Raw genomic sequence first — 122,649 nt, 5'->3', positions numbered from 1 at the left:
AGGACACTCTCGGCTTTACTTGCTGTTCTCTCCACCTTCCTGCCACTTTCAATGATCTGTGCACAGAGACCCACAGGTTCCACTGCTCCTATACCCCTTTTAGAATTGTACCCTCATTTATATTGTCTTTCAATGTTCTTCTGACCAAAATGCATCACCTCACAGTTCTCTGCATCGGACCAAACATGGCAGATAAACTCGTCTATGTTCTCCTGCAGTTCTATACTACACAAAAGCTGCAAGGAGACTTCACAATCAGAGAGATTATGAATTTGTCACTTGAGGGTGGAAGGGGAAAGTCCAGAGAAAACTGCCTCACATTCATAAAGTTAACTGAGTGAAAAGTACAAAATACAGACAGTTCTCTTCTCTTCACAAACAGAGGCTTGATCTGGCATGCACTGACTAAAAACCCAGGGCAAACATAATCAATAGTAACTTCAAAAAAGGGAATTACATTGCATTGAATTAAGTAGCATTTACAGCACCAACAGACCAAAAAGCTAAACTGTTCTGTGCTGTTTACCTTCCACACTAACCCCTTCCCACCCCCTAACTGATTTGTTGTCTTCGCTGAGATGATCTTTAATCAATCAGTCCTCTTGGGTTAGGCTAACACGTGGTTTGCAACTAGGGACTGAGCCCTGCCCTGTAGAGGCTGCTCCCTTATCCCGGACTGTCTCCACTCTGAGCCTATCATATCTTTGCTCCTATTCCAGTCAACTCTTTTACATTACACGGATCCCTGTACCACAGCCCTCTCAGATGGGTTATTCCATCCTCACGGAATCTTAATAGCTAACACCAGTGTTACAACATTGTACACATCGTCATGTCATGAATATGTGCCTTCTCTTTCTGCTCCATTCCCTACTTCTCCAGTCTGTCAGCTTGTCCATGTGTTCCTTTCTCCCAACTGTATTTCCCAAACTTCTCCTTAAATGTGTTGATTCTACTTTTAGCAAGCAGTCCCTCTGGTAAGGAATTCTACATTCTCCTCACTCTCTGGGTAAAGATTTTCCCCTAAATTCCCAGTTGGATTTATTGGTGATTGTCCAACATTTTCAAAGCAGAAATGTTCCTCTATATCAATCTCATTCCTTTGTTTATTACATCTTGCCCTCTGGTATGTTGCTCAAAAACTACTTTTCCCTCTTAACTTCAGAAATTATTTAAAGTTTGTTCCGATTCGTGGGTTCCTGGTTTTAATGAGCTCTAATCCACCTTGTTGAGCACACTCAAACTCGATCTGCACATCAGAAAGAGAAATGGGTCTGGAGCTCCAAGGGGAGTGGAATTGGATTACAAACATGTCATCTGATATCATAGCTGTTTAAAAAAGGACATTTTGCTTCAAAATTCTGCACATTGCTTCTAAGGTAAACAAGTCTGTTCAAGATGGAGACCAGAGCAGACTGTATCAGTTAAGAGACAGTGGACTGTTTCAAAGTCAATTGAACAGTGTGTCAGTCTCAAATAACAAACGAGAGCCTCTTAGAATGCATCTAGCCCTGGGCAACATGACAGGTCCTTCTAAAGTGTAAAGTACTGTTTCCTTTCTCAATAGACATCAATGTAGGGGATTTTGAATCTTCAACTATGGCATTTAAAAAGCTGACAGAGTCACAATCATAGAGTCAAAGAATTGTACAGCACAGAAACAAACCCTTTGATCCAACTTGACCATGCTGATCAGATATCCTAAACTGATCTAGTCCCACTGCCAGCACCCAGCCCATATCCCTCTCAACCCTTCCTATTCATATACCCATCCAGATGCCTTTTCAATGTTGCAATTGTACCAGCTTTCACCACTTCCTCTGGCAGCTCATTCCATACACGCACCACCCTTTGCGTGAAAACGTTGCCCCTTAGGTCTCTTTTATATCTTTCCCCTTTCACCTTAAACCTGTGCCCTCTAGTTCTGGACTCCCTCACCCTGTGAAAAGACCTTGTCTATTTCTTCTATCCATTCCTCTCATGATTTTATAAACTTCCTTAAGGTCACCCTTCAGCCATTGATGCCCCAGGGAACCCAGCCTATTCAACCTCTGCCTATAGCTCAAGCTTCCAATCCTGGCAACATCCTCTAAATCCTTTCATGTTTCACAACATCCTTCCGTTAAGAGGGACACCAGAATTGCACTCATTATGACCTCCCACCTCCTGTACTCAATACTCTGACCAATAAAGGCAAGTGTGTCAAATGCCTTCTTCACTATCCTAACTATCTGCTACTCCACTTTCAAGGAGCTATGCACCTGCACCCCAGGTCCCTTTCTTTGACAATACTTTCTAGGACTTTACCATTAAGTGTATAAGTCCTGCCGTGATTTGCTTTTCCAAAATGCAACACTTCATTTATTTACAATAAACTCCATCTGCCACTTCTCAACCCATTGGTCCATCTGATCAAGATCCCATTCTACTCTCAGATAATGTTCTTCACTGTCCACCTATTTTGGTGTCATCTGCAAACTTACTAACCATATCTTCCATATTCACATTCAAATTATTTGCGAAAATGATGAAAAGCAGAGCACCCAGCACCGATCCTTGTGACACTCCACTGGTCACAAGCCTCCAGTCTGAAAAACAACCCTGCACCACCACCCTCTGTCTCCTACCTTCAAACCAATTTTGTATCCAATTGGCTAGTTCCCCCAATTCCATGTGACCGAACCTTGCTAACCAGTCTCCCATGGGGAACCTCATCAAATGCTTTACTGAAGTCAATTTGAACAACGTCTACCGCTCTGCCCTCATCAGCCTTCTTTCTCACTTCTTGAAAAACTCAATCACGTTTGTGAGACATGATTTCCCACGCACAGAGCCATGTTGACTATCCCTAAACAGTCCTTGCCTTTCCAAATATATGTACATCCTATCCCTCAGGATTCCCTGCAACAACTTCCCCACTACCAACATCAGGCTCACAGGTCTATAGTTCCCTGGCTGTTCCTTACCACCTTTCTTAAATCATGGCACCGCGTTAGCCAACCTCCAGTCTTCTGGCACCTTATCTGTGGCTATCGATGATACAAATATCTCATCAAGGGACCCAGCAATTACTTCCTTAGCTTCTGGGGTACACCTGATCAGGTCCTGGGGATTTATCTATTTTTAAAATGTCCAGCACCACCTCCTCTGTAATATGGACATTTTTCAAGATGTTGCTATTTAGTTTCAAAAGGTTTATAGCTTCCATATCCTTCTCCATAGTAAATGCTGATGCGTGTTTAATATTCACCCATCTTCTGCAGTTGTACACATAGTTGGCCACACTCGTCTTTAAGGAGCTCTATTCTCTCTCTAATTACTCTTTTGTCATTAATGTATTTGTAGAATCTCATTGGATTCTCCTTCATTCTATTTGCTAAAGCTATCTCTTGTCCCCTGTCTGCCCTCCTGATTTCCCTTTTGAATATACTCCTATTCCCTTGTACTCCACTAGAGATTCACTCGATCCCCGCTGTCTATACCTGGGGGCTTATGCTTCCTTCTTTTTCTTGAGTCTCGATTTCTCTCGTAAGCCAACATTCCCTACACCTTCTAGCCTTACCCATTGCACTAAGAGGAACCACTGCCTCTGAATTCATCTCATCTTTAAAGACCTCCTACTTTCCAACCACCCCTTTACCCACTAACAGCTACTCCCAAAGAACTTTTGAAAGTTCTTGACTAATGCTGTCAAATTGGTCTTACTATAACTTAGAACTTTAACTTTCAGACCAGGTCTACCCTTTCCAAGACTATTTTAAAACTAATAGAGTTATGATTACTGGCCCCAAAGTGCTTCCCCATTGCAACCTCAGTCGCTTAGAGTCATAGCTCTGCTTTATTCCTCAAGAGAATCTCCAAGGTTTGCTCCTGATATTGAATAAGCAAGTTTTCTTGTACACACTTAACAAATTGCTCTTCATCCAAACCCTTAACACTATGGCAGTCCCAGTCGATGTTTGGAAAGTTAAAATCTCTGACCATAACCACTCTATTATTCTTACAGATAACAGAGATCTCCTTACAAATTTGTTTCTCAATTTCCACTGACTGTGTGTGTGTGTGTGTGTGTGTGTGTGTGTGTGTGTGTGTGTGTGTGTTTGGGAGCGGGGGGGTGGGGGTGTCGGGGGAGAGGTTGTTGTCTATAGTTCAATCCCAATAAGGTGATCATCCCTTTCTTATTTCTAATTTCTACCCAAATAACTTCCCTGGATGTATTTCCAGGAATATCCTCCCTCAGTACAGCTGTAATGCTATCCCTTATCAAAAATACCACTCCCGTCTTCTCGTCTCCCTTTCTATCCTTCCTGTAGCATCTACATCCTGGAATATTAAGCTGCCAATCCTGCCCTTCTCTGAGCCATGTTTCTGTCATGGTTATATCCCAGTCCCATGTTCCCCACCATACCCTGAGTTCATCTGCCTTGTATGTCAGGCCTCTTGCATTGAAATAAATGCAGTTTGATTTATCAGTCTTATCTCGTTCTCTGCCTTGCTCTTGCCTTCCTTGGTTATTTAACTTGCTCCTCTTCTCTACTGTACCAGACTCAGATTTAGATACAAGAGATGAATCTAGCCCAAAACCTGGGCAATTTAGCTCTCATAGTTGGAGAACTAAATTATCAATCTAGAACTGGCACTTCTACAAATGGAAACTTCTGTAAAATTGGCTGCATAGGCGTCTTGGGGCAGAACTCCAAGAAGACCCTGCGGCTTTGGGAAACAGACCTGCACAAAAAAATATCTTATTCAAATCCAAGATGGTGGTAGTTCTCAAGCTTGGGTCCTGAGGCCAGGGATTAAACCCTTTTTTCTCTCTCTCTTTCTTTTTTTTCCTTTCTTTCCCCTTTTCCGATGACATTGGTCCCTGTGCCGGAGTGGCGGCAGCGGTGGGTTCCTTCACTGAAATGGCAGTCCCTGGAGATGGCACAGGGTGCTTTGGCACCATTGGCTCTATTTTGGGTTTGAGCCTAGTCTGGGGCCTGGCTGGTTCGGCAGTGGCTGCATTGCTGAGATCGGCAAAGCATGGACCCATGATGGCAGCGGCAACGTCAGTGGAGGCAAGATGGAGATGAGCAAGCTGGTTCCAGCGGTGGTGACATGATTCTGGGACATGGCTGGGCCCCAGGTTACCCGATGGTGGAGGTGATGATGTTCTAGCTGTGTGCAGGACCCCGGGTAGCCGTGAGTTCACAGACTGAGGGAGGGAGTTTGTTGCTTAATTTTTCTGGTGGTAAGGACACATGGCAGAGACGGTGGTGGTGGTGGTGGGGGGTGGTGGGAGGTGGGAGGGTGGTGGGAGGTGGGAGGGTGGTGTGTGATCTGGACGTTTCCTTTTCTTTCAGCTGTTTGTTTTATTTCAGCTTCTGTTTTCAATCCTGTCTTTTGCAAAGGAAGGTGGAACTGGAGAATGGTGACTTTGTACACTTTTTACTGTACTCCTGTACTCGAGTACACGTGACAAGAAAATCTACATCCAATTCTAAAAGATGCATCGCAGCTGCTGGATCTGACTTCAAATGTTAACCTTTTCATTTTGCCAAATGGCCCCAACAGTTTACCACAGAAATGTATAAAAAATGAAATTATGAAACAGAAATGACAGATAAGATAAAGTAATACTGACAAGTGTTCTTTTCTTGTTAATAAATTAATCTGATTTTTTCTCAAAGTAACCTTCAGCAATAGCTTGATATAAATGAACTTGTTTAAACAAAAGCTGGATTCCTTCGGCTAGAACCATTATAAAGGAAAAGGTACACAAGGAACACCGACCCACAAGGTAGTGGCCTGTGCCATGAATGTACCTGCTGGACATGACAAGTGGATGAATTGGCAAAGTTCTACAATGAGCTAAAATAGGCACAATGGCTGAATGGGCTCCGTTTTTGATTTGGGATTCTCTCACTGTGACTGAGACAGGAGTTCTGTTCTCCCTATGACGGCAATTTACTTTCCCTAATGCAGTCATTCTCCAGGAATCCAATGAAGTGACACAGAGCAAGATGAATGGGTGTGGGGAGTTGTGCAGTCACGGTCCCAGCTGTTTTGAGAGTGGAGTGCATACCTGTACAGTTTCACTTATTCAGAGTAAGTTTCAAATATGTTGTGGAGGGATAATTTGCACCTTTAATGCATCTCATTCCAGAACATTTGTGAACAGTCTCATGTTTGTGGTCATATAATTTCAATCCTTAATCATTTCCTGACATTACTAACTATTTGGGTTCTAGGTTCTAAACTGTACCAGGTGCTTTGAGATCAAGGCTGCAGTGTGGCTGGTTCCCTGTCAGACAGCTGCAAATTGTTGTTGTTAGATTCCAAACCATACACTGGTGTTTGTAAGTTTGTCTGCAATATACACGTGCCTGGAAGAACAATAAATGAGGATCTCAAATCCTCAATCTCACACACACCCTGAACTCATTCAATAATTAATTTGAGTCTGTCATTGAGCCAATCTCTTCTTATAAGATACACTTCTTTTGTTTCTCTCACTGAAATATTTATGTTCTATCCTGTCACTGCTGTGATGGTGTTTCTGGTTTCAGTCACATTGCCAACTGTCCTTAGCTACATTCCAGGAGAATTGATCTTTTCAATTTGGTCAAACAAGCTCACCCAGCATCTCATCTCTGATTGGCTGTTTCATATCCCAGTGATTTTCCCAACACGTTGATTCGAGATCCTAGAGACCCTGGAATAATCTGGGATTGAAAGAAATTTTGCAGATTCTCATGTGAGTCCCTCTGCTAGTAATTCTCACAGCCTTGTACATTAAAAGCGATAAGTAAATCCTTCAGTCTCAACAATAAAGGCAAGCTATTACAGTTGGTGTCTCCTCCTCACCCTGGTCTCTCCCCTCTCCAGTATCTACCTCACCCCCAGTCTCCCCATCACCCTCCCATCTCCCCCTCACTCCCCATCTCCCCCTCACTCTCCGTCTCCTCTTCACCTCCCATCTCTCCCCATCACTCTCCCATTTCTCCCTCACTCCCCATCTCCCCTCACTCTCCCGTCTCCTCCTCACTCCTCGTCTCCCCCTCACTCCCTGTCTCCCCATCAACCTCCATCTCCCCCTCAACCCCCGTCTCCCCCTCAACCCCCATCTCCTCCTCACTCCTTGTCTTCCCCTCAACCCCCGTCTCCCCATCAATCCCTGTCTCCCCCTCAACCCCCGTCTCCCCCTCAACCCCCGTCTCCTCCTCAACCCCCATCTCCTCCTCACTCCTTGTCTCCCCCTCAACCCCCGTCTCCCCATCAATCCCTGTCTCCCCATCAATCCCTGTCTCCCCCTCAACCCCCGTCTCCCCCTCAACTCCCGTCTCCCCCTCAACCCTCATCTCCTCCTCACTCCCTGTCTCCCCCTCACTCCCTGTCTCCCCTTCACTCCCTGTCTCCCCCCAACCCCTGTCTCCCCCCAACCCCCGTCTACCCCTCACCCCCCATGTCCCCCTCACCCCCTGTTTCCCACTCACTCCCCTGTCTCTCCCTCAGAAGTTCATGTGAGTGCAGATGTTTCCAGTGGCCTGTCATGGTCAGCTGATATTCTGGGCCATGCCTGTGTAATGCATGGGTGCCATTTTGATATTTCTGATAGTTATCCCATTTTAAAGCTGGCGGTGATGTGTCAGTAATCATTGCAGTGATTGTCCTCGAGTTTGACATTCCGACTCAGGCGTGTCATGTACTTACAGTCTCAAGTGAGATTAACAGTTGTGCTCCTCTGGGAGATTGCGAGTCACAGGCGTGTTATCTGTAGGAGGATGGTGTCAGATTGCTCACTGTTCCTGCTGGAAACAGTTAAATATTTCCACAACAGATGGTGCAGGAATTGTTTATTTTTGAGTAAACCCTGTTTTCTTCAATTTATAGGTGAAAGGAATTGAATTATGGGGTAATTATTTCTTGCAGAGAAAGTTTGTCTGTTTTCAATACAATCATTAAACACATTATTTTTGGCAAGTTGACATTTTTGGAAAAAGTTATCAGACATCAAGGGTTTGATTTCTTTGTAATTCTAACTCCACTTGATTTTATATATAAATTCTATTTTCTAATTTTAACTGCAGCTCACCGCACTGTTCACTCAGAGAACAGTTGTTCCTCTTTTATTTATTCTTCATTTAGGACACTTATTCTCAAGCACTTTTCTTTAGTCAAGAGGATCATTGCTGACAATGGGTGATTGCCCAGGTGTATCCTGTCCACAAAAGGCAGATGGAGCTAATCTGGCAAATACTACTTCAACAGTCGACTCTCAATCATCAGTGGAGTGCCAGAGGTGTCACAGACAATTTTATCGAGGGCAGCACTAACTCAGTAATAAGCTGCTCATTGATGCTCAGTTTTGAGTTTCACCAGGGCTACTTACCTCATTGATTCCAACAGAGACAAAAGAGCTGAATTCCAGAGGAGAGGTTAGAGTAACAGCCCTTAACATCAAGGTCACGTTTGACTGAGTGTGACATCAGCAATGCCAGCAAAACTGGAATCAATAGCAATTGGGAACCTGACACATAGGAAGATGGTCTTGGTTGTTGGAGGATCAGTCATCTCAGTTCCAGGACATCCCAGCAGGAATACCTCAGGGTAGAATCCCAGGCCCAACCATCTTCAGCTGCTTCATCAATGATCTTCCCTCCATCAGAAGGGCAGAAGTGGGAATGTTCACTGATATTGCACAATGTTCAGCACCTTCATGATTCCTCACAAACAACCAGCTCATGTTCAAATGCAGCAATATCAAGGCTCGGGCTGAAAAGTGGCAAGTAACATTCACATCACACAAATGCCAGGCTATGACCATCACCAATAAGGGGCATTCTAACCACTGCCCCTTGACATTTATTAGTGTTACCATCACTGACTCCCCCACTATCAACATCCTATGGGTTACCATTGCCTAGAAACTCAACTTAACAAGCCACATAAATAAAGTAGCTGCAAGAGCAGACCAAAAAGACAAGGGATCCTGCAGTGAGTAACTCACCCCCTGAGTCCCAGATCTTGATGGAAAACTCCCCACTTGTCCTGGATGGGGACAGCTCCAACAACACTCAAGAAGCTTGATACCATCCAGGAAACAGCAGCCCATTTGATTGGCACCACATCCACAAACATCAATTCCCTCCACCACTGACGGTCAGTAGCAGCAGTGCGTACTATCTACAGGATCCCCTGCTGTGTCTCATGAAGACATCTGCTCTCTGAAGGTACTCTCTGACAGCACTTTCCAAACATGTGACCTCTACCATCTTAAAGGATGAGGGCAGCAGATGCACATCACCAGCTACAAGTTCCCTTCCAAGTCACTCACCATCCTGACTTGAAGTCACCATCACTTGACCATTCTTCGATTGGCCAGCAGATCACATGATGCCAGGAAGTACGAATGCATTGGTGCCACTCAGAGCACTTTGTCCCCTCATCGTAATGGATCAAAAGGATAATACCTCCTCTCTTCAAATGTAACCCCACAGCTGGGTGGCAGAGATAACAGCTGGCTCTCTGTGGAATTTCCCAGGCAGTGGACAGCATGTCTCTTGGTGCCGCAGTGAATTATTTCCCTTGATTATGAGCTCAAGTCTTTGGATCGGGAGTTGACACTATAAATCTCTGGCTCTGACTCTGAGCCAGTTCTGACTTAGCCCAGATTTCACACTATTTCTTCGGTCTCCCTGGCACAGTGCTGAGGACGGGCAGAGCTGGGGACAACATGGTGTCAATGTGTCAGCTCTTGACAACAAGGAATGTTGAAACAAGTATCAAACCCAGCATCCTCCATCCATGAAGCTGCTCTCCTCCATTGTATTTTTCAGGGAAAGTGCTGAGAAACAGGATGTTGCAAAGGTATTTGATAATGAACAGGGAGGTCAATACCAATCATTGCATATCTGGTTATAAAGTGGAGTTGGGAGTTTTCCAGGAGATGATTGGCTCCTCTGGTTTTCTTCAGATTGGGCAATGATATCTCCAGCAACAACACCTTCGGGGAGTGAACACAAAGAATAGATTGGAGAGGGGTAAACTCAGTAGAAAGCTTGACAACACAACTGCTTGAGCTTGCAATATGTCTGGACTGTCACTATCACATCCGAAACATAATAACTGTTAAATTACTCTGGAAACAACTTGAAGCTGAAGGAAGCAGTATTTTTAGCACTTTAGGTGAAGTTACATGATGGAACAGCAGTTAGATAGATGTCTGTGTTTACACCACATAGTCACTCCAACAGATGAACTGAATGTAACCACTGTTCTTCATCATGTTGTTTTGGTACAGACTCTGATCTGTTGTTGTGTCACCATGGATACAGTATCCAGGCAGACGGAATGTTTACATGCTGTTTTACATACTTAAAGCTTTGAGGAAGAGAAATGCCACCAACTCAATCCCTGATTTATTAAACCGATAGTACGAAAGGAGCTGAGTTAACTCTCCCAAAGGTATTGTTTAATGATAAGACCGATAATGTTTGATAGATGATACAGATTGGGTCGTTATGTTCAGGCCACACATTGCTGCAAAGTTGCATTGTCCCTTGTTAAACACACAAAGCTGGTTTGACACATCGAATTGGCGAAGAACTACAGACAACAACCTGAGACCTTTGCATTCCCAGAGTTGATTTCAAGTACAAAATGATCCCAATTTTGTAACTTTTCAATGATCTTTTCTAATTATGATATCTACCTAATAAACTGGAGAAAAAATATAACAGAGGAATACTTTGCAGACATTGGTGTGGTTTCTTGCTTGATCTGTGCTCATTGAATGCTGCTCAAAATTCACAATTCCCCGAGCAATGACTCTCTGAAATTACGTCTGGCCACTAAAGAAGGGCTGATCCAACTGGACGTGACAGATTTCCACAGGGAAGGTTGTGGAAAGGAGTCAGAGGCAAGTCAAATCTGGGAGGGTCAGTTTGTGTCTAGGGACTGAGTGACAAGTGCTGCAAATAACTATCCCTAACCGAGTGGGACACAGGCTGATTGGGGGAAGCTACACCCTAACAAACTGAAACTAAAAACAGAACTGAACCTGCAAAAACAGAATTAAAAACAGAACGCAAATACTGGAAATCTGATGAAGAGTCAGTGGACTCTGTTTCTCTCTGTACAGATGCTGCCAGACAGACCAACTGAGTTTCTCCAACACTTCCTGTGTTTGTTCCTGCAAAAAAAAGCTGATTCATTTACGTTTTGTAATTTTCAATGTTTATTATGTCATTATTATTGCAGAGGGCCGTGAAAATGAATCATTGGCATTTTAACACAGTTTACTTTTCGTATCTTAATTTGTACTCAAGATAGCCAGGATATGGCAATTTAAATTGTTCAAATGGATTGGCAAGTTACTATGGTTACGAGGGTTGGACATTTGTTGCAAGTGTTGTATATCAAACTCACATTACTCCTTCACTTGCAGAATACAGCGCTGCCAAGAAAATCCTCTTGACTTTATATACAGGTTTGACATTATGAATCACTTTAGGTGTAGGCTTTGTCAGTGCAATACAGCAGTAGTTTCATAATCTGCAAGATTCCTGGAGTAATTTCACACATTGCAACTCTGTGGATTTTTCTTTAAGAAATATGATTTCAATGCATTTTTACCTGGCCTGAAATTATTAGCTACACAGTGTACAATGGTAGCGTCCTTGCCTCTGGGCCAGGATGCCTGGTTCAAGTACCACCTGACACAGAGGGCATGTCCTGGCATGTCAGATCGGGTTAATGTTTCATTCCCTCCAGGTTGGTAACTGGTTATCCCTAAACCAGTTAAAGCCAGATTATCAGGGCAACCTTACCATCACATGGTCTGTGGGACTTGGCTGTGCATTAATGGCTGTGATTGTTTCCCTGTGATGGAGCAGTACCTATGCTTTAGAAGTGGCTTTACAAGATCCTCAATACCGATCACATGCAAGTCCTGTCTGGTCACGGAGAGGAAACATCTTTCATGGCAACATTGCCCTCTCCATGTTGAATGTGGGTGTGTCATGTTATCGAGGGTGACAAGGGTCCACATTGAAAGGAGCTGCGTGTTTTCCCGAAGCAAATGTGAAATATGGATTGACAGACTGAAATTAGGAGGCACAGAAAAGTTAGTTTGACTATTAGCCATTAATATGAAACCGCTGCACGGGAATAAATCAACTTCCCTTGTGACATCGGAGGCTGAGGGATGACCTTATACAGAACAAAGAAAATTACACCACAGGAACAGGCCCTTCAGCCCTCCAAGTCTGCACTGATCCAGATCTTCTATCTAAATCTGCCACCCATTTTCTGAGGATCTGTATCTCTATGCTCCCTGCCTATTCATCTATCTGTCTAGATACATCTTAAATGACGCTATCATGCCAGCCTCTACCACCTCCGATGGAAACACATTCCAGGCTTTCACCTACCTCTGTGTGAAGAACTCTCCATGCATATCTCCCTTAAACTTTTCCCCTCTCACCTTGAACTTGTGACCCTTAGTAATGGAGTCCCTCACTCTGGGAAAAAGCTTCTTGCTATCCACCCTGTCTACACCTCTCATGATTTTAAGACCTCAATCAGGTCCCCCCTCAAACTGCGTCTTTCTAATGAAAATAATCCTAGTCTACTTCTCTTCATAGCTAGCACCCTCCATACCAGGCAACATCCTGGTGAACCCCCTCTGCACCCTCTCCAAAGCATCCACATCCTTTGAGTAATGTGGTGACCAGAACTGTATGCAGTATTCCAAATGTGGCTGAACCAAAGTCTTATACAAATGTAACATGACCTGCCAACTCTTGTACTCAATACCCCGTCCGATGAAGGACAGCATGCCATATGCCTTCTCAACCACTCTACTGACCTGCGTTGCCACCTTCAGGACCTGAACACCCAGATCTCTCTGTACATCAATTTTCCCCAGGACTTTTCCATTTACTGTACAGTTCATTCTTGAACTGGATCTTCCAAAATGCATCACCTCACATTTGCCCGGATTGAACTCCATCTGCCATTTCCCTGCCCAACTCTCCAATCTATGTGTATTCTGCTGCATTCTCTGACAGTCTCCTTCACTATCTGCTGCTCCACCAATCTTAGTGTCATCTGTGAGCTTGCTAATCAGACCAGACATAACTTCCTCCAGATCATTTATGTATATCACGAATAACAGTGGTCCCAGCACGGATCCCTGTGGGACACCACTGGTCACAGGGCTCTATTTTGAGAAACTCCCCTCCACTACTACTCTGTCTCCTGTTGCGCAGCCTGTTCTCTATCCATCTAGCTAGAATACCCTGGACCCCATGCAACTTCACTTCCTCCATCAGTCTACCATGGGGAACCTTATCAAATGCCTTACTGAAGTCCACAAATATGATATCTACAGCTCTTCCATCATCAATCAACTTTGTCACTTCCAAAAAGAATTCTAGTAAGTTGGTAAGACATCACCATCCCTGCGCAAATCCATGCTTCCTATCACTGACCAGCCCATTTTCTTCCCAATGTAAATAGATCCTATACTGCACTATCTTCTCCAGCAGCTTACCTCTCACTGGTCTATAATTAGCTGGATTATCTCAAGGGGACAACACTAGCAATTCTCCAGTCATCTGGGAATCACCCATGTTCAAGGATGCTGCAAAGATATCTGTTAAAGCCCCAGCTGTTTGCTCTCTCACTTCCCATCAAACCTGGGATAGATCCCATCTGGACCTCGGGACCTGTCCACATTTAATGCCTTTTAGAATACCCAACACTTCCTCCCTCCTTATGCTGACTTAGAGTCATAGAGATGTGCAGCAAGGAAACAAACCCTTCAGTCCAACCCGTCCATGCAGACCAGATATTCCAATCCAATCTAGTCCCACTTCCAGCACCTGGACAATATCCCTCCAAACCCTTCTTATTTATTTACCCAGCCAGATGCCTTTTAAATGTTGCAATTGTACTAACCTCCACCACTTCCTCTGGCAGCTCATTGCACACATGCACTATGCTCTGTGTGAAAAGGTTGCTCCTTAGGTCTGTTTTATATCTTCCCCCTCTCACCCTAAACCTATGCCCTCTAGTTCTGGACTCCTCCGCACCAGGGAAAAGACCTTGTTTATTTATCCTATCCATGCCCTTCATGATTTTATAAACCTCTATAAGATCACCCCTCAGCCTCTGACGCTCCAGGGAAAACAGCCCCAGCCTGTTCAGCTTCTCCCTATAGCTCATATCCTCCAACCCTGGCAACATCCTTGTAAATCTTTTCTGAACTCTTTCAAGTTTCATAACATCCTTCTGATAGGAAGGAGACCAGAATTGCACACAATATTTTAAAAGTGGCCTAACTAATGTTCTGTACAGCCACAACATGATCTCCCAACTCCTGTACTCAATACTCTGACCAATAAAGGAAAGCATACCAAACGCCACCTTCACTATCCGATCTACCTGCTACTCCACTTTCAAGGAGCTATGAACCTGCACTCCAAGGTCTCTTCGTTCAGCAACACTCCCTAGGACCTTACCATTAAGTGTATAAGTCCTGCTAAGATTTGCTTTCCCAAAATGCAGCACCTCACATTTATCTAAATTAAACTCCATCTGCCACTTCTCAGCCCATTGGCCCATCTGATCAAGATCCTGTTGTAATCTGAGGTAACCCTCTTCACTGACCACTACACCTCCAATTTTGGTGTCATCTGCAAACTTACTAACTGTACCTCTTATGCTCGCATCCAAATCATTTATGTAAATGACAAAAAGTAGAGGATCCAGCACCGATCCTTGTGGCACTCCACTGGTCACAGGCCTCCAGTCTGAAAAACAACCCTCCACCACCACCCTCTGTCTTCTACCTTTGAGCCAGTTCTGTATCCAAATAGTTATTTCTCCCTGTATTCCATGAGACTGAACCTTGCTAATCAGTCTCCCATGGGGAACCTTGTCGAATGCCTTACTGAAGTCCATATAGATCACATCTACCGCTCTGCCCCCATCAATCCTCTTTGTTACTTCCTCAAAAAACTCAATCAAGTTTGTGAGACATGATTTCCCACACACAAAGCCATGTTGACAATCCCTAATCAGTCCTTGCCTTTCCAAATATATGTACATCCTGTCCCTCAGGATTCCCTCCAACAAATTGCCCACCACCGACATCAGGCTCACTGCTCTATAGTTCCCTGGCTTGTCCTTGCCACCTTTCTTAATTAGTGACACCACATTAGCCAACCTTCAGTCTCCCAGCACCTCATCTGTGACAATTGATGATACAAATATCTCAGCAAGAGGCCCAGCAATCACTTCTCTAGCTTCCCACAGAGTTCTCCGGTACACCTGATCAGGTCCTGGGGATTTATCCACTTTTATGTGTTTCAAGACATCCAGCACTTCCTCCTCTGTAATAAGGACATTTTTCAAGATGTCACCATCTATTTCCCTACATTCTATATCTTCCATGTCCTTTTCCAAAGTAAACACTGATGCAAAATATTCATTTAGTATCTCCCCCATCTCCTGTGGCTCCATACAAAGGCCGCCTTGCTGATCTTTGAGGGGCCCTATTCTCTCCCGAGTTACCCTTTTGTCCTTAATGAATTTATAAAAGCCCTTTGTATTCTCCTTAATTCTATTTGCCAAAACTATCTCATGTCCCCTTTTTGCCCTCCTGATTTCCCTTTTAAGTATACTCCTACTTCCTTTATACTCTTCTGAGGATTCACTCGATCTATCATGTCTATACCTGACATATGCTTCCTTCTTTTTATTAACCAAACCCTCAATTTCTTTAGTCATCCAGCGTTCCCTATACCTACCAGCCTTCCCTTTCACCCTGACAGGAATATACTTTCTCTGGACTTTTGTTATCTCATTTCTGAAGGCTTCCCATTTCCCAGCCGTCCCTTTACCTGCGAACATCTGCCTCCAATCAGCTTTTGAAAGTTCTTGCCTAATACCGTCAAAATTGGCCTTTCTCCAGTTTAGAACTTCAACATTTAGATCTGGTCTGTCCTTTTCCATCACTATTTTAAAATGAATAGAATTATGGTCGCTGGCCCCAAAGTGCTCCCCCACTGACACCTCAGTCACCTGCCCTGCCTTATTTCCCAAGAGTAGGTCAAGTTTTGAACCTTCTCTAGTAGGTACATTCACATACTGAATCAGAAATTTGTCTTGTACACACTTAAATTCCTCTCCATCTAAACCTTACGGCAGTCCCAGTCGATGTTTGCAAAGGTAATATCCCCTACCATAACCACCCTATTATTCTTACAGATAGCTGAGATCTCCTTACAAAATTGTTTCTCAATTTCCCTCTGACTATTAGGGGGTCTATAGTACAATCCCAATAAGGTGAGCATCCCTTTCTTATTTCTCAGTTCCACCCAAATAACTTCCCTGGATGTATTTCCGGGAATATCTCCCTCAGGACAGCTGTAATGCTATCCCTTATCAAAAATGTCATTCCCCCTCCTTTCTTGCCTCCCTTTCTGTCCTTCCTGTAGCATTTGTATCCTGGAACATTAAGCTGAGCCATGTTTCTGTAATTGCTATGATATCCCAGCCCCATGTTCCTAACCATGCCCTAACTTGACCTAGACTAATCAAACATCTTCCTTAACCTCAACATCCGTCATATCCCTCTCCTTGGTGAATACTGACACAAAGTCCTCATTTTCTCTGACCCCACACACAACTTTCTTCCTTTGTAATCAAGATTAGAGTGGTGCTGGAAAAGCACAACAGGTCAGGCAGCATCCAAGGAGCAGGAAAATCTATGTTTCGAGCAAAAGCCCTTCATCAGGAATGAAGGGCTCCTGCCCAAAACGTTGATTTTCCTGCTCCTCGGATGCTGCCTGACCTGTTGTGCTTTTCCAGCACTACTCTGATCCAGACTCTAATCTCCCACATCTGCAGTCCTCACTTTCGCCTAGTTGATTTTTTTCCATCTTTGTACTTGAGTGCGCCAACCCTTTCTCTAGTTACCCTCTGGCTCCTCACATACAAATAGATATTTATAAAATCATGAGAGGTATGGGTAGGGTGAATAAAAAGGTCTTTTCCCTGGGTCCAAAATAAAAGGGCATAGGGTTAAGGTGAGAGGGGAAAGATATAAAAGGGAGCTCAGAGGCGACCTTTTCACACAGAGGCTGGTACGTGTATGGAATGAGCTGCCAGAGGAAGTGGTGGAGGCTGGTACAATTACAACATTTAAAATGCATCTGGATGGGTATATGAGTAGGAAGGGTTGAGAGGGACATGGGCCAAATACTGGCAAATGGGACTAGATTAATTTAGGATATCTGGTTGGCATGGACAAGTTGGACCGAAGGGTCTGTTTCTGTGCTGTACAACTCTATGCCTCTATGATTCTATATGTGAAGATTTGAAACAAGTGAGAACCTATTCAAAGATCAGTTTGACAGTAACAGATTTGTTTATAAGTCTATTTATTGACTAACACTGCATCACTAGAATTTCACTCTGAACATTGCTTTAAAAATAACAGGTCATATTCAAATCACTTCCAGTTTGTCAGGCACATTGGGATGAGAATGATCAGACTGAGTATTTTGAGTTAAAAATACAACTTGGTTCAAACAATTTATCTGTTTTTGTGTAGATGATAAACACCAATGAAACGTGAGGGTGTCACCTTAACCTGAACAGTAACTTTTTAAAAAAACTAACTTTGAATTCCTGATATATTTTAGAGGACAGCAATAAAATCAATTTTTTTTCCTTTTCACACTTTGGAAGCTACTGCCTCATTCAACGAGCAGAGAGAGAGAATGGAGGGAACTGTCACTCATTGTGTCAATAACTACAGCAGCCCCCAAGCTGAGTGCAGTTTAGTAGCTTTTGAGGTCAGTTTCTACTGTGCCACATGGCAGTCTGGTACAGGCTTAATGAACACATTCCTTTCTCTGCTTTTCAGATAGAAACACCAGGCTGTCTTAAACCTTCTCCTGAAATTTAATGGAATCAAAAGGCATTCAAGAGCAATGCTGATATCACATTATTAACTGTTTACTTAGCAACATAGTTCACTTTACTAGGATGTTTCCGTAGTAACAGGAAGATGTTATGGCATCATTATTTTACACAGACGTACCTAAAGCTAACACTGGAACCATTTGTTTCAGAATTGTTTATGAAAGCTCTGTATGATTCTATTGAAAGAAACATGAACTTTACAGTGTAATGAAGTGGGACTGTCATATGAGGCACTTTGTTTGTGGGATGTGTTTCTTCCAGTGAACTATACCACACTAGTCATGCAACCTCCATCCATTATACCACGTGTTCATATTGTTCTGTCTTTTTGCTAACAGGTAACTAATGCGCAGCAAGCTGAGAGACACACATCAGTAATTGGCCTTAGTGGGCTGTGTGTTTGGCTTCAAAAGACAAAGTGTTATGGCATTTACATGGGCACTATCCCACCGGGCAGATCTGAAGTAAAGACAAAAAGTGCTAGAGAAGCTCAGCAGGTCTGGCAATGTCTGTGGTGAGAGAAACTGAGTTTCTCTAGTATGACTGTTAGTTAGACTCAACACAAGATGTTAACATTGTTTCTCTCTCCAAAGACACCTTCAGATCTATGGAGTTCGGTAGACCCTTGAGGCCATAGAAACAGATATTAGGAAAGGCCATACAGCCCACTTCCCATTCAATATGGGCATAGCCAATCTCCTACCTCAACTCCATTCTATTCCCATAGTCCCCACAATTCTTCCTGATACCCAAGAATTTATTGATCGCCATCTTACATACACCCAGTGAGTGACCATTCAGAATTCACTAGGCAAAAGAATTCCAAAGATTCCCAACTGTTTAGATCATGAAAGTTCTCCTCAGTTCAGTCCTAAATGATCAAACTTTTATCCCGAGATGGCGTCTTGTGTTCAAGGTTTCCCAGCCAGGGAAAGCATTTTCCCAAAACCAACCCTGTCAAAACTGAGGAATATGATATGATCAATTGATCTTGCAAGAGATTCACTCCTGCTTGCTGGAATCTGTGCATTTTCATGTGCAGGGAGCAGTCCTCTGCATACACAAGGAATGTGCCCAGGGGGCACTATTATCCCTAGTGGGAGCTACTACATAATAAATTGTGGTTCCCTTTGAGACTTGGCATTGCTGCATCTGTCCTGATGAGTGTGAAAGAGGAATGCTTTGACCTGTCTCTCTTTTCCAGCTGTAACCAAGTTCTGTACTGTCACCTTTACCACATCAGCACAGTTTGAAGGGAGAAGACTGAGCAGGAACAATCAGGCAACATCAGGTCAACAAGTTTCTGATGCAACAATCAGAAAGATTGACAGATGTACATCATAAGAATGACTCGTGTTCATTACAAATCGTTTCCATCTGAGCATTTCACAAAATCAAGGTTTGGAGATGTCGGTGTTGGACTGGGGTGTACAAAGTTAAAAATCACACAACACCAGGTTATAGTCCAACAGGTTGAATTGGAAGCACTAGCTTTTGGAGCGAGGCTTGATGAATCACCTGATGAAGGAGCGTCGCTCTGAAAGCTAGTGTGCTTCCAAATAAACCTGGTAAAAACAATGACTGCAGATGCTGGAAAACAGATTCTGGATCAGTGGTGCTGGAAGAGCACAGCAGTTCAGGCAGCATCCAACGAGCAGCGAAATCGACGTTTCGGGCAAAAGCCCTTCCTCAGGAATAAAGGCAGTGAGCTGGAAGCATGGAGAGATAAGCTAGAGGAGGGTGGGGGTGGGGAGAAAGTAGCATAGAGTACAATGGGTGAGTGGGGGAGGGGATGAAGGTGATAGGTCAGGGAGGAGAGGGTGGAGTGGATAGGTGGAAAAGAAGATAAGTCGGTTGGACAAGTCCGGACAAGTCATGGGGAGAGTGCTGAGCTGGAAGTTTGAAACTAGGATGAGGTGGGGGAAGGGGAAATGAGGAAACTGTTGAAGTCCACATTGATGCCCTGGGGTTGAAGTGTTCCGAGGTGGAAGATGAGGCGTTCTTCCTCCAGGCGTCTGGTGGTGAGGGAGCGGTGGTGAAGGAGGCCCAGGACCTCCATGTCCTCGGCAGAGTGGGAGGGTGAGTTGAAATGTTGGGCCACGGGGCAGTGTGGTTGATTGGTGCGGGTATCTCGGAGATGTTCCCTAAAGCGCTCTGCTAGGAGGCGCCCAGTCTCCCCAATGATCCTGAATCTGGTTTCCAGCATCTGCTGTCATTGTTTTTACCTCGTTGATTTTAACCCTACTGCGAATCCTCTTGCAAGGATGCCTGCCTTGAAGAAGTTTTCCTCCTCTCTCTACAAGAATCTCAGGGAGTCCCTCTCCCACTGCAACTCCCAGGTCTTTTCCTCTGCCCTGAAGCTCTTCAACCATGTCCTGAAACAAATTCACTACCACAGCCGCATTTGCTTCCTCAGTGCCTGCCTCCGTAACCAACTCATCCCACACGGACTCCGGACCACCTTTAAACCAGCAGAGTCCGGACCCGAACGGGACAAACAGTACAGACTACAGATTCAAAAACACCAGCAACAGTTCTCCTTCAAGATCCTCCACTCCACACTCGCAGCAATGTGCCGGCACATAACCTCTCTACAGTCAGCCCTGCTCAGCTGAGGGCCACACTCTCTCAGAATTGCAAAGGACCCACTCTGTACTCCATCCTCAGGAGAATTCATACTCTCAACAAACCGTACTTCAACTCCATCTCAAACATCAAAAACTGTAAGTACAACAAACTTTTATCCACCCACCTCCATAACCAGCGCTCCTCGAACATTCCAGAAGACTCCCCCGGCCTCGGAAACGCCAATAGCCATGCGGCTGATGCAGCTTCCACCCCCACGCTGATTGATGATGTCACTTCCGCCCCCATCATGGCCATTCCCACAACTACTTCTGCCCCTCACATCATCGCTGATGCCAAACGCTCAGTGACTTCCGCCATCCCATGACTTCTGCTGTGTCTGTCACCACTTCCGCCCCCACCAGCGCCACACACCTGCATTCTGCTGACACACCCCCCACTGACCCCACTGTCACTATCCCCACCCCCAGAACCCTGAGGGGAACACTACCCCTGCTCATGACTCCACCCCCATTCCCCCACCATCACACCCACTCCAGTTACTGGCTCCGACCCCACTCCCAGCTCCACACCCACACCAGATCCCAGCTCCCAGCCCTGCCGAGTTTTCACCATCCCTCCAGACCTCCCCCTCACTGAGGACGAACGATCAGTCCTCAGCAAAGGACTCACCTTCATCCCCCTCCGTCCACACATCAATGAATTTAATACACGCCGTGACGTCGAACAATTCTCCCGTCGCCTCCACCTCCGAGCTTACTTTCACAATCAGGATTCCCGCCCACCTTCCGAGGACCCCTTCACCCACCTCCAACACACTGCATCCACCTGGACACCCCGCGCTGGCCTATTACCAGCCCTCGACCTCTTCATTTCCAACTGCCACCGGGACATTAACCGCCTCAACCTGTCTACCCCCCTCCCCCACTCCAACCTCTCACCCTCACAACGCGCAGCCCTCCAATCCCTCTACTCCAATCCCAACCTCACCATCAAGCCAGCAGATAAAGGGGGCACAGTGGTAGTCTGGCGCACTGACCTCTACACCGCTGAAGCCAAACCCCAACTCGAGGACACCTCTTCCTACTGCCCCCTTGACCATGACCCCACCCCCCCATCACCAAACCATTATCTCCCAGACCATACAGAACCTCATCACCTCAGGAGACCTCCCACCCACAGCTTCCAACCTCATAGTCCGGGAATCCCCCTGCACTGCCCGGTTCTACCTCCTTCCCAAGATCCACAAGCCTGACCACCCTGGCCGACCCATTGTCTCAGCATGCTCCAGCCCCACTGAACTCATCTCTACCTACCTCGACGTTGTCCTATCCCCCCTAGTCCAGGAACTCCCCACACGCGTTCAAGACACCACCCACGCCCTCCACCTCCTCCAGGACTTCTGTTTCCCCAGCCCCCAACGCCTCATCTTCACCATGGATATCCAATCCCTCTACACCTCCATCCGCCATGACCAGGGCCTCCAAGCCCTCCATTTCTTCCTCTCCAGATGTCCCCAACAGTACCCTTCCACCGACACTCTCATTCGTTTGGCCGAACTGCTCCTCACCCTTAACAGTTTCACCTTCGAATCCTCCCACTTCCTCCAGACCAAAGGGGTAGCCATGGGCACACGTATGGGCCCCAGCTATGCCAGTCCCTTTGTTGGCTACGTAGAACAGTTGATCTTCCGTAATTACACCGGCACCACTCCCCACCTCTTCCTCCGCTACATTGATGACTGCATTGGCGCCACCTCGTGCTCCCGCGAGGAGGTTGAGCAATTCATCAACTTCACCAACACATTCCACCCTGACCTTAAATTTACCTGGACCATCTCTGAAACCTCCCTCCCTTCCTGGACCTCTCCAGCTCCATTAATGATGACCAACTTGACACGGACATTTTTTACAAGCCCACCGACTCCCACAGCTGCCTGGATTACACCTCTTCCCACCCTACCTCCTGCAAAATGCCATCCCGTATTCCCAATTCCTCCGCTTCTGCCGTATCTGCTCCCAGGAGGACCAGTTCCACCACAGAACACACCAGATGGCCTCCTTCTTTAGAGACCGCAATTTCCCTTCCCACGTGGTTAAAGATGCCCTCCAACACATTTCACCACATCCCGCACCTCCGCCCTCAGACCACACCCCTCCAACCATAACAAGTACAGAACGCCCCTGGTGCTCACCTTCCACCCTACCAACCTTCGCATAAACCAAATCATCCGCCGACATTTCCGCCACCTCCAAACAGACCCCACCACCAGGGATATATATTCCCTTCCCACCCCTTTCCGCCTTCCACAAAGACCGTTCCCTCCGTGACTACCTGGTCAGGTCCACGACCCCCTACGACCCACCCTCCCATCCTGGCACTTTCCCCTGCCACCGCAGGAACTGTAAAACCTGTGCTCATACCTCCTCCCTCACCTCTATCCAAGGCCCTAAAGGAGTCTTCCACATCCATCAAAGTTTTACCTGCACATCCACTAATATCATTTATTGTATCCGTTGCTCCCGATGCGGTCTCCCCTACATTGGGGAGACTGGGCGCCTCCTAGCAGAGTGCTTTAGGGAACATCTCCGGGACACCCGCACCAATCAACCACACCGCCCCGTGGCCCAACATTTCAACTCCCCCTCCCACTCTGCCGAGGACATGGAGGTCCTGGGCTTCCTATAACCTGGTGTTGTGTGATTTTTAACAAAATCAAGGGAAAGTGTTAAAAGCAGCGGGACCAACCTTCATTTTCACATTTACAATCTCACTCGAATTCAGTTCAACAAATGTTCACAGCCCTCCTTGTTCAGGAGATGGCCTTTCTAGGTCAGAGCTGCTCACTGCTCTGTGTTGTTCCGTCACTATTTTCTTATTTTCATTATCACCGTCGCCAAGAAAAGGCAGAATGCACTGCTAGCCAGAGTAATGAGAAAGCTGCTCCACACCAGCCAGTGAGAGAAGTGCCATCCTGAAACATTGAAAGGAGACAGAACAGATTAAAAGCACTGAAACATCTTTAAAACTTGGCATATTTTTTCTGCAACAACTTATTCTTTCTAACTTTTCGTTATAGAGTTAAATCAAAATGTTAAACTTTCTGAACCTTGGCTACATATCCCCAAATTTTCCAAGATATCTAGCTTAATCTTGTCAATGTTTACAAATAGTTTCATGTATTTTTATTCATTAATTGGGTGAGGGTGTCACTGGCCAGGCTAGCATTTACTGACCATCTCGAATTGACCAGGGGACAGTTAGGAGTCAACCACTTTGACCAGCCCAGGTCAGGATGGCAGATTTCCTTCCCTAAAGGACATTAGTGATCCAGATGGGCTTTTACCACATTTGACAATAGTTTCATTTTCCTCATTGGACTAGCTTTTTAAATGTTTAGATTATGTGAATTTAAGTTTCACCAGTTGTACACTGAACCCAAAGTATTAGCCTTGATCTCAGGATGTATCCAGTCACATTGTCCCTGAGCCATGACATCCCTCTGAGTTAGAAACTATCGAAGGAACGGGATGTAATTGTTGCTGGTAAAATAGTATCTTGCTCTCATAAAACTGTCCTATTATTTCAAACTACCCAAGTTTTGAATGTCACTTTTTTTTCAAAACAAGTGATAAATTCGATGCTGAAGCATTTTCTGCTTTGACTGGCGGCCAGTGCAGCTCAGTAAGAGTTAACTGTTGCAGTTGTTAAATTGTCATGTTACAAACCTACAGCAGCACCTTCAGTAACTCACACTCCACCTGCGTAACTACAGAACCCACAGAGATCACATTCCAAACTGCCTCGGTTTCGCTCAGTTACAAACATGGGCTCACGTTCACAACCAAAGGACACAAACTAAAGTCAGAAATTCAGACATTTCTTTTGTACAAGACTGATCAATATTTCAAGCTGAACCCCAGTGCAGGTGTTCAAACAGGAAACCACAGTTCAAAAATGCAACAAATACCTTCCTGCCATTTGGTTCATCATTAATTCATGTCAGAAATGGCATCGAAACACTTTGTGTTGTCTCACAGGGAGGAATGGGGATGGTTCGGTGGACAGGCCAGAGAAACTCGCCGTTTTCTGCTTGAAATGTTTTATTAATGGGCTTTCCCAATTCCTAAGTTTCACCTGAAATCTATTTCCCAGACTTACAGACAGAAACAAAGTTCTGAATTAAGCATGAGGAAGAGAGTGTAAACCCAGTCAGGTCAGAGAGAGAGAGAGAAAGACAGGCAGACAGACAGAAGAGAAGGAGAGAGAGAGAGAGAGAGAGAGAGTTTAAACTCGTAGGGTCAGTGAGAGTTTAATATTGCACAACTTCAGGGCAGCTTTGGCATTTGGGCAGATCAGTTTCCTTATGTGCTGCCTGGACTAATGGGAGTTGGACAAGGGATGGAATAAAACTGATAAAATCGAGATGGATGCATCATATTTGACACACAGATGTTCCCATGAGTTTTCCTAATCCAAGATCTCCATTTCCCCCAAACCTGTTTCCTGACACATCCCTCAACTTCTATCACTCCGTCAATGGAAGCAGTACCTCCTGCTACCTGACTCCAAAGATTTGGAATTCTCTTCCCAAACCTCTCCACCCCATTTTCCTCCTTTTAGTCACTCCTTAAACCTGTCTTTTGACAGAGTCTTTGTTCACCCAATAACAGAAAAGGTGGCTCAGTGTCAAATTTTATTTGATAACCTTGAACTTTAAAGGTGCTCTATAAAGGCAGGTTGTTGTTACTGCTCACATTCATGGTGTCATTCCACAGAACAGCAACTTACCTTTCACACTGAAACTTGTTCAATCTCCCAAATCTAAAGATGGAAATGACAAATGGCCAACCTTCGCAAATCCATTTCAATGTAATTTTCACTGATTCACCTTTTGCTTCCAAATCAGCAGGACCCCACTAGTTATTCAGCTCCTGACTGCTCTCTCAATTATTTTTAATAACCTCCCTCGCTACACATTCAAAGGGTGAATCTTCAATTCCTGGAGACTCGGACACAATTCTGGGGGTTAGCAGCTTCTCTGTCAGAGGAAACCATTCAGGACTCTTGTTCCTGAACCAGTCTGTGCCCAAATGCTGCAAGAACTGGCCAGTATCCAGGTCTGGGCTAATAACTGGCAAGTAACATTCAAGCCATAAACCATCTCAAACAAGAGGGATTCTAACCATTGCCCTTGATGCTCAATAGTATCACCAGCCCTGAATCCTGCACAACTAACATCCTGGGTGTTACCATTGACCAGAAACTCAACTGGACTTTCTCTACATAGTGGAGGTCAGAGGCTGGGAATCCTGCAGTGAGTAACTCACCTCCTGAGTCCCCAAAGCCTGTCCACCATCTACGAGGCACAACGCAGGAGTGTGCTGGAATAGTCCTCACTTGCCCTGGATGGGGGCAGCTCCAACAACACTCAAAAAGCTCAACACCATCCAGCCCCCACTTGATTGGCACCACATCCACAAACACCCCCTCCCTCCCCCACCGATACTCAGTAGCAGCAGTGTGTACCATCTACAAGATGCACTGCAGAAATTCACCAATCCCATCCTTTTAGCCTGACTGGAAGCAGTGCCTATTGGCTAGCTGTTGATTTGTGATGTAAAGGAGCTCACTGGCTAGTAGCCAGAATAAAGCTCATGTCTCATTGTCCTTTCTAACCCGAAAACCAAATGCTGAGTCCTGACTGGTTGCCTGGACAAACATGCCTTGAATTTTCTGTGACCCCAGAGTTCAAACCCTGCCGCCTTTACTAACCCAGTCACACGTGTGTACTGTTGTTAAACCCTTCCCAGAGATAAAATCCTTCCTTTCCATCTGTGTCTCCCAGACCTGCTCCCCTCAACCTGCCACCCAGGCCCCTAGGGAGGATAGGCAGCCATTGTAATCCTGCAACACAATACACCATCAGCCCAAACACCCCGATGCTTTATTATTCCGGGCTTTCTATGTTGTAACGTACTGACAGACCCTCCCTGAAGCATTGAGGCTGAGATCAGGTCCATATCTGTCTGCAGCACACCATATGAACTCTGAACAGGACACTGTCTTGATGCTGTATAGAACACAACTTAGACCCTAAACAGAAAATGTATTGATCCTATACAGCACACAGTATTGATGCTGCACAGCACACTGTACTGATTATATACAGCACACTGTATTAAATATATATAGCACCCTGTATTGATTGTATACAACACCCCGTATTGATTATATATAGCACCCAGTATTGATTACATACAACACACTGTATTAATTATATATAGCACCCTGTATTGATTGAATACAACATCCTGCACTGATTATATACAGCGCCCCGTATTGATTACATATAACACCCTATATTGATTATATACAGCGCCCTGTACTGATTATATACAGCACCTTGTACTGATTATATAAGCGCACTGTATTGATTATATACAGCGCCCCGTATTGATTATATATAACACCCTGTATTGATTATATGCAGCACCCTGTATTGATTATATACAGCACACTGTACTGATTATATACAGCCCCATGTATTGATTATATACAGCACACTGCATTGATTATATCCAACACCCTATATTGCTTATATGCAGCACACTGCATTGATTATATACAACACCCTGTATTGATTATATACAGCACACTGCATTGATTAAATACAACACCCTGTATTGATTATACACAACACCCTGCATTGATTATATACAGCACTCTGTATTGATTATATACAACACACTGCATTGATTATATATAACATCCTATATAGATTATATATAGCACACTGTATTGATTATATACAACACCCTGTATTGATTATACACAGCACTCTGTATTGATTATATACAGCACACTGCATTGATTATATACAGCACACTGTATTGATTATATACAATACCCTGCATTGATTATATGCAGCACCCTGTATTGATTATATACAACACACTGCATTGATTACATACAGCACACTGTATTGATTATATACAGCACACTGTATTGATTATATACAGCACATTGCATTGATTATATACAGCAAACTGCATTGATTATATACAGTACCCTGTATAAGACTCTGGTGCGGTCGCATCTGGAGTATTGTGTGCAGTTTTGGTCGCCATACTATAGGAAGGATGTGGAGGCACTGGAACGCGTGCAGAGGAGGTTTACCAGGATGTTGCCTGGTATGGTAGGAAGATCGTATGAGGAAAGGCTGAGGCACTTGGGGCTGTTTTCATTGGAGAAAAGAAGGTTTAGGGGTGACTTGATAGAGGTGTACAAGATGATTAGGGGTTTAGATAGGGTTGAACATGAGAACCTTTTTCCACGTATGGAGTCAGCTATTACGAGGGGGCATAGCTTTAAATTAAGGGGAGGTAGGTATAGGACAGATTTTAGGTGTAGATTCTTTACTCAGCGAGTCGTGAGTTCATGGAATGCCCTGCCAGTAGCAGTGGTGGACTCTCCCTCTTTATGGGCATTTAAACGGACATTGGATAGGCATATGGAGGATAGTGGGCTAGTGTAGGTTAGGTGGGCTTGGATTGGCACAACATCGAGGGCTGAAGGGCCTGTACTGCGCTGTATATTTCTATTTTTTTTATGTTCTATGTACCCTGCACTGGTTATATATAGTATCCTGTATTGATTATATACAGCACCCTGCATTGATATATACAGTACTCTATTGATAATATACAGCACACTGCATTGATTATACACAGCACCCTGCATTGACTATATATAGCACACTGCATTGATTATATACAGCACTCTGTATTGATTATACACAGCACTCTGCATTGAATATATACAGCATACTGTATTGATTATATGCAGCACCCTATATTGATTATATACAGCACACTGCATTGATTATATACAACACACTGTATTGATTATATACAAAACAGTGCATTGATTATATACAACACCCTGTACTGATTATATACAACACCCTGTATTGATTATATACAGCACACTGCATTGATTATATACAACACCCTTATTGATTATATACAGCGCACTGTATTGATTAAACACAGCACCCTGCATTGATTATATGCAGCACACTGTATTGATTATATATAACTCACTGCATTGATTATATACAGCACACTGTATTGATTATACACAGCACTCTGTATTGATTATATACAGCACCCTGCATTGATTATATACAGCACACTATATTGATTATATGCAGCACACTGTATTGATTATATATAACACACTGCATTGATTATATACAGCACTCTGTATTGATTATACACAGCACCCTATTTACTGATTATATACAGCACACTGTATTGATTATATACAGCACTCTGTATTGATTATATATAGCACACTGCAGTGATTATATACAGCACACTGTATTGATTATATACAGCACTCTGTATTGATTATATATAGCACACTGCAGTGATTATATACAGCACACTGTATTGATTATACACAGCACTCTGTATTGATTATACACAGCACCCTATTTACTGATTATATACAGCACACTGTATTGATTATACACAGCATCCTGCATTGATTATATACAGCACTCTGTATTGATTATATACAGCACTCTGTGTTGATTATACACAGCACCCTGCATTGATTATATGCAGCACTCTGTATTGATTATATGCAGCACTCTGTATTGATTATATACAGCACACTGTATTGATTATATACAGCACACTGTATTGATTATATATAGCATACTGCATTGATTATACACAGCACCCTGCATTGATTATACACAGCACCCTGCATTGATTATATGCAGCACTCTGTATTGATTATATACAGCACACTATATTGATTATACACAGCATCCTGCATTGATTATATACAGCACTCTGTATTGATTATATGCAGCACTCTGTATTGATTATATACAGCACACTCTATTGATTATATACAGCACACTGTATTGATTATATATAGCATACTGCATTGATTATACACAGCACCCTGCATTGATTATATGCAGCACTCTGTATTGATTATATACAGCACACTGTATTGATTATATATAGCATACTGCATTGATTATACTCAGCACACTATATTGATTATATACAGCACCCTGCAATGATTATATACAGCACTCTGTATTGATTGTATATAGCACACTATATTGATTATACACAGCACCCTGCATTGATTATATGCAGCACTCTGTATTGATTATATACAGCACACTGTATTGATTATATACAGCACACTGTATTGATTATATATAGCATACTGCATTGATTATACACAGCACCCTGCATTGATTATACACAGCACCCTGCATTGATTATATGCAGCACTCTGTATTGATTATATACAGCACACTGTATTGATTATATACAGCACTCTGTATTGATTGTATATAGCATACTATATTGATTATATACAGCACCCTGCATTCATTATATACAGCACTCTGTATTGATTATGCACAGCACATTGTATTGATTATACACAACACACTGCATTTATTATATACAGGACACTGTATTGATTATATACAGCACCCTGCATTGATATACAGCACACTGTATTGATTATATACAGCATATTGCATTGATTATATACAGCATACTGCATTGATTATATACAACTCACTATATTGATTATATACAGCACCCTGTATTGATTATATACAGCACCCTGCATTGATTATATATATAGCACCCTGCATTCATTATATACTGCACACCGTATGGATTATATACAGCACCCTGAACTGTGTGTGGTATCTATTGATGGAAAGATGTCACAGGCACCTCGCGACCAATGGCTTCGTCAAAGAAGTCAGTTTGTTTAATGAAGGTGTTAAAGGAAGTGAGTCTGCCCACAGAGGGTCAGGGAGGTAACGGCTGGGCTGGGGTGATGTTCACAGAGGGTCAGGGAGGGAATGGCTGGGCTGGGGTGATGGTCACAGAGGGTGGAGCGATGGGGATGGTGGGATTCCTGAAGAGATTGGGAATGGTGGAGTGGTGTAATCTCTGAGGGGATGGAGGAAATGACTGAGTTCGAAAATGGGTGAGGCGATGCCATGAAGGGGTTTGAAATCCGGGCTGAGGTTTCCAATGTCTAGGCCCAGTCTAACTGGGAGGCAGAGTGAGTCAGTGAGCACAAGGGCTGCTGAATGAATGAAGGAGCCTTGGGGAGTAGGCCAATCCTATTTGTTTTGGTAATTCACGTTACAGCAGAGCAGCCGAATGTAACAGGACCCTGTCTGTTCCAGGGTGACACTGTTGATAAAGCCCCTCTTGAAAAGGCATCGAAATGGCAGCTCCCTGCTCTATTATATAAACACACAGGGCAGCTGGCTGACAGAGCAGGAACCAGTGCCCTGTCACAGGACTGGCAGCTGCAACACAGTGACCTCTCCCAGTTAGTGTATATCATTCCGGGGAACTTTTAAAATCGGATAATATTAGTTTGACATCTCCTGTGAACCAACATTATTAATGCCCCTTTTTAAACTCTCAGTTTTAATAACTAGTGGATGGAATTCGGGTTATTACAGATTGTTTGTGGTTTCGGAATCAGTTACCATTATTTGCTGCTTTTTGTAATTGTTTCAGTTCGGGACTGATTGAGTTCCGAATTTCAGGAGCTCTGTATTGTATCCATTCAGGAGCTGCCTGTGGTGGGAAGATGCCATCGATCAGCGATTGTAAGTGAAGAAACGGTGACTTTAATAAATTGTCACATTTTAGTACATAATCCAGGTGTGGCTGGAAGGGAGTAGAAAATATTCACTTTAAAAACAGGGACTTGGATAAATGCATGCTGAAAGCAAAGGGAGGACAGAGATCTGGTGAAGAACAAATCTGTCTGTGTGTCTGTGTGTTTTGGGTGAGTGTGTGTGTTTTGGGGGTGGGTATGTGTTTTGGGGTGGGTGTGTGTTTTGGGGGTGGGTGTGTGTTTTGGGGTGTGTGTATGTTTTGGGTATGTGTGTGTGTTTTGGGTGTGTGTTTTGGGGGGGTGTTTTGGGGGGGGTGTTTTTGGGTGTGCGTGTGTTTTGTGTGTGGTGTGTGTGGGTGGGTGTGTTTTGTGTGTGTGTTTTGTGTGTATGTGTGTTTTGGGTGTGCATTTGTGGGTTTTTGTTGTGTGTGTGCATGTGTTTTGGGTGTGTGTGTGTGTTTGGTGTGTGTGTGTGTTTTGGATGTGTGTGTTTTGTGTGTGTGTGTTGTGTGTGTAACTGTGTTTTGGGTGTGTATGTGTGCGTGTGTTTAGGTGTGTCTGTGTGTGTTTTGGATGTGTGTGTGTTTTGGATGCGTGTGTGTGTTTTGTGTGTGTAACTGTGTTTTGGGTGTGTGTGTTTTGGGTGCGTGTATGTTTTGGGTGTGTGTATGTGTTTTGGGTATGTGTGTGTGTGTGTTTTGGATGTGTGTGTGTGTTTTGTGTGTGTGTTTTGAGTGTATGCGTGTTTTGGGTGTGTGTGTGTGTTTTGGGTGTATGCGTGTTTTGGGTGTGTGTGTATGTTTTGTGTGTGTGTTTGTGTGTGTGTGTGTTTTGGGTGTGTGTGTGTTTTGGGGTGTGTGTTTGTGTTTTGGTGTGTGTGTGTGTGTTTTGGGTGTGTGAGTGTTTTGGGTGTGCGTGTGTTTTGGGTGTCTGTGTGTGTCTTTTGGGTGTGTGTGTGTTTTGGGTGTGTCTGTATATGTGTTTTGGGGGTGTTTGTGTGTTTTGGGTGTGTGTGTGTTTTGGGTGTGTGTGCGTGTGTTTTGGATATGTGTGTGTTTTGTGTCTGTGTGTTTTGGGTGTGTCTGTATATGTGTTTTGGGGGTGTTTGTGTGTTTTGGGTGTGTGTGTGTTTTGGGTGTGTGTGCGTGTGTTTTGGATATGTGTGTGTTTTGTGTCTGTGTGTTTTGGGTATGTGTGTGTGTGTTTTGGATGTGTGTGTGTGTCTTTTGGGTGTGTGTGTGTTTTGTGTGTGTGTGTTTTGGGTGTATGTGTGTTTTGGGTGTGTGTGTGTTTGTGTGTGTGTGTGTTTTGGGGTGTGTGTGTTTTGGGTGTATGCGTGTTTTGGGTGTGTGTGTTTGTTTGTGTGTGTGTGTTTTGGATGTGTGTTTGTGTTTTGGTGTGTGTGTGTGTGTTTTGGGTGTGTGTGTGTTTTGGGTGTGTGTGTGTGTTTTGGGTGTGTGTGTGTTTTGAGTGTGTGTGCGTGTGTTTTGGGTGTCTGTGTGTGTCTTTTGGGTGTGTGTGTGTTTTGGGTGTGTCTGTATATGTGTTTTGGGGGTGTTTGTGTGTTTTGGGTGTGTGTGTGTTTTGGGTGTGTGTGTGTGTTGGGTGTGTGTGTGTGTTTTGGATGTGTGTGTGTTTTGTGTGTGTGTGTGTGTGTTTTGGGTGTGTATGTGTGTTTTGGGTGTCTGTGTGTGTGTTTTGGCTGTGTGTGTGTGTTTTGGGTGTGTGTGTGTTTTTGTGTGTTTTTGGTGTGTTTTGTGTGTGTGTGTTGTGTGTGTGTGTATTTTGGGTGTCTGTGTGTGTTTTTGGTGTGTGCATGCATGGGTTTTGTGTGTGTGTGTGTGTGTGTGTTTTGGGTGTGTCTGTGTGTTTTGGATGTGTGTGTGTTTTGGGTGTCTGTGTGTGTTTGTGTGTGTTTTGTGTGTGTGTGTTGTGTGTGTAACTGTGTTTTGGGTGTGTGTGTGTGTGTTTTGGGTGTGTCTGTGTGTTTTGGGTGTATGTGCGTGTGTTTTGGATATGTGTGTATTTTGGATGTGTGTGTGTTTTGGGTGTGTGTGTGTTTGGGTGTGTCTGTGTGTGTTTTGGATGTGTGTGTGTGTTTCGGAGGCAGGTGTGTGTTTTGTGTGTGTGTAACTGTGTTTTGGGTGCGTGTATGTTTTGGGTGTGTATATGTGTTTTGGGTATATGTGTGTGTGTGTTTTGGATGTGTGTTTTGTGTGTGTGTGTTTTGTGTGTGTGTGTTTGTGTGTGTGTTTTGGGTGTATGCGTGTTTTGGGTGTGTTTGTGTGTGTGTGTTTTGGGGTGTGTGTGTGTTTTGGGTGTATGCATGTTTTGGGTGTGTGTGTGTTTTGGGTGTGTGTTTGTGTTTTGGTATGTGTGTGTGTTTTGGGTGTGTGTGTGTGTTTTTGCGTGTGTGTGTTTTGTGTGTGTGTCTGTTTTGTGTGTGTGTGTGTTTTGGGTGTGTCTGTGTGTTTTGGGTGTATATGTGTTTGTTTTGGATATGTGTGTGTTTTGGATGTTTGTGTGTTTTGGATGTGTGTGTGTGTTTTGGATGTGTGTGTGTTTTTTTGTGGGTGTGTGTGTGTTTTGTGTGTGTGTGTTTGTGTGTGTGTTTTGGGTGTATGCGTGTTTTGGATGTGTTTGTGTGTGTGTGTCTTGGGGTGTGTGTGTGTGTTTTTGGGGTGTGTGAGCGTTTTTGTGTGTGTGTGTTTTGTGTGTGTGTGTTTTGTGTGTGTGTGTTTCGTGTGTGTGTGTGTGTGTTTTGGGTGTGTCTGTGTGTTTTGGGTGTATATGCGTGTGTTTTGGATATGTGTGTGTTTTGGATGTGTGTGTGTGTTTTGGGTGTGTGTGTGTGTTTTGGATGTGTGTGTGATTTTTTGTGTGTGTGTGTGTTCTGGGTGTGTGTGTGTATTTTGGTTGTGTGTGTGTGTTTTGGGTGTGTGTGTGTATGTGTTTTGGGTGTGTGTGTTTTAGGTGTGTGTGTGTTTTGGATGTGTGTGTGTTTTGGGTGTGTGTGTTTATTTTGGTTGTGTGTGTCTTTTTTTGTGGGTGCGTGTGTGTTTTGGGGGTGTGTGTATTTTGGTTGTGTGTGTGTGTGTTTTGGGTGTGTGTGTGTGTATGTGTTTTACGTGTGTGTGTGTTTTAGGTGTGTGTGTGTTTTGGGTGTGTGTGTGTGTTTTGGGTGTGTGTGTGTGTTTTGGGTGTGTATATGTGTGTTTTTTGTGTATGTATGTGTTTTGGGTGTGTGTGTGTGTGTTTTGGGTGTGTATATGTGTGTTTTTTGTGTATGTATGTGTTTTGGGTGTGTGTGTGTGTGTGTTTTGGGTGTGTATATGTGTGTTTTTTGTGTATGTGTGTGTTTTGGGTGTGTGTGTGTTTTGGGTATGTGTGTGTGTTTTGGGCGTGTGTGTATCTGTTTTGAATGTGAGTGTGTTTTGGGTGTGCGTGTGTGATTTGGGGGTGTGTGTGTGTGTTTTGGGTGTGTGTGTGTTTTGGGTGTGTGTGTGTGTTTTGGGTGTCTGTGTGTGTCTTTTGGGTGTGTGTGTGTTTTGGGTGTGTCTGTATATGTGTTTTGGGGGTGTTTGTGTGTTTTGGGTGTGTGTGTGTTTTGGGTGTGTGTGCATGTGTTTTGGATGTGTGTGTGTTTTGTGTGTGTGTGTGTGTTTTGGGTGTGTGTGTGTGTTTTGGGTGTGTGTGTGTTTTGAGTATGTGTGTGTGTTTTGGCTGTGTGTATGTGTTTTGGGTGTGTGTGTTTTGGGTGTATGCGTGTTTTGGGTGTGTGTGTGTTTGTTTGTGTGTGTGTGTTTTGGATGTGTGTGTGTTTTAGGTGTGTGTGTGTTTTGGGTGTGTGTGTGTGTTTTGGGTGTGTGTGTGTATGTGTTTTGGGTGTGTGTGTGTTTTAGGTGTGTGTGTGTTTTGGATGTGTGTGTGTTTTGGGTGTGTGTGTGTGTTTTGGGTGTGTATATGTGTGTTTTTTGTGTATGTATGTGTTTTGGGTGTGTGTGTGTGTGTTTTGGGTGTGTGTGTGTTTTGGGTGTGTATATGTGTGTTTTTTGTGTATGTGTGTGTTTTGGGTGTGTGTGTGTTTTGGGTATGTGTGTGTGTTTTGGGCGTGTGTGTATCTGTTTTGAATGTGAGTGTGTTTTGGGTGTGCGTGTGTGATTTGGGGGTGTGTGTGTGTGTTTTGGGTGTGTGTGTGTTTTGGGTGTGTGTGTGTGTTTTGGGTGTCTGTGTGTGTCTTTTGGGTGTGTGTGTCTTTTGGGTGTGTCTGTATATGTGTTTTGGGGGTGTTTGTGTGTTTTGGGTGTGTGTGTGTTTTGGGTGTGTGTGCATGTGTTTTGGATGTGTGTGTGTGTTTTGTGTGTGTGTGTGTGTTTTGGGTGTGTGTGTGTGTTTTGGGTGTGTGTGTGTTTTGAGTATGTGTGTGTGTTTTGGGTGTGTGTGTGTGTTTTGGATGTGTGTGTGATTTTTTGTGTGTGTGTGTGTTCTGGGTGTGTGTGTGTATTTTGGTTGTGTGTGTGTGTTTTGGGTGTGTGTGTGTATGTGTTTTGGGTGTGTGTGTTTTAGGTGTGTGTGTGTTTTGGGTGTATGCGTGTTTTGGGTGTGTGTGTATGTTTTGTGTGTGTGTTTGTGTGTGTGTGTGTTTTGGGTGTGTGTGTGTTTTGGGGTGTGTGTTTGTGTTTTGGTGTGTGTGTGTGTGTTTTGGGTGTGTGTGTGTTTTGGGTGTGCGTGTGTTTTGGGTGTCTGTGTGTGTCTTTTGGGTGTGTGTGTGTTTTGGGTGTGTCTGTATATGTGTTTTGGGGGTGTTTGTGTGTTTTGGGTGTGTGTGTGTTTTGGGTGTGTGTGCGTGTGTTTTGGATATGTGTGTGTTTTGTGTCTGTGTGTTTTGGGTGTGTCTGTATATGTGTTTTGGGGGTGTTTGTGTGTTTTGGGTGTGTGTGCGTGTGTTTTGGATATGTGTGTGTTTTGTGTCTGTGTGTTTTGGGTATGTGTGTGTGTGTTTTGGATGTGTGTGTGTGTCTTTTGGGTGTGTGTGTGTTTTGTGTGTGTGTGTTTTGGGTGTATGTGTGTTTTGGGTGTGTGTGTGTTTGTGTGTGTGTGTGTTTTGGGGTGTGTGTGTTTTGGGTGTATGCGTGTTTTGGGTGTGTGTGTGTTTGTTTGTGTGTGTGTGTGTTTTGGATGTGTGTTTGTGTTTTGGTGTGTGTGTGTGTGTGTTTTGGGTGTGTGTGTGTTTTGGGTGTGTGTGTGTGTTTTCTGTGTGTGTGTTTTGAGTGTGTGTGCGTGTGTTTTGGGTGTCTGTGTGTGTCTTTTGGGTGTGTGTGTGTTTTGGGTGTGTCTGTATATGTGTTTTGGGGGTGTTTGTGTGTTTTGGGTGTGTGTGTGTGTTGGGTGTGTGTGTGTGTGTTGGGTGTGTGTGTGTGTTTTGGATGTGTGTGTGTTTTGTGTGTGTGTGTGTGTTTTGGGTGTGTATGTGTGTTTTGGGTGTCTGTGTGTGTGTTTTGGGTGTGTGTGTGTTTTGGGTATGTGTGTGTGTTTTGGCTGTGTGTGTGTGTTTTGGGTGTGTGTGTGTTTTTGTGTGTTTTTGGTGTGTTTTGTGTGTGTGTGTGTTGTGTGTGTGTGTATTTTGGGTGTCTGTGTGTGTTTTTGGTGTGTTTTGTGTGTGTGTGTGTGTGTGTTTTGGGTGTGTCTGTGTGTTTTGGATGTGTGTGTGTTTTGGGTGTCTGTGTGTGTTTGTGTGTGTTTTGTGTGTGTGTGTTGTGTGTGTAACTGTGTTTTGGGTGTGTGTGTGTGTTTTGGGTGTGTCTGTGTGTTTTGGGTGTATGTGCGTGTGTTTTGGATATGTGTGTATTTTGGATGTGTGTGTGTTTTGGGTGTGTGTGTGTTTGGGTGTGTCTGTGTGTGTTTTGGATGTGTGTGTGTGTTTCGGAGGCAGGTGTGTGTTTTGTGTGTGTGTAACTGTGTTTTGGGTGCGTGTATGTTTTGGGTGTGTATATGTGTTTTGGGTATATGTGTGTGTGTGTTTTGGATGTGTGTTTTGTATGTGTGTGTTTTGTGTGTGTGTGTTTTGTGTGTGTGTGTTTGTGTGTGTGTTTTGGGTGTATGCGTGTTTTGGGTGTGTTTGTGTGTGTGTGTTTTGGGGTGTGTGTGTGTTTTGGGTGTATGCATGTTTTGGGTGTGTGTGTGTTTTGGGTGTGTGTTTGTGTTTTGGTATGTGTGTGTGTTTTGGGTGTGTGTGTGTGTTTTTGCGTGTGTGTGTTTTGTGTGTGTGTCTGTTTTGTGTGTGTGTGTGTTTTGGGTGTGTCTGTGTGTTTTGGGTGTATATGTGTTTGTTTTGGATATGTGTGTGTTTTGGATGTTTGTGTGTTTTGGATGTGTGTGTGTGTTTTGGATGTGTGTGTGTTTTTTTGTGGGTGTGTGTGTGTTTTGTGTGTGTGTGTTTGTGTGTGTGTTTTGGGTGTATGCGTGTTTTGGATGTGTTTGTGTGTGTGTGTCTTGGGGTGTGTGTGTGTGTTTTTGGGGTGTGTGAGCGTTTTTGTGTGTGTGTGTTTTGTGTGTGTGTGTTTTGTGTGTGTGTGTTTTGTGTGTGTGTGTGTGTTTTGGGTGTGTCTGTGTGTTTTGGGTGTATATGCGTGTGTTTTGGATATGTGTGTGTTTTGGATGTGTGTGTGTGTTTTGGGTGTGTGTGTGTGTTTTGGATGTGTGTGTGATTTTTTGTGTGTGTGTGTGTTCTGGGTGTGTGTGTGTATTTTGGTTGTGTGTGTGTGTTTTGGGTGTGTGTGTGTATGTGTTTTGGGTGTGTGTGTTTTAGGTGTGTGTGTGTTTTGGATGTGTGTGTGTTTTGGGTGTGTGTGTTTATTTTGGTTGTGTGTGTCTTTTTTTGTGGGTGTGTGTGTGTTTTGGGTGTGTGTGTATTTTGGTTGTGTGTGTGTGTGTTTTGGGTGTGTGTGTGTGTATATGTTTTACGTGTGTGTGTGTTTTAGGTGTGTGTGTGTTTTGGGGGTGTGTGTGTGTGTGTTTTGGGTGTGTGTGTGTATGTGTTTTGGGTGTGTGTGTGTTTTAGGTGTGTGTGTGTTTTGGATGTGTGTGTGTTTTGGGTGTGTGTGTGTGTTTTGGGTGTGTATATGTGTGTTTTTGTGTATGTATGTGTTTTGGGTGTGTGTGTGTGTGTGTTTTGGGTGTGTGTGTGTTTTGGGTGTGTATATGTGTGTTTTTTGTGTATGTGTGTGTTTTGGGTGTGTGTGTGTTTTGGGTATGTGTGTGTGTTTTGGGCGTGTGTGTATCTGTTTTGAATGTGAGTGTGTTTTGGGTGTGCGTGTGTGATTTGGGGGTGTGTGTGTGTGTTTTGGGTGTGTGTGTGTTTTGGGTGTGTGTGTGTGTTTTGGGTGTCTGTGTGTGTCTTTTGGGTGTGTGTGTGTTTTGGGTGTGTCTGTATATGTGTTTTGGGGGTGTTTGTGTGTTTTGGGTGTGTGTGTGTTTTGGGTGTGTGTGCATGTGTTTTGGATATGTGTGTGTTTTGTGTCTGTGTGTTTTGGGTGTGTCTGTATATGTGTTTTGGGGGTGTTTGTGTGTTTTGGGTGTGTGTGCGTGTGTTTTGGATATGTGTGTGTTTTGTGTCTGTGTGTTTTGGGTATGTGTGTGTGTGTTTTGGATGTGTGTGTGTGTCTTTTGGGTGTGTGTGTGTTTTGTGTGTGTGTGTTTTGGGTGTGTGTGTTTGTGTGTGTGTTTTGGGTGTATGCGTGTTTTGGGTGTGTTTGTGTGTGTGTGTTTTGGGGTGTGTGTGTGTTTTGGGTGTATGCATGTTTTGGGTGTGTGTGTGTTTTGGGTGTGTGTTTGTGTTTTGGTATGTGTGTGTGTTTTGGGTGTGTGTGTGTGTTTTTGCGTGTGTGTGTTTTGTGTGTGTGTCTGTTTTGTGTGTGTGTGTGTTTTGGGTGTGTCTGTGTGTTTTGGGTGTATATGTGTTTGTTTTGGATATGTGTGTGTTTTGGATGTTTGTGTGTTTTGGATGTGTGTGTGTGTTTTGGATGTGTGTGTGTTTTTTTGTGGGTGTGTGTGTGTTTTGTGTGTGTGTGTTTGTGTGTGTGTTTTGGGTGTATGCGTGTTTTGGATGTGTTTGTGTGTGTGTGTCTTGGGGTGTGTGTGTGTGTTTTTGGGGTGTGTGAGCGTTTTTGTGTGTGTGTGTTTTGTGTGTGTGTGTTTTGTGTGTGTGTGTTTTGTGTGTGTGTGTGTGTGTTTTGGGTGTGTCTGTGTGTTTTGGGTGTATATGCGTGTGTTTTGGATATGTGTGTGTTTTGGATGTGTGTGTGTGTTTTGGGTGTGTGTGTGTGTTTTGGATGTGTGTGTGATTTTTTGTGTGTGTGTGTGTTCTGGGTGTGTGTGTGTATTTTGGTTGTGTGTGTGTGTTTTGGGTGTGTGTGTGTATGTGTTTTGGGTGTGTGTGTTTTAGGTGTGTGTGTGTTTTGGATGTGTGTGTGTTTTGGGTGTGTGTGTTTATTTTGGTTGTGTGTGTCTTTTTTTGTGGGTGTGTGTGTGTTTTGGGTGTGTGTGTATTTTGGTTGTGTGTGTGTGTGTTTTGTGTGTGTGTGTGTGTATGTGTTTTACGTGTGTGTGTGTGTTTTAGGTGTGTGTGTGTTTTGGGGGTGTGTGTGTGTGTTTTGGGTGTGTGTGTGTATGTGTTTTGGGTGTGTGTGTGTTTTAGGTGTGTGTGTGTTTTGGATGTGTGTGTGTTTTGGGTGTGTGTGTGTGTTTTGGGTGTGTATATGTGTGTTTTTGTGTATGTATGTGTTTTGGGTGGGTGTGTGTGTGTGTTTTGGGTGTGTGTGTGTTTTGGGTGTGTATATGTGTGTTTTTTGTGTATGTGTGTGTTTTGGGTGTGTGTGTGTTTTGGGTATGTGTGTGTGTTTTGGGCGTGTGTGTATCTGTTTTGAATGTGAGTGTGTTTTGGGTGTGCGTGTGTGATTTGGGGGTGTGTGTGTGTGTTTTGGGTGTGTGTGTGTGTTTTGGGTGTCTGTGTGTGTCTTTTGGGTGTGTGTGTGTTTTGGGTGTGTCTGTATATGTGTTTTGGGGGTGTTTGTGTGTTTTGGGTGTGTGTGTGTTTTGGGTGTGTGTGCGTGTGTTTTGGATATGTGTGTGTTTTGTGTCTGTGTGTTTTGGGTGTGTCTGTATATGTGTTTTGGGGGTGTTTGTGTGTTTTGGGTGTGTGTGCGTGTGTTTTGGATATGTGTGTGTTTTGTGTCTGTGTGTTTTGGGTATGTGTGTGTGTGTTTTGGATGTGTGTGTGTGTCTTTTGGGTGTGTGTGTGTTTTGTGTGTGTGTGTTTTGGGTGTATGTGTGTTTTGGGTGTGTGTGTGTTTGTGTGTGTGTGTGTTTTGGGGTGTGTGTGTTTTGGGTGTATGCGTGTTTTGGGTGTGTGTGTGTTTGTTTGTGTGTGTGTGTGTGTTTTGGATGTGTGTTTGTGTTTTGGTGTGTGTGTGTGTGTGTGTTTTGGGTGTGTGTGTGTTTTGGGTGTGTGTGTGTGTTTTGTGTGTGTGTGTGTTTTGAGTGTGTGTGCGTGTGTTTTGGGTGTCTGTGTGTCTTTTGGGTGTGTGTGTGTTTTGGGTGTGTCTGTATATGTGTTTTGGGGGTGTTTGTGTGTTTTGGGTGTGTGTGTGTGTTGGGTGTGTGTGTGTGTTGGGTGTGTGTGTGTGTTTTGGATGTGTGTGTGTTTTGTGTGTGTGTGTGTTTTGGGTGTGTATGTGTGTTTTGGGTGTCTGTGTGTGTGTTTTGGGTGTGTGTGTGTTTTGGGTATGTGTGTGTGTTTTGGCTGTGTGTGTGTGTTTTGGGTGTGTGTGTGTTTTTGTGTGTTTTTGGTGTGTTTTGTGTGTGTGTATGTGTGTTGTGTTTGTGTGTATTTTGGGTGTCTGTGTGTGTTTTTGGTGTCTTTTGTGTGTGTGTGTGTGTGTTTTGGGTGTGTGTGTGTGTTTTGGGTGTGTGTGTGTGTATGTGTTTTACGTGTGTGTGTGTTTTAGGTGTGTGTGTGTTTTGGGGGTGTGTGTGTGTGTTTTGGGTGTGTGTGTGTGTATGTGTTTTGGGTGTGTGTGTGTTTTAGGTGTGTGTGTGTTTTGGATGTGTGTGTGTTTTGGGTGTGTGTGTGTGTTTTGGGTGTGTATATGTGTGTTTTTGTGTATGTATGTGTTTTGGGTGGGTGTGTGTGTGTGTTTTGGGTGTGTGTGTGTTTTGGGTGTGTATATGTGTGTTTTTTGTGTATGTGTGTGTTTTGGGTGTGTGTGTGTTTTGGGTATGTGTGTGTGTTTTGGGCGTGTGTGTATCTGTTTTGAATGTGAGTGTGTTTTGGGTGTGCGTGTGTGATTTGGGGGTGTGTGTGTGTGTTTTGGGTGTGTGTGTGTTTTGGGTGTGTGTGTGTGTTTTGGGTGTCTGTGTGTGTCTTTTGGGTGTGTGTGTGTTTTGGGTGTGTCTGTATATGTGTTTTGGGGGTGTTTGTGTGTTTTGGGTGTGTGTGTGTTTTGGGTGTGTGTGCATGTGTTTTGGATGTGTGTGTGTGTTTTGTGTGTGTGTGTGTGTTTTGGGTGTGTCTGTATATGTGTTTTGGGGGTGTTTGTGTGTTTTGGGTGTGTGTGCGTGTGTTTTGGATATGTGTGTGTTTTGTGTCTGTGTGTTTTGGGTATGTGTGTGTGTGTTTTGGATGTGTGTGTGTGTCTTTTGGGTGTGTGTGTGTTTTGTGTGTGTGTGTTTTGGGTGTGTGTGTGTTTTGGGGGGAGTGTGTGTGTTTTGGGGAGTGTGTGTGTTTTGGGCATGTGTGTGGTTTTTTTTGTAGATATTTTTATTGAAATTTAACATTTTTGCAAATTTACAAAAATAAACAAAACTCTCAAATACAAACATTGATGTACAATTAAATCATATATACAATAGTCATTTAACAAAGAAAAGAGAAAGAAAGAAAACAAAAAGAGAAAAAAAAAGAAACGAAAAAAGAAAGAAAAAAAAACTCAACTTTCTACTGATCTAACCTATAACTAACCAGAGTGTATACCTAAGTCTCTTACATGCTCGGAATGTATAAACATCAAATATAATAAAACCCGTATTCGCGCAGGATTCCTCTCCCAAGGGGCCCCGGAGCAGCCCGGTCTGAAATCTTCACTAAATAAAAGCCCTTGTTAGGATAGCCGAAATATCTGCATTTATATAATTCAAAAAGGGCTGCCATATTTTATAAAATAATTCAGTCTTTCGGTGCACCATATTTGTGAGGAAGTCAAGGGGGATATATTCCATAATTAATCTGTGCCAATTTGAAAGTCCAGGGGGGCCCTCAGCCACCCAGTTCACCAAAATATTTTTCCTTGCACAGAAAGAGAGAATAGAAAATAGTCTCTTCCCATGCATATCCAGAGATGAGAGGTTCGAAAAGCCCAAAAGGAGAGATACAGGGTCCACCCTAATTTCCGTTCCTAAAATTTCTGTCAGGGTATTTGCCACTTTAGTCCAGTATCTGTGGATTTTCTGACAAGTCCACAGACAATGTGCAAGAGTACCCACCTCTATTTTGCATTTGGGACACATTGGAGATGCTCCTGCCTTAAATTTTGCCAGTCGAGCCGGAACTATATGGGCCCTATGAAGTATCTTTAGTTGGATAGCCTGAGTTCTGTTACAGATAGCAATTCTTCTAGCATTTTCCCAAATGTCATTCCACATATCCTCAGAGATTTCTAGCCCCAAGTCCTGCTCCCATGTTTTAAGCAGGTCATCCATGTCCCCTGAGACTCCATCATGTAGCAAATGGTATATAGTACTAACGGAGGATACCCCCGCTGGTCGTAAGACATTACGTTCTCTGTCTGATTTATAAAGACTATCTATTAATGTAGTCTTCCTCTGTATATAATCTCGAACTTGGAAGTATCGAAAGAGATCCCCATTAGGTATTCCGAATTTCAGACGCAGCTGCTCAAAGGACATCAGGATCCCATCTTTAAATAGGTCCCCTAAGCATGAGATGCCCCTGGATCTCCAGAGTTTAAAGGTGGCATCTGTAATCCCCGGTTGGAATCCCCATGCGCCTACTATTGGTGCATGGGGGGATGTTTTATGTGAGTTACCCTCATTTTGCCGCATTATATTCCAGGCCTTAATTGTGTTTAATATTATGGGATTTTTACAGTGGTCTGTACTGATTTTCCTCTTATCTGAAAATAAAAGGTTAATAAGTGGGTATTTTACTTGGGAGGCTTCGATATCCAGCCAAATTGATTGTGGATCAGATGAAACCCAATCAGCTATGTAACTTAGTAGGGAGCTTAACTGATATTTCCTAAAGTCTGGGAAGTCCAGTCCTCCCCTTGCCTGTGGAAGCTGTAGCTTCTTCAGCTTAATAAGGGGCCGTCTATGGTTCCAAATGGGCATGTGTGTGTTTATGTTTTGTGTGTGTGTGTGTTTTGGGTGTGTGAGTGTGTTTTGGGGGGAGTGTGTGTGTTTTGGGTGTGTGATTGTGTTTTGGGGGGAGTGTGTGTGTTTTGGGTGTGTGAGTGTGTTTTGGGGGGAGTGTGTGTTTTTGGGCATGTGTGTGTTTATGTTTGTGTGTGTGTGTGTTTTGGGTGTGTGATTGTGTTTTGGGGGGAGTGTGTGTGTTTTGGGTGTGTGATTGTGTTTTGGGGGGAGTGTGTGTGTTTTGGGTGTGTGAGTGTGTTTTGGGGGGAGTGTGTGTGTTTTGGGTGTGTGAGTGTGTTTTGGGGGGAGTGTGTGTGTTTTGGGCATGTGTGTGTTTATGTTTGTGTGTGTGTGTGTTTTGGGTGTGTGATTGTGTTTTGGGGGGAGTGTGTGTGTTTTGGGTGTGTGATTGTGTTTTGGGGGGAGTGTGTGTGTTTTGGGTGTGTGTGTGGGTTTGTTTTGAGGGGAGAAAGTGAGGACTGCAGATGCTGGAGATCAGAGCTGAAAATGTGTTGCTGGAAAAGCGCAGCAGGTCAGGCAGCATCCAAGGAGCAGGAGAATTGATGTTTCAGGCATGAGCCCTTTACCTTAAACGTCAACTCTCCTGCTCCTTGGATGCTGCCTGACCTGCTGCGCTTTTCCAGCAACACATTTTCAGCTCTGTTTGGAGGGGAGCCTTGTGGTTCACCTGACAGCCCCCTGAATGAGTTGACACCGAACCCAGGCTTAGCCTCTGGTGCCGAACTGAGAAGGTGCTACACTCTCTGAGGATGGCCTCCTCCATCCTGTGCTGTCCAATAAGAATCCTTTCTGTTCTCACAGGTGGCTGGGAGATACACCATGGCACTATTTCAAGGAGGAGCAAGGAATTTCTGCCCATCCCCTGGCCAAAATATATCTTTCAACCTAACTCCCCTCAGCAGTTTGTGTCCTTATGAACACATTGCTGATTGTGAATGTTGCTGTGTACAGACTTGCTGTCGATCTTCCCAGTTTAGATGTACATCATTGACTGTCAAGCACCTTGGAATAGACCAAAGTGCTGGAAGGTGCTATATAAATGCATTTTTTTTCTCCTTTCTGAACAAGTATTTTAGCAAAAAGGCCATGATTTGTTTTCACTTATTTTTTGCCGGTGGCCATTCATTAAGTTTTGACAACATCCAGATTGTCAGAATCAGCTGCTGAAACAGATGATTTGTCATTCACTGGTCACTGTTGTTTTCTGTTTGTAAACCAGCTTCTGAGTTTCCTAAAACAATTTGAGACATTTGGAGGATGTGAAAGATGCTATACAAATGCAAGACCTGTTTATCATGGTCACACCAGGATTGAGCCACTCTTCAAAAGTGATGCGGTGTTTTTGATGCAATGGCAGAGTGAAACCGGTACCAAGCCAATTTATTTCATCACTAAACAGTGAAGCAACCATTCAAAAAATCAAAATAATCCTTTCTATGCAATTTGAGAAGCTGAGTCCCAGCCCACAATCACCAACACTTCATCTCATTTACAACTTACATACTGATGTCAAATCAAACAAAATGAAAGATCCAATTTTCATTGTTAACTTTGAAGAAAGTTTCCAACAGAATATACATCATTAACCTCTTCAGTACCGAAATCAACCGTTCAGAAACTCTGGTCATCTGAAGAGTGTTCTGATAGAAACAAAACACTTGCAGAATTATTTTACTCATGGACTTGTGGACACATGGGAGACAGTGTTTTATTAAGTAAAATTATTTGAGAGAACACTGTTTTCGATGTTAATGAAATATTTATATCTAATGTATTTGTGCACTGGGGTTACGCAATCCAACATCACTTATCATGCAGAGAATTCCCAAACCCTGACTGGAGAGATAACACTTCAGTGAAATGTAAAAATGTACATCAATTCAAAAGAAACCCAAACATATAAACAGAAAGCAGGAATTTTCAGCATCGCTTCGCATGAGGTCCTCTGAAGATGTTACCTAGTAAGGTAACAAAACATCTGGAAATGAACCTTTCAGCTCAGCGAGCAAACCTCCATCCAAATTCAATTGTTTCAGCCAACTGTGCAATAATTATGTCCATTAACTTAATTCATAAATGAGCTTTCAGAAGACTGATTTGTTCACATGAATGCAAGTTGTGTTTTGGAATGGTTGAAAATGATCTCTTACCTCGATCAGTCACACCTCGGAGTGCTTCTGATGCGTATGTTTGTGGCAAGATTAAACTCACATACCTCAGGGGGTATGGGATACTTTCAAGGGGCCAAATGATTCCTGAAATTGCAACAACAACACAGTTTAGTGAAGTTAAACTTGGAATTGGATTGATCCCTATGATTCAGCCTTCATTGCCCTCAAACGGAGAGTACGCTGAAGACTGGGCCCTGCTGCCTGGGAGGGGCCCAGAGGGAGGTTTAATAAAAACATTCAAAATGGAATTGGAGGGGGATCACAAGAAGTCAGTCAGTTCAGGAACTTTACCATCTGCTTCACACTGAACGTGTTGTCAAACTTCCTGTTCAGTTTGTTGGAATTCCATTGGAGAAACGCATCCCGGGAAATGAGAAGTCATTGTGTGGCAGTGAGGATTATTTCGATTGCAAAGAGTTACACAACAGGAAAGTGAAATGGGAACATATCGGAACACTGTGCAAAACAGGAAGGTGTGGAGACTCTCCGGAAGAGACAACACTCAGACTTCAGACACAAGGTGATGACAGGTTGGTGAGGACACAGCTACACGGGTAAGGGAAGGTCACACAAAGTCTCCCACGAGGTGAATCAGGACAGACCCCATCCTCATTGAGGGTGGGACTGACAGACAGAAGTGTCTCTGGATAACAGCACATCACTATCACCATCCATTTCCTGGTTAAAAGCTGGAATTTTATCTTTGAATAAATGCCAAAACAGATTTGATTAGATGGCATCTTCTTACATTAGTCCATGTCCAGAACTGCCCCAAGTCCCATTCCCCTCTCACCCCTGAATAAAGGCCATCTCTGTGCTGGACTGGGCCACATGGCCGACTGATTGATTAACACCTTCACTTTAAAATACTCACCCCCCAGCCCCTACACCCCTCCCTATCCCTGTAACCCCCACCAGCCTCTACACCCCTCCCAATCCCTGTAACCCCCACCAGCCCCTACACCTATCCCAATCCCTGTAACCCCCTCCAGCCCCTACACCCCCTCCCTATCCCTGTAACCCCACCAGCCTCTACACCCCTCCCTATACCTGGAAACCCACCAGCTCCTACACCCCCTCCCTATCCCTGTAACCCCCACAAGCCTCTACACCCCTCCCAATCCCTGTAACCCCCACCAGCCCCTACACTCCTCCATATCCCTGTAACCCCCACCAGCCCCTACACCCCTCCCTATCCCTGTAACCCCACCAGCCTCTACACCCCTCCCTATCCCTGGAAACCCACCAGCTCCTACACCCCCTCCCTATCCCTGTAACCCCCACAAGCCTCTACACCCCTCCCAATCCCTGTAACCCCCACCAGCCCCTACACTCCTCCATATCCCTGTAACCCCCACCAGCCCCTACACCCCTCCCTATCCCTGTAACCCCCACCAGCCCCTACACTCCTCCATATCCCTGTAACCCCCACCAGCCCCTACATCCCTCCCTATCTCTGTAACCCCCTCCAGCCCCTACACCCCCTCCCTACCTCCGTCACCTCCTCCAACCCCTATACCCCTTCCCTATCTCTGTAACCCCCTCCAGCCCCTACACCCCCTCGCTATCTCTGTCACCCCCTCCGGCCCTTACACCCCCTCCCGATCTCTGTAACCCCCTCCAGCCCCGACACCCCCTCCCTATCTCTGTCACCCCCTCCAGCCCCTACATCCCCTCCCTATCTCTGTCACCCCCTCCAGCCCCTAGATCCCCTCCCTATCTCTGTAACCCTCTCCAGCCCCTACACCCCATCCCTATCTCTGTAACCCCCTCCAGCCCCTACACCCCATCCCTATCTCTGTAACCCCCTCCAGCACCTACACCCCCTCCCTATCTCTGTAACCCCCTCCAGCCCCTACAACCCCTCCCTATCTCTGTAACCCGATCCGGCCCCTACACCCCCTCCCTATCTCTGTAACCCCCTCCAGCCCCTACACCCCATCCCTATCTCTGTAACCCCCTCCAGCACCTACACCCCCTCCCTATCTCTGTAACCCCCTCCAGCCCCTACAACCCCTCCCTATCTCTGTAACCCGATCCGGCCCCTACACCCCCTCCCTATCTCTGTAACCCCCTCCAGCCCCTACACCCCCTCCCTATCTCTGTAACCCCCTCCAGCCCCTACACCCCCTCCCTATCTCTGTAACCCCCTCCAGCCCCTACACCCCCTCCCTATCTCTGTCACCCCTTCTGGCCCCTACACCCCTCCCTATCTCTGTAACCCCCTCCAGCCCCTACACCCCCTCCCTATCTCTGTTACCCCCTCCAGCCCCTACATCCCCTCCCTATCTCTGTAACCCCCACCAGCCCCTACACCCCTCCCTATCTCTGTAACCCCCTCCAGCCCTTACACCCCCTCCCTATCTCTGTAACCCCCTCCAGCCCCAACACCCCCTCCCTATCTCTGTCACCCCCTCCAGCCCCTACATCCCCTCCCTATCTCTGACACCCCCTCCAGCCCCTAGATCCCCTCCCTATCTCTGTAACCCTCTCCAGCCCCTACACCCCATCCCTATCTCTGTAACCCCCTCCAGCCCCTACACCCCATCCCTATCTCTGTAACCCCCTCCAGCCCCTACACCCCATCCCTATCTCTGACACCCCCTCCAGCCCCTACACCCCCCCCCCTATCTCTGTAACCCCCTCCAGCCCCTACAACCCCTCCCTATCTCTGTAACCCGATCTGGCCCCTACACCCCCTCCCTATCTCTGTAACCCCCTCCAGCCCCTACACCCCCTCCCTATCTCTGTAACCCCCTCCAGCCCCTACACCCCCTCCCTATCTCTGTCACCCCTTCTGGCCCCTACACCCCTCCCTATCTCTGTAACCCCCTCCAGCCCCTACACCCCCTCCCTATCTCTGTAACCCCCTCCAGCCCCTACATCCCCTCCCTATCTCTGTAACCCCCACCAGCCCCTACACCCCTCCCTATCTCTGTAACCCCCTCCAGCCCCGACACCCCCTCCCTATCTCTGTAACCCCCTCCAGCCCCGACACCCCCTCCCTATCTCTGTCACCCCCTCCAGCCCCTACATCCCCTCCCTATCTCTGACACCCCCTCCAGCCCCTAGATCCCCTCCCTATCTCTGTAACCCTCTCCAGCCCCTACACCCCCTCCCTATCTCTGTAACCCCCTCCAGCCCCTACACCCCATCCCTATCTCTGTAACCCCCTCCAGCCCCTACACCCCATCCCTATCTCTGACACCCCCTCCAGCCCCTACACCCCCCCCCCTATCTCTGTAACCCCCTCCAGCCCCTACAACCCCTCCCTATCTCTGTAACCCGATCCGGCCCCTACACCCCCTCCCTATCTCTGTAACCCCCTCCAGCCCCTACACCCCCTCCCTATCTCTGTAACCCCCTCCAGCCCCTACACCCCCTCCCTATCTCTGTCACCCCTTCCGGCCCCTACACCCCTCCCTATCTCTGTAACCCCCTCCAGCCCCTACACCCCCTCCCTATCTCTGTAACCCCCTCCAGCCCCTACACCCCCTCCCTATCTCTGTAACCCCCTTCAGCCCCTACACCCCCTCCCTATCTCTGTAACCCCCACCAGCCCCTACACCCCTCCCTATCCCTGGAAACCCACCAGCCCCTACACCCCCTCCCTATCTCTGTAACCCCCAACAGCCCCTACACCCCCTCCCAATCCCTGTAACCCCCACCAGCCCCTACACCCCCCTCCCTATCTCTGTAACCCCCTCCAGCCCCTACACCCCCTCCCTATCTCTGTAACCCCCTCCAGCCCCTACACCCCCTCCCTATCTCTGTAACCCCCTCCAGCCCTTACACCCCCTCCCTATCTCTGTAACCCCCTCCGGCCCCTACACCCCCTCCCTATCTCTGTAACCCCCTCCAGCCCTTACACCCCCTCCCTATCTCTGTAACCCCCTCCAGCCCCTACACCCCCTCCCTATCTCTGTAACCCCCTCCAGCCCCTACACCCCCTCCCTATCTCTGTAACCCCCTCCAGCCCCTACACCCCCTCCCTATCTCTGTTACCCCCTCCAGCCCCTCTGGGATGTCTCCAGTTCCAGCTTCCTGACCCCTCCCAGTTTGCCTAGGCCAAAGTGAGGATTGCAGATGCTGGAGATCAGAGTTGAGAGTGTGGTGCTGGAAAAGCGCAGGGGGTCAGGCAGCATCCGAGGAGCAGGAGAATCGACCTTTCGGGCTGGACTCCTTCATCATGAATGAGGCTGGGAGCCTCGGGGGTTGAGAGATAAATGGGAGGGGGATGGGGCTGGGGAGAAGGTAGCTGAGAGTGCAGTAGGTGGATGGAGGTGGGGGTGAAGGTGATAGGTCATAGGGTGGAACAGATAGTTGGGAAGGGAGATTGACAGGTGAGACAGGTCATGAGGGCGGTGCTGAGCTGGAAGGTTGGAACTGGGGTAAGGTGGGGGGAGGGGAAATGTTGAAGTTCACATTGATGCCCTGGGGTTGGAGTGTCCCGAGGCAGAAGATGAGGTGTTCTTCCTGCAGGCGTTGGGTGGTGAGGGAGCAGTGATGGAAGAGACCCAGGACCTGCATATCCTCAGCAGAGTGGGAGGGGGAGTTGAAATGTTCAGCCACGGGGCGGTGGAGTTGGTTGGTGCCCACCCTCCCCTCCCGGCACCTTCCCCTGCCACCGCAGGAATTGCAAAACCTGTGCCCACACCTCCTCCCTCACCTCCATCCAAGGCCCTAAAGGAGCCTTCCACATCCATCAAAGCTTTACCTGCACATCCACTAATACCATTTATTGTATCCGTTGCTCCCGATGCGGTCTCCTCTACATTGGGGAGACTGAACGCCTCCTAGCAGAGTGCTTTAGGGAACATCTCCGGGACACCCGCACCAATCAACCACACCGCCCCATGGCCCAATATTTCAACTCTCCCTCCCACTCTGCCGAGGACATGGAGGTCCTGGGCCTCCTTCACCGCCGCTCCCTCACCACCAGACGCCTGGAGGAAGGACACCTCATCTTCAGCCTCGGGACTCTTCAACCCCAGGGCATCAATGTGAACTTCACCAGTTTCCTCATTTCCCCTCCCCCACCTTATCCCAGTTCCAACCTTCCAGCTCAGCACCGCCCTCATGACCTGTCTCACCTGTCCATTTTCCTTCCCGCCTATCTGCTCCATCCCTCCTCTGCGACCCTTTCCTCCATCCACCTATCTCATTCTCAGCTACCTTCTCCCTAGCCCCACCCCTTCCCATTTATCTCTGCACCCCCTGAGGCTCCCAGCCTCATTCCGAAACGTCGATTTTCCTGCTCCTCGGACGCTGCCTGACCTGCTGTGCTTTTCCAGCACCACTCTAATCTTAGTCCTCCCAGATGGAGTTGCCCTCCTGTCAGTCACCTTGCTGTCAGGTTTGGGTCCTGTCCCTCTCCACATGCCAGCATTGTTTCTATTCTAAAGCTACTTCTTTGACCCAGGGTGGGGCATCTGCCCTGATATAACTCTTTTGTGACTTAATGTCAAATTCTGTTTCATGATTGCTCCATGGAACACCTTCATTTATTTCCTTACTCGAAAGGAGTGATTTAAATGCACGTCATTGTCCTGTTCCTCCTCACTTACCGCTCAGAACTATACACGGATAGAAGATCCCCAGTGAAACCTGGGCCGCTGACTGCTCATCATCGAAGGAAGCTGAGATGATGAGCCCCATGGCCATTCCAGTGATGCCCTGCATTAAGATTAGGATTACGATCACAAGCAAGGAACCTTCATTGGGAATCTGTGGAAGGACACATGGGGAAAATTCAATTTGTTCCAAGCAATTTCTATTTGCAAATCTCTTCCAAACCAAAGAGAATCAGGAAGTTTATATATAAACATCCATTCCATCCATCACTGACGCTCAGTGACAGCAGTACGTACTAACTGCAGGATGCACCACAGAAATTCACAAAACCCATAACTACTTCCATTGAGAGGGACAAGGGCAGCAGATAGATGGGAAAACCACCTCCTGCAAGTTTCCCTCCGAGCCACTCACCATCCTGACTTGGAAATATATCACCGTTCCTTCTCTGTCACTGGGTCAGAATCCTGGAATTTTCTCCTTAAGGGCATTGTGGGTCAACCCACAGCACATGGACTGCAGCGGTTCAGGAAGGCAGCTCACCCCCACCTTCTCAAGGGGGCAATTAGGGACTTGTGTAAATTGGCTTTTAATTTTTTCCATAAATTTGATTTAAATGATTGAATGATGTAAAACAGTATTCTGTATGAATGACGGTTTTGTGTTCAAAACTCCTCCAATCTTCAAGTGCAAATTGTAAATTAATTCCTATCGTGTGTTTGTTAAGCACTTTTGCAATGTGCCATCAAATTTCAATGGAGGACTTGATTAAACAAAGAAATTGTGCTTCAATCATCACTTGCTCCAAAATATGCCAAGTACAAATGTTATTTGTTGTTAATTTTGAAATAAAAACTGTATTTGTTGGAAAATAAACCAAAGAGCTGCAGATGCTGTAAATCAGAAACAAAATCCAAAGTTTCTGTTCAGATCAGAGGAAGGGTCACTGCACCCGAAACATTAACTCTGCTTTCTTGCCCCAGATGCTGCCAGACCTCCTGAATTCCTCCAGCACCTCGCGGTTTTAGTTTCTAGTCTGTTGCAGGTGTGCAGCATGAGTCACACCAGAACAAGAACTGATCTCGGTAAAGTCTGCACCAAAAAACAACAAGGTTTTCTCAGTGAGAGAACCGGTTTTGCAGAGCCATTTATGAGTGTTACATTCACCCAATGTTAAGCAATAAATTTATGGAGAACTGCAGAACGGTTGGAGGTGGCTTCAAGCCCAAAATTCAGAATCAGAGCCTTTCAGGAGGATCCAATCACTGGGAGGGTTATTCACCCGGACTGTCTGTGCTCACTGGTAAGTACTGATGGAGGAGAATCGACAGCCCTCACTCAGCTTCTCTCAATAGACCCTTGTGTATTTGCTAAGCATGAGTTACGTTGAGATTCTTGGTGGGTCTCTCACTGTGACTGAGTCAGTTCTCACTGTTTCTTACAGATAGTGCCTCATTAACTCCCTGCCCCAGCCCAGTGATGTCCCTCATGTCCGATTCTATCCTCACTTTACCACATGGTCTCCCTGGAACAACTCATCACTCACCTGAACCTTGTCAAACAGCCAGTATCCCTGGAGCCAGCACCATCTTTAAAAGCCCAATGTGTTCCTGGGACTGGCACTGTCACTCAGAGCTACCCCGCACCAAGTTGATATTTGCCCCGGTCATGGTAGATGGGGGGAGGTAGGTGCCCAGCTTTAGGGGCAGGCCCCCGGAGATCCTGCTGGACAGACAGCTGCTAAACATGGCTCTCTCCTTCCCCCAGGACCAGCAGAGGAGGCCCCAACACAACACCATGTCCAGCCAGGCCCAGGTCAGCACAGCTGCCTGAGGGAAGGCCGAGTCCCAGTCAGTGACCTCCTGCATTCGCCAGAGTAAGCAGCAGCTTCATCGCCCCTCTCTCTCTCTCTCTCGGATTCCTCACCTTCACTCTATCATCGCCTCTCTCTCTCACTCTGATTCCTCACCCTCACTCTATCATCGCCTCTCTCTCTCTAATTCCTCATCTTCACTCTATCATCGCCTCTCTCTCTGATTCCTCACCCTCACTCTATCATCGCCTCTCTCTCTCTGATTCCTCACCCTCACTCTATCATTGTCTCTCTCTCTCTCTCTGATTCCTCACCCTCACTCTATCATCACTTCTCTCTCTCTCTGATTCCTCACCGTCACTCTATCGCCTCTCTCTCTCTCTCTGATTCCTCACCTTCACTCTATCATCGCCTCTCTCTCTTTCTTTCTCTCTCTCTCTTTCCTCACCCTCACTCTATCATCGCCTCCCTCTCTCCCTCTCTCTCTCTCACTCAAATTCCTCACCCTCACCCTCACTCTATCATCAGGCCTCTCTCTCTTTCTTTTTCTCTCTTTCCCTCTCTGATTCCTCACCCTCACTCTATCATCACGCCTCTCTCTCTTTCTTTCTCTCTCTCTCTCTCTGATTCCTCACCCTCACTCTATCATCGCCTCTCTCTCTCTGATTCCTCACCCTCACTCTATCATCGCCTCTCTCTCTCTGATTCCTCACCCTCACTCTAACATCGCCTCTCTCTCTCTCTCTGATTCCTCACCCTCACTCTATCATCGCCTCTCTCTCTCTCTCTCTCTCTCTCTGATTCCTCACCCTCACTCTATCTCTGCCAATGGACCCATCAGCCACCAAGGAGACTGCTGTCTCACTCTCAATGTCACTCACCCTGACTGTGGGCACCATTAAAGGTGGGAGTGAATTACAGGAAATGTTGAACGGGAGGGGCTTTGATAGTGAATAATAGATTGAATGCATGATGACGGATATTCAGGAAACTCGGATGTGGAAATTGTTTGTGTAGAGATGAGAAAGACAAAGGGAAGATGTCACTTGTGGTGATACTTGTCATTTAACAAGTATCTGTGGGAGTGGGAATGGAAGTGGGAGTGGGAATGAGAGAGGGAATGGGATTGGGAGTGGGAGTGAGACTGGGAGTGGGACTGGGAATGGGATTGGGAATGAGAGTGGGATTGGGATGGGAGTGGGAATGAGAGTGGGATTGGGAATGGGATTGGGAGTGGGAATGGGAGTGGGAGTGAGAGTGAGACTGGGAGTGTGGGAGTGGAAGTGGGAGTGGGAGTGGAAATGGGAGTGAGACGGGAGTGGGAGTGAGAGTGGGATTGGGATTGGGAATGAGAGTGGGCCCTGGAACAGTAACCACACTATAGGGTGGAATATAAAGAAAGAAAGAGTGAGTTCATCAGAAAGGGATGGCAATGCTCAGGGAGTGATTGTAACGGACAGATAGACTGGGAATGTTCGAGGAGTAAGGGGAGTCTAGATGAGGAAGCCCAGCATCAGATTTGGAACGGACAGGTTAGACAGGCGCGGCCTGTATCTGCTCAGGTTTAACACAGTAAGTGATGACTTGATTGAAACATACAGGATCCAGAGGGGTTTCCTCCTGTGGGGAAATCGAGAACAAGAGGTCTATTTAAAAATCATGGTTCATCCATTTAGAACAGGGATGAGAATATGCTTCTCTCTGAGGGTCTCAAGTACATAGAATATAGAGAGTTCCAAATACAAGTCTTTCAAACTCTTTTCTCAGAGACAGTGAATATACAGTGCATGGATATTTTTTAAGGCAGAGATAGACAATTTCTTTCTTCACAGGACAGTCCCATCATCCTGGGAGCAGGTCCTGCTGAATGCTTGCTCCTGTCCCTCGATGACAATGTTATCCCAAACTAAGGGAGACCAAAACTCCAGGTGCAGTCTAACCAGGCTAATATTCCATGCAACTTCTTCCTCACATGTTGCCCCTTGTATATTAGCCTTCAGTGCCTTATTGACAAGGACATACAGGACACGTTGTAGTTCCCTGTTTTCTCTCACACCCCTTCTTAAATAATGTGAACTTCCAATCTGCAGGAATCATTTCAGGATCTGTGGAATTTTGGAAGACGATCACCAATGCATCAACTATCTCTAAAGCCATCTCCCTCAACACTCTGAGGTGTGGATCATCAGGGCCCAGGGACTTACCGACCTTTGATCTCATTAATTTCTCCAACGTTACCTTCTTACCTCCAATAACTTCGCAGGTCTCCCGAGTATACAGCGTGAAAACAGACCCTTCGGTCCAACTTGTCCACACTGACCAGATATCCTACACTAATCTAATCCCATTTGCCAGCACCTGGCCCATATCCCTCCAAACCCTTCCTACTCATGTACCCATCCAGATGTCTCTTAAATGCTATAACTGTACTAGCCTTTACCACTTCCTCTGGCAGCTCATTCCATACACATACCACCCTCTGCATGAAAACGTTGCCCCTTGGGTCCCTTTCATATCTTTCCCCTCTCATCTTAAACCTATGCCCTCTAGTTCTGGTCTCCCCTACCCCAGGGAAAAGACCTTGTCTATTTACACCCCTCATGATTGTATAAATCGCTATAAAGTCACCCCTCAGCCTCCGACGCTCCAGGAAAACAGCCCCAGTCTATTCAGCCTCTCCTTATAGATCAAACCCTCCAGCCTGGCAACATCCTTGTAAATATTTTCTTAACCCTTTTAAGTTTTACAACATCTTTTCTCAAGCAAGGAGACCAGGATTGAATGCAGTATTCCAAAAGTGGGAGAAAGTAAGGACTGCAGATGCTGGAGATCAGAGTTAAAAAGTGTGGCCCTGACAAAGCACAGCAGTTCAGGCAGCATCCGAGGAGCAGAAGGGTCGACATTTCGGGCATAAACCCTCCATCAGGAACCTGCTGTGCTTTTCCAGCACCACACCTTTTGACTCTGTATTCCAAAAGTGGCCTAACCAATGTCCTGTACAGCCGCTTGGAAGTCTAATTCCAGGAGATTTCTTGTAGCTTTCTCTGTGAAATCGAACACATTTCTGCATTCCCCATTTATAAATTCCCTTGGCTCTGCCTTTGTGGAGACACATTAGAGATGCACTTAGCTGCAGGCTATAAATTAACTGCTAGACCACAACATTTATCTCAATAGAACTTGACTAAGCTGCAGGCTGTTCAGTTGTGGGCAGACTCTTCAACAATGTTCTATTTAACGATTTCAAAAGAAAAGCCGAGAACTGACCTTGAAAACCAGGAATGTAAAGATGAGTAACAATGTTATCTGAATAATCATCGTTAGGAGATGGGACAAAGTGTGAGCCAGTATCAGTTCCAGGGAACTCACACCTGAATAAAAAAAACACAACAAATAAGGAAACTACAAACAAAATTCACTCACAAAAGCAAAATTGATCCGAGTTTTGTTAAAATGATATGATCATATGTGGAATAATACACACAATTTTACTTCACCTTTTTTAAAACTTAGAACTCTAATATTTGTATCTGCTTTTATCTATGTCAGGAATTCTGCCTCGTGTTCCTGTACACAAAGTTGTAAGTCACATGACACCACATTATAGTGCAAAGGGTTTGTGTGAAATCACAAGCTTTCAGAGCACTAACTTGTAAAAACTTGTGATTTCACATAAATCTGTTGGACGATAAACTGGTGTCATGTGACTTCATCTCCACAGTATGTTCCTGTCTACAGCCACTGGGTTAACTGGTGTCAAAGGAAATCCAAGGAAAAGATTGGGAAAAGACAGAGTTGTTTTCATGATTTCCCCAAACTGTAAATCCGGATTATTTAACACAATGGGATCTGTAGATGTTGTTGAAGGTAATGGTTCTGAAGAGGTTAATGTTAGTGTTGTCTCTGCTTCAACCATTCTACAAAGTCAAACAGTCATAGAAATGTACAGCAAGAAAACAGACCCTTCGGTCCAACCCGTCCATGCCGACCAGATATCCCAACCCAATCTAGTCCCACCTGTCAGCACCTGGCAAATATCCCCCCAAAGCCTTCCTATTCATATACACATCCAAATGCTTCTTAAATCTTGCAATTGTACCAGCCTGCACCACTTCCTCTGGCAGCTCATTCCATACACGTACCACCCTCTGCGTGAAAAAGTTGCCCCTCAGGTCTCTTTTATATCTTTCCCCTCTCACCCTAAACCTATGCCCTCTAGTTCTGGACTCCCCCAACCCAGGGAAAAGACTTTATCTATTTACCCTATCCATGCCCCTCATGATTTTATAAACCTCTATAAGGTCACCCCTCAGCCTCCGACACTCCAGGGAAAACAGCCCCAGCCTGTTCAGCCTCTCCCTATAGCTCAGATCCTCCAACCCTGGCAACATCCTTGTAAATCTTTTCTGAACCCTTTCAAGTTTCCCAACATCTTTCCGATAGGAAGGAGACCAGAATTGCACGCAATATTCCAACAGTGGCCTAACCAATGTCCTGTACAGCCACAACATGACCTCCCAACTCCTGTACTCAATACTCTGACCAATAAAGGAAAGCATACCAAATGCCTTCTTCACTATCCTATCTACCTGCTACTCCACTTTCAAGGAGCTATGAACCTGCAGTCCAAGGTCTCTTTGTTCAGCAACACTCCCTAGGGCCTTACCATTAAGTGTATAAATCCTGCTAAGATTTGCTTTCCCAAATGCAGCACCTTGCATTTACCTGAATTAAACTCCATCTGCCACTTCTCAGCCCATTGGCCCATCTGGTCCAGATCCTGTTGTAATCTGAGGTAACCCTCTTCGCTGTCCACTACACCTCCAATTTTGGTGTCATCTGCAAACTTACTAATTGTACCTCTTATGCTCACATCCAAATCATTTATGTAAATGATAAAAAGTAGAGAACCCAGCACCGATCCTTGTGGCACTCCACTGGTCATAGGCCTCCAGTCTGAAAAACAACCCTCCACCATTACCCTCTGTCTTCTACCTTTGAGCCAGTTCTGTATCCAAATGGCTAGTTCTCCCTATACTCTGTGAGATCTAACCTTGTTAACCAGTCTCCCATGGGGAACCTTGTCGAACTCCTCACTGAAGTCCATGTAGATCACATCTACTGCTCTGCCCTCATCAATCCTCTTTGTTACTTCTTCAAAAAACTCAATCAAGTTTATGAAATGTATCTGCCCCTCCTCCTTAAATTGCTATTGTTGCCTGACCCAGAGTCATTGTATTTATTGCTATCAGGCAATAGACTTTCTTGTTGTCTGAGGCAGAGCCCCCTCTGTCGTTAATCTAAGATCATGTATCACCCACCACTCATCACTAGATAGGTCCCAGACACAGAAAAGTCACAGCAGGATTGTGAGCAATCTGAAACAGCCCGTACCTATGCCACGTACTGAGAGAGGGGACAATCCCCATGGGGTGTGGGTGCCACATACTGAGAGAGGGGACAATCCCCACAGGGTGTGAGTGCCACATACTGAGAGAGGGGACAATCCCCACGGGGTGTGGGTGCTATGTACTGAGAGAGGGGACAATCCCCACGGGGTGTGGGTGCTATGTACTGAGAGAGGGGACAATCCCCACGGGGTGTGGGTGTCATGTACTGAGAGAGGGGACAATCCCCATGGGGTGTGGGTGCCACATACTGAGAGAGGGGACAATCCCCATGGGGTGTGGGTGTCACATACTGAGAGAGGGGACAATCCCCACGGGGTGTGGGTGCTATGTACTGAGAGAGGGGACAATCCCCACGGGGTGTGGGTGCTATGTACTGAGAGAGGGGACAATCCCCACGGGGTGTGGGTGCCAGGGCCCTGGGGAAATGGCACACGGGACACAAGCTGAGTTGAACAGATTTTTGTGACCGACACATCTGTGATGTTGATCCTTTCTGTTGCTCAGTTGCGAGAGTGGGCTGATTTAATTTCAGGATGATATTTTGAATGAGGATGATGTACTGTGAAGTCCCTAAACTCTTGTCCTTTTTTATTTCTTTGATCTTCCACAGGATGTCGGTGTCATGAGTGAGCCCCAGTAGATGTTACCCATCCCGGACTGGCGGTAACCCACTGAGTGCCCTTGCTCAGCCATTTCCCAGGGCAGTTAGAAATCAGCCACAATGCTGTAGGTCTGGGGTTACATGCAGGCCAGGCTGGGTAAGGATAGGAGACTCCCTTCCCTAAGAGATATGGGTGAAACATGTGGCTTTTTCTGACAATTTTGTTGCAAGTTTCCTGGGTCTCTGGTTCACTTCTCCAGCTACACTGCCGTCTCCCCCAGTGGGAATATCTTCATTAGTGTACAGCCCACTCCACCGTTGCCCACAGCAACAGAATGAACATCACAGGATTTATTCAGGAACATGACTGTGAGAAGAAAGGACAGCACAGTCAATGGGAAGCTGCTCTGTAATAGCGAGGGGTGGAGCAATACACCAGCAGGACAGACCTGACCACTGCTGGGTATTCACAATTATGGAGGGATTCACAAACAGGGCTTTTACTTCCTTTAGAGTTAAATGTAATTTGCTGCAATGATCATGTTCCACTAACCTGCAGCCCAGCTCCTGTCCAGTAAACCCTCCCTCTTTTCGATCACAAACGAGAGAGCAGTCAAACCCAGAGCCAAGAAAAAAGTGATGCTGCGAAGATTTTCAGAAGTGCATTGTTAGAGCGCCCTTCTTGATTTTGACAGACAAAATGGTCAACATTGCTTTAAAAAGGGACACTGGTCCCAAAATGTTAACTCCGCTTTCTCTCCACAGATGCTGCCAGACCCACCGAGCTTTTCCAGCACTTTCTGGTTTTGTTTCTGATTTCCAGCATCTGCAGCTCTTGGTTTTTATTGTTTGGAAACATTCCGATCGGGTGAAACCTGAGGTTTGACAGCAGCAAAGGGGGATTATCCAAAGATCTGGTGACAGGGGGATCACAGGGGGATCACAGACAGGGGGATCACAGGGGGATCACAGGAGGATCACAGGGAGATCACAGGGGGATCACAGGGGGATCACCGGGGAATCACAGGGGGATCACAGGGAGATCACAGGGAGATCACAGGGGGATCACAGGGGGATCACCGGGGAATCACAGGGGGATCACAGGGAGATCACAGGGGGATCACAGGGGGATCACAGGGAGATCACAGGGGGATCACAGACAGGGGGATCACAGACAGGGGGATCACAGGGAGATCACAGACAGGGGGATCACAGGGGGATCACCGGGGAATCACAGGGGGATCACAGGGAGATCACAGGGAGATCACAGGGGGATCACAGGGGGATCACCGGGGAATCACAGGGGGATCACAGGGAGATCACAGGGGGATCACAGGGGGATCACAGGGAGATCACAGGGGGATCACAGACAGGGGGATCACAGACAGGGGGATCACAGGGAGATCACAGACAGGGGGATCACAGGGGATCACAGGGGGAATCACAGGGGGATCACAGGGGGATCACAGACAAGGGGATCACAGGGGGATCACAGACAGGGGGATCACAGGGGGATCACAGGGAGATCACAGGGGGAATCACAGGGGGATCACAGGGGGAATCTCAGGCAGATCACAGGTGGATCACAGGGGGAATCACAGGGGGATCACAGACAGGGGGATCACAGGGGGATCACACAGATCACAGGGAGATCACAGGGAGATCACAGGGGGATCACAGGGAGATCACAGGGGGATCACAGGGGGATCACAGACAGGGGGATCACAGGAGGATCACAGGGGGATCACAGACAGGGGGATCACAGGGAGATCACAGGGGGATCACAGACAGGGAGATCACAGGGGGATCACAGGGAGATCACAGGGAGATCACAGGGGGATCACAGACAGGGAGATCATGGGGGGATCACAGGGTGATACAGGGGGGATCAGTGACAGGGAGGTCACAGGGAGATCACGGGGGGATCATGGGGGATCACAGGGGGATCACAGACAGGGAGATCACAGGGGAACCACAGGGGGATCACAGGGGGAATCACAGGGGGATCACAAGGGGATCACGGGGAGATCATGGGGGCTCACAGGGGGATCACAGGGGAGATCATGGGGGGATCACGGGGAGATCACAGAGGGGTTCGCAGGGGGATCACAGGAGTATTACGGGGGATCACAGGGGCATCACAGGGGAACCACAGGGGGATCACAAGGGGACTCACGGGGGATCACAAGGGGATCATGGGGAGATCACAGGGAGATCATGGGGGTGATCACAGGGGGATCACAGGGAGATCGAGGGGGATCACAGACAGGGAGGTCACAGGGGGATCAGTGACGGGGGATCGCAGGGAGATCGCAGAGGGATCATGGGGGGATCATGGACGAATCACGGGGAGATCACAGGGGAATCACAGGGAGACCACAGGGGGATCACAGGGGGATCACAGGGAGACGACAGGGGGATCACAGGGAGATCACAGGGGGAGCACAGGGAGATCACAGGGAGATCACAGGGGGAGCACAGGGGGATCACAGGGGGATCAGCGACTGGGGGATCATGGGGGGATCACGGGGGAATCACAGGGAGATCACAAGGGGATCACAGGGGGAGCACAGGGGGATGTGTGACAGGGGATCACAGGGGGATCACAGGGAGATCACGGGGGATCACAGGGGGAGCATAGGAGGAGCACAGAGGGAGCACAGTGGGATCACGGGGATCACAGGGGGATCACAGGGATCACAGGGGGATCACAGGGAGACACGGGGGATCACAGGGGGATCACAGGGGGATCAGAGATGGATATTGAAGGGGTATTGGTAATGGGATATCTGGGGTATGTCAGTTTCAGAAACTGCAAATCCATAAAATATCAAAAATCAGGAAATGACAACGCAGAAGCGAGATTGTAATCTCTTCCCAAATACAACACCCTTGTTCTGGAGTGAGGTATTCAGGTCGTAAACTGATTCAGTCAGCTACTAGATCACGGAAATTATTATTTATTAATTGATTGAATTCATACCCTATTGATTTATTGTGAGGTTATGAAAAGTTGTTGACTGTCAGAGTGTCAGACAGGGTGGGAATATTCAATTGTTCTTTTGCAGAAATGTAACTTTCGTTGTAAATTGGGTTCTATTAACAAGATCTATTTTATACTTCACCTTAAGATCGTCCCAGGAACTATAAATGTTGTAAAATCAGGATGTTTATTCCCACAGATTGGCTCTTCAAACTACAACAAAACAATGTAGTTATTAATAACATATTTATTTATCAATCACTCATTACCTCACGACCTCATATTGAACTCTGAGCTTCAAATCCAATGTGCTTTACAAGTGCCCAAATAATTAACTCATTTTCCTAACATCAGAAAAAACCTTTCTGTCTCCAACAAAGATCTTCTCGTATTGTGGTAAGCACAGTGCTGCGAGGGATTGTAAAGGGATTATTTACACACTAGGTTTAGTCTCTGTGTCAGAAATCCGAATGTGGCTAATACGGTAGCCCTCCCTGAGTTGTTGACAGGAATAAGATAGAGAACGCTGGAGTGTCTGTAACTGAGCTGAAGGCCTGTGCTGACTGTGGATTTAAACTGCACCACATTCATGGAACCACCAAGAATGAAAGAGAGACCAAACGATCTGTAAAGACAGAAAACTAACCACTGGTAAGGACTGAATTATAACCACCAGTAAGGACCGTGTAATTATTGTCAGTTAAGATCGAGTTATAACCATCAGTAAGAGCAGAGTAATAACTCCCCATACAGACAGACTAAAATCACCAGTAAAGGCAGAGCACCTCTTGACCTCAGGACATCTTCTGACCTTGGGACATCATGTTCTAGGAACAGGGCAGGAGAGAAGCTGAGGGGTCATTGGCCCTCACAAAAACAATGGTCAGTATTGTGGTGACCGGGGAAATACTGACCAGCAAACATCATGAGAACAGCATCAGATGGAAGTGACCAGCACTGAGCTCCCCCTTTGGCTGCGTTGGAGGAGAGTATCAATGGGTACAGTTCTCCCATCTCCCAGTTTCAAGTGGAATTGATGGCTATGGAAATCCATTTCCAGGATACAAGGCTGAGAGACGCAGATTTTAAATTGTGAAGGAGAATCGAGGATTATGGGGGAAAGGCAGGAAAATGGAGTTGAGGATGATCAGATCAGCTATGATCTCATTGAATGGGAGAACATATTCGATGGGCTGAATGGCCTGCACCTGCTCCTATGGTCTAAAATATAAAATTTACAATTCAGGGACCACAGCATCATTAACCAGTGAGAGTTCATTCTTATGTATCTTCTGTCTGAGACTCTTTTGGTCTTAGTTAAATAACAGCAAGTATTGAGTGTTGCTGAACAAAGGGACCTTGGAGTGCAGGTTCATAGCTCCTTGAAAGTGGAGTCACAGGTAGATAGGATAGTGAAGAAAGTGTTTGGTATGCTTTCCTTTATTGGTCAGAGTATTGAGTACAGGAATTGGGAGGTCATGTTGCAGCTGTACAGGACATTGGTTAGGCCGCTGTTGGAATATTGCGTGCAATTCTGGTCTCCTTCCTATCGAAAAGATGTTGTGAAACCTGAAAGGGTTCAGAAAAGATTTACAAGGAGGTCGCCAGGGTTGGAGGATTTGAGCTACAGGGAGAGGCTGAACAGGCTGGGGCTGTTTTCCCTGGAGCGTCGGAGGCTGAGGGATGACCTTATAGAGGTTTATAAAATTATGAGGGACATAGATATGGTAAATAGGCAAAGCTTTTATTCTGGAAGAGCCCAGCAGGTCAGGCAGCATCCGAGGAGCAGTAAAATCAACATTTCGGGCAAAAGCCCTTCATCAGGAATAAAGGCAGAGAGCCTGAAGCGTGGAGAGATAAGCGAGAGGAGGGTGGGGGTGGGGAGAAAGTAATATAGAGTACAATGGGTGAGTGGGGGAGGGGATGAAGGTGATAGGTCAGGGAGGAGAGGGTGGAGTGAATAGGTGGAAAAGAAGATAGGCAGGTAGGACAAGTCCGGACAAGTCATGGGGACAGTGCTGAGCTGGAAGTTTGGAACTGGGGTGAGGTGGGGGAAGGGGAAATGAGGAAACTGTTGAAGTCCACATTGATGCCCTGGGGTTGAAGTGTTCCGAGGCAGAAAATGGGGCGTTCTTCCTCCAGGCGTCTGTGGTGAGGGAGCAGCGGTGAAGGAGGCCCAGGACCTCCATGTCTTTGGCAGAGTGGGAGGGGGAGTTGAAATGTTGGGCCACAGGGCGGTGTGGTTGATTGGCAAAGTCTATTCCTGATGAAGGGCTTATGCTCGAAACGTCGAATTCTCTATTCCTGAGATGCTGCCTGGCCTGCTGTGCTTTGACCAGCAACACATTTGCAGCTGGCAAAGTCTTTTCCCTAGGGTCAGGGAGTCCAGGACCAGAGGGCACAAGTTCAGGGTGAGAGGGGAAAGATATAAAAGAGACCTACAGGGCAACCTTTTCACACAAAGGGTGGTAAGTGTATGGAATGCGCTGCCAGAGGATGTGGTGGAGGCTGGTGCAATTACAACATTTAAGAGGCATCTGGATGGGTATATGAATAAGAAGGGTTTGGAGGGATATGGGCCAGGTGCTGGCAGGTGGGACTAGATTGGATTGGGATGTCTGGTCAGCATGGACGAGTTGGACCGAAGGGTCTGTTTCCATGCTGTACATCTCTATGACTCTATGTGTCTATTCAATGAGAAATTATGTTCCTTACCTTCACTGGAGAAGAGAACAGATATGAAGCCTTTCCCAGGACCACCTTAACAAACCCCTAAGGTAAAAGGTCAGACAGACAATGTAAAGTGTGGAGCAAACCAGGTGCTGGGAAGTGTGATAACTGAGGGATGATTTTTCTAAAATTACCTCAAAAGCTTCTTGCAGCTTGAGTTTGATCGTGAATGCAATTTCTTGGTCTAAACATAAATCAACACATCAACAGATTAATTCTATTTCAACTACAACTGCTTTCACAAACAGAAGTAGAAAATTATTACATTAATAGGACACATTTCATCTTTTAATCAAACAACATTTTAAATAATCTTGCATTTCTGCAGGGCCTTGAACAGACTGAAGGATCTCAGTCCATTGCTCACCTTCTGTAGCAAATTCAATCTGACATCAGGAGGTACAAGGTGACCAAACGCTTGGTTAAAGGTGTATCGGTGTGTGTGTGTGTGTGTGTGTGTGTCTAGGTCAGGGTCAGGCTGAGGTGATTGCTGAATTAGGGGGACCCTGCCACTCCTTTCACTGGTTGGGTCCTTACCCTATGAAACTCCTCCCAAAAACCTCTCTTTTAAGTGAAGACACTTTTTCAAATCCACCCCAGCTGTCCTCATGTTTCCCAATGTGATCTGGTGTCAACTTATCAAGGTCCAACATTAAAGCCAATCTAGAACCACAAGAAGTTGCTGTAAACTGGTGCCTTACTGAGTCTCACTCACACATCCACTTGTCGAGCTTCTTGAAAGGAACTGCACTTCAAGAAGACCTCCTAACTCTGACATACGGCCACTTCTTGGATTCGAGAGGGTGGGAGCTATGTGAATTTGTTATGACACTGTCACAAGGCTGAGTGAAGAGAACAATGCAATATACTAAAATCAGAAAGAGAAATAACTGCAGTTTCTGACCAATATCCTGGGATCTGTAATGATCCATTCCAAGGTAGGGCATTCAGTTTCTATAGAGAAGCAAATCTGCCGTCAGTCTGTACCCAGACCCATACCACAGCACTCCCTCTGAAATGGGCTTCCTGATGAAGGGCTTTTGCCCGAAACGTCGATTTTCCTGCTCCTCGGATGCTGCCTGACCTGCTGTGCTTTTCCAGCACCACTAAACTCTGGTTTCCAGCATCTACAGTCCTCAGTTTTGCCTAGTCCCTCTGAAATGGTCAGGCAAGGCCCTTATTCCAGAAGGAGCTCTCTCACACCTTCCCAAGGACCACTGAGGATTGGATATTAAATACTGGCCTGAGCAATGCTTGGGAGTAAATAACAACAAATTCCATGATGGATGGGTCAGTGACCAGGGGTGACTGAATTGGAAGTTTGCAGCTTTAGACAATAGACAATAGACAATGGGTGCAGGAGTAGGCCATTCTGCCCTTTGAGTCTGCACCACCATTCAATATGATCATGGCTGATCATTCCTAATCAGTATCCTGTTCCTGCCTTATCTCCATAACCCTTGATTCCACTATCTTTGAGAGCTCTATCCAACTCTTTCTTAAATGAATCCAGAGACTGGGCCTCCACTGCCCTCTGGGGCAGAGCATTCCACACAGCCACCACTCTCTGGGTGAAGAAGTTTCTCCTCATCTCTGTCCTAAATGGTCTACCCCGTATTTTTAAGCTGTGTCCTTTGGTTTGGCACTCACCCATCAGCGAAAACATGTTTCTTGCCTCCAGAGGGTCCAATCCTTTAATAATCTTATATGTCTCAATCAGATCCCCTCTCAGTCTTCTAAACTCAAGGGTATACAAGCCCAGTCACTCCAGTCTTTCAGCATAAGGTAGTCCCACCATTCCAGGAATTGACCTTGTGAACCTACGCTGCACTCCCTCAATAGCCAGAATGTCTTTCCTCAAATTTGGAGACCAGAACTGCACACAGTACTCCAGGTGTGGTCTCACCAGGGCCCTGTACAGCTGCAGAAGAAGCTCTTTGCTTCTATACTCAATCCCTCTTGTTATGAAGACCAGCATGCTATTAGCATTCTTCACTACCTGCTGTACCTGCATGCTTACCCTCATTGACTGGTGTACAAGAACACCCAGATCTCTTTGCACTGCCCCTTTACCTAAATTGATTCCATTGAGGTAGTAATCTGCCTTCCTGTTCTTGCCACCAAAGTGAATAACCATACATTTATCCACATTAAACTGCATCTGCCATGTCCACTCACCTAACTTGTCCAGGTCACCCTGTAATCTTCTAACATCCTCCTCACATTTCACCCTGCCACCCAGCTTAGTATCATCAGCAAATTTGCTAATGTAATTACTAATACCATCTTCTATATCATTAACAAATATTGTAAAAAACTGCAGTCCCAGCACTGATCCCTGCGGTACCCCACTGGTCACTGCCTGCCATTCCGAAATGGAGCTGTTTATCACTACTCTTTGTTTCCTATCAGCCAACCAACTTTCAATCCAAGTCAGTACTTTGCCCCCAATGCCATGCGCCCTAATTTTGCTCACTAACCTCCTATGTGGGACTTTATCAAAAGCTTTCTGAAAGTCCAGGTACACTACATCTACTGGATCTCCCTCGTCCATCTTCAGAGTTACATCCTCAAAAAATTCCAGAAGATTACTCAAGCATGATTTCCGGGGGGGATCCAAGATGGCGGCGACCCAGCAAGACTGAGTCCACAGGGCTCTACCCAAAACTTGGGAAAAGTGGGCTATCCACCCCCACCACACTCACTAAACCATTTATAATAGTTGTTAACCTTAAATAGTTACCTATTAGTACATTTAAATAGTCTAATACTAGCTGGAAAATGAGTAAAGGGAAGGGAACAGGCGGCTCTAAGAAAGCAGGGACCCCTCCCCCACCCTCTCCCTCTTCAGCTGCAACAAAGGTGTCTTCAGCTACTTCAGGAGATTTACCAATGAAGATGAGCTTTGAGGAGATGTTTGCCAGGTGGGAGGCGAAGATTGATGCTTTTATCGATGAGTCTCGGCAGAGCAGAGAAGCACTATCAGCCGAGCTGCAGAAGCAGGGCAGAGACATTCAGGAATTGGAGTGCCGAGTCAGAGAGGTGGAGTCGAAGGCCGCAGCCTCAGAGACTGGGATAAAATCAACAGCCGACCACATCCGTTTTCTCGAGAATCGAGTCCAGAACCTAGAAAACCACATTGATGACCTCGAAAATCGATGTCGTAGAAAAAATATTCGGTTGTTGGGCCTGCCCGAGCAGGAAGAGGGAGGCCAGCTGACAGCATTCTTAGAGCATTGGCTGCCACAACTTTTAAATCTGCATAATGGATCAGGCCAGGTAAGGGTAGAATGGGCCTACCGGGTCACAGTACGTGGGCCCGGCTCAACCCAGCGCCCACGCCCGGTCCTGTTCCAGCTGCAGAGCTATAGGGAGAGGCAGATGCTCCTGGAAGCCTCAAGAAATCTGGGAAAAGATCCCCAAGCTATGACCCACAAAGGATCCAGGATCATGCTGTTCCAGGACTTCTCCCCGGCTTTGGTCCGAAAGAGGAAGGCATTCGATGAGGCGAAGAAGCGTTTAAGGGACTTAAATATCCAGTACTCCTTACGATATCCAGCGACGCTACGCCTTAACCACGAAGGATCCATATATAACTTCGGATCACCGGAGAAGGCTAAGGAATTCTTGGACTCTCTTAAATAAACTGTAAGAGATTGTGGACGTTGGTCTGCCTTTCCCATTATTTTGGTTTACATCCCTCCATCTTTTCTTATCTTTCCCCCTATGTGTGTATGTATATATATATATATATATATGTTGGGGCGTTTGGTTAATGTTGATGGGGAGAGGTGGTTACCTTATTCTATTTTACTTCTGTTTTTAGGAGCGGGGTTGTTTTTCTTTCCCCTGTTATTTTGTGGTATTATATTTAAGTATTACATGTTGAGATTGTAATCTTATAGTTATATATGGTATTAATATTCCCAAATATATTTAGATGTGGGTGTGGGTGGGGGTGGGGTGTTCACTGTTAACTCTAGCTTTATATTATATTTGAATTCTCCTCATTTTATTGAGGAACACCTGGGTCAAGGGTGGGGCACTGGTTGGAAGAGGGTAAGATGGACTCTGGGAGAGGAAGTGACGCTCCCTGGGAACAAGGGAGAAAATCTCCAATTCGGAATGTTTTATATTTTTTATACTTAGAAAGAGTTTTTTGTTATATTGTTTTGAGTGTATCAGAGAGTCTTTACTTTTGTAAGTCTTGTATGCTCCATGCTCGGGATGTTCTAGATAGGGTTTCCCCTCCCGAGGGGTCTCGGATCTGTCCAGACGATTATGGCTGAACAGTCGGTTAAGTGGTGCACCTGGAATGTCAGGGGGAGTAATTCGCCAGTTAAAAGGAAGAAAATATTATCAAATCTTAAGAAGGAGAGAGTTGATATAGCTCTCCTACAGGAGACACACCTGTCGGATAAAGAACACTTAAAATTACGACAGGGCGGATTTGATCAGGCCTTTTTTTCCTCTTTTAATTCAAAAAGCAGGGGAGTCGTTATCCTTGTCCGGAAGAACTTCCCTTTGAAAATTCTAAATCAGATAAAAGACGAATCTGGACGATATATTTTGATTAAAGCCCTCATAAATGGAGAGGAATATGGGATCTTAAATGTATACTGCCCCCCGGCACACCCCTTTAAATTCATAACGGAAGCTTTTTCAAAACTGATGGCCTTTGGTGCCCGTCATACAATTATAGGGGGAGACTTTAATTGTATTATGGATCCGGAAATAGACAGGATTCCCAAGAGTGCCGCTGGAGTATCTCCCAGATCTAGACAACTGGCGGACCTGAATAAAGAATTAGGATTGGTAGATGTATGGAGATGTCTCCATCCACAGGGTAGAGATTTTTCTTTCTACTCTAATCCACATAAATGTCACACAAGAATTGATATGTTTTTTGCCCCATCGATTTTTCTAAACTCTATAGCAACCTGTAAAATAGGTACTATAGCAATCTCTGACCATGCCGCTGTATACATGGAAACTAAGGTAAAGAACAATGGGACATCTGCTCGGCATTGGCGTATGGACCCCTTCCTGATAAAAGATAGCAAATTTTTAAAGTACTTCTCCCAAGAACTTAAAACTTTTTTAGAAATTAATACTGGTACGGCTAGCAATCCGTCAATGATGTGGGAGACCATCAAAGCTTATGCACGAGGTTTGATCATCTCCTATTCAGCGACCCAGAGGAAAATGAAGGGAGAGCAACAGCGTCTGCTCGAAGCTCGCCTAAAAGCAGCCGAAACAGCATACGCTGATAGACCTTCTATCACAAAATTGCAGAGGATTACAGCTCTTAGGACAGCTTTAAACACCGCGCTTACTCAAACGGCTAAAAGGGAAATATTATTTGCGAAACAAAGATTATATGAATATGGCGACAAACCGGGTAGATACTTAGCATTTCTTGCAAAGAAAAAGAAAGCCCCTCAAACTATTCCGACCATCAAGGAAAGTACAGGTACCCTGACTCACGATCATAAAAAGATCAATGCGACCTTTAAAGAATTTTATTCTGAACTATATAGATCGCAGGATTGTGAAGATAGGATTAGGAGGATGCAGTCATTTTAAAAAAATTTGACCTTCCCGGACCTGACTCCGGAACAGGTGTCGGCCCTAAATACCCCTTTAACAGTCCAAGAAATACTTGAGGCAATTAGGCAACTTCAGAGCGGAAAAGCACCGGGCCCGGATGGTTTTCAAGCTGAATTCTATAAAGAATTTACAGGAATATTGGTTGACCCACTTATGGATATGTATAATTTTGCGCATAGTCAGGTCTGTCTCCCGCCCACGCTGAAAGAAGCAAATATTTCTCTTATCCTCAAAAAAGGAAAAGACCCAGAAGATTGTGCATCTTACAGACCAATATCCTTACTAAATGTAGAATTTAAAATTCTCTCAAAAATGTTAGCACTGAGACTAGAAAGGGTACTGCCATATATTATAAAGGAGGACCAGACGGGATTTATTAAGGGCCGCAGATCATCCAATAATATCAGAAGGGTCTTGAATATGATCCAAGCCTGTCATCAGGGAAAGATACCAGGAGTAGTAATTTCATTGGATGCGGAAAAGGCATTTGATAGGGTTGAATGGTCATATTTATTTTACACATTGGAAAGGTTTGGCGTTGGACAGGTGTTTACCAAATGGGTTTCAACATTGTATAATGACCCCAAAGCAGCTGTTATTACTAATGGGTTAAGATCGGATGGCTTCAGTGTGGGTAGGGGCTGCCGTCAAGGATGTCCTCTCTCACCATTGTTGTTTACACTGATAATCGAACCATTAGCAGAAGCCATCCGGACTGATCCTAATATAACGGCCCCGAGGATTGGTACAGGTAAACACAAAATTACCCTCTATGCAGATGACGTTCTCTTATTCCTCAGTAATCCTTTAATGTCAGTGCCTCGTCTAATTCAAGTTATTAATACATTTAGTGCATTCTCAGGCTATAAAATTAATTTTTCAAAATCGGAAGCCATGCCAATGGGTGGTCTGGCTATGATACCCCACTTAATGGACGGATCCCCTTTTCCCTTCCGTTGGTCCCTGGAGGGCTTCTTATATTTAGGTATTTTTATCACGCCAGTATTTGATCAGCTGTATAGGGCTAATTTTGTACAATTAATGGAAAGGATAAGGCAGGACCTCCAGCGATGGAGAGACCTTCCGATTTCCTGGCTAGGGAGAATAGCATTAATTAAAATGAATGTTCTGCCCCGTCTCTTATATCCTATGAGAATGCTCCGCTGATGCTGCCAAGGCTAGCCCTACGTAAATTATATGGCTGGTTGGGCTCCTTTATTTGGAACCATAGACGGCCCCTTATTAAGCTGAAGAAGCTACAGCTTCCACAGGCAAGGGGAGGACTGGACTTCCCAGACTTTAGGAAATATCAGTTAAGCTCCCTACTAAGTTACATAGCTGATTGGGTTTCATCTGATCCACAATCAATTTGGCTGGATATCGAAGCCTCCCAAGTAAAATACCCACTTATTAACCTTTTATTTTCAGATAAGAGGAAAATCATTACAGACCACTGTAAAAATCCCATAATATTACACACAATTAAGGCCTGGAATATAATGCGGCAAAATGAGGGTAACTCACATAAAACATCCCCCCATGCACCAATAGTAGGCGCATGGGGATTCCAACCGGGGATTACAGATGCCACCTTTAAACTCTGGAGATCCAGGGGCATCTCATGCTTAGGGGACCTATTTAAAGATGGGATCCTGATGTCCTTTGAGCAGCTGCGTCTGAAATTCGGAATACCTAATGGGGATCTCTTTCGATACTTCCAAGTTCGAGATTATATACAGAGGAAGACTACATTAATAGATAGTCTTTATAAATCAGACAGAGAACGTAATGTCTTACGACCAGCAGGGGCATCCTCCGTTAGTACTATATACCATTTGCTACATGATGGAGTCTCAGGAGACATGGATGACCTGCTTAAAACATGGGAGCAGGACTTGGGGCTAGAAATCTCTGAGGATATGTGGAATGACATTTGGGAAAATGCTAGAAGAATTGCTATCTGTAACAGAACTCAGGCTATCCAACTAAAGATACTTCATAGGGCCCATATAGCTCCGGCTCGACTGGCAAAATTTAAGGCAGGAGCATCTCCAATGTGTCCTAAATGCAAAATAGAGGTGGGTACTCTTGTACATTGTCTGTGGACTTGTCAGAAAATCCGCAGATACTGGACTAAAGTGGCAAATACCCTGACAGAAATTTTAGGAACGGAAATTAGGGTGGACCCTATATCTCTCCTTTTGGGCTTTTCGAACCTCTCATCTCTAGATATGCATGGGAAGAGACTATTTTCTATTCTCTCTTTCTGTGCAAGGAAAAATATTTTGGTGAACTGGGTGGCTGAGGGCCCCCCCTGGACTTTCAAATTGGCACAGATTAATTATGGAATATATCCCCTTGACTTCCTCACAAATATGGTGCACCGAAAGACTGAATTATTTTATAAAATATGGCAGCCCTTTTTGAATTATATAAATGCAGATATTTCGGCTATCCTAACAAGGGCTTTTATTTAGTGAAGATTTCAGACCGGGCTGCTCCAGGGCCCCTTGGGAGAGGAATCCTGCGCGAATACGGGTTTTATTATATTTGATGTTTATACATTCCGAGCATGTAAGAGACTTAGGTATACACTCTGGTTAGGTATAGGTTAGATCAGTAGAAAGTTGAGTTTTTTTTTCTTTCTTTTTTCGTTTCTTTTTTTTCTTTTTTTGTTTTCTTTCTCTTTTCTTTGTTAAATTATGACTATTGTATATATGATTTAATTGTACATCAATGTTTGTATTTGAGAGTTTTGTTTATTTTTGTAAATTTGCAAAAATGTTAAATTTCAATAAAAATATCTACAAAAAAAAAGCATGGTTTCCCCTTCATAAATCCATGCTGACTCTGAACAATCCTGTTACTGCTATCCAGATGTGTCGTAATTTCATCCTTTATAATAGACTCCAGCATCTTTCCCACCACTGAGGTCAGACTAACTGGTCTATAATTTCCTGCTTTCTCTCTCTCACCTTTCTTAAAAAGTGGTATAACATTAGCCACCCTCCAATCCGCAGGAAAGGATCCCGAATCTATCGAACTCTAGAAAATAATCACCAACGCATCCACGATTTCCCGAGCCACCTCCCTTCAGTACCCTGGGATGTAGACCATCAGGCCCCGGGGACTTATCAACCTTCAGACCTAACAGTCTCTCCAACACCAAATCCTGGCAAATATAGATTCCCTTAAGTTCAGGACCTTCAGCCACTGTTACCTCAGGGAGATTGCTTGTGTCTTCCCCAGTGAACACAGATCTGAAGTACCAATTCAATTCTTCTGCCATTTCTTTGTTCCCCGTAATATATTCCTCTGTTTGTCTTCAAGGGCCCAATTTTAGTCCTAACCATTTTTTTGTTTTTCACATACCTAAAAAAGCTTTTACTATCCTCCTTTATATCATTGGCCTTTATATTAATGTGAAGGCAGGCTGTGCCACTGAATCCCAACATCAGCTATAAGATAGGCAGAGCTCAGAGCAGCTCTGTGAACGAGGTCCCCGTCATCTCAAACTGTCTAAATGAGATAAACACCCGACTGATCACAGCTGGTGGTTCCTTCTGACAGCTGGTTCATTGAGAAACCTTACTGGCTAGTCATCAACATCAACAGCCAACCACAAATGTCAATGTCTCTCTCTCTCTGAGCATTACCCAGCCTGGGGCAGGAATAGATGATGCCAGTCTGACATGATTTGGAGATGCTGGTGTTGGACTGGGGTGTAGAAAGTTAAAAATCACACAACACCAGGTTTAATTGGAAGCACACTAGCTTTCGGAGCGACGCTCCTTCATCAGGTCTGACATGTTTGTGAGTTGTTCCTGGGTCCTGGGTGGCACTGGCAGGGTCTGTAATTATTGCCTGTCTCTGGTTGCCCAGGAGACGGTGGGGGGGTTGGGGGGAGAGCTGCCTTCTTGAATGCTGGCTGGAGGGCAGCAGCCCTAGAATCAAAAGGTTGTCTCAGGAACCTTCCCAGACCTGGAGCAGAGGCTGAGAGAAGGGGAGCCCCAGATCTGTCAGGTTATTTCCCAGCACAGGATTGAGGTTAAAAGGCAGGAAATGGGATTCAGTCCAGACAGACAGAACTGAAAACTGAAAGAACTGCAGATGCTGTAAATCAGAAACAAAAACAGAAGTTGCTAGAAGAGCTTACATTTCTGAGGGAAGGTCGCTGGTCACTTTGATTTCTCTTTACAGAAGCTGCCAGACCTGCTAAACTTTTCCAGCAACTTCTGGTTTAGTTTGGGACAGAATCAACAAGGATTCTCGATTGCAGAGTGATTGTAATCCCAGTTTGAGAGAATAGTGCACAGTCTGATATGAACATGGGAATTAGGGGCGAGATCTGCCTCCTCAGCCCCTTCCCCAGAATCAGGAGCAGCCTGGACAATGGAGAAAGGGAAAAACACTTCCTGCTCTTCAGAGGAACAGGAACGAGAGCACAGAGACTGAAAGCCGTGTACGTGAGGAAAGAGCTTTTCACCCAGCGAGTAGTTAGTGTCTGGAATGCAGGGTCAATGGAGGCTCTCAAGAGGGAATTGGATGGTTATTTGGGAAGAAATGGGGTACAGGGATTTGGGGAAATGGGGTGTGGGGATATGGGGAAATGGGGTGTGGGGATATGGGGAAATGGGGTGTGGGGATATGGGGATATGGGGTGTGGGGATATGGGGAAATGGGGTGCGGGGATATGGGGAAATGGGGTGCGGGGATATGGGGAAATGGGGTGTGGGGATATGGGGAAATGGGGTGTGGGGATATGGGGAAATGGGGTGCGGGGATATGGGGAAATGGGGTGCGGGGATATGGGGAAATGGGGTGCGGGGATATGGGGAAATGGGGTGCGGGGATATGGGGAAATGGGGTGCGGGGATATGGGGAAATGGGGTGCGGGGATATGGGGAAATGGGGTGCGGGGATATGGGGAAATGGGGTGCGGGGATATGGGGAAATAGGGTGCGGGGATATGGGGAAATGGGGTGTGGGGATATGGGGAAATAGGGTGCGGGGATATGGGGAAGCGGCACAATGGCTTGGTAACAATTCTGAGACTCTGTGAATGAGACTGTGGGTGCTCCGTTTGTGTTTCCAATGCCACATTCCCATTTATCCTCGATAGCCCCAGATTCTGCGCCAAACAAGAATCTTTCTGTCTTTGTCCTAATTCAACTCAATTCAGTTCAACAAATTCCTAACCCATCTCTGCCTCCCTCTTTAATAATGGGATAATGTTAGCAGTTCTCCAATCTTTTAGCATCTTACCTGTAATCACAATAGATTTGAAAATTCCTGACATGGTCCCTGATATTTCCTCCCTCATCACCCTCAACAGGCAGGGATTCATCCCATCTGGGCATATGGATTTATCCATTTTTACAGTTGCTGGGAGCATCACTCTCAATATCTTCTGATTAGATTAGATTCCCTACAGTGTGGAAATGGGCCCTTGGTCCCAACAAGTCCACACCGGCCCTCCAAAGAGTAACCCACCCAGACCCATTCCCTGATATTTACCCCTTCACCTAACACTACAGGCAATTTAGCATGGCCAATTCACCTAACCTGCACATTTTTGGACTGTGGGAGGAAACCGGAGCATTCGGAGGAAGCCCACACACAGACACGGGAATTGAACCTGGGTCTCTAGCGCTATGAGGCAGCAGTGCTAACCACTATGCCACCGACAGTCCCCTACCCTGATGTCCATATCTGTGCCACCCTTTTCTATTGTGATAGCTCCTGTGAAGTATTCATTGAAGTCTGTGCTCATGTCCTCTAGGTACTCACAAACACCCCCTCCACACACACACACACACACACACACTCTGTAATTCCCTAATGGGTCCTACCTTTTCCCTAATTATTCTCTTACCCTGTAAATCCCTAAGAAACACCTTTGGGTTTTCCCGTATTCTACACACCAATGCTCTCTCAGTCATTTTCTTTGCTTTTATGTTTTTCATTTTAACTGCACCCCATCCATGTTTTGAACCCCTCTCGGGTCGCTGCTGTATTGAGTCCTCAGTTTCTGCCGTTAGTTTCTTCCTTTTTCTGAATCCTGCTCAGGGTTCCTAGGGTTTTGGACCCCTCTCCCCTTTGTCTTTACAGGAAGATGTTCCCCTGTACTGTCAACATTTCGTCTTTGAACACATCCCACTGTTCTGACATGGTTATGTCTGCTTCGAGTTACTCCCAGTCTGTTTAAGCCAACTCCTGTCTTAGTTTAATAAAATTAGCTTTTCATCATTGAGAAACTGTTCTAGTTTATTTTATTCCTGGCCTATCCACATTCTTTTCCAAAACTACTCTTAATCTCATTCCTGTTCAGATGTGACCCACCCACCTCCCCCAGGAAGGATCCTAACCTCTCAGGAGTTAAAAAAAAAACCCTTGCCGTGTCTCTTTTTTCCAGCCATGCATCCATCTGCTTGGTCCTCTTGTTCTGATTGTCACTACTGCATGGCACCGGGAGTGATCCGGAGATTATTCCATTTGAAGTCCGGCTTTTCAAAGTCCTCCCACAAAGCTGCTTGTAAACAGGGTAATGTCACGATTAAAACCACAAACTGCAGCCATTGCTGGACTCATGATGTCAATGTCCATTCAGCTTTCCCCATAGCAACCTCCTGTCATTCACACTCTGTCTGGCCCGGCTTTCATGGGATCGTTCCCCCAAGGGAAGAGCGGCCTCTGAAATGCCAGAGTTTTCTGTGAATCACATCACTTTGGTGTCAGTATTCCATTCTCCAATCTCATTATCTTCTACAATTTTCTCAGTGCTCTTTACCTTCTCAGTGGATTATGCTTGACATTGAGTTCCACTCAAATTTCTTTATTTATTCTCTCTTTGTCAAGTGCCTTCAACAGTCTCCATTCGCATTAAAGTTCTTGAAAGTGCAATTTCCTTTATTTTTGTCACAAGGTGCCATGATATTTGATAGCAATAACATGTATCGTTAGCCTAAAGTGTGCATGTGGTCTTAGCGAGATTAGTGTCCCTATTTTGAATTATTACATTTGATTTGAAGCATTATGTCGGTAGGTTCAGGTCAGCCACCTGTGTTGATGTTGAGATACGAAGCAGCAAATTGCAGGGCCAAGGAGAACAGTGGACTTTATTGTATAGTTGACAGAGGACAGATGTCAACTTGTTTAGAGGTTTAATGATTAACTTGTGAATAATTCAGTAACCATGGTGATTTCTTTTTAAAACCAGTCTGTGAGAGATAGTTAATTAAAAACCGAAAGAACTGCAGATGCTGAAAATCAGAAACAAAAACAGAAATTGCTAGAAAAGCTCAGTAGGTCTGGCAGCATTTGTGGAGAAAAGTCAGAGTTAACGTTTCGGGTCCAGTGACCCTCTCAGATAGTTCTTGGAGACTAATGGAATTTGCTTACATCAGGAGAGATTGTATGAACAAAAAAGTAAACAGTTGGCTGTTAGAATTTTAGTTTTGAAGGTCAGAGATTGTGCTTTTTTCTTTCAGGAAGGGAAACACCTAGAGTTTGAAAAAAGTATTTGGGTTTCAGTCTGGCAGGATTGCAGAAAGTTTGGCTGAAGGTGGATAGGTACTCTTGAGATAGTTTCAAACTGGTGAGAAATAGATTACTTTAGTGCAAGGAGTTTCATTTAACCTTTCCAAAGCAGACATCTTTAATTAAAACCCTGAAGAGGTTATTTGAAGCTGAGAAAATCTGTGCTCAGTTATATGAAAGCTCAAGGAAGAGGCAATCAGATTCTCTAAAGCTAAGCTAAGTCAGATCCTTGGTGTGATGGAGCGGTGAACTCTCTCTGGTGTTGGAGTACACTAAAGATATGCTGTTGGAATTCATGGGATTATTGCTGACTGTGTGCATTGAAATCTTTAAACATGTGTGATATATAATCACTTAGTTTCTTTTCATTTGTGCAATAAATGCCTGTTTTATTGTTAAAACCAACATTTCAGGATTGTGTCTTTGTGCTTTTGTGAAATATCACATCATTAAATTGAGAAGATAAAAAATCTTATTTATCACGTCAGATTTTAGTTGAAGTTCTGACTTGTCTGGTGTCAGTTGGCAGTGGCAACTTACCTCCACAACAATAATCTTCCCCGAACTAACCATGACCTCTCAAGTACAACATGAGCCATGAACTACATTTCTACAACACAGGTCAAACATTCCCTTTGCCACAGTATACAATGAGAGTGAGATCATAAACTTACTGGTCATATCTAACCAGACATGGACTGAACCCCCGTCAATTATTCTTTCATCCACTACCTTCTCAGTTGCCCTAAAAGGAAATAAGACTTTGTGTATTACTGCAGAAAGACAAGGACAGATGGTGTTTGATGTATTTTGATTGCATGACAATACATCACAAATGATAGCTCAATGATTATATGTTACTGGGTTAATAACCTAAATGGCTGCACTTTGTGACATGTTCAAATCGCACCAAGGCAGATCTCAAACTTAAACGTAGTTGATAAAATAAATCTGAAATTGTTATGATCACTAAACAGACTGATATTTTTCTTAAAATGATATCTCAATTAATGTGAGCAACTGAAAGTATCAGACAACATTTCAGGTTCTAAGTCTTTTACTGTGACAAATAGACTTAAAGCAACATTATCTAAATACTATTCTAGATGGAACTTATTCTTTAGACTGCACAAAAGACCCACATTTAACATTTAAAATTGACAAATCATCACCTTCAGTGCCTTAAGTGGGCAGAAACCACTGCAATGGTATCGTCAGTTCCTGATGGTTTGCTTCTGTTTTTTTTTAAAGATTCTAGTCATATCGTGTTTAATCCCTGGCCTGACTTCGCAGAGAGGGCTATCTGGAAATCCCTCTGTCCAGTCAAAGCTAGGGGTAAATCTTCCTGTCTTACTTCAAACCACGACCTTCCATCCTGCATCTATCTGGTGAATAATACAGACCTGGCTCCCTCTATCTCTCTTCCGTCTCTCGAAGTCCGGCAGACTGACCCTTTCTGTGAGGTTCAGCTATGTTTAAGGAAAACTTTAAAAACAATGATCCAACAAGAACTCTCCATGGCCTGTTCCTTCCTAATGTCCCCTCCATGGCAACGGAATGACATGGGCTTTGTATCCAGGGAGAAATACTGATTCATTATCCTCGAAACTCAATCAACTCTCAAATCAATCCTACCTTACAATTATATTGATAGTTGAAATTGTAACTGCCTTGCGCTACAACAGCTCCTGGGGACTTGGAAACTGACAGACCATCCACTATGGGTACTGCTGGCCTGGTCTCTGTTCCAGGTATGAGTACCTTGCAGTTTCTTCTCAGTATGGAAACCAGCACATTGTCCCATCCCCATCCCAACCTAAGTCAGAATATATTCAAAACAAGTCACAACATACTCTTGGTTCTTCCATTTTACTCTAAATTAAGTCCCAAAACATAACAATCTTAGAAACTTCACAGGTCAAAATAAAATCAAGTCTCAGTGATGGTGCCTGTGAAATTACATTGTCATAAAATCCCATCCGGTTCTCTCAAGTCCTTCAGGGAAGGAAACTGCTATCCTTACCTGATCTGGCCTAGATGTGACTCCAGACCCACAGCAAGGTGGTGACTCTTCCTTGGCCATTTCAGAGGGCATTTGAGGCATGGAGTTATGTTCAAGAAAGTGGCTCACCAACAATGTCTCAAGGGACAATTAGGAATGAGCAACATTACACACCTTGCCAGCAATATCCACATCCTACAGATTAACGCAAGGCAGCCATTCAATGTTGCTTTTCAAAATAAGCCAACATTTATCAATTGCATTTTACCTTAAAAGAAAGTCTTGAGTGAAGTTTGTTCCGAAGCCGAGAGCAGCCCTGTATTTCCCATCCATTATTCCCTGAATGGCCTCTAGCTGGTTCACACTAATCTGTAAGATATACCAAACAGCCAGATACACACGCAAAAGCGAGACCTTGAGGTGACTAACACACACCATTGATGTTGACACAAAGTAACTCCATTGTGATATAAAGTCAAATTATGGAATATGTAACAACATTTCTCTGGTGAACTTATTTGCTTTTCTCAATCTCTATCCATGTCAATATGTTAACCTTAGACCATGTGACCTTTATCATTATATTTCTATCTTTAACAACAGGGCTCAACCTTTCCCGAGAAGGAGAGATCAGTCGAAAATAAACCCCTTTATATGGAATCTGAGAATTTGGATTGCTTCCTGCTCCTGGAAGGAACAGCTTTATTAAAATGGATCAAATTCTTTAAGGGTTTGCTGGGGTTGATGTTGAGAGATTCTAACCCTCAGACTGGAGGGTCTCGGTCTCAGGCTCACAGGGTATGATTGTTCTTGCTATCTAACTGATCATCTCTCAGAGCCCGATGAGCCGTTCATACACTCAAGATTCACAATCCTCAGAGTGAAATAGCTTCTATTTATCTCAATGAAAAATGATCACCCCCCTTACCCCTCACCCCAGTTATTGCTACTGCCCCCACCTACCCCCTCTCCCACTCCTCCCAGGTTCCCCGACCACTCAGCGTCCACTCTATCATTGTCCCTGTTTTGATCAATGAAATTGGGCTTAAGTTTCCATCTGAAAATGTGTTGCTGGAAAAGCGCAGCAGGTCAGGCAGCATCCAAGGAGCAGGAGAATCGACGTTTCGGGCATGAGCCCTTCTTCATGAACATCTTAAGTTTCCATCATCAGTTTTAGCATCTTGCTAAATGGTGTGTGATGTGGGAGAAACATAAAGGTACCCACTTTGGTGGGAAGAGTAGAGAAGTAGTTTATTTTGTAAATGGAAGAGAGAGAGAGAGATTGTGGGACTCAGCGCTCAGGGTCAATCTGAAAACATTAGTCTGCAGTGATAGCCCATGGTGGGGACGCAAATGGAAGTTTGCTGCTGGTTGTAACGGGAATGGAACATAAAAACAGGGACTTTGTAGTACAGTTACACAGTGCATTGAGGAGAGCATGCTCATGGGAGGTTTGGTCTCCTTATTTAAGAAAAGATGTAAAAGAATGTTGACTCAACGTAATTCCTTGATGGAGGTGGTTGAACATTTCAAAGAATGAGAGGTGACCTTATTGAAACCTCTCAGCCCCTGAGGGGGCTTTACAGTATAGTCACTGAAAGGATATTTCCCTCAGTAGCAAAGCCCAGAACCAGGGGATCCAGTTTCAAAGTAAGGGTCTCCCATCTATGACAGAGATGAGGAGAAATACTTTCGCTCAGAGGGATGGGAGGCTGTGGAATTATGTTCATCAGGCAGCAGAAAAGGGGGGCGGGGTCAGATGTTTGACTGACGCAGGGCTCAGTGGTTGTTGGGGTAGGCTAAAATGGAAAGCTGAGATCAACAAAAAAAACTCTGCTTTCTTCCCACAGATGCTGCCAGACCTGCTGAGTTTCTCCTGCGATTTCTGTAAGATTTTATTGAGTGGTGGAGCAGGCCAGGCAGGTGAAGGGGTGTGTGTGTGTGTGTGAGAGAGACAAATGGCCTACTCTGCTTCACCCTTCATCCATATACGGTCATTGCTACTGGATCCAATTGGGGAATTCAGGCAAAACTCCCTTCCCCAGAGAGTGAGGAGAATGTGGAATTTGCCCCCACATGGAGGGCCATTGTACAGACACTGGGTGAGCCGTGAGGGGAGGAGAGGAGGAGATGCCAGGAGGGTGGGAAAGGAATTGAGTGGAGCAGCAATACCAGCAGAGAGCAGTTGGGCCGAACGGCCCATTTCTGTTGTGAGAATGAAAATGACCTGGACAATTGTTTCGTTGTCGAACTGCAGCAGGAAGGTCTGGCTCAGGGAGGGTCGTCCTGTATCATTGTTCACCACAGCAACAGGCAGCTTCTCAGGAGTGTGTCCAATGCAGAGACAGATCAGGGAGATCTGTACGACTGGCAGCAGGAACTGGAAAGCAAGAAACCTGGGGGGAGGGGGCAACAAAAGATGATGCTCAGCAAAAACAGACAATTGAAATGAACCTTCCAAATTGTTGACAAATCTGATACAGGATAATTGGATAATGTGGTTCATTGGTGAATTGAACCTGGTCATTGTTTTGCTCAGATTGTCCATGAGTCGCTGCTGGTATATACAGTATCCACTGATTCTGTATGTCTCTAAAACCACACCTTCAATATTCTCCTGGTCCCTTATTCCTCCCTTCACCTTGTCTGTTTAAACTCACTATCCCCTGCTCACATCTCACATAACAATTTTCTCTTGGACTTTTAAATACAAAGTCAGTTTGAAATGAATGTCATTAATGACAGAACATACGAATGATTCTTTCACAAATCTTGTTCAACAATGAACTGCTTAAAGGACAACAGCAAAACTTACCCAGGCATCCTCCGGATTCTGGTGAAGCTTTTAATGATTAAAGCCTTGATATTCCTCCATTTAGGAACCAGGCTTTTCACCCACTGCCGGCAGCTCACTAGAAATCAACACATGAAAAGAAATCAGACCCAAACCCTCACACCAAACTTTCCTGAAAATAAGAGATGAGAAAAGTTACACTCAGGATAATTTACCACGATGAGGATTTCACCCCTAATTAGGGGGGGGGGGTCTGTGCTGGAAATTAGACTCATAATTCCCAGAGTCATCCCAGGAAGTTGAAAATTTTATCAAAGGGAGAAAATTCCAAATTGATCTGCCACATAGACCCAGACTGAGAATGAACATGCACCAGGTTTCTGTACTTCACAAGAACGAGCACAGTAAACTTCCCTGAACTATCAACATATAATCCTCCTCATTCAAGCTCCAATTCCCTTCTAAATCCTTGTATACATACACACAGGCACACATACATAGGCATATACAGACACACATGTGCGCACATATACATGGGCACACATACATGCGCATGCAAATAGAGACAGATTTGCACACCCAGACATGAACATGAACACACACGTAAAAGACACACGCACGCACAGACACACACACGCACGCACAGACACACACATGCATGCACAGACACACACATGCACGCACAGACACACACACAACATTGGTGTTATGGGTGGAGTGGAAAAAAGTACTGGGGAGACAGTTCACTAGGAACCAGTCCAGGATTCGATGGAGTGTTCCTTTTGTTTCCAGAGTCTTTTAATTCTCCAATCTTTTCCTTCAGGTTTTCTCACTTCTTTGGAGGCATACAGCAATGGTTCACTGATTATAAATTGTTGTGGTTCTGTTCGCCAAGCTGGAAGTTTTTGCTTCAAACGTTTCGTTCCCTGGCTAGGGAACATCATCAGTGCTATTGGAGCCTCCTGTGAAGCGCTGCTTTGATGTTTCTTCCGGTATTTATAGTAGTTTGTTCTTGCCGCTTCCGGGTGTCAGTTTCAGCTGTAGTAGTTTGTATGTGGGGTCCAGGTCGATGTGTCTGTTGATGGATGTTCTTGCCGCTTCCGGGTGTCAGTTTCAGCTGTAGTGGTTTGTATATGGGGTCCAGGTCCATGTGTCTGTTAATGGAGTTTGTGGATGAATGCCATGCCTCTAGGAATTCCCTGGCTGTTCTCTGTCTGGCTTGTCCTATGATGGTAGTGTTTTCCCAGTCAAATTCATGTTCCTGGTTGTCTGAGTGTATGGCTACTAGGGATAGCTGGTCGTGTCGTTTTGTGGCTAGCTGATGTTCATGGATGCGGATTGTTAGCTGTCTTCCTGTTTGTCCTATATAGTGTTTTGTGCAGTCCTTGCATGGTATTTTGTAAACTACGTTAGTTTGGCTCGTGCTGGCTATTGGGTCCTTTATTCTAGTGAGTTGTTGTCTGAGTGTGGAAGTTGGCTTGTGTGCTGTTATGAGTCCTAAGGGTCGCAGTAGTCTGGCTGTCAGTTCTGAGACGCTCCTGACGTATGGTAGTGTGGCTAGTCCTTTTGGTTGTGGCATGTCCTCGTTCCGTGGTCTATCTCTTAGGCATCTGGTGATGAAGTTGCGTGGGTATCCGTTTTTGGCGAATACCTTGTATAGGTGTTCCTCTTCCTCTTTTCGCAGTTCTGGTGTACTGCAGTGTGTTGTGGCTCTTTTGAATAGTGTCCTGATGCAGCTTCGTTTGTGTGTGTTGGGGTGGTTACTTTCATAGTTTAGGACTTGGTCTGTGTGTGTTGGTTTCCTGTGTACCCTTGTGGTGAATTCTCCGTTGGGTGTTCTCTCTACTAACACGTCTAGGAATGGGAGTTGGCTATCCTTTTCCTCTTCTCTCGTGAATCGTATTCCTGTGAGTGTGGCGTTGATGATTCGGTGTGTTTTTTCTATTTCTGTGTTTTTGATGATTACAAAGGTGTCATCGACGTATCTGATCCAGAGTTTGGGTTGGATTTGTGGTAGGGCTGTATGTTCTAACCTTTGCATAACTGCCTCTGCTATGAGTCCCGAGATTGGTGATCCCATGGGTGTTCCGTTGATTTGTTCGTATATCTGATTGTTGAATGTGAAGTGTGTGGTGAGGCACAGGTCTAGTAGTTTAAGTATGCCGTCCTTGTTGATAGGTTCGGCCTCCTGTCTTCTGTTATGTATGTCCAGTAGGTTGGCTATTGTTTCTCTGGCTAGGGTTTTGTCAATTGAAGTGAACAGTGCCGTCACGTCGAATGATACCATGGTTTCTTCTTTGTCTATGTGTGTATTCCTGATGATGTCCAAGAAATCCTGTGTTGATTGTATGGAGTGTTTGGATCCGCTGACTAGGTGTTTCAGTTTCTGTTGTAGTTCTTTGGCCAGTTTGTATGCTGGTGTCCCTGGTAGTGATACTATGGGTCTGAGTGGGATGTCTGGTTTGTGTACTTTGGGTAGTCCGTAGAATCTGGGGATGTTGTTGCTTTCAGGTTTCATTCTTTGCTGGTCCGCTTTGGTTATCTGTCCGTTTTTTGTAGATTCCTTAGTGTGTTGATTATTCTATTGGTGAGTTGTGGTGTGGGGTCGGAATCCTTCATTTGGTAGGTGTTGGTGTCTGCGAGTAGTTGTTGTGCTTTATTGATGTAGTCTGATTTATCTAGGATGACCGTCATTCTGCCTTTATCTGCCGGTAGTATGATTATGTTCTTGTCATTTTTCAGTGCTTTCAGTGCTTCCCTCTCCTTGGTGTTGAGGTTATGTGTTTGTCGTTTTCTTATCATCGTGGGTACTACCGTTTGTCTCACTGTTTGTTGTGTCTCTTCTGTCAGTCCATTGTTCCTGAGTGTGCTTTCTAGTGCTGCTAGGAAGTCTGCTGTGTTGGCATCCCTGTAGTTGTATTTGAGTCCCTTGGCCAGTATAGTTCTTTCCATGTCTGTGAGCTGTCTGTGGGAGAGGTTTTTAACCCAGGTGTGTGTTGTAGTGTCCTCCTGTTTGTGGGTTAGTTTGTCCATTTTTTCTTTTAGTGCCGTTTTTTTGCGAAGTATTGTCCTGTTCTGTCCTATAGTGATAGCCTGTTCTATGGTCCGGGTCCATTCCTGATTAGTGGTTTTTAAAATTAACGACTTTTGGCACGCAATTTCTTGCTTGTATTTGTGCAGTCGGTTGTGAGCGTCTGTGATCATTACCTGGACCATCCTGCAACAACACCCCCAGATTCTACCGACTACCCAAAGTACACAAACCAGACATCCCACTCAGACCCATAGTATCACTACCAGGGACACCAGCATACAAACTGGTCAAAGAACTACAACAGAAACTGAAACACCTAGTCAGCAGATCCAAACACTCCATACAATCAACACAGGATTTCTTGGACATCATCAGGAATACACACATAGACAAAGAAGAAACCATGGTATCATTTGACGTGACGGCACTGTTCACATCAATTGACAAAACCCTAGCCAGAGAAACAATAGCCAACCTACTGGACATACATAACAGAAGACAGGAGGCCGAACCTATCAACAAGGACGGCATACTTAAACTACTGGACCTGTGCCTCACCACACACTTTACATTCAACAATCAGATATACGAACAAATCAACGGAACACCCATGGGATCACCAATCTCGGGACTCATAGCAGAGGCAGTTATGCAAAGGTTAGAACATAAAGCCCTACCACAAATCCAACCCAAACTCTGGATCAGATACGTCGATGACACCTTTGTAATCATCAGAAACACAGAAATAGAAAAAACACACCGAATCATCAACGCCACACTCACAGGAATACGATTCACGAGAGAAGAGGAAAAGGATAGCCAACTCCCATTCCTAGACGTGTTAGTAGAGAGAACACCCAACGGAGAATTCACCACAAGGGTACACAGGAAACCAACATACACAGACCAAGTCCTAAACTATGAAAGTAACCACCCCAACACACACAAACAAAGCTGCATCAGGACACTATTCAAAAGAGCCACAACACACTGCAGTACACCAGAACTGCGAAAAGAGGAAGAGGAACACCTATACAAGGTATTCGCCAAAAACGGATACCCACGCAACTTCATCACCAGATGCCTAAGAGATAGACCACGGAACGAGGACATGCCACAACCAAAAGGACTAGCCACACTACCAATCGTCAGGAGCGTCTCAGAACTGACAGCCAGACTACTGCGACCCTTAGGACTCATAACAGCACACAAGCCAACTTCCACACTCAGACAACAACTCACTAGAATAAAGGACCCAATAGCCAGCACGAGCCAAACTAACATAGTTTACAAAATACCATGCAAGGACTGCACAAAACACTATATAGGACAAACAGGAAGACAGCTAACAATCCGCATCCATGAACATCAGCTAGCCACAAAACGACACGACCAGCTATCCCTAGTAGCCATACACTCAGACAACCAGGAACATGAATTTGACTGGGAAAACACTACCATCATAGGACAAGCCAGACAGAGAACAGCCAGGGAATTCCTAGAGGCATGGCATTCATCCACAAACTCCATTAACAGACACATGGACCTGGACCCCATATACAAACCACTACAGCTGAAACTGACACCCGGAAGCGGCAAGAACATCCATCAACAGACACATCGACCTGGACCCCACATACAAACTACTACAGCTGAAACTGACACCCGGAAGCAGCAAGAACAAACCACTATAAATACCGGAAGAAACATCAAAGCAGCGCTTCACAGGAGGCTCCAACAGCACTGATGATGTTCCCTAGCCAGGGAACGAAACGTTTGCAGCAAAAACTTCCAGCTCGGCGAGCAGAACCACAACAACGGACACCCGAGCTACAAATCTTCAACCAGACTTTAACATGATTATAAATTCTCAGACTTTTGGTTAAAAGCAACAGCCTACAGAAATGGTGAGAGTAAACAAACTAGCTTTCTTCAGGCTTTAAATATTTTACAGGAAAGAGCAACACACCATCCATCTTTTTAAGCAGTGTGAAGGCTCCTGTTCACAGCCACAAACTGTTCCGCTACCCAGAAACCAATCAGATGGTCATTGTCAGTCTGATGTCTTTTGGTTGTGGATTTGAGATCAGTGGGAATACCAATCAGCAACCTGTTGCCAGCTGAATCTCAGATTATGCACAGACCCCTGGAGCCAGGCCATTTACAAACATCTTCTGCCACTGGGTGAACAAAGCAGCGATGTAAACACTGCAGCCCAAAGGAGATTCTGTCACTCGCTTTTTTAAAAAAACACACATTGATTCCTTCCTCAGTCCTTTGTTGTAAAATAGTTCTTGCTCCAATTCAGAATGTAGTAAAAAGCACAGTAAATTCGGAAATAGCAGCATTCAGCCCCTCCACCCTAATGTGCCATTCCAGTTTGTGACTAATTATCCACCTCAACACCATTTTCCCACATGATCCTTTCATTTAATTAAAAATGTATTAATCTGTTTTGAACTTACTCAGTGACTGACCCTCCACATCCCTTTGGGGGAAGAGGATCCCAACGGATTCCCCACCCTCTGAGCAACGAGATTTCCCTGAACCGGTCTCGACATCGAGCAGGGGCACAGTGGGGTGAAAAGCCTCCACCTGGGGTGTATCTCTCGATGTGTTCACTCCTAAACGCTGAAAAAAATCCTCGATTCTGAGTCCCTGTTGCTATCAGGTAATAGGACTAGATTAATTTAGTCTCTGGTCAGCATGAATGAGTTGGACTGTAGCGTCTGTTTCTGTGCTACATGACTTGATGGCTATGAAGTGATTCCCTGTCTCTAATGGGTGATAATTACTGAAAGACCCAGTTTTTGCACGAAATACCAACCGACATTGATATATCCGTAGCCCAGTTTCAGTAAAATACAGCTCAGTGTTAACTCCCTATTGAACACTCCGCTGGGAATTTGACAGAAGGATTTGTACATGTCTGGTTTAAATCCTTAGAAAGTGCTTGTTGATTCCAGCTTTGATCACAAAGCTCTTCCAGCTGGTGATAAACCAAGAGCTTCCATGCTTCCAAAACCCGTGTGAAAATGAAAAACAGAAATTTGTCACTCTGTGAGTTTTTGATCTTGGACTTACCTTTGAGCAGAGAGTCAACTTTAAAACATGTTGACAGGGAATGGGATGAGAAAGATAAACATGATGTGGAGGAGCCGGTGTTGGACTGGGGTGTACAAAGTTAAAAATCACACAACACCAGGTTAAAGTCCAACAGGTTCATTTGGAAGCACTAGCTTTCAGAACGCTGCTCCTTCATCAGATGGTTGTCAAGAAAAAGGCTTGTATTGTCAGGTCCCAGCCAGTGACAGTGCCCTGACACTGCCACATTAACACACAATGCCGGTACGTGTGAGTTTACCCAATCCCAGTATCCTCCCAAAATCACTGTCAGAACACCAACCTGCTGTCAATTCTGCCCGAGAACGTTTGTGGGTCTCAAAGCAGAGGGTCTTAAAAACTCTCCACACTTCAATCCAGCAACATTCGGCCTCTCTGTTTACTGTTTCTGTACTGGGATCAACCAGATCCTGTACTGGGACCAACCAGATCCTGTACCAGGATCAACCAGATGAGGTACTGGGAATGACCAGACCCTACATGGGAATCAGCTGGGCCCTGTACTGATTCTGAACTGATTTGTGTGGATGAGGAAGACCATTTTATTCATTTTAATTTGTCCACCACATCTGGGATACCATTCAGAATGTTGATTTCTCTCTCCTTGTGGAAGATTCAATTCAGTTTTGGAGCTGCCTTTGTGATACATGAAGCTTTGTCCTTCTTTGTGCTCCCATTGCTAATTTTAAATCAGAGGTAAATAGTGTACTGTTAAGCAAAGGGATTCAGGATATGGGCCACAGATCAGCCAAGATCTCATTGAATGGTAGAACAGGCTCAAGGGGCTGAATGGCCTCCTCTTGTTCCTTTGTTGCCAGGATTCTAAATTCATTATTTCTATGCCGTGTACTGCCTTGCTTTATCTGTCAATGTGGCTGTTGCTGAAAGACACACATGGCTCCAGTCTGTCCATTGATCTGAGGAGCCGTGACCCAAGGGAGCAGTCAGTGAGTCTCCGTTGTGCCTGCATCGCCCTGTTGTCTCGGTGATAGTAGCTGGGTCTGATTGACAGGTTAATGATGACCATCCATTACACAGGCTTTACTGAGAAGCTGAAAGTGGAGTTTACTTTCATGTCCTCAATCTGATCCACTTCATCCTCATCCAGCGAGAGTGTGTCACTGTGTTTCCACCCTATCTGCATTAAATTTCACTGTAAATTAAGGCAGGTTTTCATATTCCCTTTTTGATAAACATGTTCTAATCAAAGACCTTCAGCAACTTTGAGAAATGTGTGCTCTTTCTGTGTTTAAGAGTCACCATGAAATTGAACGAATAATTGCTCCGATGTTGATCCCCAGGAAAGTCTCACTCCCCCTGACCATTCTGCCCTGATTTCTGTGCTGCAGCAATTGACACCGTTACAGTCCTGGGTCTAATTGGAGAGAGGTTTATTGTGGGACATGAACATAAATATTTGGGTTGTTCAGATTCACAACATCAGCTGGTTCACCAAAATCAACCAGACCCTTATCAGAATCTTCACTGTATAAAATCATCGAGTCAGAGTTTTTACACTTTGGATAGAGGCCCTTCGGCCCCTTGTATCCATGCCAGTCATCAAACATCCATCTGTTCTAATCCCATTTCCCAGCACTTGCTCCGTAGTCTGTACACTGTGACATTCCGAGAGCTGATCTCAATACTTCTGGAATGCCTTGAGGATTCCTGCCCCAATCACTCTCCCAGGGATATTGACTGCCCTTCCCCACCCTCACAGTTATCCCTGAAATTCACTTTCCCAGAATTTTACATGAAAATGGATTGATGGGTTTGGAGCAGTCTCTGTCTTTTTGTGCACCTGTTTCTGTATGTTAATGCCTTATTCATACAAGAAAGGTAGGAACGTCAGTGTGAGAAAGGAGCTTTGAGAGGGAGACAGAGAATGGCACACAGACAGGTTTACGTGTTACCTGAGAGCTTGGGGACAACTGGCTGTGGGAGCAGGGCACTAGTTTCCTCCTCACTGTCCCCTCGCAGGCTCTGGGTCCTGTGCCAGGCGGGAGCAGAGACCTGCACAGATGATTGATCTGAGGATCTACACAACTTTAGGAACACACTCTCCAAAGTCTAAAACAAGTGAGAGAGAAATCGGAACAACTTTACTTGAGAGATAATGCATCATGGCAATCCGCTCAATCAAAGTTAAAAATCACACAACACCAGGTTATAGTCCAACAGGTTTAATTGGAAGCACTAGCTTTCGGAGCGCTGCCCCTTAATCAGGTGGTTGTGGAGGACACAATTGTAAGACACAGAATTTATAGCAAAAGTTTACAGTGTGATGTAACTGAAATTGTACATTGGAAAATTCCCTGATTGTTTGTTAAGTCTCTCATCTGTTAGGATGACCATGATAGTTTCATTTCTTTCATATGTAACTCTCAAAACCTTTTTTAAAAGTTACATTCTCAGGTGAACTTTAACAATTGGTGTCAGCCCAAATAATATGTTGAAGGTCTAGATCAGACTCTGTGTCTGGGGTGGTGGGTTGTGAGTGTCTTTAAGAGAAAGTATTGATGTGTATGAGTGTAAATGGATTTAAGTCTGTGAGAGGGTGCATGTACAAGTGTGTGTGAGTGTCTGTGAGCGTGTCTGCCTCTAGGAATGCGTGTGTGTGGTGTATGAGTGCCCTACACACTCCTACACACACACACACACACACACACACACACACACAATATACATTTGTACTTGCAGAGTTACATTGTACTTTGCTCAAAAACTGCACAAATCCCTGTAAAACTCTGTTAACTCATTTTTTTAGATTAGAATCAGTCTAAACATTATGGCACAGACAACAGCACACAGGGGGCTAACACCTTCAACACATCATCTGGGCTGACACCAATTGTTAAAGTTCACCTGAGAATGTAACTTTTAAAAAAAGTTTTGCAATTTACATATGAAAGGAGCGAAACTAACGTGGTCATTCTAACAGATGGGAGAGTTAACAAACAATCAGGGTATTTTTCAATGTATAATTTCAGTTACATCACACTGTAAACTTGTGCTATACATTCTGTGTCTTACAACTGTGTCCTCCACAACCACCTGATGAAGGAGCATTGCTCCAAAAGCTAGTGCTTCCAATTAAACCTGTTGGACTATAACCTGGTGTTGTGTGATTTTTAACTTTGTACACCCCAGTCCAACACCAGCATCTCCAAACCATTCAATCACAATTACTTACTGCTACATTGTGGAATCTTATTAAATAATCCGGTGGAGCCTCTGCCAGCAGCTGACCGTTCCTCATTAACCCGACCTGAGGGACAGAAGGAACAGGTTTCATCAAAAATACAAGAATGTATTTGTGGTATCTCAGTGTCAGAGAGCAAAGGTCACTGGAGGCAGAGCCACAGGAAGTCACTTTCAAGGGGACACTGTACCCGTTGTGTGTATGTGGAGTCCCAGGCTGTGCTCTCACTGTTTCAAGGAATTTAAGAACAGGAGACAACCTCAACCTGGAGGACAAATGCAGAATGAAAAAGATTTAAAAAAAGGAAAACTTGAAACTCCAACAGCTTTCAGTAAACAAAGCACAAGGGACTCTGGGACTATTCGACACTCTGCAGAACCTTCACATCAATTCACAGTTTCAAAACTGTTTTCAAAAAAGTTTAAAATGTCAACTTCGACCATGGAGTTACATCAGGAACAAGCAAAGTGCTTGTGGTGGTCGGAGATCATTCATTTCAGCTCCAGGATGTCTCTGCAGGAACTCCTCAGGGCTGTCTCCGATACCCAACCATCTTCAGCTGCTTCATCAATGACCTGCCAACCAGGAGAGGACTAGAAGTGGGCTATTCACTGTGTGATGTTCAGCAGCATTCCCAACTCCTCGGAGACTGAAGTGAACAGTTTCTCTACACAATGTTTGGATTTGAAATGCAATACCTGTATGTAAGTATACTCAACACCAGGCGTCATCTCTACATGATTCCCACTCAGATTGAAGGACTAAAGCAGCAGTGAAACTCACCAAAGGGATCATAAAGCAATTGAACAAACTACACCAGGGGCAGTGACAAGTGCCAGTGGGCTGGTAATCCTGAGGCCCAGTCTGCTGTTCTGGGTTCGAATCTCACCAGGGCAGATGGTAACGTTTGAAATCCATCAGAATCTGTGATAAAAAGCCAACCTGCTGGTGATGTCATCACTGCCGATTGTGGTAAAAACCCATCTGGTTCACTAACGTCCTTTAGGGAAGGAAATCTGCCATCCTTATCCGTCCTGGCCAACATGTGACTCCAGACCCACAATTGGTTGCCCTCTGTAATGGCTGAGCAAGGTCAGGTCCAGGCAACTAGGGACGTCCTGAAGCCAGTGGCAGCCACTCTCCTTGAACTAATTTTTAAATAAAATCCAGCTGTCAGGAAACGCTGGCCTTTGCTGAGGACAGACAAAGGACACTCACAGACACTGAGTGCTGGGGCTTACTATCATTACACCATCCCCAGGTGAAACAACAGCATCCATTGTCAGGAAGAAACCTCAGTTTTCCCAGGACCACAATTATCATCCAACAACATCCTACAGAAGGAGATCCATGGAGTGGAACAACTTTGCAACATGAAGATCTTGTGGTGCATTGGGTAGTGGCCATGTCTCTGAGCCAGAAGCTGCAGCATTGCATGATCTGATGGTCTAGTAAACAGAGAAACAGGTGGACTATCACCCTCCAACCTTTCAGCACTCACCAACAGCAGGAAGCTCAGTGCAGTTAGACAGGGCGTTGGTGAGAGCATAGACAGAAGCCAGTGGGCGGCTTTGGTCCCCTCCCCAGGGGAAGGTATACTCACTCTGGAGGGACTATGAAGGTTCACCTGGGAACAAATACCTGGGATGGCGGGATTTTCCCATGAGGAAATATAGTCTAGGCTTTTCAATTCTAGTTTAGAAGAATTAGAGATAAGCTGCTTCGAGAACAACAAACTGTAACAAGGAGGGACAGGCTGGATACAGGAAGCATGCTTCCTCATGGGACACACCCTCAAAATGAGGATCAGACCATTCGGGGAATGGAGATGACAAGGAATTCCTTCCCCAACGTAAATTCCACCTCCCAGAGAGGGCGCTGACTGTTTGGAATTCTTTATCCTAAAGGACAGCAAAGGTTCAGGTTCTGAGTATGTTCAAGACTGAGATTGACAGCAAGGGATACGAGGATCATGCAGGAAAGTGATTTTGATGAAGATCAGCCATTACCTCAAATGGCAGAGCAGGTTGGAAGGGCTGAATGGCCTCCTCTTATTTCCAGTCTCCCTCTGTGGGAGGTTCCTGACTGGGCCCGGCTTGATAAGGAGCGATGCCTCCTGTGGCCCTGACAATGATCTGCTCCTGGAGAAATAAGCCTCAGAAACCGATGGAAGGTTCTGTCTCTTACATCTCAAGGTGGGGAAAGGCCTCCTGCTCTGAGGAAATCTCTCACCTCCTTTGAAGAATCAATTATTAAAATCCTGAAGACTGTGCCCCGGGAAACCTCAATAATTGAAAGGTCTATGGCAAAAAGGCAAATAATCAAATGAAACCTGGGAATGGAATTGGGATTTGGAGAAGTTCCAGGGAAAAGGAGAATGTGAAACATGGTTTCGTTGGGGCACTGTCGGGAATGGGGAGCGAGTGAGTGAGATTTGTTCAGAAACCACAATCCCATTACTTCTAGAAATTTCTGCACCAAACTGCAACACATTGGTTGCAGGTGTGAGTGTTTACTGAGAGTGTTCACAGTTCCTGGTGCTCGGTGGGATGACACTATGTAAAATCTTGGCTATTTGCAATCTGCAATCAAAATGGAATGAGTTTACTCAATAACACTCCTGGACATTTTTGTTCATTCAGACATTGACAGAGGCATCAGTACATCATCAAACAGGAAGGAAGAGGGTGTCCTACCACATGAGCCTGACTTGCTTCCTCGATGTAATGAGTTGTTATGATCACTGATACCTTTCGATCCTTCACCACATCCAGCAGATGTTGCCATATCCTCCAAATATAAAAGGAGAATGTCAACTAAAGGACAAGTTTAAAATAGCTGCCAACGTCAATTCCTTTATAATTTGTGAGAATTCGTAACACTTGACAGAGACTCACTGAACAATCAAGAAACAACATTTTCAGTAAGAAATGCCAAGCTCCTAATTTGACGTTAATGTGGGCCCCCTCTGAGTTCATACTGAGGGTCTGGTGTCTTACTCCAGACATACAAAGCCCCTGTGCGGTCATTGCTGGAGGACTGTGTATAGACTTTGTTCTCACCATTGACAGAGTACAACAAAGGTTCAGCAATCTAATTCCCGGGATGGAGGAAATCACCCATTAGGAAAGACAGAACAGACAAGAGCTTTGTTCTTGGAGTTTAAAAGAATGAGAGGCCATCACATTCTCCCAGGGCTCTATAGGGTAGACACAGGGAGGCTGTTTCCCCCTCGAGGGGATGGGGGAAGGGGTCTAAAACCAGGGGCAGGCCATTAAAGAGTGGGATGAGGAGGATCACTCAGAGGGTGATGGATCTTTGGAATTCTCTCCTCCAGATGGTTGTGGAGATTCACTGATTGAGTACGCTGAAGATCTCTACAGGTGAAAAACACCAACAGGTCCAGGGATAGGGCAGGAAACTGAGGAAGTAGAAGATCAGCCATGATCTCATTGAATGACAGTATGGGCTTGAGGGGCTGAGTGGCCTCTTTATGCCCCTGTTTTTCATGGTCACGTTTTAAAGGAGATCACTGTCACCTCAGATATCTCATTTCCTGGTTACAGATGTTGGATGGCCATTCCCCGGTGGGATGCTGGTTATTGTAAAAGGAGATAACCTCAGCACAGAGACCTTCAGGTTTGACAGTGTCCTGGGAACCGGACAGGAATCAGAGCTGATCCAAGAACACAGAGAGATTCCCGGAGTGGGTGTGCACTGTGATGGTGAGCAGTGAGTGTGCAGGGTAAGTGTACATGGCCACACCAAACCCAGCAGCAGGATTGGAGATGCTCAGACTCTCAGGAGGATAGGCCTCTGCTGTGAAGGAGTGACATGCAGAGACACTCCCTCCCTCTCTCCCTCACTGCCTCCCTCATTGCCTCCCTCACTGCCTCCCTCTCTGCCTCCCTCTCACTCCCTCCCTGCCTCTCACCCTCCCTCCCTCCCTCTCCCTCCGTCTCCCTCCCTCTCTCCCTCCCTCCCCCTCCCCCACCCCCTCTCCCCCTCCCTCCCTCTCTCTCCCTCTCCCCCTCTCCCTCCCTCTCCCTCTCCCTCTACCCTTCCCTTTCTCTCCCCTCCCCCTCCCTTTCTCTCCCTCTCTCCATCCCTCTCTCTCCCTCTCCCTCCCTCTCTCCCTCTCCCCCTCCCTCTCCCTCCCTCTCCCCCTCCCCCCTTCCCTCTCCCCCTCTCTCTCCCCCTCCCCCCTTCCCTCTCCCCCTCTCTCTCCCTCTCTCCCTCTCCCTCTCTCTCCCTCTCCCCCTCTCCCCACCTCTTCCCCTCCCTCCCTCTCTCTCTACCCCCTCCCTCTCTCTCCCTCTCCCTCCTTCTCCCTCCCTCTCTCTCTCCCCCTCTCTCTCTCCCTCTCTCCCTCTCCCTCTCCCTCTCCCTCTCTCTCCCTCTCCCCCTCTCCCCACCTCTTCCCCTCCCTCCCTCTCTCTCCCTCTCCCCCTCTCTCTCTCCCCCTCCCTCCCTCTCTCTCCCTCTCCCTCCTTCTCCCTCCCTCTCCCTCTCCCCCTCTCTCTCTCCCTCTCCCTCTCCCTCTCCCTCTCTCTCCCCCTCCCTCCATTGGGGCCTGATTGTCTGCTCCACTCCATTATTTTTCAAGGATGGACAGGTGTGGATGATGTTCCCTTTCAGGTTCAGACTGAACGGAGGTGCATTTCAGAGGCCAGTGCGCCTGTGCTGATATTTTGAGATCTACCTGTTCTGTCCCACCCCTCCTTGCCCTTACCCTGGAATTCTTCCTTTTCAAGTATTCCTCAAATTCTGTTTTAAACATTGGTACAGTATCTGCTTCTGTAAGTATTGCATTGCGGATCACAGCAACATCACTGCTTAAAATAAACTCCCTTAATCTTCCCTGTAGCATAAAATGTTCTGTTTGATTATAGACGGCATGTTTGAGCTGTATTTGTGTTTTATGTCGAGGTGTTGGCGGCGTTTCGCCAGGCGCTGACTCACCACTGGCTTTCTGAGTTGGCTCAGCTATTTTCATAGGCACCCCCTCCTATGTGACAACTCGTGTTTAATTTATTAGTCCTTTGTGCTGAAGTGTTGATCACAATTCAGCACCGACATGCTTTGGAATATGAATACAGAGGAGGAGACTTAAAATAGCTCATTAAATCAGGGTGCACTGGGCTGTTCATCAGAGAAGGGGAGGCTGGGTTGAACTGGAAAGTCAAAAGATGTCCTGGGACAGGTTTCATACAAAGAATTCAGAGAAATTTGAATTCGAATATAGATATTCCAATCTGATCCACATTTTAAAAGTGCAGATGAAGTCAGTGTTGTAGTTGCATTGCTGGGCTAGTAATAGAATCATAGAGTCATAGAGATGTACAGCACGGAAACAGACCCTTCGGTCCAACCCGTCCATGCCGACCAGATATCCCAACCCAATCTAGTTCCACCTGCCAGCACCCGGCCCATATCCCTCCAAACCCTTCCTATTCATATACCCATCCAAATGCCTTTTAAATGTTGCAATTGTACCAGCCTCCACCACATCCTCTGGCAGCTCATTCCATACACGTACCACTCTCTGTATGAAAATGTTGCCCCTTAGGTCTCTTCTTTATCTTTCCCCCCTCACCCTAAACCTATGCCCTCTAGTTCTGGACTCCCCAACCCCAGGGAAATGACTTTACCTATTTATCCTATCCATGACCCTCATAATTTTGTAAACCTTTATAAGGTCACCCCTCAGCCTCTGACGCTCCAGGGAAAACAGCCCCAGCCTGTTCAGCCTCTCCCTGTAGCTCATATCCTCCAATTCTGACGACATCCTTGTAAATCTTTTCTGAACCCTTTCAAGTTTCACAACATCTTTCCAATAGGAAGGAGACCAGAATTGCACTCAATATTCCAACAGTGGCCTAACCAATGTCCTGTACAGCCGCAACATGACCTCCCAACTCCTGTACTCAATACTCTGACAAATAAAGGAAAGCATACCAAACGCTGCCTTCACTATCCTATCTACCTGCGACTCCACTTCCAAGGAGCTATGAACCTGCACTCCAAGGTCTCTTTGTTCAGCAACACTCCCTAGGACCTTACCCTTAAGTGTATAAGTCCTTCTAGGATTTACTTTCTTAATCTAGAGATGAAGGTTAATGATCCAGGCTCAGAGATCCAAATCTCACTGTGTGATCTTGCGAAGTTTAAATTGAATGAATAAATCTGGAATTTATCATTGGTCACAATGCTGGAAACTTAAAATTTAAAAAAAACTGAAAACACTGGAAATAATTAGCAGGTTTGTCACTGTTTGTAGAGAAGGAGAGTTGAGTTCCTGGTCTTTCATGAGAACTGGAAAAGATGAATGATGAGTGTAGCTTCATGCTCCCACCAGGACCTTGAAAACTTCATTCATTTTGCCTCCAATTTCCACCCCTCTATAACTATTGTCCATTTCTAACATTTCCCTTCCTTTCCTTGACCTCTCTGTCTCCATTTCAGGGAATAACCTGTCCCCTGCCATCCAGTTCAAAGGCATTGACTCCCGTAGCGACCTTCACTCCAGCTCCTCACACCCCCACATCCTGCAAGGACTCAATCCCATTCTCCCATTTCCTTTGCCTACGTTGTACCTGTTCGGATGATGCTACCTTCAAAACCGCGCTGCTGTCATGGCTTCCTTCTTCCGTAACCGTGGTTTCCCACCCACTGTGGTTGACAGGACCCTCAACCACATCCAACCTATCACCCATACCTTTGCCCTTGCCCCTTCCCATCCCTCCCACCAGCGTTAGTGTGGAGGTGCTGGTGTTGAACTGGGATGGACAGGGTCAAAAATCACATGACACCAGGTTACACTCCAACAGGTTTATTTGAAATGCCGAGCTTTTGTAGCCCTCGCTCCAAAGGGGCAGTGCTCCGAAAGGTTGTGATTTCAAATAAACCTGTTGGACTATACCCTGGTGACATGTGATTTTTGATCTCATCACAACAGTGTGATTGGGTTCCCCCTTGTCCTCACTTTCCATCCCACCAGCCTCCAAATTTGAAGTATCATTCTCCACCATTTCAGACAACTCCAGCAGAGCACCACCCCCAACCACATCTTCCCCTCACTCCCCCTGTCTGTATTTAGAATCATAGACATGGACTGCATGGAAACAGACCCTTTGGTCCAACTCGTCCATGCTGACCAGATACCCCAACCCAATCTAGTCCCACCTGCCAGCACCTGGTCCATATCTCTCTAAACTCTTTCTGTTCATATACCATTCCAACTGCCTCTAAAATGTTGGAATTGTACCAGAGAGTGGTGGCTGTGTGGATGCTCTGCCTCAGAGGGCAGTGGAGACCCAATCTCTGGATTCATTGAAGAAAGAGTTGGATAGAGCTCTCAAGGATAGTAGAATCAAGGGTTATGGAGATAAGGCAGGAACAGGATACTGATTAAGGATGAACAGCCATGATCATATTGAATGGTGGTGCAGGCTCGAAGGGCAGAATGGCCTACTCCTGCAGCTATTGTCTATTGTCTATTGTCTATAGCTTCACAGGGATTGTTCCCTCTGGAACACCATAGTTCATTCCACAATCACCAACACCACCCCCCTCTCCATGGCACCTTCCCATGTAACCGCAGAATGTACAACACCTCCCCTTCCCTTCCTCCCTGCTCACCACCCAAGGACCTAAAGAGTCTTGATTAGATCAGATTACTTACAGTGTGGAAACAGGCCTTTCGGCCCAACAAGTCCACACCGACCCTCCGAAGAGCAATCCACATTTACCCCTTCATCTAACACTACGGGCAATTTAGCATCTTTGGATTGTGGGAGGAAACCAGAGCACCCCGAGGAAACCCACGCAGACAGTTGCCCAAGGCGGGAATTGAACCCGGGTCTCTGTGCTGTGATGCAGCAGACACCACTGTGCCGTCTTTCCAAGGGAAGCAGCATTTCACCTGGACCTCCCCCAGCCGTGTATTGTAATTACTGCACCCAATGTGGCCTACTCTCCATTGGAGAAACCAAACGCAGACTAGGTGACCGCTATGTTTAGCACCTCCAGTCTGTGTGTAAGCATGACCCTGACCTTTCCATAGCTGGTCATTTTTACAGTGTCCTGCTCACATGCCCCACATGTCTGTCCTCTGCATGCTGCAGTGCTCCACTGAATCACAGCACCAACTAAAGGAACAACATCTCAACTTCAGACTAGGCACTTTACAACCTTCTGGACTGAATACAGCCCTGAGTTTAACACTTCAAATTGTGAACCAGCTCCCATTCTTTTAGCTTTAGTTGTTACGTTCTCTGTCATCATGCCCTCTCTCCCCTCCCCCCTCCCCCCCTCCTTTCCGGTGGGACTGTCTGTCCTTTCCAGTCTGGCAGATAGATACACCATTGTTCTCATTGAGAGTGTGGTGCTGGAAAAGCACAGCAGGTCAGGCAGCATCCAAGGGGCAGGAAAAATGATGTTCCGGGAAAAGGCCCTCCATCAGGAATTGTTCTGCCATTCTCACATTCCGATCACTTAATCTAAACTGTCAACATCTTTTCTCAACCAGCACCCCCTCCACCATTTCATAAATACTGTTCCCTCCGCACTTCACCAGCTCTGATGAAGGGTCATCAAGACCGAAACGCTCGCTCTCTCTCTCCCCGTGGATGCTGTCTGACCCGCTGTGATCTCCAGCATTTGTTGTTTCCAGGGCAGATTCCAGCATCTGCAGGAATTTGGTCCCAGATATGGAACAAGATTCGGCAGAAAATGGAAGCTCAGGGTGTCGGGGTGAGGTATTGATGTGGATAGAGGATTGGCTACTGACAGGAAGCACAGGGTAGGAATAAATGGTTCTTTCTCAGGTCGAATGGTGTGCTCCAGGGATCAGTGTTAGTTCCTCAACACTTTACAATTCCTGTAAATATGATTTGGATGAAGGGTCTGACAGTATAGTTTCCAAATTTCCAAAATGTGTAGGAAAGTGAAGAGGACACCGAAGGCTACAAAAAGATATAAATAGGTTATTTGTTTGGGCAAAGATTTGGCAATTAGTGTTTAATATGGACAAAATGTGAAATTGCCCAATTTGGCAGAAAGAATAAAAAAAGCATTTTATCCAAACGGCGAGAGGTTGCAGAGCGCTGAGATACGGAAGGATCTGGGTGTCCCTGAGTATGAATCACAACAGGTTAGTCGCGGGGACAGCAGGTAACCAGGAAAACTAATCAAATGTTATTGGTTCTTGCCAGAAGAATCGAATCCTAAAGTCACAAGGCTATGTTTCAGTTATACAGGGCATTGGTCTTCCGAATATGAAGAGGAAAAGACAGGGTAGACAAAGATAAACTAGTTCCACAGGTTGGAGATTCTAGAACCAGGAGCACAGACTGAGAATTAGATCCAGACCGTTCAGGAAAGAGTTAAAAATCACACAACACCAGGTTATAGTCCAACAGGTTTATTTGGAAGCACTAGCTTTCGGAGCACTGCTCCTTCATCAGGTGGTTGTGGCTCGGTTCAGTTCAGGAGAGATGTGAGGAAGCCCTTGTGCACACAGAGGGGGTGGGAGGGGTCTGGGACTCTCCTCCATGAACCACAGTGAATGCTGGATCAGATATTAATCTTAAATCTGAGAAGAAGAAAGTTTTGTTCAGCAAAGGTATTGAGGGATATAGGCCAAAGGCAGGCCTAGGGGGTTGGGTCACAGAGCCGCCATGATCTTATAGAATGGTGAATAGGCTTGAGGGGCTGAATGGCCTCCTCCTGTTCCTGTGAGCCCAGGGTATTGTGTGCTGGTCTCTCCCAGAACGGGCAGAGTACCGTCTGAGGAAAGCCTGGGCGACTGACTAAAACATAAAATCCCGAGGGCTCTTCACAGGAGAACATTCAGCAGATGTTTCCCATTCTCGGAGAGCGAGGGGACACTGTTTAAGAGGAGGCGAAACCTTTTCTTCCCGAAAGATTTGGGTCTTTGGAACTTTCTTCCTAAAAAGAGATTGGAAGCAGATTTCTAGAATATTTTAAAGATAGAGGTAGATGGGTTTTTGGGCGAAAGTGAGGATTGCAGATGCTGGAGATCAAAGTCAAAAGAGTGGCGCTGGAAAAGCACAGCAGGTCAGGCAGTATCTGAGGAGCAGGAGAGTCAACGTTTCGGGCAAAAGCTTGGCAAGGGGGTGAAAGGTTATTGGGGACATGTAGGAATGTGGATTTGAGGTTACGATTAAATCAACCATGTTCTTATTGAATGCTGGCACAAGTTTGAGGGGCAGAATGGCCCATTCCTAGTCCTAACTTGTATGTTATTCATCATGTAGAGGTCAAGAAGGGAGGATAGCCTTCCACGTTGTGTGATAGTAGCTTGCCCTGGGCAAATCTGTGTCCCATCACCCAGGGGAGCTGAGGAGCAGCAGTCTGACCCGGCCTTTCCCTACTGAGGGGACAGTGTGGAGAAGCTGCAGGATTCACTGGGGTTTCTCTGGGCTCTCTGCTCGACTGGCTCGATACAAGGGAAGGGGCACAATCGGTGAAAGGTAGGAAAGGTACAAGGGCTAAAGGAGTTCATCATGGGGAGAGTACAGGAAAACTAAGAGGGTGGGGGGGAGGGGGGTCTAAAATGCTTGAACTCTGCATTGAATGTGGAAGACTGGGAAATGCCGTGTTGGAAAATGGGATACTGTACCCATGAGTCCATTGGAGTGCAGTGGAAGAGTGTGGCATGTCAAGGGCAGAGGGGTCAGGGTGGGAACAAGCTGGAGACTGTCAATGACAATGACTGGGTGGACGTGGTCTGTAAGGTGACCCTGTCACCCTGTGGAGAGGAGACCAGGCCTGGGACAGAACTGAAATGACAATGAAATAGTTATTTCACATGGGACTGAGTGGGGTCTGCCCTTGAGCAGTGGACAGGGAGAGGGTGAAAGATCAGGTATAGCATTTTCTCTGCATGAGAAGGATCTGTGGGATGGTGAAGGAATGGTCATGGTGTTTGAAGAATGGACAAGGGAGGATAGAAGGGAACTGGAATGGGGATGGGGACGTGTGAGGGGAAGGTGCGTTCAGTGCTGCCATTGTGCTGTATTGAAGGGAAATTGGTTGTTGAATTTCAAAGGTCGGTGGATGGAATATGGGAATAAGGGTCATCCAGTTGTGGGTGAGAGTCGGGGGGAGAAGAGGGAGTGGTCTGTATCCAAACCTGCACCAAGTCCGAATCTCCTGTCATGCCTGCAATCTGAGCAACAGCTGGAACTACCTGTCTTTCCCTGTTCCATCACAGTAAATACAGGAGCAGCAGGTTTCTGACATCCAACCATTTTACTGGCCACACAGGTGTGTACAGTGGTGTATGGATGTTAATGTTGGAGTGGTGTCAGCTCTGTAGCTGTACATTCCAATGACTGACAGACAGTAGCTTCTTGTCACTCCCCACAGCAAACCCTGTGCCCACTACATTCAGCCAACCCATCCTTCTAAACCTCAGAACACTATGTCCAACATTAGATAGGATTCTGCTATTGGACAACATTTACCAAATAATCAGATTGTGCTCATAGTTACATTGGAAACCAATTTAAGATCACCAACCAAACTCACAGTGTGATTAATTTGGATGTACTAGATGTAATGTTTATTTACACACTGGACTCTGTTGTTCTGACAGTGAAAAGCATTTGTCCACATGTTATATTATTTTGATTTAGGAAAGAGTTATGTAGACAGCCAACCCCTGTTGCATTCCCCACAGAAATGTCCTGACCAATCAGAGTCTACCTCCCTAATTAAATTCTGATTGGGAATTATCAGTTCTTGTTGCATCTCCATGACAACCATCATCCAACCAATCAGCCCCCTCTTCACTTGCTGTATAATTTATTATCCCCTGTCCTTGTTTTTGGTTTTCTTGTGTCCGAGTCCTGATGACTACAAGGTGTTACACCCCCCCTCATCAGACACAGGAAAGGTGTTCCTCCAATCCCCAGACCTTCAGTCCCCAAACTGTTGGAGATAGGGGCGTGTATCTAAATCTCAGGTTGGGAGCCTGTTCGAGTCCTGGCATGGTAACCTCAGTGAGAATTCCCGGGATGACTGAGCTTCCGGTGGGTAATGCCCTTGCTCCTCAGGACCATTGGTAATGTTTCTATCAATGAGTTAAGAGCCAGAGACTGGAGGCAGACCTGTACTACTGACCTGGAAACGTGAGATGGAAACTTCCCCGGCTAATTCCTCAGTAAGTACAGACTAACATCCAACAGCCTTATATTTTCCCAGATTCCTTAGTGAGTCATCCTGACCTGGGTTAGACTGGTCAGTGCCTTCCCACCCTACAGCCTCCCCGCATCCCCTCACAAAATCAGCAAGTACTACAACTGCAGGCTCCATCCACATTCCCAAAGGAGCTGAGATCTAGGGCCCAGACAGAAATACTGCTCAGTCCCAGGTCAGACTAAAGAACTCTGTTCAGTTGGCAGGACAGAGTTGATGGGCAGAAGGGCGTCTCATGCACTGTGTGAGTGCTCTAGGTTCAAAGTGAAAGAGTTCAAATCCAGCCACTTGCTACTAGTAGTTTTGAAATATGATTTGTTCCAAGTGACTTAACTTTCTTCCCAAAATATATATTGGACAAAAAGGCTACAGTTTGGTTTATAAAGAGAAATCCTGGAAACGGGCCCGATAATCCGTTTTAAAATTAATACCTGGCTCGTAAAACAGGATCCACTCCAACAGTTGGCTCATCCAACAAGAGAAGCTGAGGTTCCTGGAGGAGGGCAGCTCCGAGAGATACACGCCGTTTCTGTCCTCCGCTGAAAACAAACCAGATCCCACCGATCCACTCAATAAGATATTCTTTCTAACTGCAGAGAATTCCTGACAGAACTCAGTGGAGAAAGGTAACTCTACCAAGGGAGCTGGATTCGCACACAGTTACAAACGTGTTCAACAAGAAACGTACTAACTGCAAGAAAAGGCCGCAACTAATTTTGTTTCCCAGAAACTGTTCCCATCTTGAGGAGGAACTCAAATTGCGGGTTGATTTTATCAAAACCTTTCAAAATGTTTCCAACTCACAGCAACACTGCCATCTTCCAAACCCACAGCCACCTCCACCCAGAAGGACAAGGGCAACAGATACATGGGAACGCCAGCCCCTGCAAGTTCCCCTTCAAACCTTCACCTTCCTGACTTGGAAATATATCGCTGATTCCTTCACAATCCTCGAATTCCTGTATGTGAGTCTCGGTGTGTGTGAGTCTCGGTGTGTGTGAGTCTCGGTGTGTGTGAGCCAGTGTGTGAACGTATGAGTTGGTGTATGACAGTGTGAACTGGTGCATGTGTGTGAGTTGGTGAGTGTTATGTGGTGTGTGTGTGTGAGCTAGTGTGTGTGAGTTGTAATTTGGTGTGTAAGAGTGTAAGCTGGTGTGTCAGAGTGTGAGCTGGTGAGTGTAAGGTGGTGTGTGTGTGAGTTTGAGCTGGTCTATGTGAGTAAGTTGGTGTGTGTGTGTGTGTGTGTGTGTGTGTGTGTGTGTGTGTCAGTGCTAGTGTCAGTGTGTGAGTTGGTGAGTGTGGGGTAGAGTGTGTGAGTGTGAGCTAGTATGTGAGACAATGAGCTGGTCTGTGTGTGTAAGCTGGTGAGGGTGAGCCGGTGTGTGTGAGTGTGAGCTGGTGTGTGTGAGTTTGAGCCAGTGTGTGTGAATGTGAACTGGTGTGTGTGAGTGTGAGCTGGTGTGTGAGTTTGAGCCGGTGTGTGTGAGTGTGAGCCAGTGTGTGTGAGTGTGAGCTGGTGTGTGAGAAGGTGAGCTGGTGACAGTGAGTGTGGGTGTGAGCCACTGTGGGCTGGATCTGTCTGAGATTATGCCCCAGCTCCTGTAAGGGTCTGAGTGGGAGACCCACCCCAACTCCGGCACCCAACTATCACTGACTCCCAGGGCCCCCTCTTTCATCCAACTCCCCCTCGCTCCCTTTTCTTCTCCCAGTTTCTCATCCCCTTCACTCCTTCCTCAGCTATTTCCCACTCTCCTTACCTCTTGGCTTCCTTTTCCCTTGCCCCACCTCCTTACTCCTTCATTACATTTACCTCCACTCTGCCCCCTCTCCTGTTTTACCCCTGCCCTCTGTCCCCTGCCACCCTCCTGGTCTATACCCCTCCTGGGTGTAATTGAAATGGTTGCCTGGTCAGTGCCTCCTCTGACCTTTCATTCAAAGTGAACTCAGGAAATGTGTAACTATTCATCTCCTCAATAGACCACTCTCCGGGATATTACTTTCAAAGTTATTTGTTATTTTGATGAAACTTCCAAGGAAGCAGCATGGAATTCCGGATTGGACTGGGAGGGTGTTGGGTCAGGGTCAGGATCAGGGTCGGACTGGGAGGGTCAGGGTCAGGGTCTGACTGGGAGGGTGTTGGGTCAGGGTCGGACTGGGAGGGTGTTCGGTCAGGGTCAGGGTCAGGGTCAGACTGGGACGGTGTTGGCTCAGGGTCGGACTGGGAGGGTATTGGGTCAGGGTTAGGGTCAGACTGGGAGGGTATTGGGTCAGGGTCGTACTGGGAGGGTGTTGGGTCAAGGTCAGACTGGGAGGGTGTTGGGTCAGGGTCAGACTGGGTGAGTGTTGGGTCGGGGTCAGACTAGTAGGGTGTTGGGTCAGGGTCAGACTGGGAGGGTGTTGGGTCAGGGTCAGGGTCAAACTGGGAGGGTATTGGGTCAGGGTCAGGGTCAGACTGGGAGGGTGTTGGGTCAGGGTCAGACTGGGAAGATGTTGGGTCAGGGTCAGACTGGGAGGGTGTTGGGTCAGGGTCAGGGTCAGACCATCCCTCCAGATCTCCCCCTCTCTGAGGATGAAAGATCAGTCCTCAGCAGGGGCCTCACCTTCATTCCCCTACGCCCTCGGATTAATGAGTTCAACACGCGGCGAGATATTGAACAATTCTTCCGCCGCCTTCGCCTCCGTGCCTACTTTCACAACCAAGACTCCCGCCCACCCTCTGACGACCCCTTCTCCCGCCTCCAACACACCCCATCCACCTGGACACCCCGTGCTGGCCTCTTACCCGCCCTCGACCTCTTTATAGCCAACTGCCGCCGTGACATCAACCGACTCAACCTGTCCACCCCTCTCACCCACTCCAACCTCTCACCCTCAGAACGTGCAGCCCTCCACTCCCTCCGCTCCAATCCCAACCTCACCATCAAACCCGCAGACAAGGGAGGCGCGTTGGTAGTTTGGCGCACTGACCTGTACACCGCTGAAGCCAAACGCCAGCTCGCGGACGCCTCCTCTTATCGCCCCCTTGACCACGACCCCACCTCCCACCACCAAACCATCATCTCCCAGACCATCCAGGACCTCATCACCTCAGGGGATCTCCCATCCACCGCCTCCAACCTCATAGTCCCACAACCCCGCACCGCCCGTTTCTACCTCCTGCCCAAAATCCACAAACCTGCCTGCCCCGGCCGACCCATTGTCTCAGCCTGCTCCTGCCCCACCGAACTCATCTCCCAATACCTCGACACGGTCCTGTCCCCTTTAGTCCAAGAACTCCCCACCTACGTTCGGGACACCACCCACGCCCTCCACCTCCTCCAGGATTTTCGCTTCCCCGGTCCCCAACGCCTTATTTTCACTATGGACATCCAGTCCCTGTACACCTCCATCCCCCATCACGAAGGACTCAAAGCCCTCCGCTTCTTCCTTTCCCGCCGCACCAACCAGTACCCTTCCACTGACACCCTCCTTCGACTGACTGAACTGGTCCTCACCCTGAATAACTTCTCTTTTCAATCCTCCCACTTCCTCCAAACTAAAGGAGTTGCCATGGGCACCCGCATGGGCCCCAGCTATGCCTGCCTCTTCGTAGGATATGTGGAACAGTCCATCTTCCGCAACTACACTGGCACCACCCCCCACCTTTTCCTCCGCTACATCGATGACTGTATCGGCGCTGCCTCGTGCTCCCACGAGGAGGTTGAACAGTTCATCTACTTTACTAACACCTTCCATCCCGACCTGAAATTCACCTGGACTGTCTCAGACTCCTCCCTCCCCTTCCTAGACCTTTCCATTTCTATCTCGGGCGACCGACTCAACACAGACATCTATTATAAACCGACTGACTCCCACAGCTACCTGGACTACACCTCCTCCCACCCTGCCCCCTGTAAAAACTCCATCCCATATTCCCAATTCCTTCGTCTCCGCCGCATCTGCTCCCAGGAGGACCAATTCCAACACCGCACAACCCAGATGGCCTCCTTCTTCAAGGACCGCAGATTCCCCCCAGACGTGATCGACGATGCCCTCCACCGCATCTCCTCCACTTCCCGCTCCTCCGCCCTTGAGCCCCGCTCCTCCAACCGCCACCAAGACAGAACCCCACTGGTTCTCACCTACCACCCCACCAACCTGCGCATACAACGTATTATCCGCCGCCATTTCCGCCACCTCCAAACGGACCCCACCACCAAGGATATATTTCCCTCCCCTCCCCTATCAGCGTTCCGCAAGGACCACTCCCTTCGTGACTCCCTTGTCAGATCCACACCCCCCACCAACCCAACCTCCACTCCCGGCACCTTCCCCTGCAACCGCAGGAAATGTAAAACTTGCGCCCACACCTCCACACTCGCTTCCCTCCAAGGCCCCAAGGGATCCTTCCATATCCGCCACAAGTTCACCTGTACCTCCACACACATCATCTATTGCATCCGCTGCACCCGATGTGGCCTCCTCTATATTGGTGAGACAGGCCGCTTACTTGCGGAACGCTTCAGAGAACACCTCTGGGCCGCCCGAACCAACCAACCCAATCACCCCGTGGCTCAACACTTTAACTCCCCCTCCCACTCCACCGAGGACATGCAGGTCCTTGGACTCCTCCACCGGCAGAACACAACTACACGACGGCTGGAGGAGGAGCGCCTCATCTTCCGCCTGGGAACCCTCCAACCACAAGGTATGAATTCAGATTTCTCCAGCTTCCTCATTTCCCCTCCCCCCACCTTGTCTCAGTCGGTTCCCTCAACTCAGCACCGCCCTCCTAACCTGCAATCCTCTTCCTGACCTCTCCGCCCCCACCCCACTCCGGCCTATCACCCTCACCTTGACCTCCTTCCACCTATCCCACCTCCATCGCCCCTCCCCCTAGTCCCTCCTCCCTACCTTTTATCTCAGCCTGCTTGGCTCTCTCTCTCTTATTCCTGATGAAGGGCTTATGCTCGAAACGTCGAATTCTCTATTCCTGAGATGCTGCCTAACCTGCTGTGCTTTGACCAGCAACACATTTGCAGCTCAGGGTCAGACTGGGTGAGTGTTGGCTCAGGGTCGGACTGGGAGGGTGTTGGGTCAGGATCAGGGTCGGACTGGGAACGTGTCGGGTCAGGGTCAGACTGGATCAGGTAAAAAATGAGGTCTGCAGATGCTGGAGATCAGACTGGATCAGGGTCAGGGTCAGACTGGGAAGGTGTTGGGTCAGGTTCAGACTGGGATGGTATTGGGTCAGGGTCAGACTGGGTGAGTGTTGGGTCAGGGTCAGACTGGGAAGGTGTTGGGTCAGGGTCAGACTGGGAGGGTGTTGGGTCAGGGTCAGGGTCAGACTGGGTGAGTGTTGGGTCAGGGTCAAACTGGGAGGGTGTTGGGTCAGGGTCAGGGTCAGACTGGGAGGGTGCCGGGTCAGGTTCAGACTGGGATGGTATTGGGTCAGGGTCAGACTGGGTGAGTGTTGGGTCAGGGTCGGACTGGGAAAGTGTTGGGTCAGGGTCAGACTGGGAGGGTGTTGGGTCAGGGTCAGGGTCAGACTGGGTGAGTGTTGGGTCAGGGTCAAACTGGGAGGGTGTTGGGTCAGGGTCAGGGTCAGACTGGGAGGGTGCCGGGTCAGGGTCAGACTGGGAGGGTGTTGGGTCAGGTTCAGACTGGGATGGTGTTGGGTCAGGGTCAGACTGGGATGGTGTTGGGTCAGGGTCTGGGTCAGACTGGGTGAGTGTTGGGTCAGGGTCGGACATGGTGACTGTTGGGTCAGGCTCAGGGACGGACTGGGTGAATGTTGGGTCAGGGTCAGGGTCAGACTGGGAGGGTGTTGGGTCAGGTTCAGACTGGGATGGTGTTGGGTCAGGGTCAGACTGGGATGGTGTTGGGTCAGGGTCTGGGTCAGACTGGGTGAGTGTTGGGTCAGGGTCGGACATGGTGACTGTTGGGTCAGGCTCAGGGACGGACTGGGTGAATGTTGGGTCAGGGTCAGGGTCAGACTGGGAGGGTGTTGGGTCAGGGTCAGGGTCAGACTGGGTGAGTGTTGGGTCAGGGTCGGACATGGTGAGTGTTGGGTCAGGCTCAGGGTCGGACTGGGTGAGTGTTGGGTCAGGGTCAGGGTCAGACTGGGAGGGTGTTGGGTCAGGGTCAGACTGGGAGCGTGTTGGGTCAGGGTCAGACTGGGTGAGTGTTGGGTCTGTGCAGGAACAGGTGGCCGTACAGGTTTGAGCTGAGACTGTAACAGGAACAATCCTTCGTGAGAGCTGCCTTCTCTTTAATTCATGTAAATTTCTCGTTTTAAAGAAGTTGCATACCTGAGATGTTTGACAAGTTTCTTCTTTTCAGGAAGATCGAGAAAGTTCACTAGGAATGAGAGACGTGATTCAATGTCGTTGCTGCTCAGTCCATGGATTCGACCAAAAAACCAAAACGTGTCCTGAATAGTAAACTCATTGTATAAGGCTAATTCCTGCAGGAATGGAATCCAAATCAGTATTTATTCATAACTTGCAGGAGAAATGATAAACTTTAACTCCATTTCATAAAATCATTAAAAAGTCCAGCATGTAAGAAGGTGATTCAGCCCATTAGCTGCATGCTAGCCCTGTCAAAGAATAATCCAGTTGATCCAAACCCTACATCCTCTCTCCCGCCCCACATCCCTGCAATTCTTTCACATTTAAAGATTTATCCTGTTCCCTTTTGAAGTTATTGCTGAATCTATTTGTATAAAATGATTTCCTTTTAATACCTCTGGTCCTTCTGGCTACACCTCCAGTTTATTCCCTGATAATTGATGCTTCAGTCACTGGGGATAGTTTTTCCTTAATTACTCTGTGATTTTAGACACCTCTCTCAAATCTCCATGTAACCATCTCTGCTCTGAAGAGAACAATCCCAACCTCTCTAGTATACGAGCTGTGAGCTCTCATCTCTGCATTGTCTCTACGTCCTTCCAAAAGTGTGGTCCCCTGACTTGGAAACAACACTCCACTGAGGGACAGCTTAACCCCCTGGTTTCTGTCCTTTGTACTTCTGATTAGTCAGGATCCCAAATACTTTTCTGATGATACTTTACGAGGTGTATTTTGTCCCCGGGTTTTTTTTTGGAGAGGTTTTGAGCTATAGGTAGTGAGCTAGCTTCTCCAACAAAGTAAACAGCTTGTGTGGCCTTGGGTTTATTTTTAAAGTTGGAACAATAGAAGCAGTTTGAATGGGTGGAATCAGGTTCCCATAGAACCAGGGTTTTAGTTTAGCCTTCAGCAATTGGTGGAGCTGTGAAACCAGTTATGGAAGCTACTACATCTTCTTCTCTGTTATAGCAAAAAGTTGCTAGAATCACGTGAGACAATCTGTTTTACTGAATTTGCCTTTGCCAAGGGCGTATTCATGGGATGTTACTTTATTGGAACAGTTGCCATTTAGTATTATTCTGTCAAGCTTTCCAATAAAGTTACATCAATTCTGCTGTCTTTTACTTACATTATAATGACAGGATAAGAATAAAGTGTTGAAAATGTGTTGCTGGTTAAAGCGCAGCAGGATTCCTGATGAAGGGCTTATTCCCGAAACGTTGAATTTCCTGCTCCTTGGATGCTGCCTGACCTGCTGTGCTTTAACCAGCAACACATTTTCAGCTCTGATCTCCAGCATCTGCAGACCTCACTTTTTCCTCTAAGAATAAAGTGTGTTTTACTTAAAGATGGAGCATAACAAATTGAATTCCATTTGGAACACAGCTCCTTACATTTATCTTTCAATGAGATAAAGCTGTTAAGTCTAGACTAACTCCTTGATATATTTGAAGGGGGTTTGGACTCATCCATAACAGATTGGAGACTCTTATCAAGATCAAAATCTCTAATTCCAGGTTGGGTTTTGGGTTATTGGAATCAAAGGCAGTGAGTGGTGAGTGCTGGTGTTTTTTTTTATTTCGGGTGTTGTGTTGTGTTGGTTTAAACAGGCTGTGCCTCGTGTAATAATGGATCCTTCAGTCACTAAGAGTTTCCTGGGATGGAAGAGGTCACTTCAGGACCTTTACAGAAAGGGAGCGAGGTAAAGCTTTCCGAATTGGCAAACAAACTGAGGTTGGAGTTGCCTCTGTCTGTGAGGAAAAGGGGGAATAGCTGCAGCAACAGCTCAACATTCCCAATCACCAGGAATGCAATCAGAATCACTGGAGATTGCTAAAGGTCAACTGCAAAGGAAGCAGCTGGAATTAGAGAGAAAGAGTAACCCAGGCAGAACAAAAAGGAAAGAGAAAAGGAGGCAAAAGAAAGAGAGAGAGAATTACAGTGGAACAAAGAGTAAAAGAATTAAAACAGCTTGAATATGAAAAGGAAATGAAACAGTTTGTGTTATAATTAAAAGCAGAAGAAAGGGAGAAAGAGAGAACCTCTGAACTTTGGAACTTGGAAATGAAAAAGAAAAGTTGATTTACAATGGCAGAGGTTGAAGGTATGTGGATAGAGATGGACAGCAATCCCATCGTAGCCAAAGGCCTGGTGGGCATCTGTTTAAGTATATCTTTATGTTTAAGTATATCTATATGTTTAAGTATATCTATATGTTACCAAAGTTTGATGGGAAGGACATCAAAGCCTTTTTCATTTTATTTGAGAAAATTGCTAAATAACCGAAATGGTTGGTGGGTATTGTGAAGCTGGGAGGTGGAGCTAGTGAGGTATCGGCATCATAGTGGGGGTCAATCAGTACATTCCCCTGTCAGGGTCACAGTGAGCTAGTGACTTGTGTAAGTTCAGCATCCCCTCTTTGTTCTTCCCTCTGTGCTCCTGTTAATAAAGCTCTCCAGGAGACTGTATGCTTTGTCAATTACTCACTCAACCTATACACCTCTGCTCCCTCACACCCTTTTGAATTTCACCCTTTATTTTATATTACCTTAGTGTTAATCCTTCTAAAATTAATCAATTCACAATGTTCTGCATTAACTTGCATTTGCCAGTTGTTTGCTATCACCCCCTCCCCCCCCCACCCCCAACCCCACCCAACCCCCCCGCCCCCCCCCCACCAGCCTGTGCAATCTGTCTGGATTTCTGTGTTCTCCTCCTCCATTTACCATCCTTTCAAGTTTGAGATCATCTGCAGATCTTGCCCTAGATTCCAATGTCGAGATCATTTATGTAAATCAGGAACAGCAAGGGTCTCAACACAGACCAGGCCCCAGCCTGAGAAACATTCACTAACCTCTGTTTCCTGGTCTTTCTAAGGTTTGGGTCCAGTTTGTTACTTTTTATTCCATGAACTGCATGTTTGTCAACATGTCTATAAAGTTTAGCATTTTCATCACATCAACAACATGTCCCTGATCATCCTCCCTGTTTGGGAAAACCGGATTTTCCCTTTCCTGTTTTAGGAGCACTCTCCATGTCAGTGCCTAAAATCACCAGCCCCTGTCTCAACCACTTGTCTGAAATTGACAGAAACATAATGATTTATACCTGAGGCATGTATCCCACCATCCTGCCTGGTACCTGGTGACCCGGGAATGCTGGACGCTTCCCCAGGATTGTAATGTTCCCCTTTGAGATGTTTAATCTTCCCAAAGCACACCGGAGAAAGGTTGTTTTGCCACAACCGCTGGGACCTAGCAGCCCGTATCTGTGAGAGACAGATTTATGAGTGTCACTGTCCTTACACATTCAACACATCATTGACAACTCACTGAGATACATCACCATCTGTGGCGCAGCAAGTTATCCGGTTTAACTAGTCGCTGTATGAAGAAGTTTAAATGAAACACTCTCTTTCCATTTGATACTATTACAAGTAAGCTGAGCCTGAATAAAATGGGATTAAACACAGCTGGAGAAATTCCATCTGATTTGGACTAGTTTTGCAACGGGGAGGGGCAAATTAAAAATTACTTTCTGTGTCTGAGCAGACCCAACCCTCAGTGATCTTGGAACTGGGTTGGACAGGTACAAGGAGCTGTACCTCTACCTTAAGCAGGTTTCAGGCAGTGAATCAGAAAACTGCCTGAGGCTCTGACCCAGGTTCATTCTGATTTATGGCCCCAGATTAGATACAAGCTGCTCGAATTACACCTGAAACAAAGGAACAGCATCAATTCATTCTGAGGCCAAAACCTCGTGATAAGTTAACTAAAGTCGGGTTTTTTTAAAATGAATTTGTAACTACAATACAAGAATAGAAAGTCAGGATCCTATTTAAATGGTGAGAAATTGCAGAGTGCAGAGGGATCTGGGTGTCCTGGTACAGGAATCATAAATGTTGGTGCATAGAGACAATACATGGTTAGGAAGGGAAATGGAATCTTCCTGATTATTAGAAATGGACTGTTATATTAAACGAGGAGGCTTTGTTGCAGTTGTACAGAACATCGGTGAGATCACATCCCCACAGCACAGTGTGCAGCTTTAGTCAAAGGAAAGGATATAAGTGCCCGAGATATAGTTCAGAGACGGTTCACTCACAGATTGTTGAGATTCGAACATTATCTTCTAAGGAAACGTCAGACAATGGGAATATATACGCTGGAGTTTACAAGATTGAGAGGGGAGATGTATCAGATTCTCAGGGGATTTCCCAGGGTACACGCTGAAGAGATGTTTCCCTTTGTTGTGGGGGGGGGGGGTGGGGGCAATACTGGGGAGAGAATGGCGGAGGGGGACGTGGAGGGAACACAGTTTAAAGATAAATACTCTGCTGTTGTGGAAAGATATGAGAAGGACTTTAGTTCCCTCAGAGGGTCACAAACGTTTGGAACCCTCTTCCCCAGAGAACGGTGGAGGTGGGGTCGTTGAATATTTTTAAGGCAGAAGCAGATAGATTTTTGACTAAGAAGGAAGTTAAAAATGATCGGAGGGGAGAGGCACGATCATGGAGTTCAGGCCACAGTTAGTTAGTGAAGGGAGCTGGAGGCATTGATTGGCCCAGTCCTAATTCTTATGTTCCTATCTCCAAGACAACAACAATGTTTACTGATCGCCATCGAGCAGGACACTTACATCTGACCCTGTGGCAGGGTCAGGTTAAGGTTATCGAGTACTTTCAGCTTCGCGTAGGAGAGAGTGACTCCTCGACACTCAAGGGCTGCCTGCCCAATGTCACGGTCTGCCCCTGGATCCACCATCATCTCCGCATCTTCAACATCAAAACAACTGAAATTACAAAGAAACTCAGTCTCTATTTCAGTAAAACTGCAAACAAATTCAAACATAAACGTTTACTTTTCTCAGTAAATGCTAACACGTACTTTAATGTGAAGCAGTGGGTGCAGCCTGCAATCAAAAGAGAAAATGCTGGAAAATCTCAGCAGGTCCTGGCATCTGTAAGGAGAGAAAAGAGCTGACATTTCGAGTCTAACTGACCCTGCACTTTAATTAATCAGTTTCTCCATCAGTCACTCTCTCCACTCTCTGACATACATGAAAGAAATTTACAGATTGAGATAATAATCTTGATTGTTTAAATCATTAGGGCAGTTCAACTCTTGCCTCAACTATCAGTTATAGTGAGTTTCTAATTACAGGATCCTTCCCCCTTGCAGTCCTGTAGAATGTCTGGATACTGGAATAGTGCAGGGAAGACCGACAGTGATCCTATTGAACAGTGGAGCAAATCGAAGGGGCTGAATGGCCTCTTTGTTCTCCTAATTCTCATGTTCTTCATCCAGCTGCTTTCAGCGCCTCCTGCTGGGGCTCAGCTGTCACACTGCCAGCAGGTGGTGCTTTTCTCTGGCATCATCCTCACATGCCCACTGCAGCTCGTCTGCTCGGAGATGCTCGACAGTGAACTGTGCCCAATTCACCCGTATGTCTGCTGCCCTTGATTTTGCCCTTTACCATCTTCAGCACCAAAACCTCCTCAATATCTGAGTGAAATACTGAGCAGCCGTCACCACAGGGAACTCCCTCAACTGCAACAGCCCCACCATGTGATGTTACTTGGCTATTACACGTGCAGCACTTTAGGAGCTCCAGTGATAAATTATCATGTTCTTACAGATATTAGATAAATATATACATCTAATAACTATTATTAAATACTTTTCAATTCACACTGATTTCAATTGGTGCTTTTGCATTTGTTGTGGCCTTCTGCTGTCTCTCTGACTCTGGATCAGTGGTGCTGGAAGAGCACAGCAGTTCAGGCAGCATCCAAAGTCTCTCTGATGTCAGTCCTTTGCCCAGTTTGACAGATGGTCAGAAACTGCAAACAGCCAACTCCGTGAGGAGACAGTTCCTCAGCCACATGGAGGACTCTAAACCGCTGACAATGGCCTCTGTCTCCAGGCAGGGGCTTCCCTGTCAAGTCCTCAACCTTCTCTCTGGTGTCCCTCGTGTACACGATAGAGGATTTATCCTTGGGCTGTCATCTGCACCACGAGGTCAGGCTCACAGCAAAGTTTGGGAGAAGCCACCATGGAGGGTCAGTGGGTTAGATCACAGTGAGAGGCCCTTCTCAATGGAATAAACCGCATACAACAGCCCGGGCTGTAAACACCACCGCATGTATGATGTGTGCCGTAAATGTACAGTGTAAATAGAAACAGTAACTCTATGTGTCAGAGTGCCACATACTGACAGAGATCACATTATACCGCACACTAGGTGTTGTCAAATCTGAACTGGCATCTTAAAGAGCCCATGGGGCTGCCTGGAGAGCAGAGGAGATTTCTCCAGCAAACAAAAGCAAAATTCTGCAAATACTGAAAATCTGAAATAAACACTGAAATTGCTGGAGAAACTCAGCAGGTCTGGCAGCATCTCTGTGGTGAGAAAAACAAGTTAACATTTCAAGTCTGATATGACTCTTCCTTAAAACTCTTAAAAAGAGTCATACTGGACTCAATACATGTTCAGTTCTAGTCTCTTTATTTAAGCAAGGGATATAAATGTGTTAGAAGGAGTTCAGAGAAGGAGTACTCAATTCATTCTCGGTTTAGTGGTGAATCATCTCATGAGGAAAGGTCAGACATGCAGGGCATCTCTCATTAGAGTCTGGAAGATTGTGAGGTGATCTTATTGCAACATTTACCGTCCTGAGAGTGGGTGCTGAGAGAATGGATTATTTTGTGGGAGAGACGAGAACAACTTAAATAAAAGGCTCTTCCATTTCAAATGGAGATGGAAGCAGAGTTCTCTTCTCTCCTGACTAACGTGCCGGTGGGAGCGCTCTCTGTGCAGAGCGTAGTGGAGCTGGGTCACAGGACAGTGCTCACTCAGAGTTGCGCAGGTTCTAGTTAAGCAAGGTGATGGTAGGTCATAGAGTCATAGAGATGTACAGCATGGAAACAGACCCTTCGGTCCAACCCGTCCATGCCAACCAGATATTCCAACCCAATCTAGACCCACCTGCCAGCACCCAGCCCATATCGCTCCAAACCCTTCCTATTCATATACCCATCCAAATGCCTCTTAAATGTTGCAATTGTACCAGCCTCCACCACTTTCTCTGGCAGCTCATTCCATACACGTACCACCCTCTGTGTGAAAAGGTTGCCCCTTAGGTCTCTTTTATATCTTTCCCCTCTCACCCTAAACCTATGCCCTCTAGTTCTGTACTCCCCGACCCCAGGGAAAAGACTTTGTCTATTTATCCTATCCATGCCCCTCATAATTTTGTAAACCTCTATAAGGTCACCGCTCAGCCTCTGACGTTCCAGGGAAAACAGCCTCAGCCTGTTCAGCCTCTCCCTGTAGCTCAAATCCTCCAATCCTGGGAAACATCCTTGTAAATCTTTTCTGAACCCTTTCAAAGTTTCACAACATCCTTCCAATAGAAAGGAGACCAGAATTGCATGCAATATTCCAACAGTGGCCTAACCAATGTCCTGTACAGCCGCAACATGACCTCCCAACTCCTGTACTGAAAATGTGTTGCAGGAAAAGCGCAGCAGGTCAGGCAGCATCCAAGGAACAGGAAATTCGACGTTTCGGGCAAAAGCCCTTCATCAGGAATTATGCCCGAAACGTCGAATTTCCTGTTACTTGGATGCTGCTGGAACTGCTGCGCTTTTCCAGCAACACATTTTCAGCTCTGATCTCCAGCATCTGCAGACCTCACTTTCTCCTCCCAACTCCTGTACTCAATATTCTGACTAATAAAGGAAAGCATACTAAACGCCTTCTTCACTCTCCTATCTACCTGCTACTCCACTTTCAAGGAGTTATAAACCTGCACTCCAAGGTCTCTTTGTTCAGCAACACTCCCTAGGACCTTTCCATTAAATGTATAAGTCCTGCTAAGATTTGCTTTCCCAAAATGCAACACCTCACATTTATCTGAATTAAATTCCATCTGCCACTTCTCAGCCCATTGGCCCATCTGATCCAGATCCTGTTGTAATCTGAGGTAACCTTCTTCGCTGTGCACTAGACGTCCAATTTTGGTGTCATCTGCAAACTTACTAACTATACCTCTTATGCTCGCATCCAAATCATTTATGTAAATGACAAAAAATAAAGGGCCCAGCACCAATCCTTGTGGCACTCCACTGGTCACAGGCCTCCAGTCTGAAAAACAACCCTCCATCACCACCCTTTGTCTTCTACCTTTGGGCCAGTTCTGTATCCAAATGGCTAGTTCTCCCTGTATTCCATGAGATCTAACCTTGCTAACCAGTCTCCCATGGGGAACCTTGTCGAACACCTTACTGATGTCCATATGGATCACATCTACTGCTCTGCCCTCATCAATCGTCTTTGTTACTTCTTCAAAAAACTCAATCAAGTTTGTGAGACATGATTTCCCACGCACAAAGCCATGTTGACTATCCCTAATCAGTCCTTGCCTTTCCAAATACATGTCCATCATGTCCCTCAGGATTCCCTTCAACAACTTGCCCACCACCGACGTCAGGCTCACCGGTCTACAGTTCCCTGGCTTGTCCTTACCACCCTTCTTAAACAGTGGCACCACGTTAGCCAACCTCACCTGTGACTATCGATGATACAAATATCTCAGCAAGAGGCCCAGCAATCACGTCTCTAGCTTCCCACAGAGTTCTTGGGTACACCTGATCAGGTCCTGGGGATGTATCCACCTTTACCCGTTTCAAGACATCCAGCATTTCCTCCTCTGTAATCTGGAGATTTAGCAATAAGGAGTCCCCAGGTAATAAGGAATCTGTGGGAGTGAGGATTTAAGGTCAAGTACAGATCATGTTGGATAATGGAACAGAGAGGAGAGGCTGAACTGCCTCCTCCTGCTCCTTATTCACAAGTTCCATTATATCCAGGGTGGGAAGGTGAACGTGACTCCGGTGGGAAGGTGAACGTGACTCCTGTCCCACTGTGTTTTCACCAACAGAACCAACAAGGAGCAGATACAAACCGATTCTGATCCTTTCTGGGGACATGGGTCTCAGTGACGGGGCCAGCATTTCTTGTCCATCCATGAGTATGCCTTTGACTCTTGCTTCTGTCACTATAACTATACTTTAAATAATTTACACAGGAGATTAAATTGTGCATTATCACAGTTTCAGACCACCATTACAATCTGTAATTTTTGAACAACATTCTGTGTAAACTTAACTCAATCAGTTTGGATTCGATTCTGGACAAAGTATCATTTCCTTATTGAATATGCCACTGTCACATGACCATCCCTAACTAACTTGTTCCTCTTCCATTTCTTTCACTTCGACACCCTGTTCACAATCCTTTGGAATTATTAGCTCTGTATGACACAACCCCCTCCACAGACATCCAGTCACCCTCAGATCACTGAATAAAACTCTGGTTCCTTTTCCTAGTTTCAACCATCTTCCAGTCACCAAATGCAGATTTTAAATTAAACGCTTCTTCTGATGCCTCTCCCATTTCCTCCTCAGTTTTACCCAGTCAAAGCACCAACTTTGACAAAAAAACGACTCTGCCTCTGGAGAAAGTGTTTGAGAGTTTAATTTTGTCAAAAGCTTCTGAGAAGTGAAACGTCAACCAGAATCCAGTTACTTCCTTAACTAATGTAACCAGGATTCAAACCTCAACCTGCCTTTAGGGGCTGATGTCTAGTACAGGAACTGGAGAGTATCAACTCACTCCTCCCCTCCCCTCCCCTCCCCTCCCCTCCCAGGTAATGATGTCTTGGTTTGATTTTGATACGTTTCTGCTGCATTTCTATAATTTCCCATTGACCATTCAATCACATTTTGGTTAAATATTTTGAAGTAATGGGACCAAACATGCTCTGACCCTGATCTGAAGCAGGTTGGCTTAAACCTGGCCCTCCTGGGCTGGAGAGCCAGCTCTACCCACGCTGTTATTAGACTTTTGAATGGACCTCTCAACATTCACATTTAGTATTGACCTTGCTGTCTGAGGATCTTCACTGCGGCTGTAATATTGTATTCCTTGCTCTGTTCTATGACCCTAACACATTCTAATGTGCTGCTGCTATTGCATGCAAAACAAAACACTTCACTGTATCTCGGCCCACGTGATGTGATTTGAATAATTCAAATCACATCAAAAAACTATCACTGCATCACAAGAATCCTATTAGCTTTTGTAACAGTGCCCACCAGGGGCTACCTAACCTGACTAAAGAGAGAGGATAAAATCCATGACTACGTTCCTAATAATAACTTCTCTTCTGCTAGTACTGCGCTATTAAACAACAGCAAATGGTCAGCTGCTCATTTTCTGACCATTTTGAAACTCTGAAGAAGATCAGTGTGCCTTCAATCCTAACCTGCAGTGAAGGGATGGATAGGAACCTGAACATTAACACGCTGTCACTTCACTCAGGAATCCCTCGGCTAGACCAGATCACCTCTTCGTCATTCACAGCCTCCGAGCCTGTGACACAGAGACTGTGCTGGGATACTGATGGCAATGGAGCAGATACAGACTCACGCAACATTCAAACCTCTTCTGAAAATATCCCAAGAAATCATTCAGTTGCTCACCTCAATAAATCAGCTTTTTTAATCCATTAGATTCCTTCACGTGAGCATTTTGGCTCCTCTGAAATAATTTTAAAATGAGAAGCATTTCCATGCCCTTTGGAAAATTTGTCAACTATCTCCTCGAGACCTTTCCGCTGTTTGACAAACTACAGTTGGCTTCTCAACTTCCTTTTCTATTTAATCAGCTTTTGATGTGTATTAGTTCAGTAAATCCTACAAATATATAACTTCCAGCATACCTCCACTTGTGTACAGCACCTGGACTTGGCACTCATTAACTCCAGCGTTCACACCTTGCACAAGACTCCAGCCTTTGTACGTCTGGACTTTGGATTTCAGACTCCATGGGGGTGTTTATCCAGAGCTGCAGCAGATTCCTGAAGGCTTGTTGTTACCCACAACACATTAAAACCAGAACTGGAACTTGAGCTGTCAATCACACAAAACAACTCTGCAGCTCACTCACAGCGAAGGAAGCACCAGCCGCTGTGTCCGTGCTCTCGACGTTTCCTGGATCTTGGTCATTTCAGTTAATGTCAGAGCTTCTCAAACACATCAGCATTCCTCAGCTACCAAAAGCACATTCTGAGATGCAAACACAGAGAAACAGCTCATCCCTTTTCTTATTTTAATATAAATGTTTAACTTTGTCAATTGACATCTTTTAAATTGGGTGCTCAAATTTAATGAGAAAAAAAAGCATAGAATTCCAAGATGTGGAAATGCACAGAAAATCATGTTCACACTTGGCTACATCTTCTTTAATGAATTAATACTCAGGAGCAAATCCCATGTTTGACACAGTCAAAAAATGAGTTATTACAACATGTGACCCAAACGTTTGGTCAGGGGGAGCCGGTTTTCAGGGAGTGATTGAAAGACCTTGAAAGAAAGCAAAAGGTAGGGACAGGAATATGGAGTCAAGGTCAACAATCAGGGAGCTCTTGTGGGGCAGTGATAGCATTCTCCCTCTGAGCCAGGAGGTCTGAGCTCAAGACCCACCAGCTCCAGAGCTACTACAGAACATCCCTGAACACCTTAATGTAAAAGTATGGAGAGGACCAGCTGTGATTCTCTTGATCGTAGAAGAGGCTGAGTGCTCTCCCCTGGATCCAATTTCATGCATGGTGCAGCTGTAAGGACGTCCAGAGCTTAGGGGTAAGGGAGCTGAAGGCAACGCCTCCTACAGAGAGTGATTCAAGAAAATCAAGGCAAATCAGAGTTAATATTTCAGAACTTAGTTTCAAG

The 122,649-nt window shown here is 45.8% G+C and overlaps 1 protein-coding gene across 1 annotated transcript; it reads right to left on the bottom strand.

Annotated features, from left to right (window-relative positions):
• Nucleotides 1-23,274: 23,274 nt before the first annotated feature.
• abch1 (ATP-binding cassette, sub-family H, member 1) lies at nt 23,275-121,763 on the bottom strand. Its single transcript, XM_060831108.1, has 20 exons — nt 121,641-121,763; nt 115,493-115,645; nt 113,963-114,122; nt 110,816-110,970; nt 104,957-105,064; nt 94,997-95,090; nt 92,292-92,366; nt 91,012-91,168; nt 82,963-83,059; nt 82,375-82,543; nt 80,416-80,516; nt 78,820-78,890; nt 65,131-65,180; nt 64,982-65,038; nt 62,409-62,479; nt 59,837-59,925; nt 56,539-56,642; nt 51,452-51,611; nt 45,864-45,968; nt 23,275-23,542 (listed from the first exon to the last, which is right to left on the bottom strand). Exons 2-20 carry the CDS (start codon nt 115,618-115,620, stop codon nt 23,436-23,438), a joined length of 2,058 nt encoding a protein of 685 aa, XP_060687091.1. The 5' UTR covers nt 115,621-115,645; nt 121,641-121,763; the 3' UTR covers nt 23,275-23,435.
• Between the last annotated feature and the right edge of the window lie 886 nt (nt 121,764-122,649).

This window comes from Hemiscyllium ocellatum, chromosome 10 (assembly GCF_020745735.1).
Source record: "Hemiscyllium ocellatum isolate sHemOce1 chromosome 10, sHemOce1.pat.X.cur, whole genome shotgun sequence".
Lineage (NCBI taxonomy): Eukaryota > Metazoa > Chordata > Chondrichthyes > Orectolobiformes > Hemiscylliidae > Hemiscyllium > Hemiscyllium ocellatum.
This window is presented reverse-complemented; position numbering and strand designations above follow the sequence as displayed.

Excerpts from the sequence above, each read along its gene's own strand:
- abch1 (XM_060831108.1), bottom strand. The coding sequence starts at position 115,620 with ATGATGGTGGATCCAGGGGCAGACCGTGACATTGGGCAGGCAGCCCTT. Across the intron at positions 92,367-94,996 it reads AAGCAAGTCAGGCTCATGTG|GTCGGGTTAATGAGGAACGG; the intron begins GTAGGACACCCT and ends TCTGTCCCTCAG. Across the intron at positions 82,544-82,962 it reads AGAATCCGGAGGATGCCTGG|GTTTCTTGCTTTCCAGTTCC; the intron begins GTAAGTTTTGCT and ends CCCTCCCCCCAG.